This window comes from Strongylocentrotus purpuratus, unplaced genomic scaffold (genome assembly GCF_000002235.5).
Source record: "Strongylocentrotus purpuratus isolate Spur 01 unplaced genomic scaffold, Spur_5.0 spur5_scaffold_6, whole genome shotgun sequence".
NCBI lineage: Eukaryota > Metazoa > Echinodermata > Echinoidea > Camarodonta > Strongylocentrotidae > Strongylocentrotus > Strongylocentrotus purpuratus.
The window spans coordinates 37,595,731-37,739,909 of NW_022145612.1; the positions used below are offsets into that span (position 1 = coordinate 37,595,731).

Here is a 144,179-nt window from a genome sequence, read left to right on the forward strand (position 1 = left end):
TTCGTGGGTCGGTGGAATTGTGTGTGCACGCGGTACCTTTGAATTTGGTCTAAAACCATTCAAAGGTACCCTGTGCACACAATCCCTACCGATGCACTCAAACCTGTGCATCATTTGTATACTAATATATCTATTATTGCTACTACTTCTACTTTAAGTTATTACCATAAAAACAAAATAATACCAGAGAACTTTCCAGAGGCCTAACCAAGAGAGAAGAGCAGAATGTTAGACCAAGCGGTTTTACGAGGTGAAGAACGGGCAAGATTTCCAAAGACTTATACGAGCAAGATGGGGGAAAGGCAAGAAGTCCAGATGCTTCGACGAGATGACAACCATGCTAGACTTCCAGAGCTTCGACGAGCGAGATTGAGAAGAGACGACTTCGATGGGCTTGATGTGGGTGAAATTTGGATTGAAGAACATGAACATGGAAACTGGTAAGATAGTGTATTCATGTTCTCTTTATAAGACTTTCCTTTATGGAATACTTTTATAATTATAGACAAATAAGCAACATGAAACGTGTAAACACATATTCGAGCTGACAAGTCGTTGATTTTCAACTTCAGAGGTACATTAATTTTGTTCAATATCCGCTACAAAAAATAAACATGTTTTGACTTTTTACGGTTTCAAAGAAATTGCGGAGCAATATTGATTATCAAAACATAAATATTTAAACACATTATTAGCATATTAAAAAACAATCACTAATGAATCTTTCAGAAATTCTGCTAATTTTGTATAACTATTGATAATTTTAACGAAGGAGAAAATGCGATATGAATTGAACAATGGCAATATATTCATCGCATGCAGCACGCTGAACGAGTGTCGATTTTTTTTCTCTCTTCGTCCACTTTTATTAGGAGGGCGCTCTTTACACTTGCTACATGCACACACTTGAACTGATGAAGCAAAGTCAAGGAAAAGTCAGAAACATCGGATTCATGGAGTGGATGATCCTGAGCATCGGCTCATTTAAGGGTATTTGATTTTTTATTATTTTGCAAAATCCTCATTACATCGTAAGAAAAATAAAAATAAGAATGACTGATTCCCTTGACCATAACATTTTATTCTATTCTCCTATTTTGTGATGCACGGGAATTCGCCTCGCCTAAATTGTTCTGAAGGGAAATAATTATGTAAAATATTGAATAAAGAGGATGTTCATAATTTTAGAATTCGATAAGTTTTTATAATTTGACTGATATTTAAAAAAAGTTTTAATATGTTTCTTTTATTTGTAAGCCTGTATGAAAGTAAGCTATGTTAAGGCAAGAGTTGCCCTTTGTTAAGTAAATAATTATACTAATTAGAGATGATTAAAAATTCTAGATCCAAATCTAAATCATTATTTTTCGTCATTCCGTTCTTCTGTCACTTTTTGAGGTTTCTTTAAAAAAAAAGTGCAATTGAAACATTTGCTAGTGGACTTAAAGCTTATCTACCGTAGTTTACAGGAGGGATTAGACTGCCCTGCAAGGTCACTGGACAGGTGGTTATCTCATCAACTCAGCTCTCAGTTGACATATGAAAAAGAGGATCATGGGGGACCAATGGTCACCGATTAGGCATTGTTTGTTATATAGAGGGCGCAAGTAGCTACCAGTAGTGCAGTGGGCCTTTAAAGAAAACTTTGATTTAGTGTTTATACCGCATGAACAATGATTAGGATCACATTATTTAGTCCATTCTATTGCTGTACCTGGAAGTATTTCATAGGTTTATATTTCTTCTATTCTGGAATGCAGGTATCGATGGCGCTAGCCACAACATGGAGGACAAGGAGTACATCAAGTTATTCGCTGTATTGCTCTCAGCGGAGAACACCAAGGGGATAGCTGAGCTGACTTAAAATAAATTCAATTTGTTTTCTGAAGAGCGCCAGATACGATTGCTAAATTACCCGTTTTTATTTATTCGTCAATCGAATTATTTATTTATGTATTTATTTATTCATTTATTGCAACAGCAAGAAATAGCTACTACACTACTTCTTTAGATCACAGAGATCATCCTGTGATTCTAATACTATATACTATAGGATCTCTTCATATAAGATGTATAGCGCCATCTGAGGCAACATATCCGACTCTTATGATTTCTAGTGATTTAAAATCTGTTTATGGACGATACGCATCTGTAATTTTATTTGCGTTAACCACGTCCTTCCCGTTTCTACGGTAATTAATAATTTGTGAATATTTGTTATAGAATGTACTATACTGTTTTATTACAATAAATACCTCCCGTAATTCAACTAAATTTCTATCTGTTTTTGTAATCTTACTGACAAATTCCAGTTGCAGAACGGTGTCATTTGAAGCAAGATACTCCATGTGCTTTTTTCACATAGCTTCTTTCATTGCTCGACCTTTAACAGCATTCAAAATATGATATATTACTGTACTCCACGGCACACAATTTTCTTAAATGTTCATTATACGGTCTGTATAATTTGTATTATGTAACATTTCCATTAACACGATCTCAAAGACTTTCAAGAAATCAAACCTAAACCACATTCATAAGGCCGGCCGGTGCGTCACCTTTTAACCCTTTGGCTACGGGAGCTGGGTGGTCACTGTGTTAACTCTATGGGAATGAGTGAATTCAGTAGTCAACGGGTTAAAATGTGCGAACATGACAATGACAGTATTACATAATTAGACCATGGTTTGTATAGACGATATAATCAGACATTAAAATTGTGACTTAGTTGATTAATTGAAAGTTTTTGCGATCGGGTGTTATTCAATATTTTTGTTCGTTATGAAATATTCGCTCTTGATGTGTATTCAACTATAGTGTATTACTTGCAAGTTAATATTGATACGGGATATAGATAGATCTAAACTAATCAGGTCTGTTTACGACGCTACTCAATAAGAAGCAGAAAAGAGCCAAGCAATTGTTTTGTCATGCTGAATAAAAGACATTGTATATTTACATAGTTCCTGCTCTTTATAAATTCACATTGTTATCAAAATGCCTGAAACTTGCTTTTTCAATGGGTTCAAGGTAAATGGATTTTTGATGGCCTATATTTCTGTTGTAAAGAAGAGATAAATGTTTCTTCCATGTTATCTATTGCTGTACTTTAATCAATGTTGAAATTGCGTATATTCCACCAATGATATCACTATTATTATAAAAAATGTGATTTACATGAAATATTACTGATACTTGAAGAGGAGATAAAGGTTTGAACCATTTGTTAACCAATTGCACAAATTCTCTAAGCTATCGCCTGGCCATTTTGAATGTGTGGTATTAGGCGAACATGTTAACGAATGTAAAGAAAATTATCAGGAAAATATATTTTACATCAGAAGAGGTGTGAAAGGGGCGCAGGCGATGGAACATTTATACATACACAATGATCGGCTAAAATGTAAATGAATAAATACATGAAGTGTTTTTCCATAAATACAACCGTGTGATTTCATGTTTCAGTTCTCCTTACTTGTGGGTAAATTTGCAGTTAATAAATACAGAGAGAGAGATATATATATATATATATATAGAGAGAGAGAGAGAGAGAGAGAGAGAGAGAAAGAGAGATAAGCGACAGAGAGAGAGGGAGAGAGAGAGAGGGGAAGGGGAGAGAGAGAGAGAGAGAGAGAGGGAGGAAGGGAGAAGAGAGAGAAAAAAAGAAAGACAGACAGAGACAGAACGAGAGAGGAGCGACAGGAAGAGAGAGAGAGAGAGAGAGAGAGAGAGAGAAAGAGAGAGAATAATAAAAAATAATAATAACGTTTTATTTACCCAGGGTAGCCACTTCAGTTATAAAACTGCTCTCCCAGCGGGCCCTGCATAACATAACATGTTACTATTACCCTTCTCCAATCTAATATGCTGAGCGCCTAGCTAGAAGGCAGAAGGTCCCATTGTTATAAGTCTTTGGTATGACTCGGCCGGGGATCGAACCCACGACCTCCCGTTCATGAGGCGGACGCTCTAACCATTGAGCCACCATACCCGGTGTCGGAAAGAGAAAGAGAAAGACAGACAGACAGAGGTAGAGGAGGAATTGATGAGGGGGGGGGGGGGTGGTGGTTGGTAAGAGGCAGAGATAGATGTATTGATACCTCCAGGTGCACATGCACGCATGCGCTTGTACGACAGCACAAGAGGGAGAGCTGCGCCGAAAATTATGACAGGCTTATTAAAACATCTAGGTGTGCACATTCCTTCTGCAACAGCATCATGTCTAAAAGATGTGTTCACCTTTGCATATTTTTCCTTTAAACAGTCTGTAAAAATTCCAGGGCAATGTGGAGTTCTTTCATAAATGGTATGTGACTTGCAAAGGATAGCCGATGTTGGCGCTATTCACTTGTTTCGCGCAGAGCCATCTATATACACGTAGAGGTTAGCCAACTTGGTTCCAATAGACCATTTTCATAATGTAATTAAATTGTGCACATATATGTAAGTGCCTTGTTACAAATTATTTCATTTACCCTGGTACGAATAATTGCATTTCAATGGTCAGAATGCGAATTGAATAACATTAATTGCTGCTTAGTGGGACGTACCATGGACCCTACTACAGAGGGACTGATAATGAGAGTCTTTCTTTGATCACATCATGACCACCGCCACCTGAAAATGTGTATGTTGATGAGGACATTCATTTGACGCGACAATGTTGATTATGTAATCACGCATCATCGCAGACAAAAGAACCTTTTATATTTCTTCAGATTCTTTTCGCTGGGCCAGGGCCAAGCGTGTACTTTCAAGAAAAGTATCGTGATTTAAGACCAGTTAGAGGAGCAGTGAACCCCACATCATGACAATTTGTGTGATATTAGATTGATCATTAAAAAAGTGACACTGGTGGACATACATCTGGACATGCCAAACTTTGAAAGGGCATATTGTTACCTTCTATTCCTTGGAAATGGATAGGATAAGTTTTTAAATGGAGTTTAAAATCATTGTGTTTCAGCCAAATTTACAGGTTTCTCTTGTAAACCACTTCTAATTTCCTATTGAAAACTTCATATACGTCAATATTCATAATGTACTCCACAACTGCACACGTATTTCCATGATTTTAAGCGATATTATGGCTTGTCCTACCAAACAACACGTAATGTATGCGATTCGCATTCTTACTATTGAAATACATGTACAATTATTCGTAACAGGTGAAAGAAATAATTTATAACGAGGCACTTAAAAATCTGTGCATCAAATTTGATTACATTACAAAAATGGCCTATTGGTCACAGCTTGGCTTATATTCATTTGTTTGTGCTTGCCCATCAAACCAATATTTTGCATAATTGCCCCGCTCGAACCGAGTTGGCAAAATTTCCATAATCTATGGCCCGAATTCACAAAGCTCAAACCTCCTTTTGTTTCGCCAAACCTCCTTTTGTTCTTTACAAACCAGGTTTGTAAAAAACGCGTAAAACGCGTCATATGACGTACGAAAACCAAGGTTTGTCGACAAACCTCCTTTGTGAATTCGGGCCAGTCTGGAAGACTCTGAAGACATGCATTTCTCTTATTGGAAAACATGCAATCATGGGTGTCGATCCCGGGGGGAACGGGGGGTATATATCCCCCGAATATTTCAGGGGGGGGGGGGGGGGGATGGCCGGTACAATCATCCCCCCCCCAATAATTCACCATAAAAAATTAAAAAAATAAGAGAAAATTAATGATGAGAGCCCGATGAGAGTAGTTAATGGTTATTACTCGCAAGAATACCATCAATATACACATTTTGCTATCCCATTTTCATAATACATACATATATATATATAAATAGAAAACGAAGTAAATGAGTCGACCGTATATGAGACAAGAACAAATTGAATTCTCGCTCATACGGCTACATCGGAAATTGATGAATTTATTCAATTTATTCAATCAACAGAAATGCAGTGCGCCAAATGCAAAGCCGCAGCGTTAAAAATCAACGAGCTTAGTAAATGTTAAGCGCGAAGCGCAAAAGTGCAAAAAAAGAAGAAGATAGTGGGAGAGAGAGATAATGAGAGACAGAGAGGATACAGGCGCGTAGCCAGGGGTGATGGGGGCGGTCGCCCCCCCCCCCCCAAAAAAAAAAGAGAGAAAGAAGAAAGGAAGAGGACGTAGGAAGAAAAGGATTAAGAGTCGAGAACGGTACAATGAATCGTCTTCTTTCTCTAATAATTTCATGAAACGTGAAGGCTTCCGCGCTTCGCGCAGGAAGTGGGGGGGGGGGGAGGGGGACTGAAATCAGTAAGGATTAAGAGTCGAGAATGGTACAACGAATCGTCTTCTTTCTCTAATAATTTAATGAAACGTCAAAGCTTCCGCGCTTCGCGCGGGAAGGGGGGGGAAAAACTGAATTCAGACAAGGATTGAGAGTCGAGAATGGTACAACGAATCGTCTTCTTTTTCTAATAATTTAATGAAACGTCAAAGCTTCCGCGCTTCGCGCGGGAAGGGGGGGGGGGGGGGAACTGAATTCAGACAAGGATTAAGAGTCGAGAATGGTACAACGAATCGTCTTCTTTCTTTAATAATTCAATGAAACGTCAGAGCTTCCGCGCTTCGCGCGGAAGGGGAACTACCCCTCCCTGCACCCACCTCCTAGGAGGTGCTCACTACTGCCCCCTAAAATAAAATCTTGCCTATATGCTTGAGAGGATAATAACCCAGGTAGCGAGCCCATGTGGGACCCACATGGGTCCCATATTCTCTGAAATGTTATCTTTATTGAGGGTGAATTCAGACAAGGATTAAGAGTCGAGAATGGTACATTAACGAATCGTCTTCTTTCTTAAATAATTTAATGAAACGTCAGAGCTTCCGCGCTTCGCGTGGGAAGGGGGGGGGGACTGAATTCATACAAGGATTAAGAGTCGAGAATGGTACAACGAATCGTTTTTTTTCTTAAATAATTTAATGAAACATCAGAGCTTCGCGCGGGAAGGGGGGGGGGGTGAACTGAATTCATACAAGGATTAAGAGTCGAGAATGGTACAACGAATCGTCTTTTTTCTTAAATAATTTAATGAAACGTCAGAGCTTCGCGCGGGAAGGGGGGGGAAACTGAATTCATACAAGGATTAAGAGTCGAGAATGGTACAACGAATCGTCTTCTTTAATAATTCAATGAAACGTCAGAGCTTCCGCGCTTCGCGCGGGAGGGGGGTGCACCCACCCCCTAGGAGGTGCTCACTACCGCCCGCCCCCCTAAAATAAAATCCTGCCTATATGCTTGAGAGGATAATAACCCAGGTAGCAAGCCCATGTGGGACCCAAATGGGTCCCATATTCTCTGAAATGTTATCTTTATTGAGGATGTTTTGAAAAAGTTAATAACTTGGAAGGGAGGGGTGCAACCTGCCACACGCTTCTACCTCTTGGTTGCTTTGATCCATTGCCGAAAATATTTTGGCACCTTTCATCCCCTCCCCCCCCCAACCGAGGATACAAATCGACACCCTTGCATGCAATAGTTAACAAGAGAGAAATTAACAGACGAATTCTACAGGTAAGTAATCCAAGTGTTTACATGTTATGTTGTTTAAGCATCAACAAACATCATTGAAAAGATCATTAAACTATGGGCAAATGAAATGGCATTCAGATTCCCCTTCTTCCTCTTTCTACTTTCTGTTGTCTTCCCCAATTTCGTTTTTTCCCTCATTTTTCTCTGTCTAGTTTGTTGCAAATAGTTGTTTTTGTTTATGGTTATCATAAGTTTGGAGTGCAATGTGTTATAATGTTTTGATCATACAATTAAAGTAATATAATACCAACATTATACATTTTTTTGTTTTCCTATGAAATCTAGATCATTATGATCGTTATGAAATATGTGGACACAGTGAGATGAGAAAGAGAGATAGATTAAGAGACAGTGGGAGATAAAGGGAGACAGGAGATAATGAGAGAGAGGTAGAGAGAGGGAGGAGAGAGAGAGAGAGAGAGAGAGAGAGGGCGTGGTGGGGGCGGGCGGGGGGGGGGGAGAGTTTAGAGAATATATTACGACAGAGAAAGGTATTATCGATCAGAAATTTGTCCTTAAATAAAAATTATGACCTATTTTATATCACCTATCTCATATGCTATGTTTTTGTTTAATATACTTAAAGTGCGGATTCATAGAAAATCACAAATATGGCAAATAGCGTATTACTTAGAAACTGATAAGCTAACAGATGGCCATCATGCAAGTTTTAGGTCAACTACATATCGGGTGATTTATAAAAATACAAATGAAACAACCTCCATAGCATCTGGGATATGCGAGAGATTCGCCGGAAAAATTACGATGTTTTAATGCCGTCACAATATGAACCAACCCTGCCCAAGCAGACGACATCCCATAAAGAATGAACATAATTGCAATGCTTTTATTTCTCAAATTATAATGAGTTTATTGTATATAAATGTGATGGACTTTTACACCATTCAAAAATGGATATGACCTTCATTCTGATAACTGAATTCTTTTGTTTGTAGATACACAGGATAGGGATCAATGAACAATCAAAGAAACCACACTTTCAAATTAAAAAACCTCCGGAATGATAGCATGGACGTCATTTGTTCTCTCTTGAAACGCCGAGCATGCCGCGGTGTATGCAGCTGAAAATACAATGGCGTCTTATTTTGTTTACATGCGACGGATTCCTTTTTTCATCAAAAAAATACCATGCATGGGGTTTAGAGTGAGACAATAGATTAAACATTTCGCCTGAGGGTATTGAAGTAAGAAAATAACTGAAGAAAAGATGACAAAACAGGCACTGAAATTGTGTGAGATGTCATGGGACATCGTCTGCTTGTGCACATCATGTTCAACATGTGACGTCATATCTCAGCATATAGGGGAGCTTTTCAGGCGCTATGTCGGGGCTGTATCTAAGTGTTTGTTTAATTGTTAATAATCATTACTTTGAATGTGTCCAAGCATTGGCTTTTGATAATCTTGGCCAATCAAAGTGTCACCTTTGCAATAATGATATTAAAAAGGTAAATATCTTTAAAGGTAATACAAGTTTTGGTATGGGGTCATGAATTTGGTTTAAATGAACATATTGAAAGCATACGCGATCCTACAATATTTAGTGATTGGTGTCCCGGTTGAATCGAGTCTAAAGTTATGAAATTGTAAATAATAAACTCTTTATGTCGTATAGCTCCCTCTCAAGGTCAAGGTATTAATTAAGCTATACAAAATGTTTCTTGACTAAAATCGACCGATTGGGTATTCCAGTTTTGAAATTATATATCACAACTGCATATCCTAAGATTTTCATGGTCGCAGCTACCATCGTATTGCCGTAGGCGCTATTTGAAATTTATCAAAATTTACCGGGAGCACCGGTAATTCTTTATATTCACTTTTTCTCGAAGGCAGAAGTGGTTTAGGGGCTAAATTTTCTAGTGCTTATAATACATCCACAGGGGCATCCAAATATATCAAAGTTGTAAAAATTCCAGCCAATTTTCAAAACTTCCCAAAACTTTGTATTACCTTCTTCCGAACTTCATTATCGTCGTTTCATGATCGGAAACTGTGATAAGAATTGACAGATAAACCGATGGGTATTGCGGACTTATCGTACTTATGCGTTGCATCTTATTGATTCTGACAGAAGTCTTTGTAATAATGACCTTTTCGTCTGCATGTCCAAACGATCATCATTATTGCATCATCAAGCACTTGGCACCTTTCTCTCGTCACCCACTTTCATTTAGTCGGATAATTTTTGCTCGAATCCTATTACCTTCAATCAACATTTGCTCTGAATTGTGTTGTTTTCTCAATTCTTATCTTCCATTAAACAACTACAAGTACCACACCCTCCTCCCCCCCCCCGTCCCCTTTCCTTAATATGACTTTGACATATCCAAGTATAATTGTGTTAATGCCTGGGCCCCGTCTAATAAAAGAGTTCCGATTGATGATGAATAATTTGCAATTGATAGCAATTGCAACTCTGTTTAGGAGATGGGATTGATAGCATTTACAAATTCTTTATAATCAAACTCAGTTCTGCTATAAGATGGGGAACTAATATGTAAATAACTAATTTCAAAACGATGTATATTTACATAAAGTGCTTTTTAAATGTTGGTTATTACTTTTAGCAATATTTCTGTACTCAAGAGATAAAAAATGGGACAGTTTGTTTCATTTTATTGGCAAAAAATAGCTTGGATCCGAATCCTATTCTTCAAATAACAGTCCACATCTTTCTTCTCCCTTACGTAAAGATACCATTACGTTTCGGGAAGATCTAAATAATTACACTACGAGAAGAAAATTGTTAGGATAAACATATTATTCCTTCTATCAAGATGACAGCAATGAAAATATCAAAGATCAACAGATATCTTCACATTTACCAAATAATTCACTTGAAACATGAACCTTGAAACGGATGTTTTTATTTACATCCTTTCAAAGAATTAAATTACTTTATTTAGTTTATAACCATCATTAATCTTCGTTATCATCTTCATCTTCATTATCATCGTCATTATTCGATGTCATCTTGAGGCTTAAAACCTGTATCTCTAAACTTCTAGATGCATCACATTTTGACAAAAAGGATTTCTAATCCTAAACAGCTGATCTAACCAAAATTGTATACGTTTCTCTTGAAAGTGGCATATAGCTTGGTTCTAAAATAGAGGGGGTGGGGTGGGGGTGTATCGTTCCTACTATAGGTGGATTAAATGCAAACTAACAAGGCCATCGATTAAAGGAGTTGGTGTAATGGGGGTTCATTCATTTCTTTCAAAGTGTCTTTCCATCTCTCTCTCTCTCTCTCTCTCTTTTCTTTCTCCCCCTCCCCTCTCTCTCTTTCTCTCTCTCTCTCTCTCTCTTTCTCTCAACGTATTCTTTTTTTTGGTTATCTCATAGAGGGAGGGGGTTCATGCCCCTAGGGGCTACGCCACTTGATTGCAATAATGAACACATGCAGGACTGAAATAAGATGCTTATATAAGCAAGCAAGATATTTCTGCTGAAAGAACACAACACATTAAAGTCATGGGGAAGTTCAGGAGGATACGGTTAAACTGCCAATTTGTATGGCAAGGAATATCTTGATTTCATCCTCAATCAAAAGGTGAAGAGGTGATAGAGACAAACAGGGTTGAGAGCAGCATGATCGATGCGACACAGAGAGAAACAAAAATAAGAGGGGAAAAAGAAAAAGGTAATAAAATAGCAGGATCAGCAATCATTGAACAAGATGGTGAACAAAGTGGAGACATGTTATGTTATGCTGAGTAAAGCATCTCGAGAGAACAACTGCGCCTTGTTTTTCACTTCCGAAATGGAAGTATAGGAAAAAAAGATAAATGTATCACCCAAAGATTGGAATGTAAAAAAAACATTTGAATAATAATAATAAAGTGGCCATTTGTAACGCGCAATATCTGTCAACTTGACACTCCTGGCGCAGGTAATATGAGAAGACTATTTTGATACGAAATTACAATCTTAGCATCAATCGAAAAGAAGCAATTTAGAGCTATCCAAACGGAGTTAATCGTTGACAAGATGAAAAGTTTTCAGTTGTGATTTGAAGTTGGTTAGGGAGTTTTTCTTCCGAGGACTAGGGAACGAGTCCCAAAGGTATGGCCCTGAAACAGAAAAGGATCGGTGTCCCCAGGAACGTTGTGTTCGTGAAATGTAGACATATTAATTTTGTAACATTAAATGCAATGTAGAACAAAAACAAGTACAGTATCATTATCACAGAGTCATAAATTGCGTTTTCAATTATAAACAACTATATATCTACTTATGCACATAACTGAATAGAATATCAGATATAAAAATGTTATATTTATTTGTGGTTTACTATCAGTAAAACCTAATGCATGATTTCGTTAAAGAATAGGAAAGTATGGTCAAATGGATGTGATAAGCGCTTAACTCCTCTTGCGCGCTAAGTTAACTTTTCAGTTTCTAAATTTTGCGAGGGGCGAATATGGAAATATTCTGGCATCTGACTGCCCGAATGTGAGAATATTTAGGCACCTAACTGCCCCAATGTGAGAATATTTTTGGCACCTCTTCCCCCGACTATGACACTGTATGAGGTGGCGCTTTCTTTAAAATTGTTATTTTTCTAAATTCTTGTATGAAAGAGACCAAGAGCTGTTTCTTCCGATCATGCGAGATTTGCCAACAAATTATCAATTAAACTCCCTTCTTAGTCTGGGGCAGTTTTCGGGAGCAGGATTGTCCGAAGGCAGTGGTGGTGGTGGTGGTAGTAGTGGAAAGGGGGGGGGGGGTGTGTGATAAACCCCCAAAAAGAAATTACAGGAAATAAAATATTTGTTGGGTTCCATTTTTAATCCTTTAATCTCCGACAGTCCTACTGACGGCCCTGTCCCTCGCCTCCTGGATCGGCATATAGTTTATGAAACCACATCTTTGGGCTAGCGGTCAATTACTGAGCTCCGCCCAAATATTGTTGAGAATCTATACAGGACATGACATATACATATCAAACATAAGTATCTATTTAGAAGCTATTATTAATACTACACTTTAACTATGTTTGCGTTTGCCACATAGAACGTCAAAAACAAACGAATTGATGGAGTAAATCGAGCTAGAATAGATGTCCGCGTGGGATAATAAAATAACACGAATGATGATGCGGCGGCAGATTAGTTTTGAATACTTTTGGATCTCGAAGGTCAACCGTAAATGGTCGTGGTGAGTTCGAATTTGTAAGTTTTTGTTTGTTGTTGTTATTGTTGTTGAAAGGATTGAGCACATGAAGAAGTCTTTGCCGGAACTGATTAGGTAGTACTTATCGGTTATAAAGGGCAAATATCTTACAATTCACCATCAAAAATACAAGTTTAATACTTTTAAGCACTTAAAATTGCTCAGGGCTATATTCGTCACACTTGTTCTATTTTCACATCAGAAAAGATAAATATCATATCCTTTGAATCTAGAGTGCTTCCCGATATTTGCTGGTATTACAACATCATCACTTTCCTTCTACTTTAATACATGTACATGACATGTTTTTTCTTCTTTTCTCTGCGCGGGAAATCATGAGAATAAATTGTGACGACACTTTAGCGCCGGCGGCATCACGTCGTCTGCACATTACATGGATCCTCCTTGACTCTTCAGCTCTTTAAAAAACAATGAAAATCTTCTCAGTCAGCAATGTCAGTTCTAGTCAGTATGCATCTTCAAAAAAGACTTGACTCGGTGACCTTCAAGCGCAACATCCAAAGGAACATCTGCCTCCCCTGATTGCCCACCAATGTCATTTGATCAGATCATTTTATTCCTTGGGGTTAATGTTTTTTTTTCTTCGACAGGTCCCCGTCTTATTTTTTAATTTTTTATAAGGTGTTTTATTTCCTCAATACCAGAAGTAGTAAATATAATTAAAATCATGCAATTTACATCATACTGACTTGACATCACATTCAGATTAATCAAAATACAATATAAAATTATAATTCTTATTTAACATCAATTGCTAAACAACAATGATATACAAACAAAAATACAAAATTACTACACAAAAGTATAATTCTAAATTTAAATCAATTGCAAAACAACTCTTTCATACATTTCCTTATTCGTTTAGAAAAAAAATAGCATTAATAATAATGGTAAAGTATTTAGTCATTTCACGTTCTGCCTTGCCGACATGAATGTAAATATAAAGTACATGACTATCGGATATTAAAACCCCTATGGCGCACATTCTATAAGTACCCGCCCCTGCTATATGAAGGAGCATCCGAAAGAAATATTATCCCGTTTTTCGTTTAAGTTTGTACAATTTTGTAGGAGAGAGGTGTAATTGAAATATGTATATACGAATAAACCTAAGTCAAAGATGGAGAGAAGGAGGCGTTTCATGTGAATTACGCATGAACAGTACAATTGAATGATGTGTAATTCTAGAAAACCACAAAAGGGTAAGAAATGCAAAACTAGTTACATTCGAATACACAGCAAAACTACAAAACTTGCGAATAAAAAGAAATGCGAAACTGGCATAAGTGGCATAAGTGGCACGACTGACTGGTACTAAACGTATCTCAAACTTTAATAGGGAGGACACGTGTGAAAAGATGATTAGAATAGAATAGAACAAAAAGAAATGACCTGACATATCGAAAAATTGAGGTAATTAAGAATGACTAAATGCTAATCTACGATGCATGGTTGCAGAATTAGTGCGCATTCGATATCCCAATGTATTAATGTATTATGGCCTTGTGACACAGTACCTGTCATTTTCGACTGTACAATATAACCATGATACTCAGTGGCGTGGTGAAGGTATATTTATAGGGAGCAAGAGGGTTTTTCATTTTCTAGACATATAAGAACACGAAACCTTAATAACTCGTATTTGAACGTATTTAAAGAAAAAGGATCTTTTAGGTCACTAATAATTGTATTGAGATATGACTTATTTGTTTAGTTTATTCAATATCTCACGAGTAAAAACGCTTCTGAACTTTCAATTTGCAGATAATGTTCCATTCATCTACCCTCATTTTGATGATCTAGAAATTAACATTAAGATAATTTATTTTCTATTTACTTATTTGACAGTTCACAAGGTCACTAGGAATGTGAAAGAAATACATAACGGAGAAGGGAGAAAGGGAGATAAATAGAAGAGATTTGGACTATCCTTCGTCTGGACGCTGCAGGAGAAGTTCCCCTGATGTTACCATGGACATAACCATTCTTTCAGATAGCTAAAATTGACAGTGTTTTCTTGTGTAATTTGCTTTATCAGCTTGTCAGGCCCTGGGAAAAAGAAAAAGAAACAATAGGAAGAGGAAGAAAAGGTGGAGAAGGAAAGCAAGAACAAAAAAATAAAGGTGATACCAAGTGCGCCTCAGTCGCCACAGGTTTCTGAAATAGGGTGTATAGGTGGCGGGGTTAACGCTATTAGCGTGTCTGCTAACTTCAAGTGACAGCTGAGGTAGGACCAACAACAGCGTTTCATCCACCTCATGTTTCCGTCTACGAAGTATTTTTTTCTGCAAGGGACAGCTAGGCTCTTTTGCCGACGACGGTACAAAACCCAGTCGGTGGAGAAATCCAAGATATGATTCAGTTGGGCTAGTTCTGGTTGGAGAGAGCTGATATCCGAAAGTGCGTCCAGCTTTTAAAGGCTCTCCTCATTTGACTCGGTCCGGCACAAAGATTGTACACCATGTATAGCTTTGTGGACCAACTACGCCAGCACAGGCGGAAACTTCTTTTATTATGTGTGGCCCTAGCAACGCTTGCTGTAATATGCGAGGCACAAGGTAGGATTAAATATACTTTATATGTTCTTATTTTCAGGTACAACAGATCAAATTTGGGGGTCTGTCTTTGGAATGAAAAAGTATATTTAAAAAACGCCCCAGAAAAACAGGGGAAAAACCAGAAAAGATAAAACTCACCTCTTCTAAATGAATCATCATCTGATTTAACAGAGTTTATGATTTGGTTTATTGACATTATTTCTCAATTCTTTTTTTGCAGTTCTCATGCATGATTGTGTGTGGAGCTTCAGAGTTCAAAGGTTATATGACAAATTTGCAGGAAAAGGAAAGAAAATGATATTTTGTGGTCGCGACCCAATTATCTAGAACTGTTCTTTGCAGAAGCTTGCTTGTGTGTCCATGCTACGTCTCAAAATAATCTAAGATATCACTTAATTGTGTCACAAGTTTTATTAGCAGAAAAAGTAGGAATAAAATAATTTTAAAAGACCAGTCAATAGAATGTATTCAAATTTAATATATTTTATTTTCATATTTATTTCCCACTACCAAAGACCTCAATGCTTACTTTTGAGACTTGTCCAAGATATTCCAGTCCAAAATTTTAGCAATTTAATGATTGCACTATGCATTTTGATATACAGAAACTCATAAGAGGTGAATGCAGTAGTCACTGGGAAGGAAGATAAAGATATTTGAATACATTTCTGGACTGGTTCATTGTCAACCTATGACAACGAGGGCTTTTGTTGCGGTTTTCTTTTATAGTTACCCTATCATAATAGTGTTAACAGAAGTCTTATCCTGTGTGATTACTTCGAAAATCCCTGAATCCAATCAAGATTAATTTGATTCAAATTTGCTGCCCATACTTAGTGATATACCCCCGCGTGGAAAGAAAGGCCGAGTGAGATCTAACATCGTATGGTTGCAAAATCTCGTCTAATTTTGCTGTCCATACGTCGTTATATCACGCCTGATTTTCAACGCGCCACGATATGTCACATTTTACTGAGAGCAAACCTGATTCACGTTTAACTTGATCAGAATCAAGGAAAATTAGTTCAAGAACATATAATAGTTGTATTTAAATAGTTATATAAATAATTGATAGGCCTTGATAATGAAAATCGATTTTAGAACTTTTTGTGGAATAAATCATATGATTATATAACAATTTAAAATGCGTTTAAATAGCTCGTAAAGTAATATAAATTAACATACAAGTAGACAGTGTTATTCCACTTGATTCTTTTTCGATTATTGATGATTTCATGGAGACAAGGTTTCTTTCAATCAAGTTCGTAAAGAGTATTTACAGATGATACTGGAATATAAGAAACCATAGACTAGATTATAACGCTCCCCGTTATTATGAATTGTTTTCAATCACTTACTTGATTATTACTTTTATAATCCCTCCCCCCCCCCCCCCCAAAGGAAACTTTGTAGTGACAGAAATCAAACGATCTTACGAATCATATTTTGAGGGTCTGGTTGTGCTTCCTCCACCGAACTGTTCTTGGATGTCGTTCAATTTAAAGAATTCAGCTGATTCATTCATGTCCAAACGTTGAATATTAGAGCTCATCAAATCATTTTTTTCGGATGGGGCCTTTACATGGGCATTTATAAGAAAAATAAGGTTTATAGCCTCAACACGAGGGACCGATTATTTCTAGTTGGTGAAATGATGGCTTTGCAAAAGTCTATCCTGGTAAATGATTTACATAGATTTACATAGTAATAATCTGCGTACTAGTTTACATACCAATAATTGTTTTGTTTTGCGCTGAGTAGAAATCGCAAATTTTTAAACCCCTTTTCGAATTATTCTATCGCTAAATTTGCCAATAATGCGTGCTCAGCTTATTTTTAGATACAGCATACATCTCTTGATGTTATATACTTGTAAGCTCATACTTTATATGGCCTTGATGGTTTTGACATATTTCAAGAATATAAATTAATTTTCTTCGTCCGATTGCCTTTTTTATCAACTTAGATTTTTCACTATTCTGCTTCTGGATGTGACTGGCTAAACATACAATTCAACTTATTTATCACAAGCGCGGTACTTGTATTCTAATGTTTCAGAAATATGAAGAAAGAAAGATGCATATTCGTCGGCTTATGCCTTTCTTTCATCAATTTCGTCACTCTTTCGAAATTTTACTTCTGGATGTCATTGATTAAATATTCAATTCAATACAGGTTGTGAGGGCGGTAACAAAATATTTCAATTCATCTCTTAACACGACACTTTTAGGTGTCAAAGAGCATTGCCAATTGGGAATATTGAGACTTTCATTACTTCTAACATTAGTTATATATACTTTAACACCACTTAAAGATAGGATTTCAAATTATTTATCCACTGTATTAACAGGTTGTCATTAATACTTAACCTGACCACATTCACTACAAATTTGTCGTGTAACGACTTTACACAACATTGGATGGTTCACTCCTTACACAGAGGTTGTGTTAAATTGTGTAAACAAAAATTACACAACTTTACACTGCGAATTCGTTGTGTAAAGTTGTGTAATTGTTTTTTTACACAACTTAACACAACCTCTGTGTAAGGAGTGAACCACCCAATGTTGTGTAAAGTCGTTACACAACGAATTTGTAGTGTTTGTAGATATTTTAAGGCCCATTTCTGATATCCTTGATACCCTATTAATACCACTTTCTTCCATATTCAATACAATAATAATAGGCAGTTCTATGGCGCCGTCTATCTAGAAATTCTATTCCGAGGCGCACTTATTTTCATCCCGGCTTTAGCCTCGCTACCATTACAATGTATTACAAACAATTAAAGTTTTGTTAGTATTGGCTAATCGATTTATAGAACACCTGTAGAATATTTCTATTTCATTTAATTGCTACGGTGACACTTGCAGAATGTGTAAAATGCAGTCCAACCTAATGTTAAAAAATGTGAGCTCTTATTACAATTTGATTATTTAGCTGTTCAAAAATCTATTTTAATTTCGAATCGTCACTTTATCTTTTTTCTAATTTGGATCAACGCACTACATACTTATTCTGTTCCCAAGGCGTCAATGAAGTTACCCTTAGCCTGAACTGTTTTGCGTAGAAATTATCATATACTAAGAATATGCTTTTACTCACGGGCATATTCCATCGAGATTTCCCTTTTAAGCCATTTGCTTTTAATGAGAATAATTTGATTTGTTAGCAGTGAGCTCACTTGCAGTTTCACATGTTGTGAATTGAATAGAAAACTTTCCAGAAGTATGGAGCACGCTGTTCATAAGTGATTTCAAGCAGAAGTTTTTTTTTGGTGGGGGCGGGGAGGGGGCGTCCAAAGTTACCATATATCAATTATTTCTTAAAATCAAAAGTAAACCAGAAATAACTTAATGATGAAAAGAAAAGAAAAATGTGCAACTTAAGCTAATTTTTTAAACATAAACACGAATGCTTTCTTTCAATAATTCAAATTGGAAAGGAGAAAAGTAATAAATCATTCCACATGCCATCTTATAACAAATTTTACTGTATGTTTGGTCAAAATAAAATTTAAATCTTGTGTCAGATTAAGAAAAAGGTCAGTAGTGTAACGATACAAAGATGCACAGAGAATGGGGAATTATCCTAGATTATCATTACCTTCTTCTAAATTTTCGAAAGCTAAGTTAAGCAAAGTAAAAATACAGGACCAAACGATATACAAAGTTGTGTTTCTTTTTTCAAAACAAAAAAGAAAATCAGAAAAAAGTAGCATGTTCGTATTTTGAAGATGACCCGAAAGAGAATCCTGAATCCACATGTTTATCAAAATTGTCAACGCAGCTGTTTGTTAAAATGCTATCATTGGTAGAATTTTTACTTGAACAGATCGCTTGATTTATTTCAAGCGATCGGGGAGGGTCTATTTCCTCGCTAGGACATGGCGTTTTCTCACTGTGTCACAGTGTGAACGACTTTTATTTCACGAATGTCGCTTTTTGGGGTCCCTCGGGACGTCATGCTAGGACCACTCGTGTGATTCGGCTTTTTGCTAACAAACACCCAGCGGTTGCTGTCAAGGCCATTACCACTTTCTGTCAAATCCACAAATTCCTTTTCCTTTCTTTTTCCATTAAGTTAACAGGCTCTTCTGACAAATTAAATCAGTGTATTTGTCAGGGGATCGCGACGTCGAATTAACTTGTTAAATCAGGACAATCGGATGATTTCTCCTCTGTGCATGCACCTTTGACGTACTGAGATAGACTGATTACATTAGCATCCATCTTGAGTAGGGATTGAAGTGAAAATATTTCGATAAATGCGGACGTGTTTCACTTAAGTTCAGGGATGTGACTTTAGTTGGTGGGACTGTTCCTTTTATCAATATTATCTAACTACTTAAAAAAATGATTATAGAAATATTCAATTCATAGATGTCATATAGTTTTTAAAGTCCAAACTAAATTTATGTTGCAGGTATTACAGATAACTTAAATCTATAATATAATTTGTTTTTAATTGCATTGTGATAATTTAATATGATCATGTGTACACCCCAAAACATACACAATTTACACAACCTTTTTTGATAACCTGAAAACTTTAAATAAGTACAAAATCATACTTAATGGAAAAACTTTGTTGCGTGGTATCGTATCCTGTAGAATGAAGTCAAAATAATGCATCAACTTTACTTGTGTTATATAATTAGTGTATTCTTTTGAGGGTTAAAGTACTGTTACGCTAAGCAGATTGCGATTGACCTTTTACAGCTTCCAGATCGTCCAGAGTAATATCAAGTCGAGCACATCACTTACTGAGGATGAGGTTTGCCTCTGATTTAAAAAAAAGTATTATGACTTGTGTATCCAACTTGATAACACATGAGCACAGGAGTCTGTAGTTTTGAATTCATTTTTTTTCTCAATTATATTAGCACCGTACAAAACGCTTTGTTAACTAGGAAGGGGGTAAATGATGAGTAGATTCCGAACAAGTTTTATGCTCCTAGTAAGAAAGACACAAAGTGAAGAGAGTTTTCCCTATCTAACAAACAACTGACGTAGTGTGCATCTTAGAGTAGATTATAGCTGCTATTACCTAGTTTATATTTGCATGAGCATGCATGCCTAAAGACATACAAGTAAGCTTCGCTAGTGGCAGAGTCTTAGATAAAAAAAAATTACCGCACGAAAGATATCATTGTTTCATGCAGAAAACGACTGCAGTTCCATCTATAACGATTGCGTATTACTCTCAGAATAACATCATATCTTCACCATATTCACTGAAACATTGGTTTCTGTTGCCACAATTCAAGTGAAAGAAATTTTCACACCAGAAATATATTTCTGCCGCTTTCCGAAACATTTCTGTAAAACCTGCCACAAACTACGTTTCGTGAGGTGACTTTTGTTGAAATGTCCACAGTAGTCATACATGAGAAACTGACTGCTGATGTATTTGCATATTATTATTTATAATGACAGAATCAGTAGCAATTTAAGATGATGATAAAATTATGATTTCTTTCTTTTATTTCCATTTTTCTTGTGAATCTTTGTCTTATTTGCATGCCTGTGCTAGTTGCATGTGTTGTCTTCCACTCAGTGAATATGGTGTCTAAAAAATGCATACCTGTGTTTCTTTAGTAGATGGACAGAGGAAAAGTGCTTGGGAATTTGCTCGATTCCGAATATTAAAGGGAAAGGATTTTTGTTTCTTTCTAAAGAATGTAGGCTAGAATATGCATCAATACAATTTGTTATTCTATGATAAACTTTCCATCAATTTTGAAATTTAAAACTTTTCTTCAATAGTTATGATATCTTTGGGATGAAAAGAATGATTGACTTAAAAAATGTCCAACTACCTTTCAACGACCAATAACAAAAACATATAATTGCATTTTGTTATGAACAGTACTGAATATTCTTACTCCCTTCCTTAATTCCTTCCATAAAAAAAGGGGACGGATGGGGTTATGCATTTATAGTAAAGGGATGAGGAGAAAGTGCTTTTCTAATAAAGGCTGGGGTGGACTAAAAAGGATTTACATTGCAGCGATACGGGTCACAAAAGGCCTATATAGTCAGGAATGAACAAATTAAAATGACATTCTTTTTGAAGATGTGTTGATATAAAACAACGCTAGAATAAACAAGGTATTACATAATAATTATCTTAAGTCATATAAATCCCCAGTCAATTCTCTATGTTCTCGTCCAACTTTTGCATGACGTAACATCAGCGTTTGCATGCTTCATCCTTTATTAATATCACCCCCACGACTAACCATGGAATGGATTTCACCTCCTCACTTAACCTGGTAGAATTCCCAAGTCCTAAATGTTATATTGGCACTCGATTGATGGTTGAGTATACCCATGGAATGGCTCTTCTCACGACTGTATCTTTAAACTTCAAAGCATGTTGCGCGGAAATTGGAGTGAGTATGTTCTTTTAACTTATAATCATTATAATATTCAGTGTCATTTCATTATATCTTTATTCCTTTCATCAAAAAGAAATAGGTTAAAAATATCAACCAAGTATTTTAGGGAATATAACATATACAACAACTGGAAAACCAGGGACATACATAACATCCAGATAAAACCTAGGAATACACAAATGGCTATATTTACAGAGGGATTGTAATCATAGTCAAAACGCATGAAATAATATTGATTTTTTTTTTTTTTTTAATATTGACAAAACTATGATGAACACAAATCTCGTAGTCATTTAAAACCATCGAAATTTTAATTTGTGCCAGTATGTTTTTCGAAAATGAAATAAATTCGCCGGGGAAAAAATCTTAAGTACAATTTGCAAGAATTACACCACAAATTGGACGGTCTGTGCACTTCGTTTTCTATACTCGTACATCACGTACATTGGCTCACGAGATCTCTAATACAATCAAAGTCTTCTTTACAATGTTTTCTTAAATTTTATTTTGTATAAATATTTATTTGATTGAGAGAATTACCTAAATGCTCACTATTTATGAAGAAAAAAACATAAAATCAGGGAAAATGTAATGTACATTTATTATTTACCTCTATAATACCCCAAACTCCATTTTAGTATTGTAGTGTCGTTAAGAGTTTAGCTAGGAATGAAGTAGACGTGCATTCAGTAGATTTGCCTGTTGAGATTGCATGAAAACTGTTTTGAGTACGCATGGACAAATTTGCAAGAAAAACATCATATTCTGCACTTGACAGTGAAAATACTGATTCATCATGAAGATTTTTTTTTTTATAACAAAGACTGATTCATTAAAGGAAAAAAAAGAAAGATCAAAGACAACTAAGTTCATACTATTTTCATGGTATCATGAATAGGAATTACATTGATTCTCAAGTAAATCATTGATGCATTTATTTCCGTACTATTGCTGTCTAGATCGATTCATACTTTGTCTTGTGTTATGTTTGTCAAAATTAGACTTCGGCATCTAACTTCTATGTCAGCGATGGATTTTCCTTATAAGAATTATTTTATTATAATCCAGAAAACACTTAAAAGACAATTCAAGTACATGTTTGTATAAAAGATATTGCATTGATGTTACATTTGATAGCTGGAGATAAAGGCAGACTCCTATTTCAGAGAGCTCCACCTTGTTTGAATATGAGAATTATTGAAAGTTCAATCGAGTATTTATCTTGCATCAGTACGTTAATTTATTAAATTATTTGCAGACACAATACAGGTTGATAGTGCGAGATACCAGAGAAACAAAGATAAACCAGTACCATTTTTTACCGCCAGCTGTTAACATTACGCCTAGAAACAGAACTTAAGGACAATATACCATATGTTTTTCTCCCCTAGAATCCTCGTTTTCGGTGAGTCTTAGTTCTGGGGAGCCTCTGCTACCTTGCGTGTACAGAGGAATCCCATACCTCCACGGAGAGGAATGGAAAGTAGACGAATGCACCACTTGTGCCTGCGACAACGCCACGACGACCTGTGTGATTGAGAGTTGTCAGCCCGCCTTCTGCGCTGAGCCAATAAAACCGGAGGGAGAATGCTGCTTCCTCTGTCCTTACAGTGAGTATCGAAAGTCATTCAGATTGGACAAATATTATCTTTCCAGTTATGATTTATCCTTCTATGATGTAATAATTTATTATTATACAACGCCCCCAAGCGCTTTCAAAGAGCGTCAGGGGGAAGTGAGCATTAAAGAAATAATCCTACCAGGTACCCATCTAAAATAAGTTTAAACAAATGTATACAGAGGGACATAAATGTAAGTAAACCGAGTTCGAGAAACCAACGAGGGCGCAAATGCACCTCGGTAAGGGTTTTATCCTCAGTGATCAACGAGTTCCTCGGGTAGGTTAAAGCCATAGATCCCTGTTTGCTCATACAGGACACCGTGTGCTTTATTACGCCTCTGCATGGTAAAACGGAAAAGTCCAGGCTACTTTGTCACAAGTGTTACCTAACAAATCTAAGACTCTAGTATATATTGTATCAATTTAGAGCCCTATCAGAGGTTACAGCGGACGATATATGAAGTGGAATAGCACATACGTTTTTATGTCAATTCATGTTCAGATACCTCAAGTTTACAAACTGGGATTGCCTACTACGTAAAAAAATCCAATACCATCCAGAATATTGACTCACTTCTCTCTCTCTATCTCTCTCTCTCTTTCTATTCATCTCCCTCCCCTCTCTCTTGCTCTCTCCTTCCTTCTCTCCCTTTCCTCCCCCTCTCTCTCTCTCTCTCCCATCTCACTCTCTCTCCCACTTCATCACCTCAGACGTAAGGGTGAGGAGGGTTACCCCTGAAATCACGAGCTCAAACACGATCGCTGAAGGTGGAGACAACAGCCTTGTTCTTGATATTCCTATTAAGTTCCAGGAAGCACAGGATACCACCGGTGTCGTAGGAGAGAACCTCTGGAGACTCAGTATGTGGGCCTCAGCGACCCCTGATGGCAGAGGGGCAAGGTATTATTGACCACACCTTCTCATCTATCTGTATATTCTTTACGTCCAACAACGGTTTCGGGTATCAAAAAAATGTCACTGGACCCGATAAATTAGCAGTTGATTGAAATTTTGCAATTGACGTACATGTTGTACTGTCTTGATTGCACGATCAATCAATCAATCAATCGTAAAATCAAACGCTAAGCTTTTCTGAACGGGGCACTGAGGAGACCCAGATAGCACAATACTATACAGTGGTAGAGCCTTTTCGAAAGAACGGAAAATTAAACATTGGGTATCATGATAAGCACAGCTCATTAAACTGTGTCACCAGAAACATGCTTAGGATTCATACCATCAAACGTAATATAAAATAATTTAAATCAACTTACTATCACCCGGCCAATTTTTTCTGTATATACGTCTTTCTTAATTTCCAACAAAAAGGTTCGGGTATCAAAGAAATGTCATTGACGAGGAACAAATGTCAAAGTACTACAAGAAGAAAGAAGCTTTCGCTTTCCGCGATGTCGAGTACAACTTTAATGACCCCATGGCGGAATGTTCCGACATGAATTACATCTGCGCTCGCATCGACCGAGGAGACAACCCCACCACCAAGGGTAACTTAGGCTACGAGTTTTCAGGGTGGCCCGACGAATACGCCCAGATCGGTTGCACCGGAGCTCCAGAGTGTAAAGGTACAATAACTTGGATTACTGATACATGTGAGCTTGAAAACATGTTATTCTATCCAGAAAATTTATGCAAAACAAATGTCTGGTGAAGCTTCTATCGTGTACATAAATAATGCCACCAATTTGTTTCATTATAGTCTGGTCACATGAATTATATAAACCTGGTCACATGATTTTAATAAAGTCTCTTATGTTGAAGACATGGAAGTATTACATCAATAATTGAAACAGATACAAAACTCTCTATAAAACAAACAAACAAAAACATACGCATGGTAGGAGCTTAATTAATATTAGCTTAAGGTATGCCATCATATATGAACATGATGAAGTATCTTTAGATCTAAGTTACCATATTGATACGTTATTGCTATTCGTACTGCTATATTCTTCCGAATTTCGTGAGAGTAGCATCAAGTTTGGGCAACCAATTAGAACATCTCAAAACACTAACAAAAAAAGCTACTTAAGAAATATCAAATCATACGATAATCTTGAATGCTTATCGATGATACTATATTACTGAAGTAGTTTCTAATTTCTTTGCTTTACGTAGGAATTGTTGCTGAGGATATGGACTGGACATTGGAGCCTCTGGAGACGGTCATTCCAGGACAACCAACATCGGTCAGCATTGATAACAACGTGGCCTTCCGTGCAGGCAACCCTACTCTGTCCGGTATGGGTTTGTGGCGAATGGGTGTCTTTGGCAGCAGGAACATGCAAGGTACAGGCGATAAATTCGGCTACGTCTCTCAGACCCTGAGCAGACCTCAGCAGAGTACCACCCTGGAAGAGAACGATGCTCTAGAGGTGATGGATGCGGTGACCGACTTCGAGATTGGTTCCATCGGTTGCAATGACTACGGGTATGTCTGCGTCGACTTCACCGGTGGGGATGCTCCAAGCCCAACCTACTTTTTCCGTGTGGCCGGGGCTATTGATTCCACTCGGGCGGCAAACACCCTCGTTAAATGTAAAGAACAGGAGTGTCTTGCAAGTAAGTTTTCATTTCATTCAAAAAAATTATATATCAGTTACTTATCTCTAACATTCTTAAAAGCCACATTTTAAAAGATTTTTAACATGCACGACTATGACAATTGAATGTAAATAGGATAAACAGGAAGACACCGAGTACTATAGGTATTACTATTATTAAAAAAACTTAATATGTGCATCAAATACCTCTTTCACAGTGTAATCTTTCTCCACTAGATCTCTGGGCGGAATCTCTAGATTGGTCACTGACTCCAACAGGACGAGTTCTGCCCGGTCAAGAATCTGAGGTTAGCATTGCCAGCAACGTCATGTTTGAAATGGACAACCGGCCAGTTGAAGGACAGGGACTGTGGAGACAGGGTATTTACGGAAGCAGAAACCGCGACGGAACAGGAGAAAAGTTCAACTACAAGACACAGACCCTTGATAGAATGCAAGAAGCACTCCCTCTGGAACAGGATAGCTCGCTTGAGATTCCCGAAGCAATGACGGAGTTTGAGATTGGCACAGTTGGTTGCAATGATTTCGGCTACGTTTGCGTAGAATTTACGGGTGGAGATGACCCTGAGCCGCTGTACTACTTCCGGGTAGTAGGATCACCGACAGATAAGTCCGAGGACAATACACTTGTCCTTTGCAAGGAGCAGGAGTGTTTGTCGAGTAAGTATATACGTATAAAATAAACCCTACTCGAATCTTTCCCGTGAAATTAAATAGGATTTTATTATCTCATCTATTATTGTGAAATTCTTTGTCAGGCCGGTTGGTACAAACTAGCAGAAAATTAAAAACGAGTATGCATATTTTATAGGCTTACTTGAAATATAAAATAGTAGAAATTACTGACGATTATTATCAATTATTCTAGTAATGCCAGGTTGGTATTAGGATGATGATGGTATCATAAAGATAGAAAAATATACAAATGCAAGCCTGGTTTTGTTAGATTGGAGGTGTTTAAATGATTATATGAAGTAATTTGTCTCGATTTTTAAGATATAATATCACGATACATCCATGAAAATTATTGGATATACAAACACATGTAGTATATTCGCTCCATGAGAACCATTAACGTACCGCGTAAACATTTCTATTTGAATATAATGTATTAGCATATTCATGGAAATTGTGACACATTATATGGATTTGATCTCCAACTCAATAGCTGAACCTTGTTACGTTAGTTTTACTCAATTATTGGATAAATGGAAGAAAAATTGGAATGGAATTTTTTTGATTCGCAGGGGCTATATTTACCGACTTGGAGGCCGATCTTGGCGAGCAGGTCATTGTCGAAAACAAGAACAACCCACTTACCGTGGACTTGACCGGTATCACGCACGACGACTCCACAAACGTGGTCGGGGAAGAACTCTGGTTGGTTGGTGCGTATGCCAGCATGAATCCTGAGGGCACTGGAACAAAGACCGGCTACGTGGAGCAAATCTTAGACCTTGACGGTTCAGCTACAGACCTCAACGATGATGAGAATTTGATGATGGATGGCAAAGACTTCGAATTCGACATGACGGGAATCCGTTGTGCAGAGGCCCCTTACCTCTGCTTTGATCTGGATAAGAATCCTAGGGCCAGTGTCAGCTACATCTTTGAGGATCGTCCCGATGAATCAGTTACAACCACATGTATCGACATGAGAGAACGCTGCAAGGGTAAGTGCTTGTGAAGTCGGACAATGGATTTTTACATGTATTTCTTTCTCAATAATCCTTCGTGAACAAATGAATATTAAGGTATTCGGATTATAAGATGTACAGGATTGTTATATTATTTGGAATGTTAGATAAAAGAGTGTTGGTTATGAAGACGAATTAACAAATGAGTGCAATTGCTGGTTTCTATGGGTCGATTGATACTTCTATTATCTGTCTATGTGAACCAATAACAACACGAATTTATATAAAGATATAAAATTAAAGACATACAATATTACAATTCGATGATCGTTATTTTATTGGTTTAATGGAACAGGCGCTGTTGCTCGAGATATCGAATGGGAAGCGGAAATCGGAGATGCTCCATTTGGACAACCATCTCCTCTGACCATCGATGCAGATGTATTGTTCGATCCAGATAGTCCCGACGTAGCTGGAGATGGTCTATGGCAGTTGGGTGTCTTTGCGGCTAAAATGCCTGATGGCACCGGACCCCGCAGAGATGAGGTGACACAAACCCTCGACCCTTACAACCAAGCCTTGCCTCTCGAAGAAGGTGGTCCTCTGGGATTCGGCAGTATCGACGTCCCTTTCCCCATCGACGAGCTCGGTTGTGACGACTACAGATGGCTGTGTATCGAATTCAAAAGGGGTGAATCACCCAACCCTGATTTTGGATTCACCACCGAGAGCGGGGAAGACTCCATCATTAGCTGCAAAGAGCAAAAGTGTCGAGGTAACATTGAGAAACCTTTCATCGTCTAACTTTCTTGTTCGTACTCTCTAAATCATTTGTTTCTTTTACTCTTGAAACAAAACTTGGCCACCAGCAAATTGAATATCCCCAAAGGCAATGGTTATACTTTTATGTTCTAACCAACCACATGTTGCCATTTGAATGTGTTCCTCCCAAATGACATTCATCCTTACAGCTTTAGGTTAGGTACCTGGTGTAAAGAGAGAGTCCAGTCAACATAGATTCGGATACCCCACGGCAAGATCTGCTGGTTGTGTCAAGTCTAAAGAGCCGTATGGCTGCCAACAAGCATAAGGGGAGCAAAGTTTCATTATGATGTATCTGTGCAATTATCTATTTCTGTATCCTGGCTTTCTCTATAAAACAACTTTCTCTCTGTTCTTCACCTCTGCTTTTTTCTCGAGATTCTTTTCAAAATGTAGCCCTATATCAACGAGCTTTTAGAGAAGGCTTCCTAGATAGTTTTGAATTACACATTACCGCAATAGTTGCTTGATATATCCCTATATATTTTTTAAATGCTACTCTTTTCACTATTGAAAATAAAATAGAATAGAACATTTTTTATTCACACAATATAATTACCATGCTAATTTGTTTAGTGTTTTAGATGCACAATTACGAATGTTCATGGAAATTGTGTATCCTGTGATACAAACATGATAAACAAGACGTTCATTTTAAAAATATAAATGTCAATATTAGACGTTTTAGACATTGCATAAATTCAAAGAACTTCCTGAGATAAAACATGTCAAGCGGATAGCTCCATTTATTGTGTAATCAAACCTCTCTGGGGGTCGTCTCTTAAGCTCTTGATTCATCAGTAACAAAAGGCTATTTGTAAGTATTACTTTTGAAAATAATCGTTCTTATTCCTGCAGGCGTTGAAATTGATAGCCTCACATCCTCTCCGACTGATGTCCTCACGGACTTGATGCTACGCGAAGGCAACGCTGACAACCCACTGACATACAACTCCGTCGCTACCACTACCGACGAGTCAGGTACAGTGCGAGGTGTGGACCTCTGGACACTCAGCCAGTGGGGTAGCGAGAACGCCAACGGAGACGGACCTCAAAACAATTTCCAGGAGTCCGTCCTATCGGATTACTTTGCTGCCCTTCCAGTCATGATGTCAGGAGAAACCCTCGATTTCGTCCCGCTGGTCACAAACTTCGACATGACCGATCTCAAGTGTCCCCAGGTCAAATACATTTGTAACGAGGTCAACCGAGATCAAGGCTCACAACCAGAGTTCCAATTTACCGGTGTTCCAGACGAATCTGTGTTGAGAAGCTGTTTCGAGGTGCCCGATGATGCTTGCAAAGGTTAGAAAACAAGAGGCAATTTTAATACTCATCAATTTTACGATTATATCAAAAATTTCTTTTAACTTTCAAGAGCCCCTTGCTGATGACGAACATAATTATATATCTTATCTGCCACATGTTACCACATGGTGGATGAAACACAGCTTTCAGAAGTTGTTACTAAAAGTGGACCATTGCTGTGTCTTAGCCAACTTTTTAAAGATAAGCGAGAGTAATATTTATAGAACGCTATAAGGCATAGTTGATTGACAAAGCTCAAACGGCACTGCATCTTTATCTTCAATTTCTCTTTAAAAAAATATCCTTATAATACAGGTGTTATCTTCGACGATTTGGACTGGGACATGACCCCCATGGGACCGGTCACGGCTGATGCACCTGATGACGTCCTCTTCAACGTAGACCTTAGCACCTTACCTGACAGTGGATCAGCCGATGGTGATGGACTCTGGCGAATCGGAGTCTTCGGCGCTCAAAATGTAGATGGAGCCGGACCCCGTCTTGGCTACCTCCGTCAGATCCTGGACCGTAATGAAGCCTCCACCCCCGCAGCAGGTGCTGGAGAACCACTGGAGCTGAAGAATCTGGCCACCGAATTCGATTTGTCTCAGATCGGATGTGACTCGGAGTACACCTTCCTGTGTCTTGAGTTCTCCAAGGGTATGCGTGCCAACCCTGACTTTGAGTTCGAGGTACAAGGCGGTGGCGATGTCATCATCAGTTGTAAGGAGCAACCTTGTCGTAGACGTAAGTATAATTATTTTTAAGTGTTTTAAATTTGATTGCAGAAGAGGCAAAATATTGTATATAGTAAGATATTTATTGTTTAACGAAACATGCTACAAACATAATTTTAAAAATACATCTAAGGCTTATACAGTTGATGAAGGTTGATGAAAACAAACATTTTATCATTCTTAAACTTGTAATGAATTCTAAATTTTGACCACTCCTCATACATCTTCCAGCTGTCATTGTCACCGACGTGGAAACGGATCTACTTGGAAACGGTCGAGTTAACGAGGGAACTCGCAACAACCGTATCCTGTACGATATGACTGCCATCGCCGATCCTTCCAGCGGTAAGGCCGAGGGACGGGACCTCTGGGAAATGACCACTTTTGGTAGCACATTCCCAGACGGTCGAGGCCAGCGATTCAAGCCTGCGACAGCGTACACGTTCACTCAGTACCAGAAGGATAGACCAGCTTCCCCTGGTGAGGACATCCGTTACGGAGCCGTGGACACCAATTTCGACATGACTGGACTGACTTGCAACCAGATCAGGTACTTCTGTTCTGAGCTGCGCAAGGGTGAATATGCCTCTCCTGACTACCAGTTTGTCGCCAAGCCCGATGAGGATGTGCTCGTAGACTGCTTCGAACTCAACTGTGAAGGTTTGTGCAAAAAATACTTTGATGAAATAGCCTGTCCATACACCTCAAGTGACAATGGTGATTCCAATAATTATAAGAATGCACAAAGTGTATTTACTCACGATCGAAATGTAAAGACCTTTTATGTATTTTTTCCAGAGCAATTTCCATTTAATGTAGCAGTCAATATCGGATTTCGAAATGTAATTCTGTTTGCTCTACAGTGTATACTGAATAACAGACGTATCATTCTGTCAATGTTGTATTGCTGTGTAAGAATCGTATATTAAAGCTACCATGTGTCAGGAATTAGACCATGATTCTGGTTACTATGTAATGTATTTAAAGTTCTTTTGAAATTAATACTTGATAAAACAACAACGAATCATTCGTAATAAACGTGAATTTGTTTAGCTTTCTATAATAAAGACATTTGTCTATAACACTAACGGGAAAAATAGTGATGGTTGTTTGTTCCTCAGATATCGAATAATAGAATATTCTGTTGTCTTTGTCAATTCACAGGTGTTGTGATTGATAACACACGTTTGACGCTGAATAGCGATGACGAGCTTGAAGATGGACCCAACGAATTGAACTTCGACTTCCGAGTTGACTCCAATCCCAATGGTGGTGACGCTGAGGGGGATAACCTGTGGCGTCTGGAGACCTTCACTTCCAACAGCGGCGACGGATCAGGTCGTCGCGATATCCTCAAGCAGCAGACCTTGGATCCTGCTGACGCGAGCACAGACCTGGGGGCCGGCAACAGCATGGTGTTCCGCAACCTGAACGCCATGGTGGACTCGGCCGACGTCAATTGCGAGGAGGACTACTACCTCTGCGCCGAGATTACGAAGCACGAGAGTTCCAGCCCTGATTTCTCAATGGAAGGCTCAAGGGAAGATTCCACTACAAGTTGTAAATTAGTTAAGTGTAAGAAAGCAGGTGAGTCGTGCCACTCGAGGACCGTGCTTTCCGCTTCTTAGCTTATTTAGTGGCTACCAGGTATGTAGTGTGCGCCAGATATAATCCTTGTGAAAAAATACATATATATCTAGAAACGTCCTTGCTTTTAAGACGTAATTCATCTATATACCCAATAGATTGTTATGTCTGATTATTGCATTTATAGAGTTAGCAGATAACCCCCAACGAATGTAGTTTAATCTTTAATTATAAGCATTGATAATATAATTAGTACTTGATTGATTCGTTTCACCACAACACTGAAAAACATTTTTATTTTTTATTTTCACAAACAGGTTGAGCATCCCGTGTGGTAGATAGAACCATCTTCGACGATGTGTTTGCTCCGAGCATGTAAAGTAGTGTACATACTAGTACATACTGCATGCTTCCTTGAGTGTTTTATACCAACCTCATTAATCCTTTTAGAGTACAATCATGTTCTCATGCATGTTACCCTTCACCCGTCCTAACATGCATCTTCCATTCATCTTCAGTTTCCCTTACTCTAAAAACATACCAACTTATTAAACCATCTTCCAACTAACTGCCCTCCATTTTCAGTACGACGACTTAGACGAATAGAACCCTCCATCTCTACTTTAATCAACTGAACCACAAAGTAACACAGCATGAAGATTGCATCGAAAACTTGTTCTTTTCCATCTTCCTCTTGCTCTTTATTTATGTGGCAAGTCTCCAATTGAAAACTGTATGTCGTAACAAATGTCCGCTGGGGCATCGTTTTGCTTTTGAAGGATCAGAACGAAAATGTATGCGATTCAGCCATGGGTAAGTATTAATGTCTTTCTTTATCGTGTGGGAATCTTCGACTTAAACAAAACTTTACATTTGCTGATGCTGTATCCCTTCATTTCATTCCTCTACTCCGCGATGGATGCTAATTTCTGCCTGGTTGGATGATCATCTCCAGAGCCCCCTCCAGTAAGTTTGCCCCTTAAACTTAATCCATTGTTTACGGGTTTCTGGAACTCCTGTATTTTATTAAGGCTAAGGGAATTTGATAATTTAGTGGTGAACGGGTTTAACATGTTAAAGAGATAGTAATGATGCAACTCACACTTAGAACTCGTATTTAAATTAATAACAAAATATGTCAAGTCAAGAAGTATTGAATTGTCAGAATGCATGGTATAGGTTTGGGCACTAAAAATCAACACGTTGGATAGTTAGATGGCGTGAATTAGTTTCCATCTATATATATTTCCTTTAGAAGTTAAGGAAGAAACTGAACTAAGAGTTTACATATTTCTTAGAACGGTTTATCAAGGAACGATTTAGCATTCTTGAATTCATCTAAAGAGCGACAGTATAGTCTATACACGCTCATCAACTCATGGTTATACGGCCACAAAAAAACAAAAAAAAACAAAAACGAAGTTATATGAAACAGTATATTGATTCAGAGATTCCACAAGCCAATAGCATTGAACAACATGAACTGCAATAGACATCATAACAGTTCGGTAGTGGGGAATTGACTGAACTATCTCCTAAAGATTATCAATCCTATATCGAAGCACAAACTAATTATAAAAACTTCCTTATTTGTCTTTTATCAGGTTCAAGGGCGACCCGGACCTAAGGGTGCTAGAGGCGAACCCTTCGAGATTCCAGTAAGAGAACACTCCACATATTTCATGAAACTTCTTATCAGTATCGAGTGACAATAGCTATTAAAATCACTGTGTATTTGATTGGCCTCGAGTATTTTTGTTCCAGAATCTTGGTACTCGAACAATCCTTCTTGAATATTATTATTATTATTGTTATCATCATTATTATTATTGTTATTATGACTCTTGCTATTGTTATGATTATGATAATGGTTTTCTTTATGATTATGATAATGGTTATTATTATCACTATTATTATGATTCTTCTTATTATTATTATTATTTTTATCATCGTGAGTTGTAGTAGTAGTAGTAGTAGTAGTAGTAATTGTAGTAGTAGTATGGTAGCAGTTTTAACAGGAGCAACAGCAGCAGTAGTAGTTGATTATTTATGTTGTTTGTTTTATTAAACCCAGCCTGGTATGGTAGGACCCCCTGGACGTGCTGGACTACCCGGAACAGTTGTAAGTATATCTGCAGAAATCTAAAATCATATCCCGCATGCGATTATTACAACATTATAGATATCAAGTTCTGGTTATGTAAATCCACTTCGAGAGGAACTGGCTCAAATTATTATTTTACATATGAAATGGTGTGATGGAAATCGAGTCATTGTCCATGTTCATTTGGGGGATATTTCGAATGTGTAGATGAATATTTACATAACATCTGCATATAATCTGCATAAATATAAATACATCTATCATATACTTTAATATCCGCTATATTGCATTAATGTAAGCGTTAAAAACAATCAATAACCCCATGACTTGACGCCAGAACAAAGTAAATGCAGGAGCGGTTCTATGAGAATATATATATATATTCAATACGTGCTCACACCCTAAACCCCCTCTAGAACGGCTACCGAAATAAAAACATGTTCCCAGTAATGCATTCATTATTATCGTTGCCTTCATTTTCTGTTTAACCTTTACTATTCAGGGATACCGTGGACGCCGTGGACCCAATGGACTTGGTGGACCCCCTGGATCTCGTGTAAGTCTGAAACAAAATAAAAGTAACCGTGGGTCGGCCTGGTCTTATGAAGGGTTTTGATTGGTCTGTATACATTGCAAGTCCTCAAGTATATCGCAAATCTTCCATCTCTTCATAAAGTCCTAAATAGGCATATTTAGAGTCGCGATCGGTACGAATTTCAATGTAACTTGCAATCGACTGCGATGAATCTCAACTCTTTGTAAGATTAAGCCTTGTTCTGTCGATGTTTCAGACGTCTGCGGCTGGACAATGGATGATACTTCATGGGCAGACTTTGTTGGATATATATATATATATACATAGAGTAAATGATGATTAGCCGTACTTTCTTTACCTATACCAAAATCTACTTCACGTATGCTTTGCCTATTATTATACATGTATGTAGAAACTGCAAATGAGCATAATACGAATATGTCGAATATACTTTATATGTTCCCATTTACATGAGTGAAACAAAATATATAATGCATATAAGCTAATGAAAATTGCTTGAGCTATATGTATATTTATGCGATTAAATTTTATTTGACATCTGTATTATCTTTTCTTCTTCTTCTCCTCCTTCTTCTTCTTCCCCCTCTCTCCCTCTCTCCCCTTCTCTCTCTCTCTCTCTCTCTCTTCCTCTCTCGGTCTATATCCCTCTCTCCTTCTCTCTCCCTCTCTCATCGTCTCTATCTCTGTCTATTCCTTCAGGGAGAGGATGGTCGCGACGGTCGATCTGGAGGACGTGGACGCCCTGGACCCCCTGGACCCCCCGGACCAACTGGTGAAGTTGCCGCCGCTGCCCAAACCTCAAAGGGACCAAGTTGGAACGCAGCTGCCTTCCCATACATGCGTGGAGCAATGGCAGTGGTAAGAGATGGGGCCGTGTTCATAAATTATAATGGCATATTCAGAATAAACAAAAAGCGGGGAGATTGCTGAACTAAAAAGTAACTTCTCGGTAAACTCTTGGAACAGAATGTACTTTGGCAGCCGAACCTGATATAATTCCAGATCATAAATTAATTTATTAATAATTATTTAATATTTTTTAATCTATTTATTATTTGTTTAACCTTCTTTGTAGTTTTTTATGCGTACAAGGAGTGATATCGCGAGAGTAATCCTTTCAGATATTGTCTCGTTTGGAATTACTACACACATTGTATTAAAATACCCGGCAATAGTATTGTGAATCTGTTTATCTTGGCTTTCTTCATCGTCTTTCTAAACGGACGGACAAAGTTCAATGTCAAATTTACACGGCTTAAAACTTTCTGTTTAACTGCAAATATGAGTTTTTTTAAAAGATATAATAGTGTTTGTTCTCTCTGTTGTCTCGCTACCATTACACATTCTAAAATGTTTAGCTTTATTTCATAAAAAAAGAATCATACATCTAGATTATTGAGCTATTAATGTAGATATCGTTGATACCATATTGGTGGACATTTGACTAGTTGCAAATATCATTTTCTCTTCAAATTTGTATCATTTCATTTCTTTTCTTTTCAGGGACTACCTGGATCGGCTGGTTATGCTGGTACCCGTGGAAACCGAGTAAGCCTTTGACACAATTGTCCATATTTGGTGTTAAGATGATAAGAATAGCACATGAGAAGTCTACGATGTTAAGGTTATTGGGAAGTCCGAGATGTTTGCAATACCCGTAATTAGCAAAAATCTAATCTCTATTTTGTTTGACTGCCCTTCGCTGCAACGACAGTGTTCCAACTATTTAGTACTCTGTAAATATTCCTCACATCGCACTCTGTGAGGTAACTAAATATGGGGAGGAAGTCATTCCGTTGCGGTCGCCATGGGTATCCCGGATGATAAAAATACATTTCAACTGTTATCAAAATAAGGCAGCTATACATGATGAAATCTTCATGGACTCTTGTTCGCCCAACTGTTATTTAATTGCAAGCAAACATTTTTGTAAAGTAAAGTAAAGTACTCTAAAGAATCAAATCCAAATTGTGAAAAATGAAATTGCGTGACATTTTGTTACCGCCCACAACTGACATAACATTACAAGACGGTAAATGACTCTGGCCTATGTGCAACATCACGTCATCCAATTGGTGTGCCGCCCTCTACCTTGTCTCAGCCTACAACCCCACTTTACAAATACAACTTTTTCTTCTACAGGGACCTGCTGGTATGCGTGGACCCTCTGGACAATCAGGACCTTCTGGACCTATCGTAAGTTTTCAATTTTTATTTCTATATCTTTCATTTTGTTATCTTTTTATAAATAATCAGTGGGTTTCAACTTCCTGTTGATTTGATTTTTGATTTGATTTCATTAATTATTCCACTCAAATATCCAAAATTAAAATAACTTATATAAACCCTATAATATAACAATATATAATAGAACAAATTAATTATACGAGTAACGAATACTAATAAGTATCTAAGTAATAAAATTACTTTACAGAGTACATTTAAGTTTGAGAATAAATAAACATAATTTATGTTGCTTGATTGAACTGAGGGGGTAAAAAAAAAGTAGATCTCAGAAAGGGTAGGCTAGTCGAGCGATATTCACTTACAAATTAAGTACTAGACCATCGTCAGCGTGCATCAAATCATGATTCGGAGCTTGTGTGTTGAAAGAACCATCAATTGTCACCAAGAGAATCAATCCGTTGCTGAATATTGAAAACTTGTCAGAAGCCCGCATATTTGCAGATTTCTCTCAAAATGCCCTTTTCCAATGCTATAGTATTCATAACAAATTGTTTTAATTTTGTTTTGCACACAAAGTTTATATAAAATGATAATCTTTTTATTGTCATTATACCTTATAATTCTTTCGTCTGACCTTAATGTTTTTGTTCAATGACCATCGGTTCAGTATTATTTTCATTATCATTATTGAATTATTTAGTTATTGAATTTGTCACAACTATTATTTTCTTAATGATTATTGATATAATCGTATATATTGCCCTTGATATTAATACCATCATTATCATTATTATTATTATCTTTGTCATGTCTGGCCAGGGTTCTGCTGGACCACGCGGACCACGTGGTGAAGACGGTCCTGATGGAGATGATGTAAGTGTCAAAGTTCAAAGGTTAAAGTTGAATTTCGACATAATATTTTATTTAGAGGCGATGAGACATGCATGATTACATTATTTCTGTTATGATATTTTATAGGTTAACTTGATAGTATCGACATGATAGGCGGAATCGTTAAAACTTGGTTTCAGTCAAACGTAATGATAATAACAGTTGTATTCAGTTGATGAGTATATATAGCACCTCTTTTTTGTGTCCTTTAGTAAAAAACTTTGCATATTTTTTTTAAATTAAGTTTGACCACGTATTATTTCTTATTTTTCTGATGACTTAGCTTCTCTTCAGTTCTTAGAAAACATATATAATGTAATTTTTAGCAACAGACGTGTGATTGAATAACAGGAGGCTTCAAATAAAAACTACATTGACGCGTCATAAAAGTCACATTGGGTAAAAAAATTGTGACGTAGACATTACACAGTAGCATTATACGATGCTCTGATCATATTCTTCAGCTAAGTGAATCGCTGCTGATCGTATTTATTTAATTTTGAATGGCTTTGATTGTGATACAAGAATATATTGCTCGAGCTATGACAATATTGCACGAGTCGAAGACGAGTCCAATATTGTCATAGCGAGAGCAATATGTTCTTGTTTCACACGAAAACAAAGCCATATGATATTATTATAATTATCTATATCGGGATGACTAGAAAAATAACAAAATTTGTCTTACCTCGGTAAATATGGCTTTGTTTTCGTGTGAAATCGATATCGGTAGTTGAAGTTCCCAGATGACTGAGCAATACGAAAATAATATTGGTGATTCATCCGAGTACAGCGCTAAAGATACTAGATACACTGATTTATTGTACCACTTGGAAGCCTTATATAGATAACAATAATTGCAGGATTTTATCCATTGATATGATATATATATATATATATATATATATATATATATATATATATATATATATATAAGTATATATAAATATGCACTGCTGCCGATAAAGTTTGAATAATTTCTTTTCTTACCTCTTTTCATGAAATCATTGTGACAATATGATTTATTCTTGACAGATAAAGTTGATCTCTTCCAGAACTTTATGGAGATTGATCAATACATTTCTGAGAAGAAACAAAACATTATCTATCAAGAATAAATTATACTTTCACATTCATTTCATTAAAAAAGAAGGTAAGAAACAAAATTATCCAACGTTATAGGCAACAGTGTATATTCAGTAGGAGTACACCACCTGAAAATTAAACGGCTCGTATGATCTTCTCCCTCCTAACTTCATAGGGCAAGAATGGCGCCCTGGGACAACTCGGATTCCCCGGTGAACCCGGACGACCTGTAAGTTCACTTTTTGTTCATTATGACAGACTTAATTCAAAGTTTACTTATTTACAACAAGATAATTCAAACAAGATACTAACCATACAGTAATAAATCAGATATATGATATTAAATTTATGATGTAAGTTTCCGAAATGATATTCACATTCGAACATCTCTTTGAATATCTTTGAACGACTTATTTCTAAAACGTATCATTTATATCAGTAAGAAAATAACAATGAGAACCAAATTTGATATAAATCGGAAGTACAGCAACATAATTGCACATGTAAAAGACATGTCTCGAAAAAATTTGATTTACTGGAGGAGCCTAAAGTATTATTAAAATTAGTCTGTTGTGAATGGTCACGGATGTTGAATAGTTGCAGTTCATGGACTAGTAGGAATAAATAAAGGAGAGAGAGAGAGAGAGAGAAAGATAACAGAAAAAATCTTAGATTCTAACCCTTTGGTTTATGACATTTTATTTACATCTAAAAGATTACATTTTATTTACGTCTAAAATATTACATTTTATTTACATCTAACATATTACATTTTATTTACATCTAAAATATTACTAACAATTAGATTACTCGCTTCTGATTTTAATCATCTACAATTTGTCAATATTTTTTTCAGAACCTTGTTATATTCATTTATTATTCATATTATGATTGTTACGTGTTTTATATATTTATATAATAATTCTTAAATTTATTTATATCTCTACTTTTATTTATTTATTTTATTTATTTTGTAATTTAATTATCTATCTTTGATTAACAGGGGTCTGCTGGATCCCCTGCAAGAAATGGAGCTCCTGGACACAAAGGATGGACCGTAAGTTGAGCTCCGATTGTCAGATTAAAAATTAAATTACTCCCTTCTTTATCACATCCGGTCTTCTGTATCTACATTTCAATTTCCCTTAGGCATCTTTTCGAGTAGATGTTTCATGATCCGAAAAAGGCTCAAGTTTTCTACGCCATTTTAAAACCACAATTTTGAGCATCATCAGAATATATTTTGTACTGTATTTTTTTAATGGCATATTAGTTGTATAAGCACCTGTGTAAATGTGTTTATTTACATGTACTTAGCAGAAGACGGCAGAATCATATCACATCAAATCATATGTAATGAATGTTAACCCTTTAAATGGGTTATTTAGACTTGACTTTGATAAAATGATAAACTGATTTTTTTTTTTTTAAAGTCAAAATTTATCTGACAGCTATTAAAAATAGGTTAGAAAATTAAAAAAAAGTTTCTGCATTTCACTTGATAGGGTATGTTCGGAAGGAAGGGAGCCCGTGGAGATAGGGGAGAATCTGGAAGCGCTGGACTCGAAGGTGTTGGCGGATCCGTGGGAGCAATTGGAAACGCTGTAAGTATTTCATTCAGATATTTCTCTTAAAACGAATATAATCTACTTAGTGTATAGTATATAGAAGAGAAAAAACCAAGATAATGCTCAGTTTGTAATCGAGCTTCATTCAAAAGGTATTATTACTGTTGTTTGAACATTATATTTGAACCGTTCACGTGCTCTTGTTATATAAAACCAACTGATTGTTACCTCGTATCTCGAGATTTCTTAGACAATGCTTTTTGTCTGATGAAACTGTAGTTTTTAGGTTTTACTGAGACCTTTTTCACTTTGCACTATAAGGTAGTAATTACGTGTTGTCTGTGCTGATCGGCAACCTTTGCAAACCAGCGAACGTGCCAAGTGGCAAATGAGACAAAGGTTTGTTTACCTATCTAATGCCCCTTACATCAGCCACTTTGCAAGTTTACATCGACACTATACTTCAAATCATTTTGTTTTGCTATTAAAGATACCTTTATACGATATCAGACACATTTCCCCCTCACTTTGAATCCTTCAGACTGTTCATTTATTTTTCGGGATACGTATGTAAAACACTTCACAAACGATAATGGTTAATCAATACCCAAGTTCTTCATCAGTGCTTGAAATCATAACTTTTATCTCAATAATTTCTTTTTCTATAATATCGGAGCTTCAAAATTTAATGTCGGATTTCTTTTTCTATAAACCTAGGGAGCTCGTGGACTGCCTGGATCAACTGGACAAACTGGACAAAAGGGAATTGTCGTAAGTAAAGACCGATTTTCTTCGTATTTTTATAAGGAGTCACCCTTTCTCATCCCTTTCTCATCGTCATCATATGACACCTGTATACTAGTTGAGATGGAGTCCGATCTTTGACGCCGTTTGCTTTGTTCCATCACGATCTTTAATAGTGTCTTCTATCTCAAGATTAAGATGAAATGCAAGCTCATCCCTGAATGTGGGGGGCGTCGGTCCCTGTTTTGGAGGGGCAGCCTATAGCAGATGACGTCCAACACAGCTTGGTATTTAGCTCTATAGCCATGACCAGCGAGTCGTAAATTGCGTTGAGCAATCGTGATTGAAATTGATTGTATGTTCTCATTTTTAGATCTGATCAACCGCATGTTTTCGAAATTATCATTTCGGATTTATGTCGATCTGTATACTACATCGATGCGAACAAAAACAGAAAAAGAAAAAAAGACCACACCACATTTGTGATCTTAAAGAATTCAAATGTACTATATTCTTCTCCAAATGCAGGGTGACATAATAGATTACAGTAAACGATGCCGATCTGAAAGTTCCAATTCTGTTAAACATTTGTTTTTGTTTATTTGTTTACAGGGAGAACGCGGAAGCACTGGCGAAGTTGGAGATAATGGACGCATTGTAAGTATTCTTTGAATTTGTCAATGTTTGTGATTGTTTCGGCAATTTAATGGGACAGAAAAGAATACTTATAACCATTACCCTAAAATGTAAAGTAATATTATAACATTACTTGTAAAAGCATAAAGAAATATAATAACATACCCCTAATAATACCCTAGCAAAATGCGTTGTGTAAGCGCTTATCATTACATGTCCATTACTTTATATTGAGAGTGTATGTCAAAGTATAAGGGAAATGAAAATTGTGAAAATATGACAATATATGTTCCTGCTATATTGATATATTCATCATTATAAATAAGAAAAGGTTCATTGAAGTTTAAGATACATGTTTAGGAATAATCAATTGAACACTTTAGGTCTCTGAATTTTACAGCCTTCTATCGGATATGTTTGTAAATTTGCATGAAACGTAATTTCTATGAAGATTAATCTATAAATATTAAATAAAAAGTGTAAATCATGAGCTGAGATTGTTCATGTTGACAATATGTAATTCAAATTCATGTGATTAAAACATATATATTGTCTTTTCACTTTTAATCATATAATAACAATTCACTGGCAATACCGAACAACTTTTACCAAGCAGTGAACTCTATATTTTATTTTCTTATTTGAATTCTCTCTCTCTCTCTCTCTCTCTAGGGTAACACCGGACCTATGGGCGTTTCCGGAGCAGTCGGGTTGAGCGGAGCCAAGGTAAAAGTCAGGAGTGTTAGAAAATTCACTCGTTTAAGGAGTCATATTGGGGATCACTTCCATTGGATTTAAATCCATTTCAAATACTTGTGGAACCTAGTCAAAAGAAGTGGTTGAATGATTTTTGCGAGTAGATTCTACTTTTTAAGCATGAACCACATTTATTTAATTCCCCGTATTAAAGTAGATTTCCTCTCGCATACATTCAAAGAGTGCTACTGTAACAGGATGACTATTTGTTTATTGATTTATTTCTGATATTTATACAGGGTAGCACATATTACCAGTTTGGTAAGAATAAAACAAATAACAGCATCAAAAACAAAATAGATAAATACACGAGCATATGAACAGGTAAAATACAAATTAATTGGTATTCCCCTGGAAAAAACTGATCCCCATTATTGTACCTGGAGATAAATGAGTTTGGTGTTTTATTGGTGACATTATCATGATGAATATCATTATAATTATCATTATGGTACTTATTATTATTATTATTATCATATTTCTTCTTCTACTTCTACTTCTTCTTATTATTATCACCATAATCATCATTATTATAATTTCGTTTGGACACAGGGACAAGTTGGAAGCTCTGGAGAACAAGGAACACCCGGTACAGTCGGTCTGCTGGGCGAGACTGGCAAGCGTGGCGCTCATGGAAGTGCCGGAGCACCGGTAAGTACCCATCCCTCCCTCCTGCATTTGTTAGGTGTTTTATTTTTAAGTTTGTTGTTTCCTTATTGATCAGTATAGGGAAAGTTGAGTTCCAAATCAAGTAATGAGAGAGAGAGAGAGAGAGAGAGAGAGAGAGAGAAGGGGAGACAGAATAAGCCTTTTAAACCTTTTATTTAAGTTAGAGAGAGAGAATAAGAGAGAGAGAGAGAGGGGGAGGGGAGAAAGAGATATAGGGTGTTTATATGAAGTAGATCTGATCAAACATTTTTCCATTGAATTATGGATCCTACCATATAAACAATAAACACAAAAGTGAAATCCTGCGGGCAAATTATAACGTAGAATGATAGTACGAGCATTTCTTTTTGTTTGTGTCTTAGAATTACAACTTCACCCGCAATCAGAACTCAGTTCATGTTTCAAATACATGACAGCTAATTTGTGGTGATCATTATAGATATATTGATAAGATTTAACTTTGCTTTTTCTTTTCTTTTTAGGGAACACCCGGAGCAAACGGCGATGGTGGCTCTATGGGAGAAGTTGTAAGTAATCCAGTTCATGTTAAAATTTTGTATTACTGAGGTTGTGATAGAGAGTTGACATGGTATGTGGGGCATATGTTGTTTTAGTGTTAAACACAAACTTCTTATTTTTTTTCCCAATTCGAAATTACGTGTATCTTACAAAATGGAATTATTATGACAATAGTTGTAATTTATATAGCTTCGCGTTTGCGTTGTGGTGGTCCCCGAGTTAGAATACTACAACACACAACTCTTATAATTATAATGAGGGCAGGGGTGATAATGAAAGCAGCAGCATATTGCTCGTCTCCATGTCGTGTGGACCTCCCCCCCCCCCCCCCCCCTCTACACGACATCTAGGCATGGTGAGCCCCGCTTGCTGTAGCCCTATTCCAGCATGAACAGATTGTGAATAATAATTGCTATTACAAAATATAAAAAAAGCAGTTTCTGGTTTTAATGTACTGGGTTTTCAAATGCATGCTAGCGTCAGACTATCTTTCGTTTTTTTTCTCCTTCTTGTCATTCATTCTGACTTTCATGTGCTTGGTTACAGGGTATTGCAGGAGACCTGGGTTTGCCAGGACAGAACGGCGCACCCGGAACCCAGGTAAGATTGTAGAAAAGTCGCTTCGTTCGTTTGTGTCTCCTTAGATCAAGATTAATGTAAAGTTCCTAAATTAAATTAAATTAAACTAAGTTCTTCCATCGCCTGATGGCTGCGATGGCCGTCCCATTTACTAGGGCCATGTCTTCATCTGTGCAACCCGTTCCGCCACGCTGAGTCTGAGTCTGAGTCTGAGTCTGAGTCTGAGTCTGAGTCTAATAAGATCAAGAAAAGTCCCTGATCCGAAATTTGTTCCGGCGAAAATTGCTCCGGACTTATATCGTTCAAGATTTCCAAGGTATAGGGTTAAGGTGCGGGTTGCAATTTTAATTTTAGGTTAGTGTTAGGTTTAGGTGAAGGGTTAGGTAAGGTGTTTGGTCAAAGGCAGCGGTAAAGAATGCGGTTGATAGAGGAAATTGACCGCGGATCAATTGTCACCGGAGCTTGTTATGTGCCGCAGTTGATTCGGAAGATTCGTATCAAGTGCATAAGTTGATTTTCGTTCACAGGAGCATACGAGACTAACATTAAACAATAGTTAGGCTAAGGTTAAAGTTAGTTTTAGTGTTTAGTCAAAAGTTCAAGTGAGCTATTCGGTAGATCGATTGTCACTGGAGCATTGAACTTATAAAGATAATAAAATGAAAGAGAGAGATTGAGAGAGAGAGAGAGAGAGAGAGAGAGAGAGAGGGGAGGGAGCGAGGAAGGAAGAAGGGAAGAACTGGTCTGGGGGGGGGGAGGGGGTAGAAAGTGGACACTTGTTTAAAAACTGTTGCATTCCGAAATAATTGTCACGTGATGTCAGAAGAACAAGCACCTGAATTATTAATGGCAAATGTTGTTTTTGCTGTTTTAGTCCATCCATCATATCATACTGAAAATGATTTATTTTCTTTTGTTCTAGGGCACAACTGGTATTGAAGGAATCGATGGCGAACGTGGAAACCCAGTAAGTACCTGTTTGAATTTGAATTTGAATTTGAGAAAAATAAAGCTACACAGTTGAATGTCCAAATGAATTATATGATAGCACAGACCATTTTAAAGACAATTGCAAAATTAGTACAGCATTTGTTCTCAATTTGACTTAGAACAAGAATGAACATATGGGGAAACTGCATGTATACATGACTAAAAGTAAAATCTTCGTTTTCAAATACAAATAAAACTGTGTAATAAAGCATTAGGCATTATTAGAAAGGCTTTTGAATTTCGTACGTATTGTGTACATAATTTACACATTTTAGAATAAGCGATGCATTCATTTGAAAACTATTCCTTGTTCACATGTTGAAAAATTCAAACAATTGTTCATCTTGACTGTAAAAGTAAGGATTAATTTGTCACAAAATTCTAACTCACAATCTCATTCCTTTTTCTTGAAAGGGATTGATCGGATTTGTTGGTGTGGATGGTCCCCGTGGAGCCGCCGGATCTAGGGTAAGTTTTACGGGTTCCCGGTAGGATGCGAACGTCATTGTGATTGGATTAGCATGTGTGCGCCCGTACAAGGGTGACTAGTGGAATGCTCACCAGGGAGTGGAGAATGCGCACTGAAATGTTCCCGGTAGGATGCGAACGTCATTGTGATTGGATTAGCATGTGTGCGCCCGTACAAGGGTGACTAGTGGAATGCTCACCAGGGAGTGGAGAATGCGCACTGAAATGTGCAGATTGAGAACTAAATCCACGTGACTGGAGTATTAAGCGCTTTGCTCAGTTAATGGCAAAGCGCTTTATACGGAGCGGATATTATTATTATTATAATTATTATTATTATTATTATTATTATCATTATTATTCAGTTTAATGTATGGAGATATTGTATACAAATAAGCTGTGGATTCTAAAAAATAAACGTAGGTTCCATTTTCAAAGAAGTAACGGATGTTTATTAATGGTTCTTCACACATCGAATTGTATTCAATTTTCTTGGTGATGTAGGGGTGAGGGGAACAAAAGAGACTTTAAAAACATCAATAGAAAATAAAATGCATACATTACGGAATGAGCATCGAGGATAATTATAACTATCGATAGTTTTCACCGAAGAGCAAGCACTTTTAATTTTTTTTATTATATTTGTTTTATTATATTATTCTTTATTGTGAAATTATGGACGAACTTATTTGTAAAATTGCATTTGCTGAATCATCCCTTTACAATCACAACTTTATGCTTAAAACGTGACCCAAAGCCAGTTCACATTAGAATCGACCCGGTTAAGCATAAATTTAAATTCATAAATATTGCAAATTCAAAACATCTATTCTCTCTTAAAGTAACATTTCTGACTTAAACAAGAAAAAACATGCACACTGAAATACTACCTTTTCTTGACTACAGGGCCAGCGTGGAATAGTCGGAGAGCAAGGACGTGTTGGAAGCCAGGGAGAGTCTGTAAGTATAGTTCATATAAATGGTAGCTTCGAATACTGATAACAAGGAAGAATTTAAAATGGTTAAAGTTATATAGTCAACATTGTTTATTGTTTGTTTTACTTGACTACTAAGAATGAATTTGCAAGCTTGTGACCAAGAAACCAGGGGACCAAGGGCTTAAAGTCCTCTCCGAAGGACTAGTTAATGAAGATTACGACACCACTGCTCTACTATTGAGCTTTCGCGCTATAGTCAACATATTACTCGCGTTTATTAACTGACGAAATAGCTCAAACGCAAAACCTATATGTTAGATGTATCCTAAAGTCGTTTTTTAAATCCTGGAAATAAAAAAATTACCATACCGTAGTTCATCATTATTTTATTTTACTTCCATTTTGTTTTATTTCTTGTATCTATCATTTAAGATTTTTGTTTTGTTTTAGGGGATACATGTTGTATTTTGTTTCTTCTGCAAGCATCAATAGCTTAGATGATGTTTTTATTGATGTCATATACATGTATCTGTGTTTTCACAGGGAGAACAAGGTTTAACTGGACCAACTGGATCTCGTGGATCTATGGGAGAACCTGTAAGTACTGCACTTTTACTTCATAATTAATCAGTAAGATCCTGTTTTTTTATAATTTTGGAGGCTGATTTAATTTGTGCGTATCTTTTTAAAACCCTAGTAGTATGCTTTAGTTCGTGTAAATACTAGTTCACATCTTGCTGCATGTTAGGCTGACTCGATGTCTAATGTGTACTTACTGAATCGTTTTAATACTAACACATGTTCTAATAAACAATTTGGTCTTGTTGGTCAACTTGATTTAAATTCTTCCTTCTGATTATGGTTCATTTTAGGGACCTAGTGGAGCTCCAGGTCTCCTTGGAGCTGGTGGTCTGAAGGGAACTCTGGTAAGCATTTACATTTTCGAGTTTGTTTTTTATATTTTAATAACACTCGAGAAATTGATGCAAAGAGTTTTCATTAGTCTCAGATTAACTGTAGCATTTTCTGTTGTATGGTTGGAAAAGTCGTGCATTCAACAAGATCTTCTTTTAAGCGGTTTTAACAATATACAGTAACTTATGACAAAAATATAATTTTCTTTATTAGGTCTTTGTTATCAAAATCATTTGTTGTGTTTCCTGAATGATTACACATAGTATTTTATTTATAGCCAAATAAAGATCATTATATGGAATTCTTTGCCTGTATAAGAAAACTGGTAAAACCTAATGCACTGTAAAATGATTAATTCATCACCATAAACCGTTGTAGTAGTAGAAAACAAAAATAAATTGCCGGAGAAACAGTGCTCTATAAAATCTTACAATGAATTTTGGATGAATTTTTGAATAACAGTTAACAAAAGAAGTGCCATAATATTAATCAAAGAAAATGTCTTTAAATGTATGGATGAACTAAAAATTATTCCGAACATCTATGTAATTTTGTTTTATTGTTATCTGTTGCTAGGGAGACAACGGAGAGGCAGGAGCCGCTGGAACCCCCGGAGAAGCAGGAACTAGGGTGAGAATATGATCAATGATAACTATCTATCCATCTCCCAAACCAATATATCTGATAGTTCATATTTGTCGAGTTAATATTTGTTTTCATTTTCTACCAACTTATGTCCCACTAGGGTTCTTTTGTAAGAAATGATTTTGACATTTTTCATTTGAATTCTGTAAATTCTAAATTAAAATCTATTTATATAATTTATTTAAAATATTTATTTAAAAAAAAAAAAAATCGATTTAATTATTGTGCTATTTGTTGTAGACAATAATCTGATAATGGAGTTTTGCCAGCTATTAGCACTCATCAATTTCAAGAATGGTTTGTGGCAAAATAAAAAGGGGGGTTAGGATAGTTTCATCTGTGGAATGTATCTTTCCGTCTGTATATCGATCTATATCAGTATATGTCTATAGACCTATCAAACGATACGTTTATCTTTATTTTCTTGTGTATAAATTGACTATTTTAGCTCAATCGGTTTATCTTTGTTTATCCTCACTTCAGGGATCACCAGGTTCAGCCGGAACCCCAGGATCGACAGGAGAAAATGTAAGTCTATTTTTTGTTGGTATATCTTAAAGTAAATTGGGTTTATCATGCAATACGCACAAACACTTCGATGAATTGGCGTTAGATATCCCTCCGCTGTCGCCACACCATTAAGCCTTCATTTGCCACAAGTGCCAATTGACACTTTGGCTGGAGTGCCATGACTGCCGATCGGCACAAACAGTAGGCACCATTATCACCACAGTTTCACTGTTCATTATAAAAGCCATGCGCATACCTAATAACAAACTTCCGACCTTTATTGACTACATGGCAACGCTGTTATCATCTGTAATTAACATATTTAGGTTGAAAATTGTCAATGAGAAGCCTTTTCTTAAACAAAATAAAATACACCATTTGATATTTAAAATGTGGCACATAGATATTATGTGTGAAGAACATTCTATCACAATTACAATACATTAACCTTTTCAAGAATTTATGAACAGTTTCTTCCATAGTGGAATCAGAAGAACAGTATACTCCTAATAATCTTTCGATGGTGTGCAACGGTGCCGTTGATTCATAGTTCGAAAATAAACATAGAACATGCACATTTCATGAGCATAGAGAACAGAGAGAAATAATGAAAGTTAGTTTATCAACTTCCAAAGCATCAAGCCTCGTGTTTCAACATACATAACATACATTTCCGTGTTTCAAATCACGCATGAGTTGAATAACGGAAATTTGCCTATTTTGTGATATACCTCGTCTTGCTTAGACACAGGGCGTGACACCTGACACCGTAACGTACATTATGACTTTTGATGACGATACATCACGTGATTCAGATCACAGGGAGAACATCCGCGGTTCGAACAAGTCGTACAAAAAAACTTAATTTAAAAAGACTGGTACAATGTATCATTTGTATCAATAACATCATAAATATCTAATTAATTGTACAGGGCCACCCTGGAGAAGACGGTCTAGCTGGCAGCGATGGAAAGACTGGTGCAACTGTAAGTTATAACATATTTTCGTTTGTAATTATCATCGAGCCACATGCATGGAGATTCTCCTGATTTAGTTGTTGAAGGAAAAAAGAAAATAATGAAAAAAAGAAAGATTGCTAAAATAAAGAAAGAAAGAAAGAACAGACTTAAAGATACTCGGGGAAATTTGTCCCAAATAGTTGGTGTTTAATTATATTCTTTTTAAAGTTAGCATAGAGATATCAATATGACGTGCCGAGACAGAAGATTCTACCTCTTGTAGAATAATCATGATTTATAATAAACCAACTATCTGTGCGTTCAAATATTAACACAAGTTAGCTCTTTGAAACTCTTAAACACTGAAAAACTGTATGAACTTTATTGATTCTTTAAGCCGATTCATATAGACTCTCTTAGCATGAGCTGACAAAGCATGGAAAGTGGGTTTTGATTCATTTGTGAATTAAAGGAGCTTTCCTGAAAGTTTTGACGTCATCATAATTATCTGTATTCACCAACGCCAGATAGGTGTCTACTCTTTTCGAATGAAGACGAAAGCTTCTGTCAGTTGTGACTATTTCAATATGCACATTGCATTAATAGTTTTATGGTCGATTTGCAATCGTCCTGAATCTAATTTTAAAAAGATATCCTTGTGGATGTAGTTTAGAATCTCTCGTTTTCATTACCTCGTCCCCATTTTCGTGTCAAAGAATAACTCTCTCAATCTGAATCTCGTTTTCTAAAATCTCGTTTTCTAAAATCTCGTTTCGAATCTTCTTGTCTCGTAGGGCTCACAAGGCAGGGATGGAGCTTCCGGAGCAGCAGGAGAGAGGGTGAGTAATCAGCAGATGAATATCCGGTCAATGTATATTGATGTCGGGCTGAGATTAGAATCCTCCGCCTCTCAATTGAAAGTCAAGTGTGGATAAATCACCGAGTCACGACACTCCCATGAAAAAATAATTGTTTATCATTACTATTTTTGTTATGATTCGTGAGGCATATTGTGTGTAATATCCCATGCAACAATTAATGTATTGAGTGTTTTTCATCATGCTCATCGTTTGGGGTTTTCAGCAAGATTTAGTGAATATGTTACGATTTTTGACACGTCCAAAACAGCTTAGTACAAAAATGTTACTTCCTTTTTACTACTAACCATAGAACAGCGATTAACTTCTGGACAATTTATTTCAAAATGCATTGCCAGAACTCAATAACAATAATGAAATGATTATTTGAATGATTACTTGAACAGATTGTTTAACTGAGTTGTTGTGTTCTTTCCTTTACAGGGAGCTACTGGCCCACCAGGACAGCAGGGACCCCCTGGTCTGGGTGGAGAATCTGTAAGTATCAAGCTTTTGTCCTCTACTATATGATAAAACTTGAACCGAAATTTTCTAACAAATTCAATTTTCATTTTAATAGGTAGATGATGTGCCGAAATACGTCAGTCAACCTGTCAAATACTTGTTATGTTCTTATCTACAGTATATAGCATTGAAGCTTTTTAATTGACCGCTATTTCTTGAAGATTTCATAACTCTCTTAAATTTTGCCATTTTAAACATGTTCAAAGGAGATTTACCTTTCACTCTATCTGCAACCATGCAAACAATTTTATTTTTAAGTAAATTTGTACATATTGCAAAACACTGTTTTACGAATCGTGACATGTGAAATTTCTGGTATTATATTTTCCATGAATTGTTTATGTTTTGGATTAACTACAATGCATGTTCTTCCTTGTTTTATTTTTCCTGTAGGGAATCAGCGGATCTCGTGGTGCCCCTGGATCACCAGGAACCCGTGGAGAGGCTGTAAGTTATGCCTTCGATACTAGATAGTATACCACTCCCTACCTATAATCAAGCCCTATTGATTCCTACACTACAGCCATTAACTTTCAATTGGCAGCTCGTAACATTGATAGTGATATATACTTTTATATGCGTTTGTATTCTTGCAAATGTTTATATTTCATATGTTCATCTCACTGTCTCTCTTATGTCAACTTCTGTCTTGCCCCCCCCCCTCTCTCTCTACCTCTCTGCACAACTTAATATGATATTTTTTTTGTAAAGCGTTTTATAGAAACGGGTTAGAAAACATATTGTATTAAGCGCTCTAGAAACATATTGTATTATTATAATAATCTTATCTCCCACTTCTCCCCTTTTCTCACTCTATATCTGTACACGCTCTCATTCTCTCCCCATCCTCCCTTTCTCTCACCTCCCTTCCCTCTATACTCCCCTCTCCCCCACCTTCTCTTCTCCCCTCTCCCTTCCCTCCCTCCTCCCATCTTGCCCTCTCACCTTCTTGTACATGACAGGGCGAAGAAGGAGAACCAGGAGCAGCCGGACAGGTTGGACTTCCAGGATCCCAAGGAAGGCGTGGAGATGATGGACCTCAAGGACCCGGCGGTATTGCAGGACTACAGGTGACACATGCCATCCCCTTTCTAAAATTTTGATATTTCTTGTTTGATTAACGACCTCTTTTCGTATCGCTACCATGACAATTATTGAATGGATATATCAAGATATTCGTTGGTGGGGCTCGCTTAAAGCTCACAAAATCCCTGAATAAGTTAATAAATGACATTTGACTTGGCACACTGGACTGACAAAATGAACATCAGAACAAATTTCTCACGCATCGAAACTTGTGTCCTACCTACAACTTCTAATGTTGATAACTTTTCAGCGTTCTTCTGAGCGTTCTTTTGAAAAGGGTAAAGAGTGCGGGCATTATGTTAGACCTGTTGGTCATAAAAGTTGTCCAAGAGAACCCACGTGTATTGTCTTTACTAAGCCAAGGAGATATTGATAGTTCACCATTAATCAGTTTGACATGATATTGTTGTACACAAAGGCCTATCGCAAAAGTTATGCACATTATGATTATACATTGGTTATTTATATTTTTTCTTTAATTTTCTGTTTATGTGATATATAGGGACAAACAGGAATGGATGGTAACACCGGAGCTCGTGGATCCCGTGGAGACCGCGGACCCATTGGACAAACTGGAACCATGGGAGCTACTGGCGAAGTTGTAAGTATCAACATATTAAGTTTTCTCGTAAAATGCATTTATTGATGTCATTCACTCTTCTCTGCTAATAACACTTCGCCAAAATGTTGTTCACGCTGACAAATTAGCCGACTGCAATGAAGCTATGCAAGATCTTCTCCAAACGAATATTTTCCTCGACAGTCTGAAATGCTAATAAGATTGTGTGGTCTTCCAACAAGGGCAAGTTAATCTACAAATAAGAAATATAAATGTTTTATTTTAAAATTAGTTATTAAGTGGTGAAGAGGGCTACAAACGAGAAACTATTTCGAAATTATGTAGACCTGGGGGGGGGGGGGGCGTTTCATGAAACAGTTAGTCTAATATCATTTTCACCGACAATTTAGTCAGCACTGACTAAGTTTGACCAATCAGAGGCCTGGAAAACAGTCGGTGACGATAGAATTGTCGGTAAAAATGATATTAGTCGGTGAAAACCACCGACTAATTGTTTCATGAAACGCGCCCCAGTATTTAGGGATGATGATGATGGCGATGATGGTGGTGATGATGATGACAGATTCCATTGCTTTGATGTCAATTTTCGGCAGTAAGTGATAATTTTGCTTACGTTTCAATCATCTTTGCCCGTTACAGGGAGAACAAGGTCTTCGTGGGGCTGCTGGACTTCAGGGTCCCGGTGGTCTTGTAGGAGAGCGTGGAGTTGATGGACGTGCTGGGCGACAAGGAGAAGTTGTGAGTATTAAAGCCCCACTGCACTACTTGTAGCTACTTGCGCCCTCTATATAGCAAACAATGCCTAATCGGTGACCGTTGGTACCCCATGATCCCCTTTTTTCTTATGTTAATTGAGAGCTGATTTGATGAGATACATCGGTCTGTTCAGCCACAGACAGTGATGTTCCAGCACCACAGTCAGTTATGATTCACACACATGGTCTTTACAGACTGAAGGAGGCCTAAGAAGAAGAAGAAGAAGATTGATGAGATAACCACCTGTCAGTGACCATGCAGGGAGGTCTAATCTCTCCTGGCCAAACTAGTGCAGATATGCTTTAAGGAGAAGTTCTTAATTGTCAGGAGAGCTAGAAATTTTTCATAAATCACATTGAGGGCTACATTACAAAGACATGCCAATGGCCCATACAAGGCGGGGGAAACAGTGTGTGCTGTGACAGTTTGTTTTTCGTGTTCATTGAATTAATGTAAAAGTAGAAAAGATTTAGTGCATATTGTTGATGAACTTAAAAAAGAAATATTTCTATCTCTGTCACCTGCTAATTCAATTTAAAGTACTTGTTCCAATCCTGGAGGTACAGTCTGTGATGAATTTTGAGAAAAATAAACTCGTTCCGTTTTTGTTCCAAAGGCAGTACCTAATGATGCTAAAATGCTATTTCACAATTGTCATTTTCTTATCTTGTCAGGGACTCACTGGATCAGGTGGTATCGGTGGACCTCCAGGACTCCGTGGACTACAGGTAAGATCACAAGCGAATTCTTCTATGATAAAGGAATTAACTAAAAAGTATCTAAAAACGCTTAAGAATTAAACATTTAGTTTAGTATGCATTATAATTGATATAATATCGGATTTGACATATTATTACAAGAAAAATAGTTGAGTTGAAATAAATATGTGAAAAAGGCTTTCCATTGGATGGATATCCTGCCCATGAGAAGTGAATAATTCGTTGGAGCTAAGAATGGCTACGCTTCTCTTTTCGAAATAGAAACAAGTACCGTTACGATGAATTGTTCTTCTATATGGAATATATTAATTATGCCTGGAATTTAGCAAGGAAACTAAGTCTCACATATTGTACAAAGGAAGGGTTACAATCAAAGAGTTACAACTAATGCATAAAATCATTTGATTTACTGCAACACTCTTTAGTGTGCTCAATAGACGGTGTCAGGACACTGAAGACATCCCAACTTAGAAATATTTGACTTTCGTCTAATAATGTTTTTTTTCCTTTTTTTTCTCTCTCTCTTTTTCTCTTGAAGTTGGAGTACTTATACTAAACATACTATGATTATGATTATAAAAATCGCAATTTCATTGTGGATGCAGAAATGCTATTCATTATTGTTGAAGTTGTTTTTGGCATGATTTAATTGTTTTCTTTTTTGCTCTTTTCAGGGACCTCCTGGACTCCGTGGAGGAGTTGGACCTACCGGATCAATGGGAGAGGATGTACGTGATTCCGTCTTGGTTTACAACCATTTGATTAATCGATAGAGAAATTGTTCTGTACCGTACTATACTAATGAAACCTTAAAACCATAACTTGATAGAAACATACAACACTATAAAGAAATATACAAAATAAAAGCTCATCGCTCTTTATCTTTATATATTAATAACTCCTGAAGACCGTTGTTTCTCCAAGAGAACAAGTTTGAAAACCCCAAAAACAAACAAAACAAAGCAAACCAATTTCAAAGGCGAAATAGATATTGGCTTTGGGTCTTTCACATGTAATAACACACTGAAGACCACTGCTTCACCCGAAACCTTGTTTAAGAACCAACTACAAATCGAAATCACATTTAGGTTGGACAGTCAAAATTTACCTAATAATTAAAAAAAAAAACTTTATCCCTTGGCCTTGCAGTATTAATAACTTCTGTTCAGTGCTTCACCAACGAACTTATGTCAGAACCAATACCAATCTGATTACAGATGACTTTGTGCCTTACAATAGTAATACGTCCTGAATGATAATGCTGTACCAAAGTACTTGTGTTACAACCAACGAAAACATCTCAAGACATGTAAATTTACTTACACACTATAAGATAATGGTAAAATTAAAATTTAACGTTTTCTTTCCTGCAATTTAGGGTGATCCAGGTGTTTCTGGACAGCAAGGATCCTCTGGAAGGACTGGAGAGCGAGTAAGTGAGGTTTTCATTGTGATAACTATCTATTTTAATGATTAATATGATGATAACTTTTGGTATTAATTTAATTGACAGTATTATAGAGAAGTATTGGAAGAAAAAAAGAAGACAATTTACATGAATGTTTTTTGGAATTTGCGGATTTTTGTTGATGTTTTGGGGATGGTTTCCAGTAATTAGATTATATAATAATTACAATTCTTCAGCAATGTCCATCAATTCTTTTTTCTTTGTTTGTCTGTAGGGAAGCCAAGGACCACCTGGACCCACCGGACCTGGTGGAGGACGAGGACAAAATGTAAGTTACAAACTGCTTCACGCTTTAATAATATACATTTTTCACATAAAGAAAAAAAAGAACAAATTCTGGACATGTCTGTTAAAGGGATAGTTGAGTTCTGTTTTCAGACTGCAAATGCCTTCACAGTGCATGGTTGTTGCTCTTATTCTTTTCTATGACATTTCTAGTGCCCTTTTTGAACCTCAAATGTTTATGAAGGTAATTTCAGACCCCAAAATGTGTGAAGTTTAGCTAATACGATCATACCAATTCAGCTCCACTTTCAACAAATACGATGACCGTTAATTAATTAATTACTAAATAACATATATATAAATTAATATATAACAATACATGGGCCGGCTGGTCGTGTGTAATATAACCCACACGAAAAAGCCCCCCCCCCCCCCCCAAAAAAAAAAAAAAAACAACATCGGCATTGGCTGAAATACAACGTAAAAGGCGCTATTTCGTTTTTTTCAGCGGCTTTTTTCAAATCATTGAATATTTGTGGTGGTACACAAATATTACAAATGGTTATATGTATGGATATTCAGCCGTTTCTGAACCGATTTTGATCAAACAAAAATGATTTTGTCATTTAAATTGTAATTTCTTTAAAAATTGACACTCAGTTTTTCATTATCTCACAAAAAAATTATTTTGTGTAGCGCCCTCTGCAACAGAACTCAACTATCCCTTTAAGAGAGATGTGTACGTCTTTACTGTGATAAAAATATGCACATAATTCAATGTATGTACTTATGTGCTTACATCTGAATAAAGCCTACAGGAGGGAAAACTATAGGAAGTTACCAAATGTTATAAACTTTGTAGGCCTACGTTATAGTTGTATATCAACAATGGTGATGACCTTTTTCCTTTTCGGAGTAGGATCTACCTGTATTCGAAATAGCTTTCGTCATGCTTTAAACAGTTGAATATAAGTATAGACTTGAGATGTGTTCCGTCACAGATTTAAATTTGTATTTCTCTCTCTCAAAATTGTAGGGAGAGAGTGGAGGACCAGGAGAGAACGGACCTGATGGAGCTCAGGGAACACGCGTAAGTACCTTAACACCTTGTCTTGTGTTTATCAGGATTCTTGGTCCACGACTTCGATCTTCTCTATTCGGAGTTACTCATAAACAGTTACCATTCGCATATAAATGTATTTTATACGTTATCAGTCGTCCATTAGCTCCTCATAGCTTAGGCATAATTTGTGAGTTCTCAAAGTCTTCCCGGAGGCATATATACATTTTTTGTTGACATCCACAGTACAATCGTGGATAAATTACTACCGACAGTGTTAGCAGTTTTAATCTGGAGTTGAGTCCACTACAAATTCTAAAAGATTCTACTCCAAAGAAATGTTTTGAATTAGTTTCGTAGAAGTAGATTCCACAATTTCCACTCAAAGATGAAGTGATCCCTTATATCACCCCAAACGAGTAGATCGAATTTCCATTTAGAGAGCTGAATTGTTTACCATTACCAATGTGACAATTCAAACTGAGTATTCAGATTTATGTTGGTTGGGTGGTTAGCTAATACCTGAGCGCTAAAAGAGCATAATATGCCCATGCGTGTAAGTACGCAGCTGTGCGGGGACCAAGGGACTTTCGAGTTTCGTGAATATTAAGCCTGAACAGAGGACAACAATTGCACATCGACTTGGGTTGGAACCTGGGACCTCCCGGTTATGAGACCACTTCTCAGCTCTGGATGAAGGGTACACCAGTAGTAACTAACATCCTTGTTTTCGTTTTATTATCCAGGGTATCCTCGGAGAGAAGGGATCAGGAGGACCTCGCGGAATCCCTGGAAATCCCGTAAGTTATTCGGTTTTATCAATCTCATTTATAATTATAAATAAAACTAGACAATATAATCCGAAACTGTACAACAATCCTGTCATGACTATGCAGTACGATGTTACTGAAAGATTTTTTTTTTAACATAGTGGCGCTATCTAATGGGCTTATTGTATAAAGCACCTCTACTGATTTTTTTCGTTCAAATATCCTTCGTATGTATCTTGAGATATTACACGACACACACCAAATGCCACTAGTTCGGTTTTGTTGGTGATACAGTGAACATTATTGAATATGATATTTATCGTTCTATTTTATAACTCCATAATTCGATCAGCAAATATTAATCATTACTAATATTTGCCAGCTTAGATGTGAATGTAGGATGGTGAGGACTGTTTTGGTAAAGATTCTTTGTATTAATTTTCTTCATATTTTCTTACTTCTTTCATATTTTCTCAAAAGATGGAAGGGTATAGAGCCTTTTTTGTTATAACAAAGTTGTTTGATGGATTTCTTTAACAACAACAATTAAAAATATTACAAATTAGGAAGGTTTGTGAGTGCTTTTTCGAAAATACAAAGTCCATTTGTGTTTGATGTAGGGTCCAGGAGGAGCTCCCGGTGAACGTGGATCAGCAGGTAACCCAGGAGAGAAGGGAGAGGCCGGACCATCAGGTGTTCAAGGACGTTCAGGACGTGTTGGACAAGCTGTAAGTTTGATTTGATTTGATTTGATTTGATTTGATCATCATTCCTAATTTGATGCGTAGGACGTCTTGGAGCTATTGTACTTTTAGATGTAATATGATTTGATTTGATTTGATTTGATTAGATTCGATTTTAACATCTGTAACAAGTTCGTAGCTAGTCTGAGGTGAAGGAATTTTTTTACCTTTTGGAAGCTTGATTTTATTTTATTTTATTTGAGTTGCATTATTCTCATGTTCTTTAAAAATACACAGAAATATGAAAAGCATTATTTGTAGATGAGCTTTATACCATTTTTTTTTATATTGAACACCTGATTACAGCATAGTTTAAACGCTCATCGAGACCATCCCTATTATAAAATTAACAGGTACAACCAAGTTTGCATCAAGACATAGTGTACAATATTTTTACACCAAAATAATGTGTCGAAATGGGTGTTCATCACATTCTTTAGTCTACTCAGAATTATCCCTGAATTAGTACGTCCTAAAAAATCTCCCCCTCTTCTGCCTTTTTTTTCATTTCTAGGGTCAGCCCGGAGCCCGTGGATCTCGTGGAGAGACCGGTCTTGAAGGATCAGTCGTAAGTATCGTCCTAAACACGACACCAAACCAAGAAGGAAAACAAAAACACTGCAAAATATATTTAATTTCATAATTCATCTTAAACCATCTTTAATTACAGACCACATTGTTTACATCATTTAATTATATATACATGTCTGCAGTGAAACCGACTAATTCAATTTTGATTTTTCATTTTTGTAATCGTATCTACCTATGACATCTCAAGATGTGATTGGATTTAATTCCGTGGGTTTGGATTACTTACTATATCACCTGTCAATATATATTTGTCTGTTTTGTTAACTTGATTTTTTCATAACCGATCTCCAACTTCAACAATACCTCAATACGCCATTTTGTTTCATGTGTTCCGTTTGGTTTGCAAAACATGTTTTTAATACACGATTCCGTTCAACAGGGACCTCTCGGAAGCCCCGGTATGAACGGACCTACAGGAGCTCGTGGTGAAATGGTAAGTTGCAATGGTTTTCCCCGTTGCCATTCACTTTATCAGGACAACAATGGAGTTGCCAATTTGGCAACATGAACAGTTTTAAGAATATTGTGGTGACGGTTTTGATGTGATTTTTTGAATAGACGATTTGACGAACACATATTCGATATTTAGATATGTGCCATTAATCGTACGGATTTAATTTGAAAATGTACAGCGATAATAACCCAATAGCTATTCTTTATAGTTTGTGAATTTCTTATGTTTCTTCCATATAAAAGCCGATTTGTATCACGTGTAATATAAGTGCTGTCAATGAATTCAGACAAATTTGATAGACCACATCCCCCCTAAAATATACTTCGTAAAGTGCACCATTTTAAATTTCTTGTTATCTAGGGCCCAACTGGAAACTCTGGAAATAATGGAAAGACTGGAGATCTTGGACAACAGGTAAACATAATCATTCTTTCGTTAATAGTTATTCAGGGTTGCATTATCAGTGTCGATGTCTTACCAAGCTAGGGTCCTGCAATTGTACATTGACATTCAAACATTTGCCAGGCACCAACTTAAGCTCCATTATGCTATGAAGTAGACACCAGGCAAGGATCGAATCCTGGACCAACATGTATATGAGAGATAATAACCATTTATCACTGTTAGTTTGAGTTATCATATGCCTTGTTATCAATCTCCTTCTTCTTCTTCTTCTTCTTCTTCTTCTTCTTCTTCTTCTTCTTCTTCTTCTCCTTCTTCTATTTCTTCCTCTTTTACTTCTCCTCCCTCTCCTCATCCTCTATCTTTTTGTCTTCTTCTCCTGCTTCCTTCTCTTCTCCATACTTCTCCTTCTTATGATATTATTAATAATCAAATTTGTCCATCAATACCATGATAATAATCATCTTCATCATCAGCATCGCCATACTGGACCCGTTGGTAGAACGGCCGTGCTGCACTGGCACAGCTGAGCAGGGCGATCCATCCAACGTTATTTTCTCATGCTATCATGTACAGTATGTTGTTATTTATATGTTTTCATATTTGGTAAATAAAATAAAATAAAATAAAATAAAATAAAATCCTTCTCTTCCTCCTTCTTATTCTGTTTGTAGGGATCTCGAGGACCTCAGGGTAACCCCGGATTAATGGGAGAGCGTGGTATCGAAGGACTTCAGGGACCAACAGGAGCTTCAGGAGAATCTGGCCGTCCTGGCAACATGGTGCGTGGTCGTCGTCCATTTCATTTTCCGTTTCATTTAGTTCAAATTTCTGGGGGACGGGTAGGGGTGATGTGTGCAAGGACGAACTAAAATGCGACATTCTCACTGAGGGGGGGGGGGGGGTTAATGCTTGAATATGCACATTATTACACTTCATCTTTTTTACTATTTACTCTATTCATCGATACATGTGGCATATTTTAGTAAGGCTGAACGAATAATCAATATGCTCAGGTAGATAATGAAAAGAATGGGCATGTTAAATTTCGACTCTTTCGAGCAAAAAACATGTATTTATGTAGAGAAATAACCGAATGTACACTGCTAGAAATATTGGGTAAGTTTGTATAATTATGTGAAATTAAGCAGCCACGAAACATTTTGAACTTTCATTTGTGAATGTAAAATCAGAATATATTGACAATCAAATTACTATTTTTGTTTACCTTAGGGACCCCGTGGACCCGTTGGAAACAGTGGATCCCCAGGAACTCTCGGATCAGGCGTGAGTATACAAATTACCAATCACTTTTGGCCACAGAAATTCACATTCGCGAAATAAGTATTTGTATAGCTAGATTGCCCTTATACAGACAGAAAATTGCCGAAAGCGTCCTGCTTTAGTGATTATCAAGACAAGTGCTATTCTTTTTTTAACAATGTGTAATAAACAAACTCCGCTCTGCCTCGGATAAAATGGCGGGATTTAAAGAGGAGCAATGAACACAAACAATCATTTATATATTGTGAGAAGTCATGAAATCACCACTAATACATTTTTTACACATTCAAAATGATTAGCGATCAAATATAAGTAATGATATAATGATTGTGTGTCAAGGCTCCCACGGAAGTCGAATTAAAGTTGAAGTAACTTCATCGCGCACCGATTAAAAAAAAAATAGTTTCATTGCTGTGCTTGTACCTTTACTGCTCTTCTCAAAATAAGACTATACATTCATTTCGAGTGCAGTATCACGTTTTATACTAATATCATAGACGTACCGAATTGTAGAAGTATTATTTCGAGCTTATGTTAGAATACCCGTATGAAACGCTAAACATTGAACACACCTCTAGCTAAAACAATGGTGATTGGTCCCTTATTGGAGACATGCAAGGCATTGTTTCACGAAACCGTCATAAGTACAACTTCACCGTTATCCCATTCAAAGACGTATTAAGTTTAGTACACATGCACGCTTTACTGGGTTGTTGGAAAACTTGTGCTAACGGCAGTTTTGTGAAACGCTGACATGTTCGCTCAGTGAGCTCGTCATACCCATGCGGTGGCTATGATTTCTTGATCTTCTTCTTTTCTAGGGTCTTGGCGGATTGACTGGACCCACCGGACCTGCTGGACCCGCTGGACGACCCGTGAGTCTTCGTCTTTGAAGTTGACCCTATGTACATTGTCTACCATAAAAACAAACTAAATAAAACTATCTTCCCTCTTTTCATGAAATGATTATGACAATATGATTTATTTTTGATAGAAAAAGTTGAATCTTCTCAGAACACCACGGATCGAACGTTATCGATCAATCTTTATTGATCTGTAAAGTTCTGAGAAGACGTAGATTTTATCTTTCAAGAATAAATCACATTTTCGCAATCATAAATTTCATAAAAAGAGGTAAGAAAAAATAATTCCAACTTCACGGGGGACAGTGTATACTTTCTTAATGTACAGGAGATGTAACCCAATTTGGGGGAGTCATAAGTTAATAGGAATCACTTCTTTTCGAGTGGAAATTCATATTTGGAGTGGATTCCACTGTACTCTGAAGAGTGAAAAGGATTCAAGGCCCAAGTAAGTGACCCCCTAATTATGACGTCTACAACGAGTGAATTTGAAGCTTTGAAGCTTTGGGATAATCGAAATTGAAAATAAACCGACTAAATCTTGCTGAATATCACTGAATATGACATGCACCGCACACATAATATAATATATGGGGGTAAACAAGAATATGCCTTGAATGTTGGGTCCAAGCTTTTCGTCCTTTTCGAGAAAGCTCGCCAATTATGCTTTACCAACCAGGACTTACCTATCTCTTTGAAAACTTTATTTTATCTTCAGGGATCCGAGGGAGCCCCAGGAAACCCTGGAAATGACGGACTTCGTGGAGATGATGGAGGCAAGGGACCTAATGGCGCCCAGGGAGCTCGTGGAATTTCTGGAAGCAACGTAAGTAATCCCAAAAGCACCTCCAGTTTTGTAGGTGTCTATCGTTTGTACACCTGTTCGAAGATTGTCATTGTACCCTGTTTATCCTTTTCGTGATATCATTTTAAAGTGTTCTATTGATCAAAGACTTTTCCTTTAAAAATGGCCACACTGGTCCTTATATTACGCACTAAGAAATAAAGGTGCAATTGGAGTGCATATTTGCATCCACCTGCGTGTATTTGGCAGAGGGTGCTGCTAACGTAGCATAATTGTATCTTTTTAGTTGGCACTGCTACGTTCATGAAATAAAAAGATATGCATCTGAAATAATAGACATGAGAAGAAAAACAAAAAAAGTTTACCAAAGCATGCAGGACATCTATTTATGAAGGAAGATCATCTAAAAATGCAACAAAAAAAATCATCAACATGGCATACAATGTATAACTGAAAGAAGGAATCCGAGGCTGAGACACGCCTATGACAACTTTTTGTTTTGTCCCTCAACAGGGCCGTGATGGAAAGGATGGCAAACCTGGAATTCCTGGAATGGAGGGATCTAGGGGAGATACAGGAGTAAGAGGATCGGAAGGTATCGCCGGCATCGCTGGACCTAGGGTATGTAGTTTTTCGATAAAAAAAAAAATCAAGTTAGACCCTTCTCTGTTGGTATCATTTCTGGAAATATTCACTTACATTTCTAGTAGTCGTCCTAGCGTCTTAATAGAGCGTTACGGTGTTGAGCCAAAATTACCACAAGGTTTTGTTGTAATGATGTTAACTTATAAACATGTATCGTTCATTTAAGGGCTAATTTATTCTCGAGCCCTACCCTTAGTATGGTTTCGTAGCATATCTCTACTTCTCTAATTAGTTCAAATGAAAACCATCTTTATATTGATCTTTTTTTTTCATTGAGATATTGTTGTTTTAAAAATGGGGGGGGGGGATGTTCGAATATTAAAACACATCGATCCATTTACCATGTCCATGTCGAAAATGCTCATTTTGTTGCAAAGCTCAGTATTGATAACGCTTCCCCATCTCTGTGAGTCTCTTTCGCTCTTTCTTCATAGGGTTATGTGTTATAGGCGACCGCTTGTGAGTTCGCGGTGTGAAAGAGCCTCACACTGAGACGCAGAAGCGTGATTATGCAATACTGTGCAGTTTCTTTCACCATAAGTAGTCGGGACATTTAAACTTCCTCAGTAACAAGTAGGCTCCATATCAAGATGATAACAATCCTCATTTAGGTACTTGTAGATATTGACTACATGTTTCTCATTCAAGCTCTCTGTGTTTCGCAAATACACAGAATAGATTATTTCATTTGGAAATATAAACAAATGACCTTTGATGTATATCTTGTCCCCAGGGAGTACTTGGTGCTCTCGGAGCCCAGGGAGAACGCGGACACCGTGGCAAGATTGGAAGCCAAGGATCCGTTGGAAGCCACGGAGAAGATGGATCTACTGGTCCAATGGTAAAGTAGACTACCTCCTCTATACTTAAAGACCAGGGGGGTGTTTCATAAAGCTGTTCGTAAAGTTACGCATGACTTTACGAACGACTTGTATATGAAAAGCCAAATGGGATGCTCAATCATTATTGATTATTATTTATTAAGTTGAACTGTGTAGATGTAGATTAACATTCTTATTATAACAACCATTTTTAATGCAAAGTATATTTTTTGCCATAATTTAATTGAGGTTATTGGAAATATCAGAAAAAACTTTGGGCATCGTATCTGGCACTTCATATACAAGTCGTTCGTAAAGTCATGCGTAACTTTACGAACTCTTAATGAAACACCCCCCAGGTCTATCCAATTAAAATACAACACTATATCAATGGAAAGCTGAATGAACGTAGAATACAAATATGAAGGAATAACATCTTTTTTCCCTTTCAGTATTGCACAAGAGCAAACTAAAATCTCATTTTCCATGCCCATCCAAGTTGGACGATATGAAACAAACAATAATCATAAAGTTTGAAAGTTGTAATCATTATTAAATTGGCGAATTAGTCATTTTATTTGTTATATACATCTGTAGGTCACATAAACAACAAAAACGAACCGCAAACTGAAGAGTACTCCTACTTAATTTCGCGTTATACAGTAATATTTAGTGCTTAAATTGACCATCAACTTCTTACAAGAGGCTTTATTTGCATCACATACTTCTCCAGATAAGGAGTGATAATTGCCAAATAACATGAAATAGAAACGGCGATCCCGAGAAAGTGTAGAGGTCAAAATGCACCATTTTGTTGTTGAAATGATAACCATGAATAACTAATTTGTGTATATGTTTTTTGTTTCGTAACAGGGTTCAGTCGGACCTGCTGGTCCTCGTGGAGAGACCGGTTCATCTGGACCTTCGGTAAGGATATCATCATCTTCGAAGGACAGTATTCATACGTTTCATAGAACTTTGTGTACCGAATCATTCTCCATCGAGAATTAAAATTTGAGTAGTGTTCAGCGTTGTTCAGCGGTTATTTTCATGATGACGTAAACAAAGGTTTAATTTTTTCTTTTTTTTCTTCTTAAAAGTTTAATATTTCGTGCAGGTCTGATGTCTTTGTAATATTTGTTTGTAATTTGTGTTGTACTATTACAGGGCCCCCGAGTATAACAATGTTTTACTCACTAATGTTGTTACCCTGGGTAAATAAAACAAAATAAATAAATAAATAAATAAAGAAAGTTATTTAAATTAGATGGATGTAAATAGATAGCGAACACTGAAATGTTATACGCTTCACAACGTGTGTATAACACAAAGCTAGGTAAATACGTGTAAGACAGTTTGTATAATATACAAATATACACTGCCTTGAGAGGTTCTGGTTAAAACTATGCGCAAGAGGTGACTCCAATAGTACTATTTGCTGAGGGGCGCAGCCCCGAAGCAAATGGTACTTTTGGAGTCACCGAGGCCCATAGTTTAACCAGTACCTCGAATAGAAGGCATGGTATATTTGTTTTATATCCTGCATCAAAAATTTATTTGAAAAAAAAAAAAAAAAAAATACATTTTTGGGAAAAAAAATTTAGAACAAAAAAATGTCAATTTTTATCTAAAAAGATTTAAAATATTTTGTTTTCATTAAATTAAGATTTGAAAAAAAAATTGATTCAATTCAAAAAAAAAATTCACATTTTTTTTTCAACTCCCCAAATAGTAAACCAAAATAGTACTCTCATATAGTACTTTCTAAAAATAGCTCAAATATTTTTGGTCATGTGACGAGCTCTCAACCAATCAGAAGCCAACAAATTTTGGATGCAGGATATAATATACATTATTACCCGTATCAGACATCTGAGCTGGTCATTTACAAAACCGTATTGCCCTAGTTTTCACTAGCAGGGGGACCGGAGGGGTATAATCTTTGTATTTTCCTTGGTCTCCCTGCGCGTATTGACTTTGCGTGTAGAGACGAGTGAAAATATACCTTGGTATTTTACACGGTCTCATCTTGTATTGACTGCGCCGTATTTTGTCATTTTCATTTGCATCTATTATGCGTACGAGAACCTGCGCACTTTGCGCGCACTCTATTGTGACGTAATAATCACACCAAATGCACACTGTTTGCAGTGTATCGAAATTGTGTCAAGCTTGTTTGACAAAGCTTGTTTGACAAAGTTTGTTCAGTTCTTGAGATTGTCATGGTGGATGTCTGTATTTGCTCTAGATGTCTGATTTGGATAACAATAAAAATATTGACTGGCTTTACTTTCGGGGGGATATCAGAAATATTGACCGCGCTAAGACCATATTGCCCTCGTCTTTCGACTCGGGGCAATATGATCTGAGCTTGGTCAATATTTCTGATATACCCCTCAAGGCCAGTCAATATTATATAAATGTAGCTGTCATGCATTTACTCGTTAAAAAGCCGCGGCTGTTTTTTTTTCCGCAGTTAACCGCTTTATATATGCATGAACTATCATAATTCATTGTTCAATGTTTTTTAACTGAACTCTTTACTCCCCAATATACTTCATATTATGGGATGATGATAGAATAATGTGAAGTCACAACATATTGCTCCGATTGTCTCATTTTCGCTCGCGTGAACATTGCCAGCGCAAACCACTGACCTCTACCTCCTACACGGATCATCGCACATTCCCATTCACTATACGTTACGTACTAAAAGGCTGTATTGTCTGACCGTTCATGAATATTCATGTTTTTGCTAAACTCGGCAAAATGTTTGCTTTTACTAAATGGAAAAATTACGGTGGGGGGTTGGATGAAATGGACAAAACGAAATAGGCAGAAGTGATCTATGATAATTCATGCTTTTTATGTTTCGTGTGCTCGACCTATAATCTTCAAATCGCTTGGTAAACTGAGTCCCAAGTTAGACTTGTTTCACATGTGTATTATAGGCAATGATGAGCTTGCAACCTATTTTGAAAAATTACGGTGGGTGAACTTTCAAAAGTCAATGAGACATGAGGGCTCCAATGAAAGAGCTAGTGATAACGTACGTCGGGGTGGATGTGCTTTTCGTTTAAACAAAAAATAAATTTTTAACGATTTTTAAAAAAAACGTCCATAGGCTAACATGTTAGGCTGCTGAATCTGACCATGCTCTGACGATAGGGGGTGTTGTGAAATGAGACTAAACGGAGCCATATGCAAGTTTGAAATGTTAGATTAAAAGTAAAATACTGTAATTCTGACCGTTGATGAAATCTGAGTGTTTTATTGAAAGTTTTGTCTTTCTTTTGACAGGGACACAAAGGACAAAATGGTATGCCCGGAGCACCCGGCGCTGGCGGAAAAGCTGTAAGTACATTTGATATGTTACCAGTTATCTTGTCACGTTTACAAAAAAAAATCATCAGACTGAGATACACATAACATAGCCATAGCTCGGCATTATAGTATAAACACAGTGGAATTCTCGATTACTTTATCTAATTTCTAAATCCAGGAATAAGTAATCTCGAAGGACTTCCATCTGCCATGCATGCATGGAACGGTAATCTTAATGTCCAGGCTTTTCTTAATCAAAATGTTTTTTGTTTTTTTGTTGGTGTTGTTGTCTGCTTGCAAGATCATAATAATTATGTCTGTTCTTTCATTGTTGAAGAACCAATAATCAATCAAATTGACTTTGTTTCTCTTTCGTACAGGGAGAATCTGGACCACGTGGAGAGCAAGGCTCTGATGGAGTTCGTGGTCTTCCAGTAAGTTAACCATCCTTGCTATTTTTTTTCTTTCTTATCAAGACTTTTTTTCTTCATCAAGGCCTTTCTGAACTAATGAAGAATTTAAGTGGTAGAAAGTGACAGCACCGGTACTACATGTTCTTTTTATAGACAAAAAATACAATGAAAGTAATTCTGATGAAGAGATAAGTTTAGAGGACATTATCTGTTGAGAGAAGTATTATAACGTCCCGGAAATATTGTAAAGAGATATCCAATTGTAAAGTACCCAGCATTATTCTTGTCTTCTTCGTTCACTCTCTTCTCGGGGCGAACTAAGAAAATAGATAAATCTGATTTTCAGAGCATGATTAACGAAATATTTTGATCTTATTCAGGGAAACAATGGAGCCAACGGAAAGAACGGAAAGGAAGGACCCCGTGGACCCCCAGGACTCCGTGGATCATATGTAAGCTATCGGGGAGGTCCTACTGTTTTGCTGCGAGGATTTATAAAATCATTCAATCCCCATTTCTCTTCACGTGTCTACAAAATCTTTCCGTAAAACTTGAATTACAATCCTGTAAACGGTTACAATTATTTGTACAGAACTATTATTTTGTATTCCTTTTACAGATATCTTTTCATGAATTAAGGAAACGAGGAGGGGGGGGGGGCATTTTAACGTCACCCCGTTATTCTGCATATAATTCTTTCTTTTTTAACGTCATATAGTCTCCAGGGACTTCTGAGGCAATCCTTAAATTAATAAAACTGAAAACAAATAAATATACCTAAAAGAAAAAATATATTGGAGCTAAGAATAAGAAATAATTCATAGAAACTTGTTCTACTTATGCCTTTGCAACCGTTATCAAACCTGATGCTTTTGTATGCTTAGGTTTTCGACAAGTAGAAATAGTATATTCCTGTTGTTATGAAGTTACCATAGAATAGCCCTACCCCCGCCCCCGTCACACTAGATTCCATTATTAAATTGTAATCGTTTTTTTCTTTTTCCATTGGTAGGGTACTCGTGGAGAGCGTGGAACCTATGGAACCGAAGGACCACCCGGACCACCTGGACCTCCCGGACCTCCTGTAAGTAGACCAGGATCTTGTTCGCATTGTCCTGGGCCCCGTATTATACAGATTCCTCCAATCAATCGCAAACTTACGAACTCATAGCTTTATACGGTAAAGAGTTGCAATAACTTTCAAAATTGGGATCATTTTAAAACCATCTCAACTGATTACGAGACGGGGATATGATATCACAAAAAAAGAATGGATAGATGTTACGTGTGCATGATCGTGTATAATCGCCTACACTTGGTCAAATTATGACATAGGGGTTCATATTTGCACCCCATAAACTGCACATTGACGCAATACTTAACAGTGATAACATTTGAAGAATTAGTCATTTGCCAAACTTGGTGTTTAACTTCAGAGACAATACATGAGTCCCTATCTTGAGTATATTCTATCCTATTTCCTTAAAAAGAGTTTGTGAATTATAAGCCTTGGTAATTTATGACTTTCCTGAATATATTTCTTGTTTCTAGCATTTTATTCTCCTAATGAACATCATTTCGTTTTTTTTCTTCTTTTCTTGTTACAGGGTGAAGTTCAAATGAGCGTGAGTTATTTCATTTGCTTAAAATTTAGTTTCCTCCTAAACTTTGATTTTAAAAAAGCCTTAGACCTTTGATATCTAGACATTTAAGCAGATAGTCTGGATTTTTATTTTACGGCAAATGTCAGATGTACTTCAAAAATTATTCAAGTTCGTCAACCAGATCAAACTTTCAAATATCTCTATTAAAATGTCCATTGTGAGAAAACATTCATACAAAACAGTAGGACCTTTATAGTCGTTTTTAAATCAATTGTTCAGCAAGTTGACTCAGAAATTGTTTATTAATTTCAAATTATATTTATGAATTCGAATAAACAATGAAAAAAAGACTAAAGACAAACAATACAAAAATGTGTTTCTTTCAGATATCATAATGGATCATTTTACTGAGATTCTAAATATACTGATCCATTATTATTGCTAAAACAGAAGACAATAGAGTAATCATCAATGCAAAGCAAGAAATGTGGGATTGTAATGGTTTTAAAGCACGAATAGGACAAGGGTAGCTATGGTCCAGAAAGAATGCATATAAAGAAAATAAAAACACAAACAACAAAACAGATATGAGAAGACTGAAATAATGGAGAGAAATATTTCATTTTCCATTCATAATACTGTATTATCGTTTTGTTTGTTATACCACAGGGATTTGCCTTCCAGCCACAACAATCTCAGCAATCAAAGGGACCAAGCCAGTACTCTCATTACGTAAGTAATCCATGAAGGTGATGTGCATGAACATTCGATATATATATATTCTTAATTTTCGAAATACGTTTCCCACGTAAATGCAAAATCAGACAAATTTGATATTAGCAGTAAAAAAAAATAGAGCTAATAAAATGAGAAGATTTTATACAACACATTTTTTTAAAGCAAATGGTATTTTAGTTTGGAGTCATATACAATTAACACATTCAAAACGAATATCGACTTTCCGACCACCGTTAAAAAAAAAAAAAAACTGATTTTACCGCTAATATCCGAATGTTGCTATAAGGGGCACATACAGGTTTTACGTTTATAAGGATACGGGTTAGTGTCTTTTAGGAAGCTTTGATCGTCCACATACATGTATGATCGATTTGTTTGCAGCATGTTTGTCGTTGTCATTATTTTTGTATTCATTATTATTTACTTATTTCGTCATCTATACAGTACCGTGACGAGATCCCCAAGACCGTTGAAGAACTGGACCGCACCAAGTTTGAGATGTACCTCGCCAAGTTCGAATTCCAGATCCAGAGCATGTACGCCCCCATCGGCAGCAGGGAAATGCCAGCACGCAGCTGCAAGGACCTCTTCAAATGCTTCCCCGATGCCCTTGATGGTGAGGGTCGAAAAATACTCATTATTTTACCAAATGTGATAACTATTTAAAAATCAGAAAGAAAATCATCCGTGAAAATTCTGACTATAGATTAATGTTACAATTCATAATTATGTCGCTTTCAGATCATACATCCTTGAATTCTGATGTTGGGTCAACATGTGTCCACCTATAATACAACTGGGACTCAATCCAGTGGTTCTAAAGGATTTATCTGAATCACTAATAGTCCCGCTTTCTGCATTTAATAAAAACATTATTTGGATAGGTCACATTAAGTTAGTTTATTATCTAATTTTTTCAACCACTACATCAACTTAAAAATATGAAAGCGATTTATTCGTTTTTATTGGACCTTCAAAGAAGTATAGTCCTTAATCGATGTGCATTACCAGTACTGTAGGACAATATTCAGATAATCAGGAAGGGTCGTCGTTAAGTGGAAACAACCTTACACACCTGTTTGCAAGTCATTTTTTCTTATCAAATTAAACCATCTGAGGAGGTTTGTGTAGTGCTGTTTTATTAATTTGTTTGTATTAAATAATCTTCTTTCTTGTCTTTTCTGTCTGAAAACTGGACGGATGAGCTATTTGACACCCCCTTTCTAGTGTTAACCAAACTGGATAAAGATATGACCTGTCTGATAGTAACAGTGGCCATTGGTATAATCTCCATCATAACATGTTTCAACTATTAATGCCATACCATATTTCTCTGTGTATTTTATTCTATTTTTCAGGTGATTATTGGATCGATTCTAACGAGGGTTCCGTCAAGGATGCCTACCTAGCTCAGTGCGTAAGGGACGGCGCAGATGGCAACCCAGAGACTTGCATCCACCCAAGATCAGCCACTGTAAGTCATTTCCCCCAAAACAATCACATTCCAACCTCAAATAACCTTAGCAGTTCCGTAGAAGAAACTGGATATTGAAATAACTGCCCCTTACCAAAAAGGCAGATTAGGCTGCACATAATCGATTTATGAGCCCTAGCTCTTCTTAATGAAGGTTTGATACATGGGTTGTAAAAATCTACCCGGGCCACGTGTATCCTTCATCCTTTAGTCTCTATGACCCGATGACAAAATTACAGATTCTTTGAACGATAATTGGTGAGGAACCCTACTAGAAACCCAGAAACACTAACGTTCAAAGTTCAAACATTGTCCTATGATGAAACCGTAATTATTTTATTTTTTGTTTCTTGTTTTTATAGATTTCCCGTGCTCCATGGTACCGTGGTAACTCAGGACACCACTACATCAGCCAGATGAACGGACTCGAGAAGGTACGGTAAACTTTAAAGGCTAAGAGAAGTAAGGGGTTAGGACCCCACATTCTGATATTCTAATGGACACAATTAGGTCACCGTAGATTCGAATATGGCATCAATTTGACCTACGCAAGAAATTACGTCGAAATGAGAGGAGTTAGAACAATAAACTTGATGTTGAAGACCCTAACGGTTATAATTGAGATAAACTTCAAAACTTTTGATTGAAAATTTTGAAATATCTTATTTTTTAATTGGATTTTTTGTTATTTTTAATTACCAAATATTTGATCGTGGATTTTAGCTCTTGTCATTAATAATGTTATTTCTTTTCTTCTGAGCGGGATAACGGGCTGCCCAGACCTAAAGAAGTCATAAACCGGGCTACATATTTCCCAAGCACTTAGAGTCATTGTCCAAACCTGATAAAGGCTGTACGCAGTTATGTTGTTCAGCATTTTCATGATTATCACATCTGTCATGATTATCACGACTTTACCATCATCATTTCGACCCAAATTTCTCATAATAAACAAGCAAATTCTAGATGGCCCTTGCCCTTCGAAGATGTTTGGTTTATAGCTAACTAGCGTTGCAATTGGGTTTCACCAAAGTGTTGGGCTTTGGATCAGCATTAGGTTTAGGTATAGTGTTTGGTCCAGGAAGTAAATGAAGTTAAGAATACCTTCAGTATATGATATATTGAAGAATTTGTTGGGGTAGTATGTAATATTGTTATCATCATCATTAGTAACATCACCCTATTTATTATCGTTTCGATCTGCAGTTCTCTTACGAAGCCAGCGAGGTCCAGATGACCTTCCTGCGTCTGCTGTCCAACAAGGCACACCAGAACGTGACCTACCACTGTAAGAACTCTGTGGCTGTACGCGACAGGCAGACTGGATCAACAGAGCAGGCTCTGAGACTCATGACAACATCAGATGTAGAATTATCACTTGATGCACCAAGCCAGGAGCAATACGAAGTTATTGAAGACGGATGCCAGGTAGGTTGACGTTTCCATGGAAGTAAAGGTTTATGATACAATGGTATCCTTGTAGAGGTATTACTGTCGAGGGGTTTCATATTTCCAAAGAACTGTTTGGCAATTTCTGAACGAACTGCAATATGATAAAAAATAATTTTGTTTTGGTTAAGTACATTTTCAATGTATTAATTTATTCATTCACTCAGTTAATCATTCTAACCTTCATGCATCCATTTCTACCCTCTGTCTTTCCTTCTTTCTTCCTCCTGACTCATAATTATTTCCCCATGCTGGCTAATAGTTTGTTCACCAGACAGATGTGGAACCATATGTAAAACAGAAATTGCCAAGACAGTTTGTTCATAATGGGTCGGTTGGAGTTGGTTTGGCGGTACGACCGTGATGTGACATCGTTAGGTTCTTATGAACATGCATCATCTGATCGCTAAAACATTATTAACCCTACAATCTTTTTACAGAAAACATGATACATTCGTTCCACTACTTTTCTTCTTCTCTTTACAGCTCCGAACAGGAGAATGGGGCCAGACAGTTATAAACTATTCCACCAGGAGAAATACCCGTCTCCCAATTGTTGATGTCGCTCCTTCAGATATTGGAAGAGAAGACCAAGAATTTGGCATCACTCTGGGACCCGTCTGTTTCTCATAATTTAAAGAAACCGACTTGACAGTATTCTAACTTCTCGTGTGAAACCCCATCCAAAGAAACCATGAAACGAACAAATTATATAAATGATGAATTATTTGGTAATAGCGCCGAATTGCTTCTGACAGCCTTTTTTGGATATGAACTTGTTTACACTTGGGAGATGGTGACCATTTTCTTTATTTTCACAAAGCAATACGAAATTTTTGTAGGGAAGCTTCATTTTAAAAATACATCTCCGGAAAATTAGAAATCCTACATTCAATGGGCTGTCCAGTAAGATTATACCAGCAATATAAAAGTGCCTTCTGTGGTTTACCTTAAAATGATCGTTAACATTTTAGCTCTGTTCGAAAGAAAGTATGCCGTCCTAGAGACAACTTCTGACAAAATACCAGTACGATCGGTTTTGTTCCATGTACATGTATGTGTGTGATCCCAAGTCATTCCTGTAGTATATAGCTATAGTCTATATCGTTCCTTAGATGTTTTGCCCTAATTTTCCTTTCATTTGATGTAGTTTTTCAGATACCATGATAACCATTTAGTCTAGATTGCAGTGTTCACATATCGAAGTAGATAATTTAGAATTACTCTAGATTTGAACATTTTCATCTGTAATTCCATAGATTTGCATGTGTATACCAACGAGATTTGTAGACAGTAGGTTCCATCCCCCCCCCTCCCCACCCATCATGCCCATTGTTGTGTATTGTGTAGCTCCCTCATTCCCCTGGAATTATATCAGTCTGAACGATTCAAACGATTGATTCTGTTTTTGTTGATATTGTACATAGTATAGAAACATTATCTCAAGACCGCTAGGCCTTTGGTTTAAATTCAGCCGGTGCATGCTGGGTAAAGTAACCATAGCAACGATATTGTGATGAAGTATAGTACTGGGTCTGGCATGGAACGTTGACGTGAGAAAGATTTATTTGTTTGCAATTATGAGATGTATAATGTTAATGATCATTTTGAAGTAAAAACACAAAATATTGAAAAAAGAAGAAATTATATATTATTGATGAATGTATAAAAACAAGTTCAGAGCATCCCTACAAACAAACTGGTGTGTCGAGTCTTTATTTAACGACTTTATTACCTATCGCATGTGTGATTTATTAGAAAATGAGTGTAAAATAGATTTAACAGTTTAAAGTGAAAACGATATGGGTTTTGTGAGAAAAAAAACATGTTCGAAAAACATATAACAGAGTCTCAAAGTGTCTTTTGAAAATACAAACCATCAATTGTTTTCGTTGCATTCTAGATGAATTCTCGAAGCACGATGCCAAAATATATTTAGAAATACATTTTTGAGATCAAAATGAATTTTCCTTTTCTTTACCTTAATCGCATTACTTTGAAAGTGTTGACCTGCTAATGTGCCATGGAACCCCCAACACTGATTAATAGTACCATGAGCACTTACACAAATGAAATTAAAATGTATTCGGGATTGAGATGACGACAAGAAAAGCAAAATACGAAAAAAGGTAGAGAGGTAGAGAGAGAGAGAGAGAGAGAGAGAGAGAGAGAGAGAGAAAGAGAGGGAAATAAAGAGAGAGAGAGAGAGAGAGAGAGGGGTTATGAAAAAAGGACCGGGAGAGAGAGAGAGATGGTGCAAGGTGTAAAAGCGAGAGAGGAGAGACATACTATAGGAAGGGGAGAAGAGAGGGAGAGAAAGAGAGAGGGAAGAAGAGAGAGAAAGAGTGAAATTGAGAGAGGCAGAGAGGTAAGAGAAAGGGGGGAGAGAGGGAGGATGGAGGGAGTGAGAGAGAGAGAAAGAAAGAGAGAGAGGGAGAAAGGACGGGAGAGAGAGAGAGAGAGAGAGAATGGGAGAAAGAGAGAGAAAGAAAAAGAGGGATAGAGAAATATAATCTGAGGAAAAGTTTGATCAAATTTGACAGTCTATTTTATATAAATTTATAAGCAATGATATAATGACAACTGGGAGAAGATAACCACAATTGGTATAACAATGGTATTAAATACTATAAGGATTTACTTCAGGATAATGGTAACACACTCACTTTTAATCAGTTCACTGTAAACTACCTTAGGGTGAAATGTAATTTTATGGATTATTTTTCTTTGGTCCATGCAATTCCCTCTATTTGGAAAAAATCTAAAATCGCTGTTGATAGAGCGAACCACAACAGTTGGCAGAATGAGTTAATTGGTGATATGTGTAAAGCTAGTAACGTTTGCAGATTCATTCAAAAACTTTGTGTTAATAGTATTTTCAATACTCCAAATTCAGAAAGGAAATGGGCCATCCACATGAATGAGGCAAACCTGGATTGGACTACTATTTACCGTCTTTCTTTTAAGGCAACTTTGTCCACTAAATTAAGATATTTTCAATTTCAATTCTTCATCGATATCTCCCTCTGAATAAATTTCTTTTTGATATTAAATTTATTGATTCAAAACTTTGTTCCTTATGTAAAATTGATGATGAGACATTGCAACATCTTTTTTGGGACTGTAGAATTGCTCATTATTTTTGGTTAGAAGTGCAGGAAATACTGCACAAAGAACTGCACAACAGTTTTACTATTACCAACAGAAATGTTTTTTTGGTATCACGGATCCTGCTTTTGAAAAATTTAATTTTGTAATTATTCATGCCAAGTATTATCTGTATTGCTGTCGATGTAACAAGATATTGCCTACCAAGTATCAATTTATTTGTAAATTAAAACTAAGTTGTGCTATCGGAAAACAAATTGCCCTTGGTCGGGATAGACTTGACTCTTGGAACAAGAAATGGGATCTTTTGAATATTTAAATTTTGTGTATGCTTTATATTCTGGGTATTAAACGCTCTTTTTATTTTTTTATATCTTATATAGGGTGTTTCTACATACATGTAATATGACCTGCTGGGTACATGCTGAACTCTTTTCTGTCTGTATTTTTTCAATTTCGATGTAAATTGTACGTATTTTGTCTTGTCTATTTTTGTTTTTGTTTGGTAATGTTTAAAAAGAAAATTGCCTAAATTGTAATAAGATTGTATGAGGTCAACTTAAGAGTGTAATATGGAGCTGGTGGTTATATTTTGTACGTTTTTTCCCCCCACCAGTTCCAAGTACACGTACAGGCGAATAAACATGAGAAAAAAAAGGAAAAAAATTGGGAGAAGATTGTAGGTAGGTAATTTGTATCAAAATAATATAAAGACTACCGTAACCATCGTTACGTTTGTGAAACCAATTTCATGTAATACTATGTAGTGAGATCCGATGATGATGATAATGATGATGATGATGATGATGATGACAATGGTGATGACGACAGTGGTGTAACTGCTGACGACGGCTATGTTGACACTGATTGGAGTGGGTAATTTTGTAAATATAAATACAAATTGAAAAATAGGATGATATGTCTATGGTCACAGTTAAAACAAAAATTTACGGGTCGGAGTGCCGAAAACATATTCTGTAAATTGGTTATTTGGTTGTGACAACAAGGTTGGTCGTAAATATCACGTGATTGGTTCATCTGTGTCAGCCATGTTGTTTTTCATGTACTCTACATCAAATGGTACCTTCATTATCGAACAAGACATTTACATTCCAAAATCAATGCACTTTTTTGGGTCGGTCCAGGCTAACAAGAGGGGAAATCAAACTCTGGAATTGAGAAAAATCGATGAGGGATGAAGCAAATGAATGACAAGCTTAGTGTCCAAACAGTCGATATGATTCCATTTATTCGTATGCGATTAAAGGTAAAGACCAGTATTGGAAACGCCCCAATTTCAAAAAATGAAATGGAAGCTCTCATTACCAATCATGTGAAAGAATATGTTTTGACTAATACATGATGATAAAAAATTTGCCGGGAAACCGCCTACTAATTCATATATTTGGTAAATTTGTTTCTCTCATGGTCTGTGAGAGATATCGGGTAGTCCCATATACATCTTTCTGTGTATAGTGCTTGTAACTTTACGAAGAATGGGCCAAATTTCTTATCATTTTGATGATTCCAGAACCTTGCAGATGCTAGATGCTAGATGATCAACCTTTTCTGATCGATTCCACAACGTTTCTTTCACAATGCAATTGCATGACCATAACTGGTCTTTACCTTTAACTAAACAAAACTCACTCCCATGGTTACAGTGGTGGAATTACCTGGAATCAGGCCGAATTCAAACTTGTGGCAAACCTTGCAAACAAAACCAGATAAATGTCTTAAATCAACCACATGCAAGCAAGCAGGATCTTCGCCTTTTTGATAAAATTATTTTTCGGGTAGGATTCGCTCATCACTTGACGGTGCATGGACAACAACTTGAGATGCCATCTCATAACCCATTCACACCAAAGCGATTGACACCAGAGCGATGACAGACCGAGCAATATATTATATTACACTGAATGGCCAATAATCAACCGCTTTCGAATCGCTCTGGAGTCTATTTAGCGCGGTGTGACCGAGGTTCAACAAGGATGGTTGCTGTGTACACTATCCTGTTCCCGACAATAACCTAGGTTCAAGAATGTGGGAGGATAGATCATTAAGGTCACATCCAGGGTTATCATCGAACTGAGGAAAAATCTCATGAATCCCATTTTTACGAGATGACGTAGGCATCGGAGGGCTATAAAAGTCCAAGCAACAGTCAGTTTTATAGATTGTTGGTGTCTGTATTTTAGTTGTCTCTTAAAATGTACCTGGATGAAATACGATGTCACAAGTATTGACCCATAACTTCATAGTTGCTGTGTTACTAGCCCAGTCATAATACACAAGTTCTTTAGTCCATCGTCAGAACTGGAAGCATATTTGTGATTTCTTTGTGGCACCCATTTTCAATAACTTTTTACCGGCAACGATGGAGTATTTTGAAAGATGTCGCCCACCTAAGAAAGTTCTAACAAAGAAACAAAGTAAGTAGTGATTTTGTGTTGAAACGATTCTCTGACGCAGCTATATGTATTGGTGCAGAACAATGCAGTGTAATCATTATACTTTCAAGTTTTTAGTTCTTATTGTTCGAAATAGGATGACATACATGTCGATTTTGATATTTATCATTTGATGTGCCCAGATGAATGTAGATCATACGAGAGAAAGAGCTATTGATGATCGGTAGGACTTGACTAGAACATACAGGGAAATATGATCGGAGAGATATGTGATGCTAAGGAAAAAAAGCAGGAGGAAAGGAAAACAAATCATGACAGAAGAACAAACAGTTAAAGTGTAGAGAAAGATATAAACGTAATGGAGAAAATACATTATCAAACAAGGAATGACATTCAATGTGTTCTGTTAATATGCACGGCAGGCTTTTAAAAAAACCCATTCTGATGACATGGTTGAACAAAAAACAATAAAGGAAGGTATTAGACATCAAATATAGAAGAAAAAAACCTCACACAGCCTTCTGTGTCATGTCTATGATAAATTATCTGACGTCTCTGAATAGCAAACGCACATTAAGTTTCTTGAGGTATACTATATTGTTTCAACATTAAAACCAAAAATACCAAGCCGTTTTAAAGTTATCATTAACTTCATTTCATTATATTAAAAATATATCAACTGCTTTTCAAAATACATGCAATATTACAAAACCAAAAGGTTTGTTTTAAAAGCGAGCGGACTATCATCTACTTTTATCACTATTCTTTGTTATACATTTTATTTACATGGACCACTTTAAAGACCGTGTTCGGCAAACATAGTTGAGTCTGATTTTTTGACGCGTCGACTTTGCTTTGAACTCGTAACTGGGATAAATAAAAGTCAATACCTGTGTTGCTCGGAAGACGAGCGCACTTTGTAAATTTACACATCAGAAGCAAACAAGAACAAAAACAATTGGCACATCTAGTAAGAAAACCTGGTGGTGAACGGTAAACCAATACTCGGTCCTTCTCGAGTGCTTTGTTGTACTATCAAGTAGGCATAGAATTCAGCTACCAGAAGGTTGTCCTTCCTAGTTCCCTTACTGTCAAACGCGAGATGCTGAACAAATTATAGAAAGTATCATCATTAGACATCAGGATCATGTAAAACGCAATGATTTCTACCCATATTCATCTCCTGTTGTCAGGTTGATGTAGGTTACATTCAGCCTTGAACATCTTCTGTCGGGTTTTCTTTAAAATGATACCAACAATGATTTGAATGTTTTAAATATTATACACTTGCGACGAAAACGATACAAATTTGTGTCACAATTTCTATTCGCTTATTTGCCTCATTAAGATTTTGTGATTTGATGATTATGAAGGAGCATTTGGTCACATGATCTGGAAATAATATACACTAAAACTAGTAATTAGTATGCATAAATAAAAGTAACACAGCTTGTCCAGAACAAACAAGGCATATATATAAGAAGTAATGAGTATAAATAACGATGTAGAATAAAATAGGACAATAAATAAAAGAAAAAATGAAATGCAGAACGAGGAGAAAACTAACAATAGGACGATATTGGTTCCTAATTCATAGGGATTCTATTTCCCTTCTCAATACAATCACGTGAGACACTTATAATTGGTAAAATACTGATGGCACTTTTGAATGTCCTGTAGTGTGCTCTAATTGAAATGTCAAGGCATGATAACTTGTTGATCAAGGCTGCCCATGTTCCCCCATTAGCGTGTTGTTATGAATCCATTGGTTCCCTAACTGGACACACAAACAAATCAAAGTCTGCAACAGATCGATCGATAATTGCTCTTTATACAAGTGCTTTGATTAACCCTGTGTCATGGGTATTGTCATCAAGGGGTATTCTAAAGCCTTTCAAGTGAATGAAAAGGTCTGACCATGCGACAGAGCGACGTAGTCAATCAAGAGCGTTGCAGGATTCTAATCGACATCGTTGGAAGATTTCAGGACTGTATCTACCTTGTTATGGCGTTCAGTCTCAGTTCACGAACGGGCAAGGTGTCCAAGTACAATGTGATTTTGTTACCATGGTTATAGGCATTTTCGCAAACTTATCGGAGATGCCTCAATGTTTATGTTTGGTTGGAGAGATATTACACTGAGCGGTGAAGAAAGTAAATGTACAAGTAAGTGTAAATTTAAGTTCACATAATAAAATGCTCTCGTCTTTAAATGTTGTGAACGTGTTTTAACGCATGGCAAATGGTTCAGTCCATATACCCGATGCTTTTCCGGATTATTATCATTGATACAAAAATATTCGAATGTGCACCATTTTCGAACATTATATGCCTACCTAGAACTTTTTTTACCTTGTTCAGTTCATTCTTGGCTAAGAACAGAGAGATTTACAATCAGTTGTAAAAGCGTTAGTTTACTCTGTGATATTGAAGATGTAATTAGAAGACCTATATATTTGACTTATAATAGAGGTATAATGAATATTATCACATGTTCCACGCTGCACCCTTAGTTTGTCCCGCGCTCTAAAGTCCCTAATTTCCAAATTCCTAAATAGATGCATCTATTTGGGTATGGTAACTTAATTTCTATTGTACATTTTAATATTACATCATTAAAAATAAAGGAAAGCATATTGATCGTGTTTCTGATAGTCTTGTGTAACTGAAATGTGTCACATCTCTTTCTGGTATTTATCACGTCAAATAATTAAAGGCATCGTTTAACAATGTTAAATATGAGATGCATGGCCCACATGTTATCAGTGACTGTGATATGGTGTAATATTGAAACCCTTACAAAATTGCGCTTCAAAATGATCATGAAGTGCCTCAAAAAATTAAAAGTCTTTGAATGACCGGTTTTACCATACTCATTTTCCCCAATAAACTGTAGTTTTATAAAAACCGTTAGGAAAACGGATGTTAAAATTTCGATTTCCAATTATAACTATCTTGATAATAAGACAGGCGATCGACTCGTAAAAGTTATGGGGTTCCTGAATGGCCTAAAGGTTAATAATTATCATTGCAGCATGAGCTAAATCCAGGATTTTGTTTCAGAATCTGAGACAAAGTTACCCAATCCCTTTAAGTTTTTGTTTAAACTTTTTTCTTTATCCGAAATTCATGTTTTATTTGGGCTCAAGTTACATCTGGCATATACCACTGTTTTCTCCAGTAAATCTCAACTGGTCGTATCATTTTCTATCAATTTTTGCAATTCCTAAATCATGACTTACTTATACCGAATACTCTATGTAGATCATGTACCTATTTCAACTAGTAAATTTATGAAAAATATTATATGAAACATTGCCTTAAAGCAGTTGTGAAATATTTGACATGTTTCTTTCTGATGGCCAAACATGTCAAATTTCTTTGTTTAATTGGCAAAACTTCTTGTTGAAAACCCCTCAGTAGGTACGAATATTTTCTTACAGACTTGTATTTATTTATTTATCTATAATCGGGTTTGTACTTGTTTATGACATGGCGAACGTGAATGGCAAAGATTGCAGTTGGTTTAATAACACATAGGCGCAGACTCATAAATCAGAATGATTTAATGTTAACATTGGTACACACCAAATTTACCATGAATTATTTAGCTTCGTTTATCACATACTACATGACTACAGACATTACAACCTCTATTTGTGCTCGACATTTACATTCTCAAATGTTTTTTCTACTGTGTACGGATGACTTGAGGTATCCTAATCCTATATCACTCCAAGAGGACAGACATGATGGCAAACACTGTTGTCTAAGGATGTTCTCAAGGCTATTTGCTCGGTCCTATGTTGTTCTTTATTTGTTGAAGAGAAACACTGTTTCTTTACAGGTTTTGTTCGCGTGAGTACGTGGTAAACACGATTAGCTAAAATGGCACTTGGTGAAAAGAAACAGAAGGAACAGCCCCAGATAGAGCAAATAGTCTAGAAGACGTCATTTCACTGGATTACTTGTTGTTTGCCATTTTGTACATCGTCCTAGAAAGATGGGATTATGGTAGCTCTAGCACCATCAAAATAATAGTACATCAGTTTCACTAACTAAAGAGAAGTGAAATTGTGAACACGCTCTAGTAAACATACCTGCTAGCTATGTATTTCACTGTTGCTAAGACTGGTGAATGGAAACAATTTTTCCCTGTTATTTGTCCTCTATGTTTCATGTACATCTATCATAGTCTCTGCTTTCTTAAATTGGTACTCCTACATTGTTACAGACAAGTATGTCTTTCTTTAATATGCATATTATGACTGGATCTAGTGGCAAATGAAATGTTGTGATGAACATGGCCCTAGGAGCCAGGGATGCTGCCCGAGCTGGAGTTGGGGGTGCTGCAGGGAGATGGGAGGGGAGGGGGCTTTGGGGTGCTATCAGCAAATGTTAGAGTGAATATATGCACCGCAGTAAATAAAAGATCGCTTGTCACTTCATTTCTTCTTACTTTTTTCCCCTTCCTATTTTTTTCTTTACAGTCATGGCAGAAGAGAGGAAGAAATTCTTCAACCTGGTAAAGAAACTCCACGTATATTACCGCGACCAGCTGAGTGCAGCGCTCATCTCGATCAACAAATTCGAGAAGGGCAAAAAGTATTTCATCCGAGCTCTTAGGGTAATCGTTCCGGTGTGTTACGACGATATCCCCGTGCTGACGCTCAAGAACATGGAGGATGAACTCAAACTTTACAGGGAGAACAGTCCCGAGAACGACCCGGTAAATAACGGCATCACCCCTGGGGTCACTCCTGACGGCATAGGAAATCGACTCGAAACGATGACCGTAAGTACCAGGGCTTCATCTTCGCGAATTAGGGAGAATGACGCTACCAGCCAACACAAAGCGCACTGCCAAATCGTCGAAACATTCTTGAAAAACGTTCACAACTTTCGTCTGTTTCGGCAGCATGTCAAAATGAACATTGTCACGAAGCTTCAGAAAATACCGAGGAATGTTGTGGAGACGGATATGCAGAAGAGGGCATTGGGTGAGATAGAGGCCTTACTTGGTGCCTGGACTATCCTCCTAGACCGGAACAACAACCTCGTCAGGCTTGTCCATCCAGAGGTCAGGGAGCAGGCCGAGAAGATGTTTGAAACTGAACAAGAGGTGGCGTACTATGTTGGTATCCTGAGCGTACTGCCGAAACTCACTGACATAGCCAACAAGATTGAGTTCTCTTTGACGAAATATGAAATGAGTGCAGATAGAGTTTAACGATGCACATTTTGACCTTGGCACCTATTGAAAAATTAGTTATCTTTTGAAATATTATATTACTTTAAGTTATTGTGTTATGTGGTTTCCTCTTGTCTTACACTTCACTTTAAGGTGTCGTGGACGTTAAATGGGTACCCGGTAGGGATGCGAAAGCTAATGTAATTTGATTAGCAAGTGTGCGCTTGCCGATGTCCGGAGTAATAATATGTATGTATCTGTAAAGCGCTTTGAGAGGGCCTTTGGTCCTGAAAAGCCTTATATAAGAACTAGCTATTATTATTATCATTCAAGCTCAGCGGCTCACGATTGTCTTTCAATCTGGTTGTTTTTCGCGTTAAAAGAATTGTATTGCATGTTTAAGGGCACACCCCCCCCCCCCACTTCGGCCTTTTAATAGAGCTGTGCCCTCCAATTATGTTGTGTATTCAGGAATGCATCTGTTGTACATTTTTGTCAAAAGAGTAAATTACATTAATCTATCCATTTATTTCTTTGTTTATATTTATTGGAAATACATGTCTTTAAATTGAAGTGAAAATGAAATCCAGCAAATGTTTTGTGTGTGTCGAATGGTAATGCTTGTTTTTCATCCATTTTGAATTAAGTTAATTGCGATAAATCAAAAGGAATTTTAAATGTATCTCGTCACTAAAACACATTAAATTGCAGCAAACAACACGTGAAAAGGAGAGCCCTCAATACAAAAAGTTTATAGATCACATGTTTTGCAACTCATGAGGCCATGGTCTGCCTACGTCACTGTATTGGTTGTAATGCTGGTTGCAACGCTAAAACAAAGATTGTAACCTATTCGTATTAACGGTAATACAGGCGCGTACGCAGGGGGGGGGGGGGTGTTTGGGGGGTTAAACCCCCCTTTGGTATTTTTATGTGTATAACCCCCCTAAACCCCCCCCCTTTGTTTTGTTTTTTGTTTTTTGTTTTTTGATTATTCCCATGGCTGACCTAAAAAACGCGACCTTACCCCCCCCCCCCCGCAAACGGAGCAAAATGTCAAATTTTTAAATTTCGAGACCAAAAAAAAAAAAAAAGTTTCCTCTTCCCCCCCCCCCCCCCGCTTATTCAGCGGCTGGCTGAGTCGATGCGAAATTTTCGGCCCGATTTAAAAATGTTAAACCCCCTCCCCCCCCCCCCCCCCCTTGGAAAAATCCTGCGTACGCGCCTGCGGTAATACATATAGAAATGGAAATGGTTTATTAAAAAGATCATCGCAGCCAGCAGCTGAATTTCGATCCATTTGACAAAGAAAAAATACAAATGCAATTCAAATTCATATAACACAAAATATGACATAAGTCAAAAATCAAACATATAGACATTTCATACAGATTCATTGATCAATGGCGTCATGGCGTCACTACATATCATGATGGTGTCCTTCACTTTCAGCGAGTGTAGCCATTGATGAGTGAATGAGCATCTGAGTTTCGCTTTGAAACCATTACCTAAAACTATTTGAAGCGCCAAGCCAAATAGTTTATTGCATTAATTACTCAGCTGAGGATGGGTTAGGGAGTCATTTGGAGAGAAACAGGATTGAAATAGAAGAGGGAGATAGGTGGAGAAGGAAGAGGAGGAGAGGAGAGAAGCGGATGAGATAGGAAAAGAGGAAAGGGATATTGATATACAATAGAGAGAGTAGGACAGAAATGGAAAAGAGGGAAAGAAAGATAGAAAGAGGGAGAGATCGACAGAAAGAGAGAGAAAGAGAGGGAGGGAGAGAGAGAGAGAGAGAGAGAAAGAGAGAGAGAGAGAGAGAGAGAGAAAGGGCGTAGCGATTCAGTTGTAAAAAACGTCCAACCCTGGATAAGAAGGGTGTATTCATGTTCAAAAATATCCGGTAAATACACACTTAAAGCTGAAATTAAATGTATTTCCCTAAAGAACATTTAATCTGGTCTTTAAATTCTCGAGACTAAGTCTTTTTCCAGCACTGCCTTTCTATGGAGTCGATAAATTGCTAACCTGTTTCCACCCTTCTTAATAATAACGATTAAAAGTGGAATATAAATGTCCTATTGCTGTTGCATTAAAATCAATTGTAGTAATCAATTATAATGCTGATATTGGTCAAATAAATCACTGAATTCGATTCATGTTGTTGACAACCAGTTATTTGGCGGATTCGAGTATTGTTTAATCAAGGCCACTCGACTCCACCAACAAACCAATCGCAATCATGCAAATAATTTGATAACATATCTTTTAATTGGAAGATTAACGTATTGGTACCCCCTCGACCTTATTAGTAGCCAGGCACTCGGTTTGTAACTAGCGATGATTTATTACGTAATGGTATCCCAGTTTCCCACAAAAGCATATCAATCGTTCAATCGTTACACATATAAATCCGAGTCTTCCAGCTGTACATCATAATATAATTAACTATCATGGATGTATTGAGTATTTTAGGAGCCATCTGGACATTGTGTCTCCTTACCATCACACGGGCGGGTCCCATCGTAGAGACAACAAATGGACCTGTAGAAGGTAAGCTAGAAACTAAGATGATTTCTGTTCAAACTCGTGTTGATATAAATATAGTTTTGTGCTGACTCATTTAACGTCATAAGCATGATTATGATAATAAATTTCATAGTTGATTCATTGAGTCATGACCATGGTGACTCCGATGTCAAAATATAGGAAGAGCAGAAATTATGGGAAAGTAATCAGCAATAAAATGTATCCTTTTCTCACCTAATTGCACACACAACGATGATTTTAATAGTGCAAACCATGTGACTATTGGAATATTGAGTACAAAGTAACATAAAGAAAAGTGGGTCTCCAAAGAGAAATATGGTCAACCCTCAACAGCACCAACACTGCCCATGTTTCCAATTTACTTTTCCTCCTCGTCCTGTCTAACATTAATCATATTTCGACGGTGCAATATTTCAGGGCTGACAACATTTTCAAGTGTCACTGCACATGAGAAATATATTAATACTTAAACAAATCTAATATCGAGCATCATCCCCCCCCCCCGACCTTCATTCAGGATTTACCGACCACTTAACGGAGAACGTGTACCTGCGCGTTGATCGGGACATCGACGTCTATCTCGGCATCGCGTTCTCCGAACCGCCCGTAGGTCGACTTCGCTTTGCTAACCCAGAGCCGAAGAAACCATGGGAGGGCGTGTGGAACGCCACGTACGTCAGACCGATGTGTCCCCAGATCCTTCCCGGCAGACGGTCGGGGAAGGACGAGGACTGCTTGTACCTTAATGTTTACGTACCCCAACCGGTGGTGAGTTTTCGGACATTCTTTTCAATTTGTAGTCTTCTTCTTGTAATATTGAAAGAGATTGGGAAATCAATTTCCTAACAGATTTCAGGGGCGGATCTAGGTATCAAAGAGGAAATAAAAAAGTCAGGACTATAGCTATAATGAGAAAGTCACTTTTGAGGTGCTAATTGAAACAAAAACAAAAATACACACCGAAGAAACATTAAGGATCCCTATTGGGTCTTATATTTGAAGAGCCACGCTAACCAAAGCGGGCTAAAAATGAAAAAAAAGACATGTAGAATAATTTTTGACGGAGATTCCGAACACGACAATGATTTTTCTTAGAAATCATCAATAATTCTGGTATCTAGCTTTAAAATTGACGACTCAGAACGCGCGCAAAAAAGCCCAGTTTCTGTGATGACGTATTTGAGGTCACTGCAGGCGCCTCTCTGTTGAAAATGAGGGTGATTTAGGCATTAAAAATGCCTTTCAAAAGGCAAACTATGATATTAATTGGAAAAAAAACATTTATCCGAAAATGATATGCACTTGATAATTCCAGTATACGTTTCTGGCAATTTCGTCATTCCTAGTTATGAAATTATCAAATCGGACATGCCCGCAATGACGTCAAATGCGTCATCAAGCCACATGACCGTATTATCCTTTTTCGAAGGGCGTAGCCTAGCAAGCGTGAGAACTGCGAAAAATGGATGTCTGTTATCATTTTTCGTCAATTTAGAGATTTTCTGAAAAATGATAGTCTGGAATATTAATAAGTAGACGTGTATTCATGTTATGAAAGGCTATGTTAGTTGTGTTAGAGCGGCCCTTTAAATGGAGTACATGAACACAACCAGGGGACCCATACTTATCGTTTCTGTCCGTAAATATGCCACAAGGGTTCTAAATTGACCATGATCGCCCGTATTCTTTTTAACTGCTGCTTAAACTTTAAAGTTATTATTAAAGGTGAAATTCAAAGAAAATCACAAATATGTCAACTAATGTATCACTAGAAACTGGTAAGCTAACAGATGGCCATCGTACAAGTTTGAGGTCAGCTACATTTCGGGTGATTTATAAAAATAAAAATACAACCACCTCCATAGCAGCTGCGATATACGAGAGATTCACCAGAAAAATAACGATGTTTTAATGACGTCACAACAGGGACCAATACTGCTCAAGCAGACGACATCCCATAAAGAATGAACATAATTGCAAAGCTATTATTTGTCAAATTATAATGAGTTTAGTGTATATAAATGTACTGGCACGTTAAACCGATCAAAAGGGGACATGACCCGATTCTGATAACTAAAATCTTTTGCTTGTAAATACACAGGATAGGGGTTAATTAACAATCAAAGAAACCAGACTTTCAAATTGAAAAGCCCCCGGATTGATATTAAGGACGGCATTTGTTCCCTCTTAAAACGCCGAACATACCGCGGTGTCTGCAGCTGAATATACAATGGCGTCTTATTTTGTTTACAAGCGACAGATTCCTTTATTTTTGTATCGCGGCATTTGTCATCAAAATAAAACCATGCGCGGGGTTTAGAGTGAGGTAATAGATTATACATTTAGCCTGACGGTAGTGAAGTAAGAGAAAGAACTCAAGAGAAGATGAAAACACAGGCACTGAAAATGTGTGAGATGTCATGGGACATCGTCTGCTTGTGCAAATGATGTCCCTGCTGTGATCTCACACATCTCAGCAGCGTTCGGGGAGCTATTCAGGAGCTATGCCGGGGCTGTATTTAAGCGTTTTGTAATTTATAATAATCATACTTCGAATGTTTCCAAGCATTGAATTTTGATAACCTTTTCGAATCAAAGTTTCAACTTTGCAATAATGAAAATAAAGCTAGATTTAAAATCAATGAATATCTACTTTAAAGTTATTATGGCTTAAATGAAGTTTAATTACTTGTTGAAATAGTTGTTAAGAACTTACCGTTGGGAAATAGCCAGTGACGGGGGGGGGGGGGTGTTGGACATCGGACAATGATAATTTAAAAGACAATGTCCAATCTATGTCCAGATAACTTTACATAATCAAGGTTGCCACTGTACCAATGAAATACCTTTGTCCTGACCATGTAAAGCAGATTCTGTTATCTGATAAATTTGACAACAAATTTTGCTTAAGTGGACAATACTAGATCTGTAAACAAGGGGAACAAATATGACTGATTACAGAAAAGATCACGTGCAAACTAAAACGATTAAAAGAACAAGATCAGTCTGTTCTCATTCTCTCTCTATAACGGGATGTTCAATGTTTGCTGATTAAATGAAAGAAACAGTGCTAAATATAAATCTTAAGTCTACAGGGGGTGGAGGGCTATTTCTAGATATTTTGTTTAATCCCTTGGCTCTCTCGCAAACTTTAAAACTTAAGAAATAAGAATCTCAGTTCGAGCTTTTGAGAAAAAATATCAGATTGCAGAATGAAAGAAGAAGGAGGACTTAAAGGTACTATGTCCCTTTTGCAGCCAACCTCAAATTCTGTAAAACTTTGCAGGAATTATGAATATGTCATGTATGTCCTATCTGTAAAATTTAAACGTTAGCAGTGTCCTCATATTCAAATTATGCAAGAAAACCTGTTTACTCGCTAGACTTCACTGTCAGACACTATTGATTGACTGGCTGGCTTTTTTCAGCATTTTGTCTACATCAATAACCCATTTCTTGTGATGGCCAAGATTAAACTGATTGAATCTTTGCGCAGCATAAAACGTATGACCATTCGGTACAATTGTCTGAAAATCAAGACTATTACTTTTGGGCTCTATAGCCCTAAAGTCGATTTGACAACTAATAGTCGTTTTTTTCCCACTTGAAGACATTTTCAAGCCCCACCTTTTTTAAGGAAGTTCTAAATTAGTATTATCTTTCAAATGCAGTTGGAATTTAACTTTTTCATTTTTTGGGCCTGCAAATGGGACATAGTACCTTTAAACACACATGGTGTAGCGTGGGAAAGTCACTGAGGGGACACTTGTGCTACGTGGAGGGAGAGATGGGGGAGGGGGCAGTCCCCCTAAATTTAGATAGTTGTACAGGGACTTGGGAACGATGAACGTTATGTATCATACGTTTCTCACGATCTCACTTGCCCCTTTCTTGGGACATTAATGTAAGGGGCATGCACTCCAGTAGCTACGCTACTATCATCTCCTGCAATAACATCAAGGAAGTCATCTGAGACTTCGGTTTTACTTATTCCCCCCCCCCCCCCTCTGCCTCTGCCTATGTCTGTCTCTGCCTCTGTCTGTATGTCTGCCTATCTCTCTCGGTCTCTCCCTCTTTGTCTTCCATTTTATATCTTTATATTTTCTTACCATCAAGACCGATTTTAAGGCCGTCATGGTTTGGATCCACGGAGGAGCATATAACGCAGGCGCGGGAGGGCGTCTCTGGTACAGCGGTACCCCATTGGCTGCTTTTGGTGACGTCATTGTGGTTACAATCAACTATCGATTGGGTCCGTTTGGATTCCTCAGTACAGGTAAGTTGGATTTTTTTCTTACGAAAAAAAAATGGGTTGGGGTTCTTCCATTACAAACAAATTCAGATAGAATATGAATCTTGAATTTTACCAAAACCGAATAAGAGACAGAGAGAGTAAGAAAAAATGATGGACAAGTAGTGAGTGAAGGAGAGAGAATAAGTGAACGAGGAATGGAGGGACGGGCGGAAAGAACTACAAAGAGAGAGAGAGATAGAGAGAGAGAGAGAGAGAGCGAGAGAGAGAGCGAGAGAGAGAGAGAAAAAAAAAGAGAGAGAGAGAAAGAGAGAGAGAGAGGATGATAGTTTATAAAATGCATACTTATTAATGATTTAATTTAAAGATCCTTACAAATAATGACAAATAACACGTAACTGTTGATTTACCTAGAAAATATTCAGATATTAGTATAAGTATTCCCTATCAAATAACAATACAAAGTATTGCTGTGGTTTGATAATGATTACACTTCTCTTATTTTTTTTCAAATTTCTTCGTCGTCTGCCAACAGGTGACGAATCGGCTCCAGGAAATTTTGGCATGATGGACCAGATCATGGCTCTACAGTGGGTTCAGGATAATATTCAAAGTAAGGAAAGTATACAATATACCTATCCGTAAGACAAATCATTCACGTTTACTAGCGGTAAAACGGATATGGATTGGAAATAGTCTGCATGTGTTGCTTAAATGTCCAAGAGGAGTAAAGTTCCTTACCCTATCATTTTGGCATGATAAATAGTCTGGGTATTTACCGAGAGGGTAGCCATGTATGCATGCTAGGACACCGTCCTTCCCTTAAGGCATTGTGCTCAGCATAATCTACTCAAAATGATTAGTCTGTTTTTTTAAATCCTATCACCTTAATTTTTCAATGCTCATGGCACCGTTTAGTTTTTGAAAACATCAACAGCAATGACAACTATAGAAAAACAATTCTAGAAAAAAAAAGTTATAGTACCGTGAAATAGACGATGAAAACAATTTAAAAAATTGTTACGTCATTGGACCATGCTCATGATCTTCAGTAATGGAAACTGGGCCCATTGCAAAAAAACTTACCATTGATGGGAACTTTGCCATCAATGGCAACTACCATGGTAACATGGCTCAACAGCCAATCAAAAATCAAGGTTTCCATGGTAGTTACCATTGATGGCAAAGTTACCATCAATGGTAAGTTTTGTGCAAAGGGGCCCTGATGATAAAGGCGCCATCGTTATATTCTCATAGTAGATTATATATGTATTGCGTTGTGATTACAGCAATACTCATATTAAAACTGCTACTGTCTTCTTCTTCTTTTTTTCTAATTTTTTGTTTAATTAAACAGATTTTGGTGGAGACCCAACTCGAGTGACCCTCTTTGGACAGAGTGCTGGAGCAACAAGCATCGGGCTTCATCTTCTCTCACCCCTCAGTCAGCCACTCTTTAAATACGCTATAATGCAGGTAAGAGGAGTTGTAAAATCGATTTGAATCCATGTTGTTCCATGCATTGAAAGTTGAAACCCTGTCATTTAAAAGTGACAACATAATAGGAGAAAGTAAATATTTAACTAGTCAATAATAATTGTATAAGACACACACGGTGAAGAAAGAAAATAAAAAATAATGGAGTAGGACAAGAGGGCGATAGAAGTAAGGTAATAAAAAGGGAGTAAGAGAGAGAGAGAGAGAGAGAGAGAGAGAGAGAGAGAGAGAGAGAGAGAGAAAGCGAGAAGGGAGGAGGGGTGGATGGGCGTTAAAGAGCGATTATTTTCAGACTTCTTTATAATTTTGATTTGTTTAAAATGTGTGCACTTTATATTCGTATCCGTTTCAAAACAATATCTTATCAGTTCCAGACGTCTACGACTCAAAGGTGAATATGTTAATGTAATGAAATCAATGAATTTTTCGAGCACCTAAACGTTCTATTCCATGATCAAAGTACATTTACAGTGGAAGGCAGCTGCTGTTGTCATGACTTATCCCGGGCTGACGGGTCAAAGGTGCGTTAATCTTGATGGAAAGGGGGGGGGGGGTACCTTTCTGCGATTAGAGCTTGACATGTAGATGTGTTTCTTTTCAATATTCATCATGTGCCTATCATTACAAGAAAGTTTTGCTATTCTGCTGAAATTATATATATGCATATACAGTACTATGAAAGCAAGTCCTGCAATACTATAAAACTAAACATAGCACAGGATCAATTTGGTCGTTCGTTATAACAATGCAAATTTATTTTAAAGCATATGTCTAAATGTAATAAGGGCCGGGACACAAGCGAAAATAATTAAGGATGACATATTTTCTGCTCTCGTAGTTCAGTAAGTCCACCGAGTTTAAGGGGGGTAGCGACCGAGTGTGCCCCTTAAGTTACCAGAATAGTTGCAATCGTTATTAAAAATCTCCTTTATTTCAGAGTGGAAGTACACTAACTCCTTTTGCTTACACGGATGACAAAGAGAGATCGCGTAAGGAAGCTTTTCTGGTTGGAGAGAATCTGGGATGCAGAACAACATCAAGCCGTTCCCTTATTTCTTGTCTGAGGACGAAATCAACGTCTCAGATCCTGGCTAGTTCATTATCTGTAAGTTGAGCTATTCTGGAAATGTACCAGAATAAGAAAATACTTCTGTCAACGGTACAATGCTATGATGACACGATGTTACTTCATTTTTTGACTTTCTTAATTTTCTTATTTCAGACTAGTTCATACTAGGTGTATGGCCGATTGCCGATATTCGACACCCCCCCCCCCAAAAAAAAAAAATATATAAAAAAAAAGAAAAGAAAAGAGCTGCGACCAATACCATCAACAACCAATTTCCTAAAATGTAGAGTGGGCGAACGGCTGTAAGGCAGTTGCCGAGAAGAAATGTTTCCGATCACTCAATATTTAACATTTTGTAAACTAATTTGCAACCACTCGTGGAAATATTGGCGAATGGTTGGCAGTTGTTCGGCGATTAATCGGCAATAACAAACAGCTAGTCAGAGAAAAAATATATGGCCACTATAGACAGGTGACCTTTAAAGAGAGATGACCACTAAGAAAAGTTTAATTGTATACTCTTCTGAAGTGCTATTGTAATCTCATATCTCAGCTCTTCCTTCTGTTATTAGTTTACTTCCCAGCGCATTTTAGGGCATACATTACACCGTAATGCAAGTTATAAAGAATCTATTACAGGGTTTTAGGACACCTACCCCCTGGACATGCACTCCCGGATAACCACCCCAGTCAGATACCCCCTAGGACAATTACCCCCTAGGACAACCACTCTCTAGGACGACTACCCCCTGGGACAACTACCCCCGGACAACTACCCCCGGATAACTACCCCCGGATAACTACCACCCGGATAACCACCCCCAGACAACCACCCCTACGACAACCTTCCTCTAGGACATCACCCCCCGGTCAACTATCCTAGGGGGTAGTTGTCCGGAGGGTAGGTGTCCGGATACGCTATTTAAGACCTCGAAATTAAATAATTATAATATCGTTTCCTTCATTTCATACATGTAGTTGATTTTCCTCTCAGCACCGGTGATCGACGGCGTCTTCCTCCCCGACCACCCCGAGGTCCTGGTCCAAACGGGCCAGTTCAAACGGACCAACATCCTCATCGGAACGAACCATGATGAGGGCACGGCTTGGGCCTTGTCTGCCTTCCCCCGAGACATCAACAGCAACGAGAAGCCAAACATGTATCGCGATTTGTACGACGTATGGCATGGGAGATACACATACGGGTTGACCAATGACATCATTTTGAGGTCGATGGATCAGGAGTATCTCAATTGGAAAGAGGCAGATGACCCGGAAGCGGACTATCTCGATGCATTTGTTGCCCAGGTAACTAGTTATTTTTGTCTTCATGACGGGTGTCTCGTTATGAAATTGCATAATCACAACAGACCAAGAATCTTTAATGATCTATCAAAGATTCAAATTACAAAATTGGAATCACAAATCTTTAGCTAAATTTCAAAACTCATCATTATCACCATCATCATCTCCGCCATCACCATCACCATAGTCATCATCATCAATATCGTTAACTCTCATCGTCGTCTTCATCATCATCCTTATAATCATCACCATCTTCTTCATTATCATACGTATCGCCGTCGTGTCGTCACAGTCAGCGCCATGCGCGTCATCATCTTAATAATGAAATGTTTGAGTACGTGTTTGTTGTGCAATTGGAAGACGAGGATTACATTGTGTAAATTTGTTTATACCCTCCATGAACATGATGAAGATCACAGACCAGACCTTTGTAGCACCTGCCGACACACTCAGCCGTGCCTACGCAACACAAGATGGCGGCGACGTCTACCTGTATCAAATGACGCACGTCCCATCCGCCTCCGTCTACGAGCTCACCCCGAGAGACATCGGACCGGGCTGGCTCGGCGTCACCCACGGGGAGGAGTTCCAGTTCGTCTTCGGGTGGTCGTTCATACCCGACATCAGTGATAGCCGCCCGCAGCTTCCACCGGTAGAGAAGGTGTTCATGGCCGACGTAATGAGTTACTGGAGCAACTTCGCGAAGACGGGGTAGGACGTAAAACAATAATCATAATCCATTAATATATAAAAAATCTTTCGCACCCCCGGTCTCCTCTCTGCCTACGAAAAAGGTGGAAAAGTAGAGTGTAAATGTTGTCATTGTCTCATGACATGGTGCTAGTTCTGAGATATTGAAGAGTGAAATCAAGGCCTAATAAGTTTAACCAAATTTTCATCATTAAATTTGCATAAAAGGGATTTTATATTTACACGACCCGCTTATCATTGAGATTTATTGAAAGAGAACAGCGTAATTACAACTGTATATGTATTTCAGCGCTTAAGTTCTAGCAATCTCCTTTTTTCTTGTATACATCATTTGATCTAACTCTCTTTTCAACTCCCTCTCTTTTTATGTAATGTTTTCGTCCGTCCTTTCGTCATCTTGTGGCTCTCACTTTTTCTGTTCCCAACCCCACCCCTTCCGTCATTCGCATTTTAACATTACTAACATGCTTTTGTTTTGCTATCCTTCTCCCTCTGACCAATCCATCTCCACCCATCAAGAAATCCTAATCCACCAGGGAAACCCAACTGGTCCAGATTCACTCTGCCCGATATGGACTACCTGAAGCTCGAACCAGGGTTCCCTTCTGACCGAGCCCTCAGAGCAGGCACTTGTAACTTCTGGAACGCTTATATCCCAGCCTTGGTCCAGGTGTCAGGTAAGTAAGATTGGTTTTTTGATCGATTATGGAATATTCTTTTTGAAAGTACGATGTGTAAAAAAAAATATCAGAGATTCAAATCCTGTCTTCTGTTTCACAAATGGTCAAATTTCAATTTCAAATACGAAATTAGATCCACGGCGGATAGATAATAATTATATTGCATTTATTACCAACTTTTTGGACAACAGTGTGCTACATAATGAATTAAAATGGGATAAACACAAATCGTGCTCATCTCATGAATTATCTCTTCGTTTGATTTTGAACAGTGGATATGTCTTCGACGAGCGTGAGTACTTCGACTCATCGATATCATCGACCGGGCCACACCTCATGGTCTACGTCAAGCTGGATCAGTGAAAACATTCGACGATCTCATCCACAAAAATGGTGGGATGAAAAATGATTACAAACATGAAAACATTGAACTACTGTTATTTCAAGAAATCCCATATGGTCTAGTGGTTAGGATCCGGCGCTCTCACCGCCGTGGCCCGGGTTCGATTCCCGGTGTGGGAAGTACAGTATTTTGCTTTAACGCCCAACTCACCAGGGAAACCAAATTGGACTACCTGAATCTCGAACCGGGGTTCCCTTCTGACCGAGCCCTCAGAGCAGACACCTGTAACTTCTGGAACGCTTGTATCCTAGCCTTGGTCCATGTTGAATGTTGAATGTAAATAGTTTACAGCCCTGTAAGAATTGTATTTGTCAGGTGTTGTAAAGATTTCTGTGTTCATTTTTAAAACTGTATAATAGTTGCAAACTGTCTTTGATAAAACATTGTTATATTCATTTTCATGTCGATTCAAATGGATTGTAAAATTGTAAATGATTTTTTATATTTTATTCTTTTTCATATGATGTTAACTCCACAGAATTGTGAAATTGTGAACATGCGTAAAAAAGATAGGATTATATGTTTTTTTATGTTTTACTTATTTTTTCGTCACCACAGGAGCGGGGGATGTCTTGATATAATAGATAAAATGTAAAATATACTTTTAAAAAGACAATTATTCGGGGCCTTAGGTCCCCCCCTCGCAGCTACGCCACAGTCGTGGGGGTGTCTCCCATCCAATATATTAATTTGTTATTAGTATTTTGTTCATTGCTTATTTGATATTTGTTTTGAATAGCCACCCTCATTCCGTATAATGAATAGCGACTCTCATTCCGTATTATGAATAGCGACCCTCATTTCTTATTATGAATAGCGACCCTCATTCCATATTATGAATAGTGACCCTCTTCTCGCATTATGACTAGAAACCCTCATTTTGTACTTTAAACAGTGGTCTTTATGAGTAGTGACCCCAACATAAATTATGAATAGCGCCCCTTCTTCGTGTTCATGAATAGCGACCCTCATCTCACGTTATGAATAGCGGTCCTCATGAATAACGGTCCTTATTTCTTTATGAATAGTGACCCCCTCTTCTTTATATGAATAGCAGTCCTTAATGAATAGCAAGCAGACCCCACTTTACCAATGCAATGAATATCATTTTAATGGTTAACATATGACTTAAAGGTTGTAACATTTTCGAATGGGCGTGAATTTAAATTCCTTCGAAGTTATTTATTTTCTTTGAATTATGAATAGTTTTATCACAAATTTATCAACGTTGTGTATTCTATCATTTGTATTTTACACTGTCGCTCATATAGGTGGAATATTTTTGTTTTACCCCAATTTATGGCTCAAGGCATGGACACACAGAAGATTTTTTTATGTTGGGGACCGGGGTAAAATGCAATAAATTATTGAAAAATTTATTGCATTTTCTTCGTTTTTTTAATTTATGGAAACTGCCCCCTACCCTAGCCCCCGCTGCGTACAGTAATGGTTCAGTGACAAAGCAATGGCCTCGTAACTGTAAGACCCCAGGATCAAAACCGTGTCGATGTGCTATACCGTATTAGTGCCCTTTTGTAGGGCATTACTCCTCATCACTGTCATTTATGACTTAAGGGCATAGGTCCCCTAGTTGATAAGCATAGTAGCATACACATGCTTTAGCAGTCACACAAAATACACATTATCAAATTATTATTCAATAAAATCTGAGAATGTATACTATTATCTAAATCTATTATTTTTAAATTACTTTTAAAATAATTCCATAAATTGGAGTAAAACAAAAATATTCCACCTATATGAGCGACAGTGTATGTTACATATAAATCTTTTTTTGGGGTATGGATGTGAGAATTATTAAGTTGTATTTTAGATGAGAAACTAGAGACTGTATAAATGGCATAACTGTGTAATTGTAATTTATTAGACATTATTAACTACCCACGTGAAAGATGAGCATTTTCAGTGTTTTGGCTATATTTGTGGTGCTTAAAGACCTACGAACAAGTAAATGAGAGATTATCGTGGATGAATGAAGGAACCTCTGAGGGTATCAAAGGCCATGGTAAACATATTTAATTTCAATTATGTTTTAGTTCATCATTTTCGTCCGTTATCAGTTTGACAGAACATGTCTGTTGTGGATAAGAGATAACAAGATCAAGAAGCGATCAATCATTATCTAAATATGAGGTAAATTGCCCAAACAGTCGAGATTTCAACAGGATTCATCTCCCCCTGCATAAAGATAGAGTTCAACGTGACAATGAGATGTTGTGGCCAGATCATCGATGCACGCGGTGCTAGTGAAGAGGCTCTATAGATCAACATTGAACTTCTGAAATTGCAAGAAATCCCATATGGTCTAGTGGTTAGGATCCGGCGCTCTCACCGCCGTGGCCCGGGTTCGATTCCCGGTGTGGGAAGCAGAGCTTTTTGCTTTAAACCCAGCTGGTCCAGATTCACTCTGCCAGATATAGACTACCTGAGGCTCGAACCAGGGTTCCCTTCTGACCGAGCCCTTAGAGCAGACATCTGTAACTTCTGGAACGCTTATATCCCAGCCTTGGTCCACGTTTTAATGTTGAATGAAAATGTCCACGTTGAATGTAAATAGGAATTTTATTTGTCATATATTAGATATTAAAGCTCTATGCTTATGTTGCATCACCTTTGTGTGTTGATTCTTTAAACTGTATAATAGTTGCAACTTGTCTTCGATAAAACATAGTTATATTCTTTTTCATGTGAAGTCAATTAAAATGGATTGTAAAATTGAAAATGATGTGTAATATTATATTCCTTTTCATGTAAATTTAACTCCAATGAATTGTAACATTGTGAACACGCATAAAATAAAAGTATTACAAACATGATAAGATGACAAATCACTGCTAAGAACCAACTCTGGAAATTGAATGTTCCCATATCATCGGAACAAAATCGTCTTACCACTTTCATGACGTGATTGTGACAGTATGATAAATTCTTGACAGATGAAGTATATATATGCTCAGAACTTTCAAAGAATTTAAAGAGTCATATATTGATACATCACTCATTATTATTGTCACTCAATAGCTGTTGTTAGGCCTAAAAAAGGAAGACAAAAAAAAAACGTTGATTGCCCTTTAGGTGCCAAAACATATTTTTGGTCGGTCGCAAAGGGCAATGCAACATCTTTTTTTAAAGGCCTTCGAAGACAAATATACTGCGCTATTATTCTATAAAACGCCCTACTCTTGTGGGGGGGGGGGGGGGGAATGTAATAAAATATATATTGATATATAATATTCTGAGAAGATTACAACATAATCTATCAGTAATAAATCAAGTTCCATATAAATTATAAGAGGTTTAGATGAATACAAGGAATTTGAAGTTTAATTATGAAACTTTTGTTTAAAGGAAATGATATATCTACATGAATATAGGTTTCGTATCTGTATCATGCGAGTTTTAAGGAATTATATAATTACGAAAATTATATAGAAAATATGTATAGTTTATTTAACATACAATGTATCATGCTTAAAGTTATTTCCATATCCAAGAAAATGTATGAAATGACTTTAACTCTCCCTTTATTTTTAGCTTCTTCTTAATGTCCGCGTTATATTTCTCCATCTCATGATGATATACAAACACCTGAAGCTAGATATTCAGTGGATGCAAACAAAACATTGCAGCTGATGGGTTCGAAAATCAAACACATGAATAGACTTCCTGTTTCTTCACAGTTTTTTGCAGATCATAACAAAGCGAATGCAAAGTGGGCAGGCCGTAGTTCAGATAATCCGGCTATTGTTTTCTATCATAGGAATAATCCCCCAGCTCCATCTTCATACGCAAACAGGCCGGTGAAAGGAATGTCGGTTCATTAGATGACATAATCCATAGTGGTTAATGAGGGATCCTCCTTAAAATATTAAATGCTCTAAACAATAGTTCTTAACTCATGAATAGACTTCCTGCTCTTTCAAAGTGATCGCGATCGATATTTTTTCAGAGGGAAAGACATACATACAGGCGCGTACACAGGGGGGGGGGGGGGGGGGTTAACCCCCCTTTGGTATTTTTTTTTATTTTTTTAAATTTATTAAAAAAAATATATATATATATATTCCCATGGCTGACCTAAAAAAAACTGACCTCACCCCCCCCCCCCCGCTTATTCAGCGGTCGGCTGAGTCGTTGTGAAATTTTTGGCCCGATTTATAAATGTTAAACCCCCCCCCCCTCCCCCTTCAAAAAATCCTGCGTACGCGCCTGCATACATCATGTGCATATATAAGTTCCAAACGCTTCTTTCATACAAACACCCCACCCCAAAAAGTTCTAAAAGCTTGAACGCGTACTACTGTATTTCCCAAGATGTAATAAAACGATATGAATAATTCTAATGATACACTAACATGCCAATGCAAGATAATTTTTAGTTTCTTTCTGCCTACAAAAAAAACACTGGTATCCATGCTTAAGTTTATTGGTCAGTGGTAACATGAATATTTTGATTTTGCACATTAAACATAAACTTGAGTTCTGGTAAAAAAAAGAAAATGAATTCTCACAGAATCTAACGAAACTTACACTGAATGTTCAAGATTACAAATAAATGTCATGTGCCAAACAATTTTGGAAGAAAATGTATACTGGCTGAGTAATGAGCATAGAAAGATAAGGAAATCAGGGTAGTACTAGCCCCGACACCATGTGTGTTGTCCCATATACATCTATCTGTGTAAGTGATTGTTACTTTACCAAGACTGCCAAATTTATGATGATTTTGATGACTCTAGAACCTTGCATTACACACCATTACTTACATGCTATATGATCAACTTTTCTGATCCATTCCACACCTTTTCTTTCACAATGCAATCGCATTACCAGTACTCAAGTTTATCTTTAAACTTATACCCAGGTTTTCTCCTTCAACTTTGGTCAGATGTTTGATTCAAATTGACAAACACCTATATGACAATTGCTTATATGTGTACATATACATTTAACTGGCTTTTGATATGTATAATGCTTTAAAAAAAATATAAAATATTAACACAGTTTTGCGTCTGATGTATTTCAGGAATTCTTTGGAATTTCATAATTAAAATTCAACCCGGCGCAGATTCTTGCATCATTAGCAGATCAAGACAATGGTAAATTGGTTCAGGGAATATTTGTCAATTTTCTTATATTTGATAGCTTAGTATGATGCACTATGAACATAGAGGGTTCGAGTACATAAGTTTTGGAGAAAAAAAAGAAGAACAATTAAACAATTAAGAAATATAATTATGTTATTGCGACCTCAATAAACAAGGCAGTCCATAATAACACACAACATTGTACGGTGAAAATTCTTAAATTTTTCAAAACGTACAAAGAAATAAATAATATTAAAACCTTCTGTAAAATGCAAATGCCAAGTTAAATGACAATGGAAAAACAATTGGGATGGGGGGGGGGTGTCTAGGACAGCTACCCCCTGGACATCCACCCCCGTATAACCACCCCCAGTCTACTACCTCCTAGGACAACTACCCCATAGGACAGCTATCCCCTAGGGCAACCACCCTCTAGGACGACTACCCCCGGGACAACTTCACCGGACAACTACCCCCAGACAACTACCCTCTCGGACAACTACCCCACAGACAACTACCCCTACGACAACCATCCTCTAATTGCCCCGGACATGTAAGAGGGTAAGTACAGTAGAAAGAATACACGTTTTATACAAAAATTTCGCATTTTTTCATCAACCTTCAACAATGTTACCGAGTCACTTTAAAGGCCTACGTACACATCAATGAGAGAATATCGTGGATGAATTAAAGACCTCGTAATGCCATGATCAAAAAAATATAATGGGAATAATGTTTTAGTTCATCATTTTCTTCAGTATTAATTTTTACAGTAAATTTATGTAGCAGATATAACAAGATAACGAAGTGATCTCCTCGTTACCTAAACATGAGGTGACAATTGCCCCCAAACAGTCGAGATTTCAATAGGATTTATCCCCCGGCCCCTCATATAGATATAGAATTCGACGTGATACCGAAATGTTGTGTACAGATCATTAATGCACAGTGATAGTGAAGAGGCTTCATGAATAAACATTGGATCACTCGAAATCCCATATGGTCTAGTGGTTAGGATCCGGCGCTCTCACCGCCGCGGCCCGGGTTCGATTCCCGGTGTGGGAAGCTCACACTTTTGCTTTAATTCACTTAACTTAATGTGTGGTTACAAGTCTTCATGTATATAAAGAATGGGCGAGCATTTAGATCCCTTTGAACTTTTATTTTGTATATCAATCTTTTTTAGTATAGCTGTGAGACAGCCGTAGTTATTAAGTTGTATTTTGGAGACTTATATATGATATAGTTGTGTAATTGTAATTGTTTAGACATTACAAACTACCCAGGTGAAGGGTCAACTTTTGTTTTGGCTATGTTCTTACTTGTGGTGCTTAAAGGCCTATGTTAAAATCAATGAGAGGATATCGTGGATGAATTAATGACCTCGTAATGCCATGATCACAAATTGAAATGGGAAAGATGTTTTAGTTCATCATTTGCTTCCTTTATCAATTTGAGAGTAAATGTCTGTTGTAGATAAGAAATAACAAGACCAAGAAGCGATCCCCTCATTACCTTCAACATGAGGTGATGTTTGCCCAAACAGTCGAGATTTCAATAGGATTTAACCCCCGGCCCCTCGACGTGATACCGAAATGTTGTGTACAGATTATTAATGCACGGTGCTAGTATTAAAAGAGGCTCTATGATTCAACATTGGACCACTGAGGTTGCATGAAATCCCATATGGTCTAGTGGTTAGGATCCGGCGCTCTCACCGCCGTGGCCCGGGTTCGATTCCCGGTGTGGGAAGGTTACTTTTTTTGCTTATAGACATAATTCTTTTTTTCTTTTTGTGCGGTTACAAGTCCAATCGTAGATAAAGAATGATGAAAACGAAGGAAAGCAGGGACTTTCATATTTTACGTTTTTACTGTTGTTGTCGTTGTTGCTGCAGCAGTATTTTAGTTCGTGCTTGAAATTTCTGGGGATGATGCTCAGGGCTTTTTGTTACATCAATTGCCATGGGTAACCTTAATCATTGATGATTAGGGAAATTCCATTTCCTATTCTAGCTTATCTGTCGTGTTTAAATCGTGGAAAACTATTGGCTCACGAGAATCTTGAAAATCACTAGATTTCAGGCAACAATCACCCCATTATTTGGGCAGCGAGACGATAAATTTGAATTTTTATCACCCAAACGGGGAAAAAAAAAACAATATCCATTCAACTTGAAAAAGTAATTATGATAAATTATTCTGAGAAAAAAAAAAGTTTTTGCTTCTTTCGTAGTATCATTATTATGCAATCTAATAATGTGCATCATATACCCGTTTCTGATTTCCTAAAAATCATCTTAGAGTAAAAATGTAAACTCCAATCGTAACAAGATTTAAGTGTACATGAAGGTAACTTTAAATTTATCTTTGATTGCTTGGGAAAAAGCAATGTGGCTGCTGTGATAAGAAAGTCATGATGTCAAACAATGACAAGGTTTTCTCTCGTCGTTTCGCAATGTCATTTGAAAATGAACAATGTTCGTTAATTATCAACAGAGAACATATTTGATTTTGCATTTGACACTGTACCAGTTCGCGAAAGATATGGCAAAGATAATTTAACATGCATCATCCATAATTTATGGCAAACAGATGTTACAATTCTCACATACCCTTATCATCACCACCAAATATGTATTTTTTATACAAATATACCTCTTCACGATACCAAAGAATAGAGTTCATCATGGTGTACACCAAAAAAGAAAGAAGGCAAATCATGATGAGCAGTGGCGTTGCAAAGGAGGGGGGGGGGAAGAGTGCCCCCATTCTAATCGCGCAAAACAAGTAGTAGGGGGGGGGAGGAAAGGAAAGGTTGAAATAAGATGAAAAGAACATAAAAAGAACATTTAAAGAAGATGCTAAGACTCCACCACCTTAAGCAATGACCCCATGCATTCATATTCACCCTCCTACAATGCAGTTCAACCGGTGTCATGACCCCCTCTTCCTCCCCCCCCCCCCCGTGATGCCGGTGTTCCCCCTCTAACCGCTGCGATATCATCGAGATATGTTTTAATTAATTGGGTGAATCATTTTCATTCTTGAGCGGTATTGTAAGAGGTACACGATGCTGCTTTCTACACTGCTCGTCTTCTGTCTGGTGTCATTCAGCCGGGCCACTGGCCCAGTGGTAATGACTAGTAAAGGACTCGTCAAAGGTATTTATAAATGTTTCAACTTTCCCTTACCATCCCATGAATGCTTAAAATTTTTCACCATATAATTTGTTTTCTTTAACGTTTTATAACGGTTTACACACGATTCGTGCCAGCACTTGTATCAGAGACGGATATTCTAATTTCAATGAAATAATATCATATATGTAGTTCGAAACTTTCTTTCCGAGCTGTCCTGTGCAGAGGAATACAATTTTCAAACTTCTGCAAACTGTCATCAACTTTTCTAATCTAGATCACTCATTCTTTCCCGCTTGCCCATATTGCCCAAGTCGTTTAATGTAATATAATTTAAATGTCATCTATCTATCGTTTTTCTGTTCTGTTTTAATTTTCTATTGAATTTTCTAGAGCAGCCTAGAGCAGATTCTTTTGATGAATTTTTCTTCTTCTAATAACCTCCCGTTGATTAGGATTCGTTGATCATCTCAAGGAGAGCACATACATCGGCGTCGACAGCGATTTTGACGTCTTCTTCGGCATCCCCTTCGCCAAGCCTCCCGTGGGCGACCTCCGTTTCGCCAACCCCGAACGCCCCGACCCGTGGGTCGACACATACGATGCGACGACCGTCCGTGCACTCTGCCCGCAGCCGATGGTTGGGACCAAGGACGAGGATTGTCTGTACCTCAATGTATACGCACCTAATCCAACGGTTAGCTTTATTCCTTATTCCTTCTACCTCTACATGGAATTTTTTTTATTTTTTAAAGTGTTCTATAAACATTAATTTTTGTCCTGGTGACTAGTATTAATTTGTAATAAAACTTATTAAAAAAAACAAAAAAACTTGTTTTTGTTTATGAAAGAAGAATACTTCCATTATATAGGTGGATATCAAACTAATAGGCACGAGTTAGGAATAATGTCTTTTTAGTTCTTTTCATTAAAGTGACTTGGTAACATTGTTGAAGGTTGATGAAAAAAATTGCTTAATTTTTGTATAAAATGTTACTTACTATATTCCTTCTACTGTACTAACCCTCCGACATGAACAAAAAAAAACATGAACAAATTCTCAAACCACAAAGATATCTATGGTTTTCTTTGAAGGCGTCGATGTACGACACCCTCTTACAGTGAAATGTCTGGAATGAAATGTAGAGCCATTTTATTGCTTTGTGAGATTTCCATTCACCTAAAATGTAATTAAATTATATAGTTGGGAGAATTAAGGAATCGATCAGATCAGTTTTTCCCAATTTGTACCATGAATAATGATCCGTTTTCACTCAAATTTTCAGATTATCTTTAATTGTACATCTAGCATTGAAGTCACTACCTTAGCACCACTATCTCTCATCTGAACAATGTTACCAAGTCCCTTTAATGAGTGTGACAATATTATTTATATTGATAGATAATTAAATGTTATGTACAGATCATCAATGCACGGTGGTAGTGAAGAGGCTCCATGAGGATAGTAGTAACGCAAGAAATCCCATATGGTCTAGTGGTTAGGATCCGGCGCTCTCACCGCCGTGGCCCGGGTTCGATTCCCGGTGTGGGAATTCCAGATTTTTGCTTCAAGTCATAATTTATTTATTCGTTACAAGTCTACATGTAGATAAAGATTGATGAAAAAGAAGCAAAGCGGGGTTTACTTTCTTATTTTAGGTTTTTACTGTTGTTGATGCTGCTGCTGCTGTATTTTAGTTGGTGCTTGCATTTTCTGGGGATAATGCCAGGGGCTTGTTGATATCTTCCGAAAGCTTTATTGATCAATCTCTATGACTCTTTAGATTGATCAGTCCAGTTCGAGAAGATAGAAAATATATCTGTCAAAACATATCACACTGTCATAATCTTTCCATGAAAAGAGGTATATATAAACAAATATTCTAAAATTATGGGCGACAGTGTACTTTGTCCTCAATTTAACTTTGGCAAAGGCACACGAAAATAGGACAGGGGGGGGGGGTGAGATACTCTAGTATATTAAAGTCACACACCACAATCGGTTAGTAGGAAGCCTACACTATGAATATGAAGGACAAAGACGGCGGACAAAATATACAGTTCCTCAGGTAGACAAAGGAACATACCTTCACTGCTGTTATGTAAATATGTGTAGAACAGGTGTCACATGCATATTCACATGTTCTACACATTTTTACATAATAGCAGTAAAGGGATGTTCCTTTGTCTACCTGAGGAACTGTATATTTTGTCCGCTTTCTTTGTCCGTCAAGTTCATAGTGCTAATACCACCACAGCCTCATGGCAGTGTTGCCAATTTGTCTAAATGAAATAATGATTTTCTTATCAATAAAATGTTCATAACTTACTGTTATCATTTTCTCAATATTTTGTATAAAATGTGTTATTTTTTCTGCCCTTTATTTAATCTAAAGAAGCGACTCATTAAGGTGTAAACTATTTACCTCTAAAGTATCCAATCACAGAGTTTTGATGAGCGACCATTTTGCGACAGGCTCACAGTCTAAAATCAGTTTTTATTTGTATAGTCAAGCAAATCATGACTTTAAGATGAACGAAAATAAAAAAGCATTTTTACTTAGTAGCCCGTGATATCTGTGTGGACTCGCTTAAAAAGGGGATGGACAGATTAAAGAATAGGAGGAAATATACAGAACTGCGCCATCTTTTGTTTGATATGAGGAGATCAAGAATACAGAATAGACTCTTATGATGTAGAAAGGATCACGAGGGGGCGTCCTGAGACCTTTAGCAAATGAGCCAACAATTTAACAAAAGAAAATATATCCGAATCCCAATCCAACTTGTCAGAACTAAAATGCATGCAGAGACGTTGCTTCTTGCTATGATATACGGTAAACGAAAACGAAATATTTGTTTTAGCAGTAACATTAACTGGATCACAATGGGGTCGAATTCACAAGATCTTTAAATAGATCTTTAATCTGATCCCCACTCAACTTATGCTACTTGTGTTTCAATTACTGATTTTACTATGTCCATCTTTTTATATTTGTCATATGCGTTCATACGCAATGTTATGTATCTGTTTTTAAATATTGAGTGAATAAATGTATTGAATTGAATTGAAATTAATTTGATTTGTGTTACTAGCCCGACAATGCAGCCGTGATGGTGTGGTTTCACGGAGGGGCCTACAATGCTGGGACTGCGGGTCGATACATGTTCAGTGGAATCCCTCTAGCTGCCGTCGGAAATGTGATCGTCGTTACAGCCAACTACCGTTTGGGTTCTCTCGGGTTCTTGAGCACTGGTACGTAGACGTGTCGTGATCTAGTGGTTACGTCACCGGACTGTGGATCACATGGTTCACGGTCCAAGTCCCGCCGGCGTCTTATTTTTTCGTACCACGGCGAGCCCAGATTGAGCTCGCGAGGGGAACCTGCGCATGCGCACTCGCGAAGGAAACCAGCGCATGCGCACGTTGAATCCGGTAGGGTGGTTAATAGGGTGATAGTAACTATACAAATCATTCTTTCATCAACTCATCGTTAGCTCAATCGGTAAAGACAGCGTGATACTAATAGAACTTTGGAGTTGACGTGAGGGTTCAAATCTCAGTTTATTTAGTTTTTTTGCCTTTATAAATAGTGAGGCAAAGCAATCAATAATCAAAGTCTAATTGTTTGTGACCTCTTAGCAAGCTTTCCTAGCTTGTTCTGTATGAAAATGAGTTCATACTGGAATCTGGGCTCGCCGTGGTACGAAAAAATAAGGCTCGTCCCGCCTCAGCACTAACATCCTTTGGCAAGACATAAATCTACATATTTTGCTTCTCTCCATTCAGGTGTTTTAAATGGGTCCCTGACATGAATTCATTCATTAATACTTTGAGCGCCTTAGCACAGCTGAGCTAAAGCCAGGGTCATAATTAATACTTTGTAGGCGCCTCGAGCATCCCCTGGGATTAATAGTTAGGTGCACAATATAAATGTAACTATTCTTCTTCTTCTTTTTCTTCTATTCCTCCTCCTCCTTCCTCTTCCTCTCCTTCTTCTTCTTCCTGTTCCTCTTCTTCGTCTTCTTCTTCTTCTTCTTCCTCTTCCTCTCCTTTGTCTTCTTCTTCTTTTTCTTCTTCTTCTTCTTCTTCTTCTTCTTCTTCTTCTTCTTCTTCTTCTTCGTCATCTTCTTCTTCTTTTCTTGATTATTAAGAACCAAAAACAAAATAACAAATAAAATGAAGAAAAAAAACAACATTATTATTAAGTTTTCGAAAGCTTGATGTACTACAAACTTTCCATCCAACACCATCTCATCTCTCAGGCGACGCAGCCGCACCTGGAAACTATGGCTCATTCGACCAAGTGATGGCGCTACGCTGGGTACAAGAAAACATCGCAAGTGAGTCCTCTAAAATCAGTATTCGTCTTCGGACTGAAAAGAAAGAGCTACAAATGTACACTTACATGTTTAGTACTTGAATGATTAGAGTCTTGAAAGATGTATGTGCTCATTGGTTTTTGTTTTAATAGAGGTTTCATTAATCGTGAATGAAGCGGTATGTCCTACTTATTCATTATTAAACAGCCATGATTTATACAAACTCGTACTGCCAAAAAAGGATTGTAAACAAAAAAATGGATGATTTTAATAGAGACTTCATTTATATATGAAAGATTTAAAGAACATGAATAAATACAGAACGTATAGGCATAATTGTTAAAATAACCTCCTATTGCTTAAGGTCAATTAGGTTATCAAAATACGACCCCCAAAAAGAAGGAAAAAAAACAAAAAAAAAACGAAATTTGGACCGACTCGATTCACCCCTTTTGATACCCGCTCTGACATTTAACTCCAATTATTATCCCGGACAGCTACCACCGGAAAATAAATCCAGAGGACTACGGCAACAACTAATGAAGAAAAAATATCTGACATTAATTTACACCACAACTTGCCTCAAACATTGATAATGAAATTACCCGACTCGGAGGTAGTTGGTACTTGTCCGAGGTTTAATGTCATTTTGTTAGAAATAGCTTCATATCCGAATTCGTCCGGGTGGGTGTCAAAGGATAAGTGTCCTATAGTATTAGTTGTCCAAGGTCCATATACTATATAGTCTAGGGGTGACCGTCCAGATATTTTTTTTTTTTTTTAAATCTACATATAATCCTTTTGAGTTACACAATTATTTGCATTGAACTTTGATGTGTTGCGGGATTGGCATAACTTTACTCTTTTGACTTTAACGATTTTGTTTAAATGACGTTAATATTACAGTATATTGCCAAACATTTTTTTTTCTTTTCTTTTTTTAAAATCTGTTATTTTTACTTTTTAAATCATATTTCAACTTGAGGTGCACTTGGCAGAGATTCTTTTCTCTCTTTCTATTTTTCTTGTTCTACTCTGTCCCTCTCTACCCCTCTCCTCCAATCTTTCGTATATTCCCTGATCAACTTTTCTTTCTTTTTTCTTCTTCCTTCTATTCCTCTTTCTAGTTCCGTCTTTCTCTTTCTCTTTCTTTCTCTCTCTCTCTCTCTCTCTCCCTACTTTTTTGATGACACAGAAGGTTTTTAATGTTTTTAATATTTGTAATATATTTGAATTTTAACGTAATATTTGTAATAGATTTAGATTTTGATGTAATATTCGTAATATATTTAGATTTTGATTTAATGTTTGTAATATATTTAGATTTTGATGTAATATTTGATTCTCATTTTGCATGATTTATAGTCGTACGTTTTAGTCACTCATATTTTGTTCGTTTATTGTGTTGTATATTGACTTTGTAAATTGAATAATTTCAGCTACCCAGCTGCATGTTCTTTTATTTCAATAAACCGAATCAAATCAAATAAAAATCCGATTCTTATGGTATTGTTACGTCATGTAGGTTTCGGCGGCGATCCAACCCGAGTGACCATCTTCGGTGAAAGTGCAGGCGCCACCAGCGTTGGTTTACATGTAGTGTCAAAGGAGAGTGAGGACTTGTTTACCTGGGCTATCATGCAGGTATATTCAAGATCGAAATTAAGTTTAAATTAAATTTACGCTGCAAATTCGTTTCTCGTTGTATTTATTCATTATAAGCGACCAGTTTCGATGACAGCAACTAAAAACAACACCTACATGTATCTTATTAATCAGATATATGAAACGAATTTGATAACGAAGCTATTGTGAAAACACGCACTTTTTATTCAGTGAGTAGAAATGAGATACGATGCCACAGCATAATACTTGGAGTGGTACCATATCATGCCAATGCTTTACAATATCGTTGACTGGCTTTACTTAGCTTTACCCAATAAATATAATTACATCGAACTGAAATCTAATGTACGTATCAAACAAAGTTGTGTCTTGTCTGAGACTTTGTATCTAACCTGACATCGACCTGAAACGAGATAGCTATTAGCCGTTTATGAAACAGAATCATAAAAATAAGAAGTCAATATCTGCCTCAAGGAAAAACTGAATATCCTAATTTCCTCCATATCAAAGAATTTAAAAGAAAATACCTTTTGAATATATTTTGAAGATGTGTTTTTTTCGAAAAATTTGTTTCCGTACTTACCTTGTTAGGCGCCTTGAGCATCTCTTGGGGTGGATATGTGTGCATTATAAATGTTGTTATTATTATTATTGTTAATTAACATTTTTTTCTTCTTTGAGTCTGCGCGCCATTGATATTATTATCTTCCCACGTATGTTCATTATGATAACAATTATTGTAATCATATGGTTTGGGAAGTCACTTGAAGAGAGATCACATAATATACATGGATTACATGTATATAAATGATATGTTAACCTATCATATATCTTGGATAAAACCTTAAACCATAAACATAAATCTTCCGTGGCGATCCCTTTCGTAGCATTTAGGCCTACTTAGATTGTAAATTGGGATAAGGAATTATCGGCTTTCTCCGTAACAAGTTTTTGTTATATAAACTAACCTCGATTTGAAAGACATATTCTGTATACACGTTAATACAATACATAATGTCAGTTAATTTTGGTCTTCACAACTTGATATCATACCACGATTCTTAGCATGCCGAAATAATGGGACTCAAATCAAGCTTGATTAGAATCACATTAAATATACTTTGGCACATAATCTAAGATTTTCCTCTTATATTTTTGTTTTTTAAGAGCGGGAGCACGATGACTCCTTTTGCTTACAATCCTGACCTGAACGCTGCCCGTGAAGACGCCTTCAAACTTGGTAGCAATGTCGGGTGTGATGAGGCCGACAGCAACGATCTCATAGCTTGTCTCAGGACCAAGTCTGCCAGCGAGGTCCTGGCTGGTGGACTCCAGGTAAGTACCCCTTTCATACTAATCTATACTCGGGTGACCAGCGGGTTACATTCGGGTGACCTTCAAATTTGAGATGACCGACAGCTACGATCTTGTCATAGCTTGTCTCAGGACCAAGTATGCCAGCGAGGTCCTGGCTGGTGGACTCCAGGTAAGTACCCCTTTCATACTATCCATACTCCGGGTGACCAGCGAGTTACATTCGGGTGACCTTCAAATTTGAGGTGACCGACAGCCATGATCTCATATCTTGTCTCAGGACCAAGTCTGCCAGCGAGGTCCTGGCTGGTGGACTCCAGGTAAGTACCCCTTTTCATACTTATCCATACTCCGGATGACCAGCGGGTTACATTCGGGTGACCTTCAAATTTGAGATGACCGACAGCTACGATCTTGTCATAGCTTGTCTCAGGACCAAGTCTGCCAGCGAGGTCCTGGCTGGTGGACTCCGGGTAAGTACCCCTTTTCATACTTATCCATACTCGGATGACTAGCGGGTTACATTTGGATGACCTTTGAGTGTGAGATGGCCGACAGCAACAATCTCAATAGACAGTTTTGACTGTCTCAGGTCTTAGTTGGTTGATTCCAGGTAACTGCCACTTTCATATCATCCCCATCACCCGAGTAAATTCGGGGTGACGGCCAAGTGACCTCCCGAATATAAATAGTACAGAAATGGAATAGTTCACACTCTGTCGTCCGCGTGACAACACTGGACCGATTTAAGAACCATAGGGCGGAGGCTTCACCCAGTCTAATAGGCAATCCAACCCTTAAAATACTTGTATGAAAGCGAATAAATAAGAGAAACTGAATGGCGAAAGTTTGAAATAAATCTGACCAATAATAAGCGAGTCTAATGAGTGTTTCAAAAAAATGACATAACTAAATTTATGAGAATCGTGAACACAAATGTCATAAATATCTGTATTTCTCCTAAACGTAAGTTTTATGGAATTGATACCTATAATCTTTCAAAATTTCTAGTTTGGATTCCTATCCGCACCCGTCGTCGATGGGCGTTTCCTCATCACTGACCCCGTCCAAATGCTAGCTAAGGGGGACTTCAAACACCGCAACATTCTGCTGGGTTCAAACCATGACGAAGGCACACTGTGGGCCCTGGGCATCTACCCCGACTACACACTGTCGAAGTCGGCCCCGTACATGAGTCGAGCCGACTACGACGAACATCGAGACGACTTCCTCACAGGGTCCCTCAACGACATCGCTCTGAAGGCTATGGACCAGCAGTATATTGACTGGAGCAGCGCCGACAACCTGGACACCGACTATCTCGACCTCCTTGTCAGACAGGTGAATGAAAAAGACCAGACGAGTTTCGTTCAAAAAGATATTAGTCTTAATTGACATCCATATGATTAATTCCACAGTGTGTTTCAAACTGTTTTACGAAGCATTTTATTCTGACGTAAATTTTGAGGGATTTTTTTTTTTATCGAAATAAAAATAGAGATGATGGTGATTATCAACCAAAGGTTTAAGTCTTATAAAAGTAGGCCTCGATCTGAATATGCAAGTACGACCACAATTCCATGTGTAAAACTACAAATGACTACCATCACAAACAAATCTCAAATATAGTTAGCTAAGAAAATTCATTGAAATCTTCGGAATCAGTTGAAATATCAAGGCTCTATATGGTTTCGATGCAGATCACTGACGAAACATTCACGGCACCTGCCGACGCCACCGCCAGAGCCTTCTACCAACATGGCGCCGGCGATGTGTACATGTACGAGCTGACCCACGTGCCGTCCGTACCGGCCTACAGCCTCAACCTCCTTGGGCCCGGTTGGCTCGGCGTCACTCACGGAGAGGATCTCCAGTTCGTCTTCGGCTGGTCCTTCGTCCCTCAGATAACGGATAAAAGACGAAACCTCCGCTCCAACGAACTGACTTTCATGGTCAACTTGATGACCTATTGGACCAACTTCGCCAATACTGGGTGAGAAAGTGGAACCTGAACATAGAAAATGATAATTTCTATTCATGACATGAGTTGAGTTTGAGTTTCTTTCATACTTCAACACATACTTAAAACGATATGCCATCAGGGACGTGAAATGCACTAAACAAATTATAAATAAATAGAAAATATCAACAAAATATTTAATCTGAGTTTACTACTCCCCCCAAACGATTCAAAGCAGACCCTTTCAGCTATATGTAAATAGTTTAGACTACGATTTGTTTCAAAGGCAATATGTGAAAGGTTTTCTCAGTTTTTACATGCGCCTTATCAACCATTTAGTTGTATACATTCACGTTGAGTCCACATGATAATAAAATGTCATACACGATAGTTTCCAGGACCCTTTCATCATTTCCATGAGTATAACATTCATGGTATGGTATGGTATGGTATATTTTATTTATTCACGGTTAAAAACATAATACAATTGTGCCCGCATTCAGCAAAAGCTGTTTTTCAGCAGGTTTTTCATAAATATGTAGCAGCAAGAAGTTTCTCACCCTATTCGCACTTGGCGGTCAAATGTAAAACCTTATATCCTTCTTGAAAAGATAAATCATTCAGAATTTCATTTAAATATTTAAATAAATAAAATAGTTTGATTACAAAATATTCAATATCATTTTTTTTTGTCTCACACCCTTCATTTGAATCCATCATGTGGGACTACAGCACTCCCAATTCAGCTGAGCTACCAACATGGCCAACCTACACAGTTCCGGAACTGCAGTACATGGTCCTGGACCCGGACCTGACCCCGAGTCGAGCTCTACGTGCTGATGACGTCGCATTTTGGAACGAGTTTGTCCCAGAGTTGCTTGAGTCTTCAGGTAAAATGTCACCTACAACTTTCATTATTGAATATTACTTATAAACTGTATGTTATTATTCTCAAATCACCGTATACTTTATATTATATATACTGCATATAAAATGTATTGATCTTTGATTGGCAGAGAGCTCTTCACGTGACCAAAAATATTTTAAACTATCTTAAGGTTGCTCTTAAAAGGTATTATTTGGGAGTACTGTTTGGGAGAAATATTAGGGAGATCGATTTTGTTTTAATTTTTGAACTAAAAAAATATATAAATTGTAAAATTTTAAAATGTTGTGATACAATAATTTTTGAAATGTTTAAACTTCAACGAAAGAATATCGTGGATGAATAAAGGAACCTCATAGAGTATTCATAGGCCATTATAAATGCATTTAATTGTAATGATGTTTTAGTTCATCATTTTCTTCCTTTATCAATTTTCTAGTAAATATCTGTTGTAGATAAGAAATAACAAGATCAAGAAGTGATCCCCACATTACCTAAACCTGAGATGATAATTGCCCAAACAGTCGACATTTCAAAAGGATTCACCTCTCCGCCCCCCCCCCCCCATGGCCCGAATTCACAAAGGAGGCTTGTCGACAAACCTAGGTATATGTGCGTCATATGTCGCGTTTTAAACCTAGGTTTGAAACGCGTCGAAACGCGTCATATGAGGCACATAAACCTAGGTTTTGTCGACAAACCTTCTTTGTGAATTCGGGACATAGAGTTCGACGTGACACTAAAATGTTGTGTACAGATCATCAATGCACGGTGCTAGTGAAGATGGTCGATGAATTGACATTGAATTACTGATGTTGCAAGAAATCCCATATGGTCTAGTGGTTAGGATCCGGCGCTCTCACCGCCGTGGCCCGGGTTCGATTCCCGGTGTGGGAAGTACAGACTTTTGTTTTAACGCCCAATCCACCAGGGAAACCCAACCGGTCCAGATTCACTCTGCCTGATATGGACATCTAGAAGCTCGAACCCTGGTTCCCTTCTGACCTAGCCCTTAGATTAAAGCATACACCTGTAATTTCATGCATGCATGCATAAATAAATACATCAACTATTTGTTCATAAGCTTAATAACAAAATTCCAAATTTTAGTTCTTTGAAGAAGAAAATTATTCAATATTATGAAGACGAGAGATATATCCATTCTATATCTGGTATGTATAACAAATTTTGTACCAAATGGCAGGCACTTCAACATTTGTTTGTATGAACAACAAGGAGAGAAATGTGAAAGTATTCTGTTTTGTTTGAATTAAGGAAAGACTTAATTTCATTGAATTGTAAAAATGTTTGTTTGACTCAATAAAATAGCCTATGGAGGGCTAAAACGTTTAAAAGAAATAAAAATAAATACTGCTAAATCCACTCAGAACCGACCGATAATTGATAAAATTTTAGAAATTCCATTTTTGTTTTGTTTTTGTTTTTGTTCGATCTTGTTGTTTCCACGTTGTTGTTGAACACATTGGCCATATCGGTATGGCCAAAGCACCACATAATTATATATTATACTATATTCGTCATTTCTTTCCCTCTCTTTCCACTACTCAGGTACGAGCAAAGTGAGGAACAGATGGTCTGCACCATGGTAGAGCTTCTAATCAGAAGAAATGAAGAGATGCACAGAGTATCTAGGGATATGGGGATTCAGAAGCTATAATTATATTCAGGAGAATATCAGCATTTATCAAAATAGAATAAAGAAGCTAATCTGCATACACATAAATGTGTTGTTTTATTTCGTTTGTTTGATTTCTATGTTTGTTTTACTTGGCTGCTATGAAAGCATGTGTTTGCTTGTAAGAAAGCAACCAGGGACTGAAGGCTTGAAGTCCCATCCGACTAGGGTCATGTTAATGATGTTGAATGCCTTACCAAAGGGCTTCGAACCCTGGACCTCCTGATTACGAGACCAATGCTTTACCACTGATCTATCTTGGGACTACGATAAATGAAGACGTCAATTCTGAAATCCTTTTATTGCGATCAGTTCGGCTCGTAAACCAATTCAAGATTGGTGAGCATCAGAATAATCGGCGAAGTATTATCCTTATAATAATGATGATGAAATCAACCGGCCCTAACCCATTAAGGATCTTAATTGTTCCTGTCTACTGTTTATTATGCAAAATCCATTTCCTAATAGCGGGATTCTGACCGGGATTTAGCTTTCGCCGGCGAACCATTCCGAGTCTTATTTTTCCTTTGAGGGGAAATGCTATGCACACACTCATCAATCCTTCAACAGCGAATCACGCCAGATCTCCCCTTCCTACTATTCCTCGTGAAAGAACCCAGCAAAAGAATAATACTGTCGAAACCTTTCATTTTGCATTTTGACGTATGAAGTCCATTAACTTATGCCTTGCTAATAATCGACTTAATCGTCACCGGCTCATTTAGCGTAAAACCCCCATACATTGTACGGCTTTGCAGCAATATAAACCAGCAGCATCTTCTCAGCATCATTTGGTAGATGATGAATAAATTCAAAGAAATTATCTTAGTAGATCGAGCCATAATTGATAATCTTCTCTTAGCCGATTCCTGTGATTTGATGCTTTGAAATACACGTGAGATCATGAGATCAGGGTAGCTTTGAAGATTATTTCCATATTATGTGCGTGTGTGAGAGTGTGTGTGCGCGTGTGTGATCATGACTTTTTTGTGTGTGTGTTTTTGTGTGGGTAAACATTGTTGAGCCATTATATACTTGATCTCACATTGTCTTGACGGAAAGATAACTAACAACAAACAATCAAACAAACAAACAGATGGGAACATTATTTTTGCAGTCATTTTTACACATTAAATCTGTTCGTCTTACCTACTAACAAAGTTACCTTTTGACTCATTAAAGGAAAACATTTTTTTGAAACACGTCAATTAAATCATGTATACAAAAGATTTATCCGAAATATTGAACAAAAGACAGGCGGTTGGGTGCCAAGCAGAAAGGCACATCTGTTGCAAAAAGAAACCCCTAAAACAGACAAAAACTGCAGCAACAACCACAACAACAAAAACAAAGACCAAATTGGTCCGTACGGCGTCACAAATATTTTCCTAATTGTTAACTCAGTAATTTTAGCAATCAAATTATGTGGAGCTGACGACAAATCCATATTCAGTAACTCTTATCATATTTTAACTTTGACTTATAAAATGCTGGACTTCGACCACGGCGACGTACTATGGAGGAAAGAGTTCCTTTATCTATTATAGCTTATTTTTTGTAATGACCTTTAACGTTTTTAGGCTACAGAAGTATTGTTTCCGCTGATGCAAAGCAACCAATAGAAAAAATAGTAATAAAATAAAATATCAAACTAGGGGAAAACTATGGTCTTAAATCTAGAATTGTTCTTAAATTCAATAAAAACCGAAATATTCACGATAATCTGATTAGCGAAGATTTAACATAGTGCTAACAAATAAGGGGAAGACTGTGTTTGTAATGACTCGTCGTGCACTTTCAATAATTACATATTTACAGAAGTAAATAATAAATGACAAATATAATTCGCAATAAATATTGACTCATGATATAATGTTTCCTCGTTGCTGTGAAGCCTCATAAGTGTCTGAATATAAATCTGTCCTTTAAATGGTATGAAAGTGAAGAACTCTAGAAAAAAAAAAGCTGTGCGAGATGCCACAAGCAATAAACCGGCTCTCTCGAGCACCGATGATAGGCGAAAATTTCATTTACCATAAACATATATTCACGGTACCGCTATCACTGTCAAATATTGGGTCTCAAGCAATAAGTTATCTTAATCGGCTGCACGTGGATTGGGCTGAAGAAAACGATCGGAAACAAAACAAATGCAACACGGTGGCGGATTTACGGTAGCGTGTAAACGGCCTCTTCGGTGGAAATTTAAGACGCCACAAAAAGTGTGGTGTACGTGTATATGAGATTGGGTTAAAAACAAAAGAGCAGCAACACTGCGGCATGATGAAGTCATCTTTTGACGATAGAGGGAGTGGAGGAAAAGGCGCTGCCGGTTAGATAGAAGTGGAGCCATTCCTTAATAGATTGGATTTAACATCTTCGCGATATCAATCCTCGCCATTTCATCTCCTCTTTATGATATCGCCTCTTGGTTCAATCTCATATCTCTTTTATTTTTATGTCATATCACTTCTTTTTTTTTTGTCTGCACGGAGAGTGGGGTTTGTGGTTTTTATTGACGTCCGAGTCAAATGAGAAATTTTCTTCTCAGCAAAGTGGTCAAGATTTAAATGGAATTGAAAGGCCTAAATCTTCTTCTGCACTCTAACAAATCTTTGCTGCGAACATGAAACACATCGGAGGTCATTTCTGCTTGACAACTCTGACGAATCTATAAGAAAGCTGGGTATAGATATGACATCATAACAAGTGGCGAGGGTGAAAAAAATAAAATAGAAATGCATTTGTATAGACAAAAAGTAATGACAATGAATGATAGGTATACAAAAATGGAAGAAAACACAAATATAGAAATTGCAAATTTACTTTGCTATGTAGTGCCCTAAAAACGACGGAGAAAGTCAAAGATCCCTATACTAAACGAAATAAAAACTACCCCCTGTGATTGTTTACAATATCGAAAAACAAATCCACAGAGCAACGACCGGAATTAACTTTTTAAAACAACACGTGTCAATACGAAGTCTACTTCCTGATGAGATTTCGATTACGTAATGATGTGGTTTCTCATGTTAAAAGACGATTGTAAAACATTTATGATTATATTGATTTGTAGACAATAGAAGAGATGTTACTTTACTCCTTACCTAACAAAATAAATCATAAACAACTAGGAAAACTATCCCGACACTCTTAAAAATGCAATCTTAAATATGTTTATTATCTTCTATTATGCCATCTGCGTTTCCTCTCACAACGGTGTTAATCTTCGGGCTCACAATGATACGAATATTCAATGGAAATGGGTTTACACATTCGTAATATAGAATGTTAGATGTGAGAAAGAGTCTAACATGTGAGTACAGGCAACATACAGAAACAAACAGACGAAAGGGAGATATATCTAGAGAAAAATATAAATACATGCATTGTACTTTGTAAAGGTAGAATATGTGATGTGATATCGCGAGAAAATTAATGTTCTATTATTTTCAAACGTCTTTGTGATTGAATCTCAATTATTTTTAAAATACAGAATATGAGACAAACAATGCTAACACTTTAAAAGCGAATGTCGTTTGATAATTAAATGGTTTATCGATCTTGGTTGAACTCGACTTTAGTATCGCCGACAGAAGTAAGAGAACATCGAATATTTTCCCGTTTCATTCGGTAGAGGTTTTGACTGATTTTATAAAGTTCAAAACTTTCTAAATGTAATTCAAAACATTTAGATAGATAAACAGAGGATATATCGCTTAACGAATGGACAGACAGTTAGTAACAAAAAGGAATATGAGAGCATATAAATGAAACGTAGAAGCAAGACACACACACCCACAATACACGCACGAAATGTGGAGGAAAGAGAGGGTTGTTATTGAAGCCTCTGTATTTGAGTGGGTAGAATATATATTTTTGGATATAATCAAGCTGTTTGACAGTCTAAGTATGCTACGAAAGGAGTTCTATTTATGAACCATAACAGTTTTAATGACATCATCGTCATTCTATCATTAACGTCTAAGGAAAGATGGTTGAAATAGAATACACACTAAACGCGTGAATGGCATTTTTGACCGAAAGTAAACGTTTACAGATTCCATAATGAAAACAATACAACTCATTTTATTCATATCCAACACTCCTTTCTTACCGTGACGACGATGTCATTTCCCTACTCACGAATTTACATAGATTTATTTAGTTCTGGTAGAAAAGTACTGATTTGATAAAAACTCAATATGAAGCATTTTAAGAGAATATATCACTACAATCAAGACAATGCAGTGAAAGGATCCAGCGCACGAGACCACCGCGGTTCACGATACCAACAAACTGTCCTTGTATATTTCTTTGTTTATTTCTTGAGGATCTTTATTTTTCTTTCTAACTTCCTGTATATTTTTAATGGTTTAACATTTCATTTATTAATTGGGAGTTCCCCCCTCTCTCTCTCTCTCTCTCTCTCTCTCTTTCTCTCTCTCTCTCTTTCTCTTTATCCTCTTCTCTTTTTATTATTCGTGATGTATTCTCCGCGTTCATGTCTTTTCTTCATTTCTTTTCTATTTTTCATTATGAGTTTCTATGTTGTGTTTCGTTGTCCTTTTGGAACGTTTGGTTGCGTGGGCTTTCGGTCTACAGGGATGGCCCACTAAGAAATGGAAGAAGTATGTTTAACATGTCACATGTCAGATAACTTTAGAGTAACCTTTTTTTTGCTTGTTTCTTTTCATCTTCAATCAACTTCTCCCCATCCAAGCATATTTGGTCTAAGACGAGAAGGCGTAATATAAACCCGCACGACCCCAAACACCGGAAACCATTTCTCATCAAGACTCGCGACCTCACACCATAACAAAAAACGTGTCGCCCATTTTCACTGCTACTCTTCTAGTCATTCAATCCATGTTCTCTCCCATTCTCTGATCGATGGGCTGACAGATTAGTTCCGTTTTTAAAAAATCCCTTTAAAGCTCTCTCGCCATCTTTATTTATTCTAGCTGAATTATTACTCGTTGTATCAGTGATTCGGTAAAGACCAGTGGAAAACGTGTGGTTGCTTGCGGCATCTCCTTCAACTCAATCTTACTTCCATGAGATACATCAGACCACGAGAAAAAAAGGCTTATTAAAATTGATGTTCTGGTTAAACAATATATCTCATGTTTGTTTAAACCCAATAGACAGAATTAAAATATCATGTAGGCTGTACTTGATATATTTTTCTCAGAATAAAAACACTGTTTAAAGTTTCCTTAGATAATTACACTTGATTTCATTTCATATTTCTTACCAGGGGCGCACCACTCATTGATATTAGGGATTTGTCAACAAATCCGTAAATCGGCAATTCATAATTTCTGTCTGAATGATAAAGTCTGATAATATTGTTTTCTCAAACTTCAGCCTGTTCTGTGTTCTGTGACGGATAGCTTTAGCAAAATCATAATTTACTATTAAAGGTGCACATACTGAATATCACGTCAAACTCATGACTTTTGTACTAGATAACCTCTTCATGCAAACAAACGGGTTAGTATTAGTAAATTATATCATACAATAATACCAGGTTTAGTGTACATGTCTAAATGAATCTGAAAACGAAAAAGAAAAAGGAAGGGTGGTAAATGAAAGAAAAAAGTAACAAGAACAACAAAAAGAATGATGATGTTAATAACAATTATAATTATAATAATACTAGGCCTTATACTACTAACGAAGATAGTAATAATGATAAGAAGAAGCAGAAGAAAAAAGAAGTAAGAGAAAAATACCAACATAATAGAATTTTAAAAGTCCTCATATTTAAATCGCCCCTCATCGCCCCCTCCTCATAGCGCCGCTTCTGTCACAATAACAGTATTCATGAAATAATATTTTTTTTAGAAATTAATAAATAATTGAATGCTCTCAGGTACTCTACATTGCTTTAATGTGAAAAAAACAACAAATTAGACAGCTAAGACTCAACTAACTACTCCCACGTAAAAGAATGTATTAAGTAATTAATCATGTTCAAGCACTACTGTTCAAAAAAATTCCGTCCACCTACACAAGCTTATTCTTTAAGCCATTCGCCTTTTGCAACCGTCCTGCTTTTATACAACAGTGATATCATTTTTTTTTTTTTTTAAACTTTCAACATTTCAATTGCAAAGAAAACAACGAAAAAAAAACCCCAATATGTTGAAAACTCCATTAACAACAAATTGAATTTTATTTTGGTTTTTTCTACATGCATGACATGTATTATACAGAAGCAAATATCAGCGAATAGAATAAACAGATTGTGTATACCCGCCTGTGGAGGAAGTACTCTTTCATGTATAAGCCCATAATTATATAGAAGGGCTTTTTTAAATCGCAAAAACTGGAGCCCGACATAAAAATGATAAACACAACTAATACCTTTGAATAGTACTTTAGAAAGAGAATGTGCTTTTCTTAACTGAAGGATATTTAAACCTTTTATAGTTTATATATATTTAAATTATCCACCCCTCATAAAAGAGGATGGGGGGGGGGGGTACGATGAACAAAATCCCTGTATTATCACAAGACACTGTTATCACATCACCAGGTGCCTTTTGGGTATATAATTAAGAGGAGGGATAAATATTGAGTTGTAAGGAGGGGATATGGGCCAGTATAAAATCGATATGAACGTAGAAAACAAATAAGCATCCATATGGCGTAAACTGTATACATTGTCATGTCAAAATGGTGCTTGCGCATGAAAAAAACAAAATAATGATTTCTGAGGAAGACCGAAATAGGCTATCTAAAAGTGTATCATGCATATTCCCAACAAATTTAAGTACTTCTTGGAAAAAACGGAAGAAAAAACAGTGAAAAGAAATAGAGTAGAAGCAAATATCAGACTCCATTTTGCAGTTTTAAAATAATTCGCAGTGTTTGCTTCACACAACCAGTAGGCCTATAGCTCAACATGTCGTTGCATTCCGTGTCAGAGCTCCATACCTTCGTTTCAGAAAAGTACAGGCTCACCCTAAAACAAAAGTTGTTTGGTTGAGGCGATGAATTTTTAATTGGTGCGGCGGCCGCAAGGTCCCCTGGCAGCGATTAAGGCCACCCGAGTATACCTCGCGATATAAGAGCTAGAGAGAACTTCACACGTCTGCCATTCCGACCATCATTTTTCACTTTATTTTCAATTATCTGATTGGAAAAATTCTACCCCCGTTGGAATGACGCCACTTCATTGGGATACACGGCGACAACAACAACAAAAACAAAGAAAATGATGAATAATGTGTATTGCCCCTATTGGGAAATTGATTGAGATAGCCGGGTAATATATGGGATGATTGTAAGTTGTTGCTGATTTTTAGAAAGGCCGAAATGCACCTAGAAATAGTTTTGTGACACAGCTTTCCAAAGACACAGAGTGCATAGTATTACTACTACAATTTCTATTAGTACCATTATTTGTTCTAATATTTCTCCTCTCCTAACCCCCTCCCCCTCTTTTTGCCTTTCTTTCGATATATATATATTTATAGACAACGATCACGTAAAACATAAACAACCTCACTGGTTATTGCAATGCACCCCAAGAAATCAAATTGGCAAAAGGAATAATATAAATAACATAGTTTTTAACAGATCTAAAGCTTTAGTCATGAGACTTGTGGTTGCCCCTCCAAAGTCAAAAGTCCATTGATTCACTATAGTTGGAAGCAAAGTCCGTGGCTAAAAATCGCCTAAAATTGTAAAACTTTGTTAAAGATATCAATGTGTGTTTACATTGAGCGAGTTGTGCTTATACATAACATGCACTGTAATGTTATTTCACAAATATACATAATGTTATTTTTACAAAAGTAACCGAACTATCAACAACAACAACAACAAATTATTTGAAAAATAGCAAAATTCCATATATGTCTTGAAAATGCCTTGACTTTCCTCCAGGTATCCAGGGCTTTAACCTCAACGCCAAGACTAAAGCATCCAAGACCAAGGCCAAGGTCAATTCAGTGTAAGAAACGTCATCAAGGCGCCATGACCAGGGACCCGTTTCACAAAGCCTTATTTCAAGTTTTGTGAACGGGGTCCCAGGTATCAAGGCATAAAGGAAATACAAAACTAAGGTATAGTTATCATGATTATACCAACAATGAAGGTTGCATGCACAGCAGCTATTGATAATGAGTTATATACTGTAAGGCTCGAACACTTAGGGATGACGTTTTCTGGGTCAGACTATATGAACCAATACCATTATTATTTTATTCTAACATTCACACCAAAGATATGTAAGTGCCGGCATATGGCATATTTGAATGACATAATAGTCACTTAAACATACGAAACGAACTTGAAAGCATATGCCCAGCAAATACTGAACCACACACCTACAGAACAGTGTTATCATCTTACATAGTGATATATGGGTATGACTCCTGTAGTAATTACAAGAAGCAATTTCTAGATCATTTTACACTAGCAAATTCAAATTAGTTAGATAAACACTGAACTATAAACGTACATGCAATCTATCATTTCTACTTCTTTTCAGTTTTTTCGAGCGAGCTATAGAAACAACTCTCATGGCCATTATATATCAATTACTAAACCACTGCAGTTAACACTGAAAACATATTTAACATCACAATGACTTGAATATGATGTATTGTATTTGTATACACAATATTTAGAAAGGTTGATTATGTGGCACAGATGAATTGTTGAATAGTATAAGATTTTTTGTAATCCCCCCAACGAATTGACAAAAACTAGTTTATCTCAGTCTTTATACTGAAAGAATCACCAGCACTTCATGCTGAAAACTGAGTAAATGATATATGGGACTACACACACAGTCAAGTAGCATTTGAATTTAGTTATATATATATATATATTTTTGTATAGATATGTTTAGATATATTTCGGGCATTTGAAGGGCAATCCTCTTCAGGTAACACTTTCTATATGGTATTCTTTCAAACTGATCAATAGAAAAATAGACAAAAGCACTCACAAATTATTTTTCACCCTAACCAGAATTCCATCTTTTCTTTCAACGGAGTACTATTTTTTTTCTGGAACTGAAACGTGGAATCGCACATTAAACAATTCTAGATGCAGTAAAATTGTTTGAAATACATATCCAGATCGAACATGCTATCTCTTCGATTCGAAGAACACTACTTTGGAATTACAGGCATATGGGCTAGATTTACTCGTATTTCAAAGGAGTGATTAACGCGAGTATTAACGAATTCAAAATGACGTCTCGTGTGTGTAGAGCATTACTGTTACTACCCGAAAGATCCAACTGAGGATCGAACCGGGGTCATCGTATAGGCAGACCAGTTATCCGACCGACAGACCAACTTGGATCCACTACTAATCCTGCTTATATCTGCTCATCGAGAGAGGAAAAAAGCCCCCCCCCCCCTTTTTTTTTTTGTTCTCTCCCATTCCATATCGATGGCCACACCTTTTTTTTTCTCGTAGTCTACCCGGCCAAGGGCAGTCCTGCGTTATAAATCAAAGGGAAATCTGTCCGAAAATAAATACAAGTGAGACCATAAGCACTCAATAGCTTCATAAACCTGCCAAGGTATATCCTCATCATCATTCACAGGCGTGGTAGTAAGGTACTAAATCTAACCTCTCATTCTAACGCTAGCTCACTGTCATCGTTTAAGGTAGGGGACGATGGTGGGGGCCTACACCTGCCCAAGTCTAAAAAAAAGAAAATATTTGGGTATTACTTTTGTCCATTAAAAGGCTCAATAAGTGAAATCAAGACCTTGCTAAACTTTGTAAAACTTACTGTTTATAACAATATTCATCTGTAATCATGATAATCATAACGAGTTCCTCTTTACATTTTGACCATATTCCATTCATCGATATATTTAGTGTATCAATTTTATCTTCATTAACAACGAGAGATACCTTCATTTTCTGATTTACATCGTACTGATTGTAGAGCCGTTACTATTATACTAAAATGGGAATTGACATTCCCTTCCACAGTATGTAGGCAAGTCACAACGTCGCCGAGCTTCCGTGGACAAAACTCACAATATTTGAGAACCCTTTTTATGTGTTTGAATGATATTTATCGATCGGCCGTAAAAACCCCTCTTTTTCGGCAAGAGTAATCCGGCACCACATTCAAATCTCGGCTGGGAGGAGGAGGGGAAGGGGGGGGGGGGGAGACGCCCCTTATCAATATCTTTTGTTAGTATTTATTTTATTTCATTTAATTTTCAGGAATGTAAATTAGTATAACAATGAGAAAGAATGATAGAAAACGAAGTACATAGTACTAACAAACGTATAGACTTGCATCAATAAATTGACCACTGTCATACTCCGAAGTTTAATGCTGTCCTGACAGGCGATGATTTAATGATGAAAGCTACCTTGCCTGGTGTTCAAGAGCCCAAGGATAACCCAGGAATGAATTATGAACAAATTGCCTGGAACATTTATCCGTTGAAGGACTTCATGAGAGCGTGTGTGCGGGCCAATATTGATGGCCAACGCTTCACAGCTCCCCTCATTCCAATCAAACTAACAATTCTACTTTTTCTGCAATGGCGGACATAGGGGGAGGGGGCCCGCACCCCCCTTTTTAAACCCAATCGTGCATATAACTGAAATCAACAAGGATGAGTTTTTTGTTGTTGCTCCCGTTACATTTTTGTTTTCAGTAATTAGACCAAAGAGACACTTGAAAATATTTTTTTTTTAAACAACATCAACTTTTTTTGAGCATGTTTACTGTCAGACAATACTGGAAGTTGTGCTCCCTCCCTCTCGCAAAACCATGGATCCACCTATTGTTGTATGTGAACTTTTCGCCATTTAAAAAGGAAACATAATATTCTTTTCACTAGAATCTAGATTGTACATGTAATACACCAAAATAGAAAAAAGGGGTTTCGTGTGACTCGATCTACACGATCTTTTCTGCTTTCCAAATTGTCTAAATCATTATAATATTACGTTTCCTACCAAGTTAGCTCGGCGTTTGGTAGTTTTGTTGTTGTTGAAAGTAAGTAATTAATGCGTAATGTTCTCTTTTTAGTGTTTACATTTTTAGTGTAATTTATGTTGGATTCTGTGAAAACTTTAAAAAATCCTGACATTACAAGAAACTCAAGCCCAACCCACAGAGCAGAAGAATCAAATATACCGCTCATGCCGTCTATAAAGATATAAATAAAAACAAAACAACAATTTATGAATGTCTTGCAGCTGGTGCGCATAAGTCGTGAAACTGAAAGTAATCGTTTGAAGGAGATTCTAAAATATGGTTTATTGAATGCTGCTAAGAATATCTTTAAACGTTTCCATGAGATAAAACTGTCTTGGTTGCCGAGCATTACTGGGGTCGTATGGAAGAGGGAAACTTTCTTTATGCACAGTCAGTGAACGTAACCGCTATGAAACAGAATAGGCTAACCCTTGACACAAATCAAAGCGTTTACTAGACCCATGATTAAAATTAAAAACACAGGAGGTGAAGACAATAAAGAAGTGAGAAAAAAAAATTTAGTCGAAGAAGGGAAGAGCAATAGATAAAAGTGGAGAACTTGAGAGAAGGAACTAGAATAGGAAAGACGAGAAGAAAGACAAGAGTTGAAAGAGAAAATGGGGTGAACAGAGACAGGGGACAGAAGAAGATAGGGAAAAGGGAGGAAGACAAGGAAGGAGGGGAGATAGAGCAAGTGTGTGTGTATGTGTCTGAGAGAGAGAGAGAGAGAGAGATAGAGAGAGAGAGAGAGAGAGGAGGGGGAGATGGGGGGGGGGGGTGGCAGGCGAAGACTGGAATTAACACCATCATAATCTCTGGGAAATGTGAAATAGAATTTAGAAATAGTCTTTAACCTTGAGCATCGAAATAGAGGTCGATGTCGAGTACAAAAGTCAATGTTAACATCATGAGGTAGATCAATTAAATGTTTTGGGCAAATGGAATTCTTGTAGTCTTTCTTGTTTTGTGTTTTCTAATAACAATAAACCATTAATTAGTAATTCGCGTTGATTGGCAAGCCGATTTAAGTGCGACTGCGGATCAAATAACTTCTCGCTTTAATACTTATCACCTCTGCTACTTCAAACTGTCATTTTTCGAAGTTCTGCTTAGTGTCAGTGGCGTGTCAAGAAATTAATAAACAAGGGAACAAGGGGAGGGATACACCTTATTTGACGAAGATAGATACCCGTGTAGCCTATACCTAGGTGTCCCTGTCGACATTTGTTCCTGCGGCAATTACCCCGTCTTTTTCTATTTCTTCAGAGGTATACGGTCGATGTTAGGGTTGCGATTGGGTATAAGGTTAGGTTTAGGGATAGGCTTAGGTTTAGGGTTAGAGACATAGTGATGTTACGTAAGCAAATCGGTTAGTGTAAGAAATTAACGCGGAGCAAATGTTGCAGGAGCTATTTTCTTACAACCCTTCGCATTCGGTAATAACCTAGTGATAAATCGCCTGCTAAAAATCTGAAAAGCATTGATTTACAATACTCTTTGTTGGGTCTAATTAAGTACAGTATACGAATTATAGTCAACATGACGTTCTGCTATAGCATGTGCTCGCACAAATGACGTGGGGGTAGGGGTAACGCCTTCGTCACCCCTTTAGCTGGATACGCCCCTTTGTATTGCCATTCAAGTCGCCACCTATCGTGTCTAAACTGTCCCCATGATGTATTCATATTTCAAGCTGTCTCGTGGTATCATATACAACGTGATAATTGTTTCTTGACCTTTGACCTTTGGTCGCAGGGGCGGGTCGTGAATCACGAGGGTGTCGGACATTGTAAATCAGAAGCCCGCCATGACAGGGATCGAGATGCAAGGACAAGGTAGGATGCCTGCTCCTAGCTGGACGGCATCCATCTCATGCATACGTCATTTTTACAAGACATTAACTCACATTAAAGGTATTCCTGAACTATTTGAATAGTAAACTATAAAATTGTGATCGAAGTAAAAAAAATATATAAAAAAATTCTTAAAAAAATATATATAAAAAGGCATTAATGGGATCTTGATATAGTGAACAAAAAATTGTTGTAAAATATATTACAAATCAGTTTGCATTTGCCTATCCAAATCTGATGCAAATGCCAACCAACAAGGTCCAGTCTCATGCTAGATATTAGAGGTATTCTTGAGTTCCTAATTAACGAAATGCTAAATTCTTACATAATCAAAGGCAAACGTCAGTCTGTACATGCCCCCCAACCTTCTGTAAACGGTATATTTCAAGACGGGTACTGACATTAAAGGTACTGAATTCTAGGAATAATGAACTACACACTAAAAAATAATGGTACAAATTTGCACCCCATAGGGTGCAGATCGCTGCTACAATAGCAGCCACCTATAGGGTGCAATTTTGCAGACTTGCACCCTTTGGGGTGCAAACGAGCACCCTTAGGGGTGCAGACCGCTGCTACAATAGCAGCCATGTATTGCATACTTGCACCCTATTGTAGCAGCGATCTGCACCCCAAATGTACCCCTATTTCTTAGTGTGTACAATATTGTTATGGAATTCAATAATCATAACATCTGCCCCTCCCCCAATCTTCTGCAAACGTCATATTGCATGCAAGACGTTAACTTGCGTTAAAGGCATTCCTAGATTCAGGTAATAAAGACATTACAAAATATTGCAAAATGCAGTCCTTACCCCCACCCAATATTGACCTGATGAGCGTTACGTTATGCATGAAATTATATTAAAACGTTCTGAACGACGTCTTTACAATCAGGGAAGGGGGGGGGGGGGGGTAAATTTACCCTTTTTCCGAGATGGATGTTTGTCTGCAGATGCACTGATCGTCTACCAGATTATAGGTCTTGATTAGCTCTCAACATTGCTTTCTCACCAGGTAATTTATATTTATTTCTTTCTAACGTTCACAATCAGTCGGGATAATATTCGTTGATTTTCGGAAGGATTTGCAAATAAAATTTATGAATTTAACCTACCTAAAGCGAGAGAGAGAGAGAGAGAGAGATAGGAAGAGAGAGACAGAGAGGGGAGAGTGAGAGGAGGTGGGATCAAGAGATGGAGAGAAATATCCAGACTCTTTCCGTGGCGGCGTACAAACGGCACATTTGTCCCACCTTTAGCTGGATACATCACATCTCTTTAACCTAAAAACGACAGCCACCAAACTCGTAAATAATACTCGAGGATGATAGAACAAGCTTGTCCATGATAATTGCTTCAGTCTGCAGTCGAAACTTCCTATTTCTTTTGTTGTTGTTCAAAAAGACTTTTTAAAAGAGAAAGATAAAATTACCCATGTTACTACTACATCTTAAAAAAGAAGAAGAAGATGTCATTGATCTTTATGATCAAACAACTTACTGCTGGTCCTAAGCGTAAATTGCCTGTCCCGCTTTGACTTGCAGTGATCTATCCTTCGCAATCATAATTTAATTAATCTGAATAAATTAGTTGATACTATCATCTTCGGAAGACAACAGTCCCTGAGATGGTGTCAGAGCCAGTACAAATATTTCATAAATCGCCCAAGCCCTGGAGAAATCGAAAGAGGGCAAGTTGAGTAATGTGTTTGGAATAGCGCCATGTTTACAAAAGCATGTAGACTGCCATTCGCGGGCCGCCCGGCACGGTAATTGTGTAGCGAGCTGGTGGTGTCACGTACGCCGCTTGGGCCGCCGTACGACAGCCTCTCCCTCATCTGTTAGCAGCTAAACCCGATGACAACCCACCCGCCGACTTTTAATTGTAGGAAAATAAATATCGCTTAAAAACACCAACCGATGAGACAGACAGCATTTTAAGACAAGGTGACGATGTTTCTCCCTGAAAAGAAATCCTCGGAAACTCAAATTTGTTGTAAATCTTAGGCATGGTTCGATTAAGAGCTCAGTCACCACATCCTTTAAATAGGTCTGATGCATATTACGGGGAATACGAATCCGTGGTGATACTATAAGATCGCATCACGCCAATTCTAAATTTCAGAGTGCGACTAAATCTTGAGATGCTTGGTTTAACTTACATTGTAGTTTCTCAGCTTTGGAAGTCGATGCTCCCCGCCCACTGGAAGGTTCGAAGCTCTGATGGGTGGATTTTATTTTAGGAGAAAGATAGGAAAAAGTGAACTCACAATAAGAAGTTTCATGTCCGAGGGTATTTAGAATCCGAGAGATAAAAAATTCATCTCTTTTGTTTAGTCAAAGTTCTTCAACGCAAGCAACTCAGTCTGAACATATCTTCGACTTCATGCAGATAAGAACGAATATTTCCCAGAAAAGTTCAAGAGGCGCCTGACCATTTGGATTCGGTGAGACTTTTTTTCGTAGTTGTATGGGTCTATGGGGAATAAGGTTTTCTTTAAATTGATGGTATTGTTGGTACCAATTATGAATATTTTTGCAATAATGAACAGATTTTAATATAAAGGTTTAAACATTCGTCCTCATGTTCATTTTACAGAAGAAAAGGATTTGAAATTGAATTGGGTTAAAGAGATAATTGCAATGACATTCGAAGAGAGGTGTACACACCAGTAGAAAAGTGAAACGAGAGACAGTAAAGGAGGGAAACGATTGGGAAAGATTATATAGATTTAGAGAGAGAGAGAGATTTAGAGAGAGAGAGAGAGAGAGAGAGAGAGAGAGAGAGAGAGGATGAGACGGGCAGTTAAGTGTTGATGATGAAGGCAAAATAGTCAATAATATAGTCTCCTTTAAACTGTATACCTCGTGCGTACCATTTGTACGACAAGAAAATCTTCTTTTTTGGGGCTCTCTTTATTCATTTATCTTCTTGGTTATTAATAGTGAAATATATCATGTCATATTTCGGATTTGTTTTCATGATTTAATTATAGTGTGTCGCTACACACCTCTTGTAACGTACACCTTAGAAAAGATACGTCTCCCATTCATCTCAAACGAGCTATAGTGAAGGTAATATCGTGTTAGTGAAGGCTTGGATCATATTCGGAGCAAACTAAAGCATAACACAAAAATATCCAACCAATTAATCTATTTTATGAACGAAATGCACGTCCGCGAATCATTTTTGGTACGGTTTATGACTGTAATTGCCTTTGTAATTGATTGCAATTTGCTTTGAATGATGATATACCCGTTAATGACTCAATCAACATCAAATTTGTTTTTTATTGGAAGTATGATAGTATGATAGTATCAAATTACACGGGGTAATTTCATACTGCATTCATTCGATGAAAAAGCAATCCTAAAATAGAATGCTTGGTTTGAAAATTTACAGGAGGTACTTGGCGAGCAGTTTCACCTCTTTTTTTTTTTTTTTTTTTTTTTTACTTCTCTGTAGATAATAATACGAACAAAATGTAGGTCAATTTTGGCGTACACACTCCCAGACATTTCAGATGTGCTTTCAATAACAAGGAACGAACAAAAAAATGAGAGAGAGAGAGGGGGGGGGGGGGGAGAGAGAGAGAGAGAGAGAGAGAGAGAGAGAGAAAATAGACTTATGGTAAGGCAATGACGATGAGGACGACGATGATAATGTTGATGATTATGATGACGATGATGATAAACAAGACACATATATTATGATAACATTATTTTGTTAGTTTGTTTTACCTCACTGCTAAAGCCCACATCACACCGTAGTTCTCACTATACGTTCTTGAAAATGTTGCCAAACGGGCTCAGACTGTCGAACGGAGTTGCATGTAGTAGCAACTGTTTACGATCTGTTTAAGAACTTTGTTGAAAGGCTCGGACTGGCTAGTACGAGAGAGTGCTCTAGAACTTTGAGCCTGTTCAAAATTGTCCCCGTCCTGCAATCAGAAGGTGTGACAACGTACTTAAAACGACGAGGACGTACTACAAACGAAGTGATTGCCGAACTATGAACGAAATTACCGTACTTCGATCCTTCTAAGAACGTGTTACAACGTGTTGTGGTCGAGCATCAATTAGCAGCAGTAGAAATCATGTGTATGCTTGTGGGTAAAGCCCCCATCACACCAAACTAGTTCTCACTACGTTCTGGAAGCGTCCACAACCAGTTCATATCAAGTTCAGATCGGGTAAATTTGCCATTTCCAGGCAGTCCAAGCCAGTATGTAATCAATTCAAACCAATTATTAACTAGTTCTACCTCGTTACCAACACGTCCAAACCCATTCTTACTAGTTCGACACTTATTCTAACTAGTTTTTAACTCGATCACCCCGTTCAGAGACAGTTCATCTCGTCCTCATCTCGATCTTAGCGCGTTCGAACGCGCTCCTAGAGCGTGTGCAATCCCGTCCTGGCTTGGGAGCTATAAAAACCCAGCGCGTTCTCACCATTCCTCATTCCCGTTCAAGAAAAAAGAGAGAAGCCTATATTTAATTTTATTTTTGATAATCTTATTTTAAAAAAAGAGAAAGAAAGAAATTAATATTAAAAAGAAAGGCGTTGGTGATAATAGTCAGGTCTTGACTGATTGCCATTACAACAAAAAACAACAACAACAAAAACTATTCCTCATTCCCGTTCAACTTCAACGCTTCAAGCTTCGCAGATCAAGACATTTAAGTCAAGCCCCCATCACACAAAACTAGTTCTCACTACGTTCTAGAAAATGTTGCCAAACGGGCTCAAACTGTGTGCGAACGGAGTGAACGTATTATCAACTGTTTACGACCTTTTTAAGAACTTCATGGACGGGCTCGGACTGGCTTGGACGAGAAGGGTGCTCTAGAACTTTGAGCCTGTTCATAATTTTCCCCGTCCTGCAATAAGACGGAGTGATAACGTACTTAAAACGAGATTGACGTACTGCGAACGGAATTGCCGTAGTATGAACGGAATTGCTGCACTTCGATCCTACTAGGAACTTGTTAAAACGTGATGTGGTCGAGCATCATTTAGGAAGAACGCGCTAGGTTTTTATAGCACTCGAACCAGGATGAGATTGCACAGCACGATGCGAGCGCATTCGAACGCACTAAGAACGAGATGAGGACGAGCTGAACTGTCTCTGAACGGGGTGGTCGGATTATAAACTAGTTAGAAGAAGTTCCGAACTAGTAAAAATGCTTGGAAATGTCAAATTACCCGATCTGAACTTGATATGAACTGACTGTAGACGGGTACAGACGAGTTGGACGTATTGTGGACTGTTAATGAACGAACTAGGATCGTATTAGACACATTAGTCCAGTCCGAGTCCGTCAATGAAGTCCTTAAACAGGTCGTAAACAGTTGCTATTACGTTCAACTCCGTTCGCACACAGTTTGAGCCCGTTTGGCAACATTTTTGAGAACGTAGTGAGAACTAGGTTGGTGTGATGGGGGCTTTAGTGGTTTCGAACCCGGGACCTCCCGGTCACGAGACCACTGCCCTTCCACTGAAATTGATATGATGGTGGAGATGATGAGGATGATGACGAGAATGAAGATGAAAATGATGATGATTGTGATGATGGTAATGGTGATATCGATAATGCTCAGTAAGTATGGGATTGATAAAGAAAAAGAAATATTTACAATACTCTTGATGAAGGCAACGACGATAACGACGGTGAGGTCGGACATGGATATCGCTCAGATAATTCAACATAACAGGAGCAGGTATAAGAATGAAGATGATGAGGATGATAACGTTAATGAGAGTTATGATAATGACGGCTGATTCTGACGGAAATGAGGATGAAAATGACGATGATGATTATGATGTTGCTGGAGAGGAAGGTGATAATGATATTGATGATGGTGATGACGATAATACAGACTTTTGAAATTAAAAGGGTTGATGCATGCTTGATGAAGATGATGATGCCGATGATACCGACTTTCAAATTAAAGGATAAAATAATGCATGTATGTACAACAACAAAATAATTGAAGCGAACGCTTTGAAGGATAAAGTTGCAATGCGAGCGCATTGTATGAGCATGTGCTACCTTTCAGAAAAATGAGGCAATAAATCATTGCTTTCATACATGTATGTGTAAACAAAGGTGTGGGTTTTTGTCAAAAGCCTATGCATGTTTCACCAACACCTGTACTGCAGACCATGGCTAAATAAAGTTTCAGATTCTCGCCCATGGCCATGTAACTCGTCATGTGTTAGTGACATGTGGCTATTGGTCATTGATTTACGACGCTCACTAATTATTTCTAAATGGACGTACTGAAAGAAATTAAATAGGCAAAAGGAGCACAAGTGCTAAGATTAGGCATTCGGAAGAAAATCACTGGCTCGGTTTAAAACCACAAATCTCCGACGCAAGCGTACCCTTTTATTTCTGTCCACTAGAATATATTATAGTGAAAAGAATCACCACTTTCGATACTTATGAATGAAATCCATCTGATATTGTGGGTGCTAATTGATCCATTTATACATAAAAAGGTATACCCCACAATATCTTACGTGTTCTCCTGTTATTTCTGTCAAAAGACTTTGTTTAGAAATACTCTATTAAAAAGGATAACATATTTTCTTCAACCAAACCATAGTAAGTAATTGCAAATGAACTAGGTTATGCTAAAAATAGACAGAAAAACAATTTTCTTCAGTTTATTCTCAACTGTATTACGTATAGTAGTCATAACTTTCAAAGAACGAGTTCTAAATATGAATGAGAACTTTGGCCTACACAAAATAAAAGAGTCTGAACATGCTTGAAGGCGACGAACACGCTGTACGTATAGGTAGGTAATACATTCATTATACTTCACTATGATAAAATATGCGTTCAAAAATACTTTAAAATGTTTACCGTAAAGTTTATCGTAGTACCGTAATATGAAGCTCGGCCGACGCATTATATCACTAATTTGCCAATGTGCCTCACACTAATATCAATACATGTACATGTATTATTTCATACTGTATTCTTGAAATATCAGTCGAAATTAGTTAGCCAACGGCAAATGTACATGTATATTAAATATAGTAGTATTCTAAATTGATTATGTTTTTCATACACTGTCTCCTAAACCAAACCCCATGAAGAAAGTTGACTGTTGATTTTGATTTTGATGTAGGCCTACATAAGTTTTTATGTCTCTTTGATTATAACAGTGCTATGTGTCAGGATAACAAAGCAGCATGTGAAGCAGGTAAAAATTCTTTACGAACATAATTTGGTATTTGATATGTTATATAGGCCTAGTTGTCAATTACTGTTTACAGATTGAATAAACCCAAGCAGAAACAAACACAAAATTTAGTCCTTGTCACCCTCTACGAAAGTGCTCATTGTCCTTTAAGAAATTTACGTTGTTGCTTTGTTATCTATGTTTTATAATGTCCACTGGTCAAAAACATAATATATTTGCTATGCCCGCTATCCTATTTCTTAAATCAGCCTTTTATTCTGTTCCACTCTGGTTGGATGTTGTAATGAACTCACATTATATCTGTATAACGTTATATTATGTGGGTGATTTTGCACTTGGATGTGGGTGTGTGTGTTGTGTGTGTGTGCATGCATATTAAATTGGACAATTTCTTTTACAAAAGGTGTATCAATTCATAAGTAACATTTACGTCTTGGGATCGACCACTCACTTTACTATTTGAAAGACGCAACTCAGTTTCGAACCTAGGTCCATCAGAATCTGTTTGTATTGTAGGATAAGATAGGGCCTGAAATCTGTACTTTAATCCAACTCCCTGCTTTAAGATAAAATAATTGATGCTGCTATAGTGTGGTAAACAATGCGTTATATCTATATTAGGATATGAATGAAACAACAAAAGAGTGCGTTATTATTGAAGACAGACTATCAAAGTACATTAACAGATCGACGAACCTTGCCTACAAGCTCTTCCTGTGTCTCGAGACTATATCAAAGGAGTAAATATGAACACATATCTGTAGTGTAAATCATGGGGAGAGAAAGATGGTCTGTTCTATTTTTTTTCTTCTTCGCCACTTATGTACGTGTGAATACTGGCAGTCGCTACCAATCCATCTGATAATACATCAAACATAGCTTCTAGCCTTAAAATGTCGGCTGGCAGCATTATTGTTCCAAATTTCTTTCTTTCAATCCCTAATAGACCGATTTTCATAAAAGCCCCCAACTTATGAAAAGGAAAGGAAACAATAAAGATCGCTCCCAGCAAGAATTTTTTTGAGGGGGCTGTTGTCAAAAATCAAGGTCAGAGCCTGAAATGGTTTGGATATATCGGCGAAGATCGCTCCAGATATGACACAAAAGCGGATTGATGCTATTATACGATTCACTCTTTCAATACAGACTGCGTTATTATGATAGTAAATTCTTTTTGAAAGCTTGATGTTTTGAAATGGATGCTTGTAAAAGACAACATATAATATTTGGAAATATTTGATTTGCCCGATACATCAGATCAGAAGGCAGACAGGGAAGTTTCAGTATCCAGTAGTTTGTTTAAAAGGGGCGGGGCGCCACCGGGTTATGTGTGACTAAACACAGACTACGGCTTTGTGATGTTCAGACAATTAAGTACAAGCGAATTTCATAATTGACTCTAAATTAATTGTATTCATCTTTTTGATAGAGTCGGCAAGAAGATTGGCAACTGTAAATGAAATAGGGTTGGTTTGATCATGGGGTGGTGGTGGTGGTGATGGAGGGGGGGGGGGTACATAACTCAGTCCATGTGGTAATACCCTATAGACATATTGTCATGATCACCATGCGCACCTTGGTACAGTGGTTCTTTCGCCTGACTTTCAGTCATGAGGGTGTAGTTCCAAATCCCTGCCAAATGTAACGCTTACTCCTCGAGACATTACATTGCACTTACAGTTGTTTCTATTGACCCGGGTTTAGTGTCGATGGTCTGCACCATTTTTATGCTTTTAAATTTAAGAAACTGTTTGCATGAATCACGAATAAATGGCCTGCCAATAATGTGCAAACACTTGATGGCCAAAAATAAGTATTCTGTTTCGGTAACTAAGAGGGCTGGGACACATGCCCCTGTGCTCTTGTACCCCCGTACCCCCTCCCATATACCTTAACAGGCAGGACAAAAGAGAAATATTAAAAAAGAATGGGAAAATGGATCGTTAGACTTTTTCTATTGCTTCATTTTCATTGCTCTGCAAAAATGTATATTTTGAATAGGAACGAAGCGTACAAAAAGATGTAACGCGTATTATTGTGTGTATCGTGATCCGAATTCTTAACATTTGTTTTTATTATATAAGTCTATATTTTTTCCCTTGTTTTGTTTTATTATGTAATGTACTATTTTGCAATTTATTAAGTTGTTTCACATTGTATTTTAATTGAATTATGTAATACAGGGCTCTCTTCCATAGCAGCTGCAGGTATTTACCCTGTATAAAAAACAAAGAATAAATAAACAAGTTACTTTAAAAAGGCTTATCCATTTCCTTTTTCCACTTAAATATATATTAGTTCAATAGGATTTATTTCACAATTATGCGTATTGTCTACAGTGTCTTTCAAATTTTGTAGCGGTATTTCATTTCTAAAACTGTTATGTCTCCCAATAGAATTAGTGGATTCAGTTGAATATTCAAGGTAAATTCTTTGGAAACCTGCGCCGTCCAATTAAGAATTTATCAGAGTCTCAAGAAGCCGGGATGCTGAGCGCTAAATGTATCGACTTCACGTAGTCGGTTTGTTACGGGAGCGTCTCGCTTGATTCATCACAAATATTGTTTCGCACTCTTGTGTTTAAACGTGATAAAAAGAGGCAATTTTTCATTTCGGCTTCCCTCCATTAAACCCCGAACTGCAACGGATCTTGGAAGTACGCGCGACCGGTGTGTGAAGAAAAGGAGAAGAAGGGAAGAGAGAGAGAGAGTGAAAGAGAGAGAGAGAGAGAGAGAGAGAGAGAGAGAGGCAGAGAGGAAGTTTGAAAAGGAGATAAAGAGAGTGTGAGGGACAGATATACAGAAAGAAAGGGGGAGGTGAGGGAGATTGAGATGACTTTAAAAAAAACAAGCGAGGACGCGAACAAGGGTAGAGCTATAGTTAGAGATAGATATGGAGAGGAGGAGGGGAAGAAAGAGGACGAAAAGATGAAAAGAGGCGGAAAGAGAGAGAGAGAGAGAGAGAGAGAGAGAGAGTGAATAAAGTGAATAAAGAATATTGGTAGAAAAAGAAAGGCGATTGAGTGGGAGGGCAGGATGTTTCGGAGAAGAGATGGAAAATAGAGTGTGAGAGAAAGATATAGAGAAGAAAAGAGAGGAGGAGACGAAGATTGAGAGAGAGAGAGAGAGAGAGAGAGAGAGAGAGAGAGGGGGAGAGAGACAGACAAACAGACAGACAGGAGAGAGAGAGAGAGAGAGAGAGAGAGGGAGGGGAGTAATTTGAATGGGTTTGTTACGCGGATCTGTCTATTCGTGTGATCTGATGCCTCTAAAATTGTTTTTTTAAATCAAAGAGCAGAATCTCCAATTTGGTACGTCTTTATTTTGTCTCTGTTGTCTCTTTTATTTCTATACTTCTTATCTCTTTATCTTTCTTTTTCCTTCTCATATTTCTTCTTTTATCATCTTCCTTCATAAATCTATTCTCCCCCTCCATCAGCCCCCCCCAGCCCCCCCCCCCCCCCCCCCCCCCCCCCAATCACCAACCTACGTCAACGTTTCCCGTATGTCTGCTGTATAATTATTCGCCATTCATTTTCTCTTTCGTTTGCATTCACTCCTCGACCTTCCTGTTTGGAATCCATTCTCCAGTTGACACCTCCATAAATTGAATATCGCAACCAGAGTTGGCAAAATAATAAGACATTCATTATTTTGCCCCCTCTGCCGTTCCGTCCATGCAAAGAGCAACATATATTATATATTTAAACCCATCTCTGCGCAAATGGTAAGTGTTAAAAGTGGCTGCTTGTCTCTTTCCAGCCGTCGGGATATTTATTTTATTGATTATCCATGTTCAACTCCACTTCTCTTCGTATATTCAATATAACACAATCATTTTTGCCTTTCCATTGAAAAGGAAACATTCTTTAATTACAGAAGAAGGCGAATTTGGAACATAATTTTATTTAAAAATGTTAATTGTTCTTGAATCAACCTAGTCGTAAAGGTAGTTCTCGGCCGAGTGGAGGCGTGAAGTAAACGTGATTTGGTTGGAATGAATCTCGGGGTGTGCGCTCGCTGTTAGCTGCCACCGACCAGGCCTCCGTGTCGGGCATCGACCGGGCCAGCTAGCAGGCGAGCGAGTGGGAGAGCGCCTCGGTAAAGACCGTACGCGACGAAACGGGACGCCGGGAAATGGTTCGTAACCGTCATGCTTACTGATGCAAACGTGATATACTGCGAATTTTGGCTTACTGAATAAAAAGAAGAAGAAGAAGAAATGGGAGAGGGCGAGAGAGAGGGAGAGAAAGAAAGAGAAAATCAAAATGCATTTGAATACTCTCTTATTTATTAAATCATCAATATCTATTCTTTAACATATAGATACACATATATCATTTTCCCCAGAAACATTTATATTGGCTAGTAATGCAAAGGTGCCTTAAAAGACATTAACAAGTGCTTCGCACTACACCCTACAGTCTCTTTTTTGTGTATTCATGCATTATATCAAATCTCTGTCTCTCCTCTTTCTTCCCAGTCATTTTAAATTGTCATTTTCATCGCTTCTTTTCTTCGTTTCTACTTTGTCAAGGACTCTTACAAAAACTGACACCATCGTAGATTAATTGAGAGTAAGTGATCACCTGGAACGGTGAATGAATCCAAATATCAAATCAATCAGCACGAATATGTAAACCGTGGATATGTTTTATTTACTAGATAATTCCATGATTCACCATATCCGCCATTATTCTTTTGTGCAGTGTATTCTTCATTCACTGAGCAACAAAAATAAAATTGGCCAGGTAGCGTATCTCTGTTTGGCGTATGTCCTTCTTCACCTATAGGGTATTGAAGGGTACCTAGCTGGCAGTATTTATTTCTTGAAATGCACTGTAGGTTGATGTTGACTGCAGGGGCGAAAGCTAATATCCAACTTAAAGGTATCGTTAAACAATGTTAAATCTGAGATGCATGCCCTACGCGTTATCAGTGTCTGTAATGGTGTAATATTGAAGCCCTAACAAAATTGAGCTTCAAAATTATCACGAAGTGCATCAAAAAAGTAAAAAATCTTTGAGTGACCGGCTTTACCGTACTCATTTTCCCCAACAGACTGTAGTGTTATAAAAACCGTTACGAAAACGGTTTTTGAAATTTTGATTTCCAATCAAATATCTTGAAAATCAGACAGGCGATCGGCTTGTAAAAGTCATGTGGTTCCTGACTGACATAAAGGTTTATAATCATCATTGCAGCATGAGCTAAATCCAGGATTTTGTTTCAGAATCTGAGACAAAGATACTCAATCCATTTAAAGGTCTCGTGGTCTTGTGGATAAGTCTCCGGACTATAAACCGTAGGCTACGGGATTAGAATCCCTGCCGCAGGACTAACTATGCAAGCAACACATTTTATATAATAATTGTCCTTTTCCACCTAAGTGTTGAATGGCTATCTGGAATGAGAATTCCTAGAAATAAACTGTGCGCCGGTGAAGGATGCCAGTCGGGTAAAGATATCCAATGTGCTGCAAAGGTGTTGCGGTCTTGTGGATAGGTCTCCAGACTGTGAACCGGAAACCACAAGCTACGGGGTTCGAACCCCTGAAGAAGCACTAAAAACTTTTGACAAGGTATTCATTTAAATTTGTCCTTCTCGATCCAGGTATGAAATGTGTACCTGACAGGATGTATTGATCAGAATGTACTGTGCGCTGGTGACCGGAGCTAAAGCTTGGGTAATATAATCTAGAAGTGCGTAGGGATGTTTACGCTATAAATAAAACACTAAAAAGATAGTGATCCACAAGTTTACCGGATGGTATTTGATTAGAAGCAATATACACAGTGTATAGATTTTATTCCAATAAATCAAGCAGACTACTGCTGAAAAAGAGTCAGTTGTCAAAGGCCATTTTCGTGATGTAACGAAATTTTAGGCTTAAGTCTTTGTGAAGTGATTCAGTAAAGATATTCATTCACCTGTTAAGAAAAATTGTATTTCAATAGTCGGAATGCAAACTGCATATATTATGTGATGTTAGGTAGGGCAAGTCATAATGTTTGTCCTACCTAGCAAACACATAGTTCAATATGCAATTGCAATTGTTACAATTGAACAGGTGTTTGAAATTTTTTTTTTGAGGCACTTCACATTAACGTAGGTATTCAATTTGGTTACAGTACGAAAATAGCTTTGGAAAGCGTTAAAGGGGGTGAACGTACTTCAGGTTCTGGCAATTCTGTGATATTGACTAAAATCTAGAAACATATCCTTAAATGCAGTAACTTTTTTAAAGTCATCGTCATTGTCGAATAGATTCTGTACATAGTTAACTTATTCATGTAAATGCAAATGCGAAAAAAGTGAGACATATTTTTATAGCTTATAACCCATGTTTCGCTTGTTTTATTTGAACAAGTTTCAATCAATAATCTATTCAAATCTTTTTTTTTTTAAATCGGGTGTATAGTACTTAATGGATTAAGTTCATTGTCTGTCTGATTATGATATTGCACTGGATATCAACTTACCGAATACAGAGTTTTAAAACATTATAGGCCTATTTTATAAAATGCTGCCCAATATTGATGGCGTTTTCTTAAAAGCTGAAAATCACGCTGGGCAAATGAAATTAATTTTCACCGGTATTTTAAAGAAGGCTCTTTTTTAAAGCGAGTCGAAAATCAATGGTACTTAATCACATGACAAGTAATAAATGATCCAAACGACCACTAGATCTGCATAGTAATACGTCATAATGGAGGATCCCCCACCACTTTGAGTTCAATTCGATTAATAAAGAACATCAGCCCAGTCACATCATCAATTATAGCAATAATCGACACAATTCGACCATTCGGGGTAATGTATGTTTTGGCTTTGTCTATGATCGGTCTGTTACCGGGTCTCGTCGGCCTGACTAGGGGTATACACATGGTGGGTGCACAGCTTTTCTGAATGGAAACGCAACACTGCAGTGGGTATGCATGGCTTCAATGTAAATACTTTGGTTACCATCGAATATGTTATTGCTTGAATATTTCACCCAAAGCACATCGTTCCCGAAATAGGGTAATTATGAACAAAATCATTTAAACGACAATCTTGTATCTCAGATTTCATATAAATAAAAATAAATATAATAGCAAAATATCACTGAAATATGTTGGGCCACTGAAAAGAATTAGAAAGACAAGAGACCTACTAATAATGGAACAACTCAATTTAGGTCCATACATTTTTATATTATATACAATTTGATTCAACATTGATTCAACTCAATTTTTTTAGGGGGAGCTGAGGGGTTAACAGTCGGTTTACATTTACATTTGTGGCACAATTTTGTTGTGTTTATATTATATCTTTTACGGATACCCGCACAATTCACCAGCCACCCCCCCACACACCCACATCCAAACACCCACACCACACCCTTGGCTATACACAAAATTACGAGATTACAAGAAGGAGTAAGCGAGGGTTGTGAGATGTCGTTGACTGCATGCAAGAAAACGTGAGGTGGGCAAAAGCTTTGCAAATGCATTTATTTTTAGTTTT

The 144,179-nt window shown here is 37.2% G+C and overlaps 5 protein-coding genes and 6 non-coding genes across 13 annotated transcripts in view; all 11 read left to right on the top strand.

Moving 5' to 3' along the window:
* The window catches only part of LOC100893890, a 13,569-nt gene extending 10,155 nt beyond the window's left edge, over positions 1-3,414 (top strand). The window contains exons 9-11 of the transcript XR_004061796.1: positions 190-440; positions 873-990; positions 1,761-3,414. The gene's annotated coding sequence lies outside the window, so the exon portion shown is untranslated. The remainder of the gene's footprint in view (positions 1-189; positions 441-872; positions 991-1,760) is intronic.
* Positions 3,415-15,209: 11,795 nt separating this feature from the next.
* Positions 15,210-75,075, top strand: LOC575353 (collagen, 5 alpha fibrillar). Its single transcript, XM_030973023.1, has 71 exons — positions 15,210-15,306; positions 23,101-23,319; positions 24,042-24,231; positions 24,661-24,914; positions 25,468-25,911; positions 26,130-26,573; positions 27,161-27,586; positions 27,906-28,325; positions 29,231-29,677; positions 29,996-30,427; positions 30,649-31,077; positions 31,582-32,004; positions 32,960-32,970; positions 33,609-33,662; positions 34,079-34,126; positions 34,611-34,664; positions 35,364-35,522; positions 36,168-36,212; positions 36,807-36,860; positions 37,671-37,724; positions 39,004-39,057; positions 39,832-39,885; positions 40,334-40,432; positions 41,114-41,167; positions 41,753-41,797; positions 42,449-42,502; positions 43,085-43,183; positions 43,684-43,728; positions 44,267-44,320; positions 45,222-45,266; positions 45,704-45,757; positions 46,664-46,717; positions 47,239-47,292; positions 47,568-47,621; positions 48,187-48,240; positions 48,739-48,783; positions 49,698-49,751; positions 50,519-50,563; positions 51,026-51,079; positions 51,500-51,553; positions 52,069-52,176; positions 52,695-52,793; positions 53,412-53,510; positions 54,203-54,256; positions 54,922-54,975; positions 55,626-55,679; positions 55,930-55,983; positions 56,977-57,030; positions 57,747-57,800; positions 58,391-58,498; positions 59,028-59,081; positions 59,484-59,537; positions 59,919-59,972; positions 60,635-60,742; positions 61,194-61,247; positions 62,066-62,119; positions 62,826-62,933; positions 63,426-63,533; positions 64,291-64,398; positions 65,252-65,305; positions 67,679-67,732; positions 68,083-68,136; positions 68,496-68,567; positions 69,128-69,199; positions 69,723-69,740; positions 70,389-70,451; positions 70,902-71,073; positions 71,816-71,931; positions 72,294-72,365; positions 73,138-73,359; positions 73,867-75,075. The coding sequence occupies exons 1-71, from the start codon at positions 15,210-15,212 to the stop codon at positions 74,011-74,013; spliced, it is 8,385 nt and encodes a 2,794-aa protein (XP_030828883.1). The 3' UTR covers positions 74,014-75,075.
* A 3,455-nt stretch (positions 75,076-78,530) lies between these two features.
* Positions 78,531-84,622, top strand: LOC105443398. Of its 3 annotated transcripts, none has more exons than XM_011676487.2 (2): positions 78,531-78,923; positions 83,393-84,622. In XM_011676487.2, the coding sequence occupies exons 1-2, from the start codon at positions 78,869-78,871 to the stop codon at positions 84,130-84,132; spliced, it is 795 nt and encodes a 264-aa protein (XP_011674789.2). In that variant the 5' UTR covers positions 78,531-78,868; the 3' UTR covers positions 84,133-84,622. The 3 variants fall into 3 exon arrangements, with proteins under 3 accessions (XP_011674789.2, XP_030829276.1, XP_011674788.2); XM_030973416.1 differs by lacking the exon at positions 78,531-78,923 and adding an exon at positions 80,757-81,056; XM_011676486.2 differs by lacking the exon at positions 78,531-78,923 and adding an exon at positions 80,761-81,068.
* Positions 84,623-86,546: 1,924 nt separating this feature from the next.
* Positions 86,547-96,520, top strand: LOC100893063 (cholinesterase 2). Its single transcript, XM_011676506.2, has 10 exons — positions 86,547-86,646; positions 87,161-87,411; positions 90,760-90,919; positions 91,431-91,508; positions 92,253-92,371; positions 93,330-93,497; positions 94,440-94,769; positions 95,179-95,477; positions 95,997-96,158; positions 96,430-96,520. The coding sequence occupies exons 1-10, from the start codon at positions 86,547-86,549 to the stop codon at positions 96,518-96,520; spliced, it is 1,758 nt and encodes a 585-aa protein (XP_011674808.2).
* An 87-nt stretch (positions 96,521-96,607) lies between these two features.
* On the top strand, positions 96,608-96,679 carry TRNAE-CUC. The gene has a single exon. It is a non-coding gene; the product is annotated as a tRNA-Glu (tRNA).
* A 2,196-nt stretch (positions 96,680-98,875) lies between these two features.
* TRNAE-CUC lies at positions 98,876-98,947 on the top strand. Its single transcript has one exon. It is a non-coding gene; the product is annotated as a tRNA-Glu (tRNA).
* A 3,714-nt stretch (positions 98,948-102,661) lies between these two features.
* On the top strand, positions 102,662-102,733 carry TRNAE-CUC. The gene has a single exon. It is a non-coding gene; the product is annotated as a tRNA-Glu (tRNA).
* Positions 102,734-103,348: 615 nt separating this feature from the next.
* Positions 103,349-103,420, top strand: TRNAE-CUC. The gene has a single exon. It is a non-coding gene; the product is annotated as a tRNA-Glu (tRNA).
* Positions 103,421-104,706: 1,286 nt separating this feature from the next.
* On the top strand, positions 104,707-117,440 carry LOC575073 (cholinesterase 1). The gene is made up of 12 exons (XM_030999995.1): positions 104,707-104,831; positions 105,263-105,504; positions 107,904-108,063; positions 109,074-109,151; positions 110,656-110,774; positions 111,924-112,091; positions 112,351-112,390; positions 112,434-112,543; positions 113,082-113,411; positions 113,771-114,063; positions 114,763-114,920; positions 116,486-117,440. The coding sequence occupies exons 1-12, from the start codon at positions 104,741-104,743 to the stop codon at positions 116,524-116,526; spliced, it is 1,830 nt and encodes a 609-aa protein (XP_030855855.1). The 5' UTR covers positions 104,707-104,740; the 3' UTR covers positions 116,527-117,440.
* On the top strand, positions 106,289-106,360 carry TRNAE-CUC. Its single transcript has one exon. It is a non-coding gene; the product is annotated as a tRNA-Glu (tRNA).
* On the top strand, positions 115,742-115,813 carry TRNAE-CUC. The gene has a single exon. It is a non-coding gene; the product is annotated as a tRNA-Glu (tRNA).
* Positions 117,441-144,179: the final 26,739 nt, after the last annotated feature.

Coding starts and splice junctions, on each gene's coding strand:
- LOC105443398 (XM_011676486.2), top strand. CDS start 81,011: ATGTTTATGTTTGGTTGGAGAGATATTACACTGAGCGGTGAAGAAAGT. Junction 81,069..83,392: donor TGAAGAAAGTAAATGTACAA/GTAAGTGTAAAT, acceptor TTTTCTTTACAG/TCATGGCAGAAGAGAGGAAG.
- LOC100893063 (XM_011676506.2), top strand. CDS start 86,547: ATGGATGTATTGAGTATTTTAGGAGCCATCTGGACATTGTGTCTCCTT. Junction 86,647..87,160: donor AACAAATGGACCTGTAGAAG/GTAAGCTAGAAA, acceptor ACCTTCATTCAG/GATTTACCGACCACTTAACG. Junction 96,159..96,429: donor TTGGTCCAGGTGTCAGGTAA/GTAAGATTGGTT, acceptor GATTTTGAACAG/TGGATATGTCTTCGACGAGC.
- LOC575073 (XM_030999995.1), top strand. CDS start 104,741: ATGCTGCTTTCTACACTGCTCGTCTTCTGTCTGGTGTCATTCAGCCGG. Junction 105,505..107,903: donor TATACGCACCTAATCCAACG/GTTAGCTTTATT, acceptor TTGTGTTACTAG/CCCGACAATGCAGCCGTGAT. Junction 113,412..113,770: donor TCGACCTCCTTGTCAGACAG/GTGAATGAAAAA, acceptor GTTTCGATGCAG/ATCACTGACGAAACATTCAC.
- LOC575353 (XM_030973023.1), top strand. CDS start 15,210: ATGTATAGCTTTGTGGACCAACTACGCCAGCACAGGCGGAAACTTCTT. Junction 41,798..42,448: donor TTGGAGATAATGGACGCATT/GTAAGTATTCTT, acceptor CTCTCTCTCTAG/GGTAACACCGGACCTATGGG. Junction 52,177..52,694: donor GCGGTATTGCAGGACTACAG/GTGACACATGCC, acceptor TGTGATATATAG/GGACAAACAGGAATGGATGG.